The sequence below is a fragment of the Peromyscus leucopus genome, chromosome 8b (assembly GCF_004664715.2).
Source record: "Peromyscus leucopus breed LL Stock chromosome 8b, UCI_PerLeu_2.1, whole genome shotgun sequence".
Lineage (NCBI taxonomy): Eukaryota > Metazoa > Chordata > Mammalia > Rodentia > Cricetidae > Peromyscus > Peromyscus leucopus.
Window position 1 is genome coordinate 52196943 of NC_051086.1, and position 121896 is coordinate 52318838.

At 49.4% G+C, this 121896-nt stretch overlaps 5 protein-coding genes and 1 non-coding gene across 9 annotated transcripts; 3 read left to right on the plus strand and 3 right to left on the minus strand.

Annotated features, from left to right (window-relative positions):
- Positions 1-27184: 27184 nt before the first annotated feature.
- Cntrob (centrobin, centriole duplication and spindle assembly protein) lies at positions 27185-49422 on the minus strand. Of its 4 annotated transcripts, none has more exons than XM_028869431.2 (19): positions 48343-49422; positions 47287-47371; positions 46993-47056; positions 46402-46558; positions 45421-45537; positions 45007-45123; positions 44627-44725; positions 41746-41982; positions 41300-41446; positions 38732-38865; positions 36923-37048; positions 36299-36461; positions 34922-35183; positions 32293-32447; positions 31151-31217; positions 29923-30093; positions 29659-29791; positions 27900-27972; positions 27185-27675 (listed from the first exon to the last, which is right to left on the minus strand). In XM_028869431.2, the coding sequence occupies exons 1-19, from the start codon at positions 48613-48615 to the stop codon at positions 27553-27555; spliced, it is 2703 nt and encodes a 900-aa protein (XP_028725264.1). In that variant the 5' UTR covers positions 48616-49422; the 3' UTR covers positions 27185-27552. The 4 variants fall into 4 exon arrangements, with proteins under 4 accessions (XP_028725264.1, XP_028725263.1, XP_037056613.1 ...); XM_028869430.2 differs by having other exon boundaries at positions 46993-47074; XM_037200718.1 differs by having other exon boundaries at positions 46993-47077.
- A 141-nt stretch (positions 49423-49563) lies between these two features.
- Positions 49564-51357, plus strand: Trappc1 (trafficking protein particle complex 1). The gene is made up of 5 exons (XM_028869557.2): positions 49564-49671; positions 49763-49861; positions 49999-50069; positions 50410-50548; positions 51008-51357. Exons 2-5 carry the CDS (start codon positions 49763-49765, stop codon positions 51134-51136), a joined length of 438 nt encoding a protein of 145 aa, XP_028725390.1. The 5' UTR covers positions 49564-49671; the 3' UTR covers positions 51137-51357.
- Positions 51358-51828: 471 nt separating this feature from the next.
- Positions 51829-59003, plus strand: Kcnab3 (potassium voltage-gated channel subfamily A regulatory beta subunit 3). Its single transcript, XM_028869432.2, has 14 exons — positions 51829-52491; positions 53734-53777; positions 53858-53895; positions 54143-54222; positions 55979-56023; positions 56107-56151; positions 56295-56338; positions 56516-56602; positions 56870-56955; positions 57063-57183; positions 57269-57363; positions 57470-57590; positions 57755-57843; positions 58051-59003. The coding sequence occupies exons 1-14, from the start codon at positions 52259-52261 to the stop codon at positions 58126-58128; spliced, it is 1206 nt and encodes a 401-aa protein (XP_028725265.1). The 5' UTR covers positions 51829-52258; the 3' UTR covers positions 58129-59003.
- A 6215-nt stretch (positions 59004-65218) lies between these two features.
- Rnf227 (ring finger protein 227) lies at positions 65219-67982 on the plus strand. Its single transcript, XM_028869435.2, has 2 exons — positions 65219-66418; positions 66519-67982. The coding sequence occupies exons 1-2, from the start codon at positions 65896-65898 to the stop codon at positions 66572-66574; spliced, it is 579 nt and encodes a 192-aa protein (XP_028725268.1). The 5' UTR covers positions 65219-65895; the 3' UTR covers positions 66575-67982.
- A 1604-nt stretch (positions 67983-69586) lies between these two features.
- On the minus strand, positions 69587-100329 carry Chd3 (chromodomain helicase DNA binding protein 3). Its single transcript, XM_028869325.2, has 43 exons — positions 100035-100329; positions 95259-95371; positions 94531-94701; positions 94088-94320; positions 91083-91248; positions 90733-90871; positions 90501-90570; positions 90239-90306; positions 90139-90173; positions 89505-89588; positions 88888-89000; positions 88343-88503; positions 87469-87715; positions 86108-86246; positions 85067-85192; positions 83579-83734; positions 83039-83230; positions 82706-82906; positions 82268-82405; positions 81881-82002; positions 81567-81740; positions 81131-81272; positions 80761-80892; positions 79773-79890; positions 79456-79580; positions 79030-79261; positions 78566-78732; positions 77954-78131; positions 77513-77578; positions 76902-76987; positions 76617-76750; positions 75919-76063; positions 75600-75762; positions 75019-75140; positions 74781-74916; positions 74578-74679; positions 74260-74391; positions 73222-73330; positions 72495-72627; positions 72041-72236; positions 70903-71066; positions 70487-70613; positions 69587-69806 (listed from the first exon to the last, which is right to left on the minus strand). Exons 1-43 carry the CDS (start codon positions 100303-100305, stop codon positions 69685-69687), a joined length of 6150 nt encoding a protein of 2049 aa, XP_028725158.1. The 5' UTR covers positions 100306-100329; the 3' UTR covers positions 69587-69684.
- Positions 76348-76486, minus strand: LOC114693256. The gene has a single exon (XR_003734521.1).
- Positions 100330-121896: the final 21567 nt, after the last annotated feature.

The following is a 121896-nucleotide window of genomic DNA, read 5'->3' on the forward strand; positions in this document are numbered from 1 at the left end:
AAGGTTAGGCGAAGTTATTTTTGTTAATGACTTTGATGTAGAAAATCTTGGAGAGGGGTTGGGGATTTATTTAGCTCAGTGGTAGAGTGCTTGCCTAGCAAGCGCAAGGCCTTGGGTTCGGTCCTCAGCTCAAAAAAAAAAAAAAAAAAAAAAAAAAAAAAAAAAAAAAAAAAAAAAAAAAATCTTGAAGAACAATTTAAATTTAGAAATTTAATAGCTGAACAAGGGACTCATTGAGGTCAGGGGCAGTAACTATGGCAGCCTGGCTACTGCTGGCTGACGTACCTTTCTTGCTAGGATGGGTTGGTGATCAAGGGTGATGATTAATTCCTTGTACCCATTTCTGCCCTCGGCTTCCTGATATAAAACACTGTTGACAAATGGGCATGCACCCTGAGGATTTAAAGTAGAGAAGACTGACTGTTTTTCATATATAAAAGTTTAGATTTGTGGTTCTTTTAAGATTTCTTATAAGATTACCTTTTGAGGTAAATAATAAAATGATTGGACCTTTCTTTGTAACTGCAAAACGCAGCCTGCCAGCAAAAGAACTGTCTGAGAAAGTACCTTGCTTGCTTCCACTCTGTTAATCTGTGACATATGAATACATATGAATACATACGAATGTATGTATGTATGTTGGTTCTTGGGACAACTTGTTTTTCACCTGTACTATGTAAAATGTTTAATCATGTTAGGGATATGAAAACATGCTTAGTTTTTTTACTTGTATTCATTGTAATCATTCACTTAAAAAATAGATTGTAAGCACATTGTAATTTTTATACTGCTTGAAAGATTTTGCTGGGGTACGTAAGCTGTAAGGGAAAAAATAGTTAGAAGGAAAACATTGAGAATAGACAGAAGGGAAGCACCAGGGGAGAACAACAGAACAGATAAAAAACAGTAGAACAATCAACAGCAAGAAGAATAAAGTGAAGAACTAAGCTTCGGCCCTCAGAAAAGCCCTTGTGTGTCTGTTTGTCTGTCCGTCAGCTCACCTGCTCTGCATCTCCTCTTCAGTGTCTCTGACCTGCTGAAGGCTTGCCAGTCATCAGCAGCCTAGGTGAGATGCTGATGGGTTGGAGGTGTGTGTTTGTGTGTGTGAGTGTGTGTGTATGTGTGTGAGCATGTGAGCATGTGTGTATGTGTGTGAGTGTGTGTGTGTTTCCTTTTTTTCACTGGCTCCAGAGAATTAAGTTTTACTCCCTCAAACAAAAAAGTCAAGTTGAGTGATTAGTTCACCGACTCTGTGGCTACACCTCAGTCTACACCTGAGCTGCTGAAGGCTGGTCCTTACAACAGCAAAAAAAAAAAAAATTAATTGCCAGGTGGTGGTGTCGCACGCCTTTAATCCCAGCACTCAGGAGGCAGAGGCAGGCAGATCTCTGTGAGTTCAAGGCCAGCCTGGTCTACAGAGCAAGTTCCAGGACAGCCAGAGCTACACAGAGAAACCCTGTCTTGAAACAAAACAAAACAAAATTTAATAACACTACTTATCTACCAGAGTAGCTGAAATGAAGTCACGACAATGCCGACTGTGAATCAGGACTGTGAATTAGGACTGTGAATCAGGACTGTGAATTAGGACTGTGGATTAGGACTGTGAATTAGGACTGTGGATTAGGACTGTGAATCAGGACTGTGGATTAGGACTGTGAATCAGGATTGTGGATTAGGACTGTGAATTAGGACTGTGGATTAGGACTGTGAATCAGGACTGTGGATTAGGACTGTGAATCAGGACTGTGGATTAGGACTGTGGATTAGGACTGTGAATTAGGACTGTGGATTAGGACTGTGAATCAGGACTGTGGATTAGGACTGTGAATTAGGACTGTGGATTAGGACTGTGAATTAGGACTGTGGATTAGGACTGTGAATCAGGACTGTGGATTAGGACTGTGAATCAGGATGGTGGATTAGGACTGTGAATCAGGACTGTGGATTAGGACTGTGAATCAGGACGGTGGATTAGGACTGTGGATTAGGACTGTGAATCAGGACTGTGGATTAGGACTGTGGATTAGGACTGTGAATCAGGACTGTGGATTAGGACTGTGAATCAGGACTGTGAATCAGGACTGTGAATTAGGACTGTGAATCAGGACTGTGGATTAGGACTGTGAATCAGGACTGTGAATTAGGACTGTGGATTAGGACTGTTGATTAGGACTGTGGATTAGGACTGTGAATTAGGACTGTGGATTAGGACTGTGAATCAGGACTGTGGATTAGGACTGTGAATCAGGACTGTGGATTAGGACTGTGAATTAGGACTGTGGATTAGGACTGTGAATCAGGACTGTGAATTAGGACTGTGGATTAGGACTGTTGATTAGGACTGTGGATTAGGACTGTGAATCAGGACTGTGGATTAGGACTGTGAATCAGGACTGTGGATTAGGACTGTGGATTAGGACTGTGAATTAGGACTGTGGATTAGGACTGTGAATCAGGACTGTGGATTAGGACTGTGAATTAGGACTGTGGATTAGGACTGTGAATCAGGATTGTGAATTAGGACTGTGAATCAGGATGGTGGATTAGGACTGTGGATTAGGACTGTGAATCAGGACTGTGGATTAGGACTGTGAATCAGGACTGTGGATTAGGACTGTGAATCAGGACTGTGAATCAGGACTGTGAATTAGGACTGTGAATCAGGACTGTGGATTAGGACTGTTGATTAGGACTGTGGATTAGGACTGTGAATCAGGACTGTGAATTAGGATAGGGAACAACTGGTACTGCATACATGACTGGAAGAGGTAGGAGTTAGGTCACCCACTTTGGAAAGTTTGACAGTTACTAAAGCTAACCTAGAGTCCCCAGCAATTTCGTTTCCATCTGTTCACCCTACAGAAATAGAAAGCAAGTGCACACACTCAGCAAAAAAACTTACACAAGAATCTAACATTTCTTATTGCAGCTTTATTGAGGTTATTTCAAACTAGAAATAACTCAAATGCCTGGTAAAGGAGATCAGGTCATTTTGGTGCATCAACGGCAGACTGTAGCTGGGCGGTGGTGGCACACATCTTTAATCCCAGCACTTGGGAGGCAGAGCCAGGAGAATCTTTGTGAGTTTGAGGCTAGCCTGGTCTACAGAGTGAGTTCCAGGAAAGCCTCCAAAGCTACACAGAAAAACCCTGCCTCAAAAAATAAAAACAATAACCAGCAGACTGTAAAAAGGAAGGGTGGATTATTAGTGTGCAGAACAATATGAATGAATGTCACAGACACTGTGCTGTGACAAAGAAACCAGACATGAGACTATGTACTACTGACGACTTGTGTGAAGTTTCCTAATGGGCAAACGTATTTGCTGGTGGGTGGAGTGCTTGGGTGAGTTCAATGCCCAGAAGCCACAGAGCAAGGAGAAAATCCTCCTGAAAGCTGTCCTCTGATCTCCACGTGCGAGTACAGTGAGCTTTCAAACGCGAATGTGCACACACACATATGCATGCACGCACGCACAAAGTTTGATTTAATTAAAAAGAAATTATGGATGATGGTAGCAGTGATTATCTGGAGTATATAAACCTTAGCCGACAGGGGGCACTAGTGAGTTTTCTAGGTGCTAGAGATGGAAGTAATGTGTTTAGTTTAGACAGCAGCTACTTGGGCATTCACATATGTAAACCTTCATCAAGATTAGGATTTGTGCCGGGCGGTGGTGGCGCACGCCTTTAGTCCCAGCACTCGGGAGGCAGAGCCAGGCGGATCTCTGTGAGTTCGAGGCCATCCTGGTCTCCAAAGTGAGATCCAGGAAAGGCGCAAATCTGCACAGAGAAACCCTGTCTCGAAAAAGAAAAAAAAAAAAAAAAAAAAAGATTAGGATTTGTTGGGTCGGGCGGTGGTGGTGCACGCATTTAATCTCAGCACTCGGGAGGCAGAGCCAGGTGGATCTTTGTGAGTTCGAGGCCAGACAGAGCAAGATCCAGGACAGTCTCCAAAGCTACACAGAGAAACCCTGTCTCGAAAAAACCAAAAAAAAAAAAAAAAAAAAAAAAAAAAAAAGATTAGGATTTGGGAGGGGTTCGAGAGATGGCTCAGTGGTTAAGAGCATTGGTTCAGTTCCCAGCGCCCACATGGCGATCCGACACTCTCATACAGAATACACACAGGCAAAACACCAGTGCACATTAAATAAATAAATCTTTAAAATGGTTAGGATTTGTGCACTTGTGCTGAGTGCATAGCAGTTCACTGGCACAGCACAGCGCCCGTCACAGGCACAGCACCCGTCACCGGCACAGCACAGCACCCGTCACTGGTACATTTGTCTAGCGTGTGCAAGGCTCTAGGTTCAATCACCAGCATTTAAAAAACGAAAACAAGAAGCTAAAAACAAGGACTGAAGCCGGATGGGGTCCCAGCACTGAGAGGGGGAAGGAGACATGGGGTCCCACCCCTAACCAAGAAGCTGATAGCTGCTGGCAAAGGGAAACTCAAATGGCGCGCCACTGGGCAGGTCAACCACACGCCCGGCAAGCTCGTGCTCAGCTCAGGAGCAGGGGGCCGACACAAACGAACTCCATGACTTGTTATGGGGGGGGCGCTTTTTGTTTCATTTTGGCAATTATTTTGTCCTATTGGTTTTTGTTTGTTTCGGTTGCGCGCGCGCGTGTGTGTGTGTGTGTGTGTGTGTGTGTGTGTGTGTGTGTGTGTTTTGAAGGAGAGAAAGAACAGAAAGTTGGATGGGTAGGGAGGAGGGGAGGACCTGGGAGGAGTTGGAAGAGGGGTAAACATAACCAAAATATATTTTATTAAAAAATAAATAAAAATAAGCAAATAAAACCACTGACAAGAATAGTAATAATAAGGACTGGGGAGATGGCTCAGCAGTTTATAGTGTGCACTGTTCCTTCGGAGGCCGGGTTTGGGTCCCAACGCCCACACTGGGCAGCTCATACGGCTTATAACTCTAACCCCAGGAAACTCAACACTCTCACTGGGCACCTGCACTCATGTTTTCATATCCACACAGACACAGTGTATACACATAATTAAAATTAAAAAGCTCTGGGGGCCAGAGAGATGTCTTGCAGAGGATTGGTTCCCAGCACTACATGGTGATGGTGGCTCACAACCATCTGTAACTCCTGTCCCAGGGGGTCTGATGTCCTCTCTGGACACTGAATGCATGTGGTGCACAGACATACATGCAGACAAAACACTTATACAATTAAATAAATAACAATAACAACTCAGAAGCCTTTAGTGACAAGTCCGGGAAGACCCGCCCTGCAGAGGACATCAGGCGCATGGACTTCTGCCCTTCCCCACTCTCCAGCCTCTGAATAAAATACAATATTTTTTAAAAATAAAAACATTTGGGGGCTGGAGAGATGGCTCAGCAGTTAAGAGCACTGGCTGCTCTTCCAGAGGACCTGGGTTTAGTTCCCAGTAACCACATGGTGACGGCTCACAACCGTCCGTAACTCCAGTTCCAGGGGCTCTGATACCCTCACACAGACATACATACACACAAGCAAAATACCAACATCCATAAAATACAAATAAATAAATAATTTTAAAAATAAATAATAAATAACTAAATAATAAAATAAAAATCTATGGGGCCCGAGGAGCCGGCTCAGCCAGTAGGGAGTTTGCTGTCTCTGTATCCATGAGGACCTGATGCCCGGCACCAGGCGGAAGTGGAGCATCTAGGGGATAGGCAGGGACGGACAGAACTTCTAGAGCTCATATCCAGCCAGTCTAGCTCACTGAGCTCCAGGTTCAGTGAGAGACCCTGCCTCAAAACAATGAGGTGGAGAGCAATAGAGGAGGGCACCCAACATCCGCCACACCCATGTACGTAGGTCCATGCCCACACATCAACACATACCACACACTCAAAAATAAGAAGGAAAAAATTTTAAAAGATTCATGCACTTCATGGAACTTATTCTTAATACAATTAAAACTTTAAGTGTATACATCCTTTTATCAGGCAATTCCACCTCCAGGAAATCATGTTGAAGAAATAATTCTAGCTGAACTAGTTCCGTCCAGAGATGTTCAATGTAACAATGAAACATTCTTGTAAACTATTAAAGGAAAATCTTATCGCACAAAAAGGGCCTGGTTAGAGACTTTATTAGCATCAGCTGTTTCGATGATAAACTCTTGTGATATATCTCATATCTACTGCAGTCTAGGCTACATTGTGAGGATATGACTCAGGGGCAGAGCCCTGGGTGTGAGCCCCAGTACCTCTAAAACTAACAAGTGAGCAAATTCATAAATGAATATTTAATGGCTCAAAATAAATGCTTATAATGTGAATTTATATTTAATAAACAGTAAGCTAAGGTTTAGGTTACAACTGCATGTATAAGTATCAGTCCAAATATGTGGAAAACGAAAGTGTGTGAGAATAGGAAAATCAAATATGGAAAAGGAGATGTAATGCTGTTGTGTTGTTGGCCCTGGGAACACAGGGCATTCGTGCAAAGGTTTTGCACTCCTGTTCTTCATAAGCACCAGAAGTGAGAGCTGCCTGGAGCTGGCCTTGTAGTCTCTGAACGCCCAGGGTTCCTGGGGATGCGCTTTCTTGGGCTCAAGCCAACAAGCTCATTAGGATAGTTAATAGAAATTGCCTGACCTCCCTGGGTTAGGATTAGAATATCCCCATAGGAGCAGGGTTCTTAAACATCGAGAAGAGTCAAACTAGTGCCTGTGTCTGCAAGGAAATCATTTCCTTCAAGACTCTTACACGCTTTTCTGGGGGCCTGTGAACAAAGCTGACCCAGGGTGGAGAATAGGCAAAGCTCTTCTCTTATGTACCTGGGAACTTAATGGAAAGTGGATCCTCTCACTCACTGCCGCTGGGGACTTACAGACCTGGTTTAAGAATGCTCAGCCTGTAGGCTAATCCATAATCTAAAAAGAATAACTCTCTGAACAGATGAAGATAAGTTTCTTCTGTATCCCAGAATCTAATCAGTATTCATAGGTATAATTCAACTATTATTTGGCTTAAAAGGTCTTATTGGGAAATGTTATCATTTTTACTATTTTCTACAGAGAAAATATTTTCCAGTTTCAAATAACCCTGGACTTTTGAATGATAACCTGTTTTTATGTTTAAAAAAAAAAAAAAAAAAAGAATGTTCAGCCTGTAAGAGCACTGGTTGCTCTCGCAGAGAACCTGGATTTGGTTTCCAGCACCCACAAGGCAGCTCACAACTGTCTTAACTCCAATTCCAGGGGATCTGACACCCTTTTCTGACCTCCTTGGGTGCTGCATGCAGATGGTGTATATATACATATATATATACATATATATGTGTGTATATCGTATATATACACACATATATATGTATATATGATGTGATCATCATATATATATGTATATATGTATATATACACACATACATTCAGGAAAAACACAGGTATACATAAAATACAAATAAATAAAACTGAATTTAACAGGCAGCATCTATGGGAAGAACAAATGAATTTCTTTGTTGATAACAATTAGACTCTTGGAGAACAGACAGGAGTTTGTAGTGGGTTTGTTTACTCGGGGGTCAGTAGTCTGGAGGGGGATTTCTGGTAGATCACTCTCCCCTCCTTCATGAATGTGAACCCACCTTAAAGAGGGGTGTATGGCTGTTTAATGCCCAGAAGTATCTGCTGTTAGAACAGGTGGGGTGCACTGAGTCTCTCTGTAACCACTGCTTCTCAAGTGTCTCCAGTTCAAAATGATTATCGTCACTGTGTGACAATTTGTACTACCCTTTACTTACAGAGGAAGATAATATTCTGAAGTTTTATCAACTCACCCCCGTCCCCAGTTTTCCTGGTTAGACCTCTCTCTCTCTTCACTCATTCTAGCTTGGGTTTTTGTTCAATTTTTTAGATGGTATCTCAGGCAACCCAGGCTGCCTCAGACTCACCCTGTAGCTAAGGGTGACCTTGAACTTCTGATCCTTCTGCCTCTGCTTCCCATGGGCTGGGATTGCAGGCCTGAGTCACACTTCTCTCCAGGGAACAGGTGACCCATCTGACTACCTAAAAAAGAATGGCATGAGACAGTTCAATGGCTTTTAAACTTCCAAAGTCGACGCCCTGTGGACAACAGTCTGGCCAGTAAGATGTGAGAGAAGGACCTTTGGGTCCCCAGACAGAAGAGAACAGGTGAAGGGAGGAAACTGTACCATTCCCTGAATACACTTGTCTTTCAGTCACCACACAAGGTCAGGGACAGAATCAGAAATCCCAGAAAAGTTTGCAGATGGTCTGGGTGAAATTCAAGATGGAAAACGATCCCAGAGCAGAAACAGCTGGGTGATGTGCTCAGATCTGGGAGTCTGGGGCTGCCGGAGGTGCTGGTAGTCCAGCCTGCAAGAGTCCCAAAGGTCTAGGGAGCCCTGCCTCACCACCTGCAGTGGTCTGGAATGTCGGAGGACTTGGCGGTTCCCTGGAGTGTCACAGGCCCTGAGACCCCTGTGGGATGAGAAATGCGGGGCTCCAGCAGGGATAAACTCAGGTGACTGGACCGTGATGAGTAAGGAGAGGGCTCTGTGAAGGTTCAGAAAGTCCTATCAAGCAGAGTGCACCGAGAGAGCTGGGGCAGACGGCCTAGGCAGCCCAGAAGAGGCTCCAGAGGACAACTGACAGACTCTGGTGACTGTTATGGGCCCCCACGGGCTTATGTTTAGAAGGCTGGCTTCCAGCTTGCAGCAGCAGCTGTGGAGATTTCAGGAGGCGGAGCCGGGCTGATGGGAGGAGGCTCACTGGAAGCAGGCCTGGTACCCTGGCACTTGTTACAGCTTGCACTCTCCAGCACGGCGCGGTGTGTAGTCAGGGAGGCGCCTGAGCATCCACGGGAGCTGCTCGCCCCCCTTCCCGCCCCCTGCCACAGCGCACTGAAGTTCTGACGTCATGAGCCCAATATGCCATTTCTCCCTTCCATCACTTCCCTCGGGTATTTTGTTCTTAACAGGACGGAAGTAAGGACTGCGGAGACAAACCGGACAGGAAAGTAACAGAGTGTGGTAGGGACCCCTGGGAGCCGAGAAAAAGAAAAACAAATCGCCATGCGGCTGAGCAAGGTCCTTGAATAGACACAAACGAGCATATCTCTCCTGCAACCCACTTCTTAATAACCGCCCAGAGACCTCGAAGGAAAGGCAGGGAGCCACCGTGTGGTTTATTCTCGGCCAAAATGCTTCCCCCAGACCTTACCACCCCAGCCAAGCGGCCCTCCCTTCTTCAGTATCATCCCACCAATAGCCAGTAAGTCTAAGTCGTCACACTTGGGAGACAACGAAACAAAAACCGTATGAAAAGCTCTGTTTCACTGTACTTGAGGCTTTTTTTTTCTCCCTTGAACAATAGTTCATCAGAGTCCACGCATGCGCGTTAAAGCTGTATTCCTGAAGAAGCCTTGGTGTCTGTCTCTTTGGTCAGAATCCCAAAAGGGGAGGATTTTTGCAGAGATTGAAAAATAAAAACACACAAACAAATAAGCAAAGCCTTTTAAGAAAGACAACTTGTGAGGTGAGTTTGGGACTCACTGGGTTTTGAAATGTCTATGGGACAGCGCAGCTGTGGCTATCCAGCAGTGTCTCACAGACCAAGCTGTGTGGCACGGGTCCATTCTGCAGTAGCAATGGTCCACAGTATCTTTATTGCATACACAGGTCTGGATACGACCCACATGGGATACTGTGCTGGCTTCTCCGCTGGCAACTGTCCACAACGAAAGCTAGAGCTGCAAATATTGCTGCGAGTATATAATTTTATTTCACTTACACTTTTAGCTTTTATCATATGTGATTTAAAAAAAAATTTTTTATTCCTGTATATGTCTGTGTATCAGTATGTGCACATGTATGTATGGGTATCCAATGAGGCCAGAGGAGGGCATCAGGTTCTTTGGAGCTAGAGTTACAGGCAGTTGTGGGCCGCCTGACATGAATGCTGGGAATTGAACTCTGGGCCTCTGAAAGTGCTCTAACCACTGATCCAGCTCATAAGTGACACTTTGAGCCTGGTGGCGGTGGTGCATGCCTTTAATCCCAGCACTTGGGAGACAGAGGCAGGTGGATCTCTGAGTTCAAGATCAGCCTGGTCTACAGATCATGTGCCAGGAGAGCTAGGGCTACTCAAAGAAACCCTGTCTTAAAAAGAAAGAAAGAAAGAAAGAAAGAAAGAAAGAAAGAAAGAAAGAAAGAAAGAAAGAAAGAGAGGAAGGAAGGAAGAAAGAAAGGAAGAAAGGAAGGAATGAATATATGAAAATATAAATAGTAGGAGGAAATGAATAAAACCGTCCAAGACCTAAAATGGAAATAGAATCAACAAAGAAAACCCAAATTGGGGGAAATCTGGAAGTGGAAAATTTAGGAACTCAAACAGGGACCACACAGAGGCAAACTAAATACAAGAAATGAAAAAAGAATCCCAGGCACTGAAGACACAATAGAAACAGATACCTCACTCAAAGAAAACGTTATATATATATATATATGTATATATATATATATATACATATATATATATACATATATATATATATATTCCTGTGCAAAACATCAGGAAATCTGGGGCTATGAAAAGACAAAAATCTAAGAATATTAGGAATAGAGGAAGGAGAAGAAACTCAGGTCAGAGGCACAGAAAAAAATCACAGAAGAAAATCCCCCTAACCTAAAGAAGGAGGTGCCTATCAAAGTACAAGAAACATGGGGCTGGAGAGATGGCTCAGTGGTTAAGAACACTGGCTGTTCTTCCAGAGGTCCTGAGTTAATTCCCAGCAATCACATGGTGGCTCACAACCACCTGTAATGAGATCTGGTGCCCTCTTCTGATGTGCATGCAGTTAGAACACTGTATAATAAACAAACAAATAAATAAAAAAAGAAGTATACAGAATGCCAAATAGACTGGACCAGAAAAGGAAATCCCCTTGGTACATCATAATCAAAACACTGAATGCACAGAGCAAAGAAAAACTATCAAAAGCTGCAAGGGGAAAAGACCAAGTACCATGTAAAGGCAGACGTATTAAAATTACACCTTACTTCTCAATGGAGAACCTAGAAGGCAGAAGGCCTGGACAGATGTGCTACAGACCTATGAGACCAGAGGTGTCAGTTCAGACTAATACACCCAGACTAATACACCAAGACTAATACACCCAGACTAATACACCAAGACTAATACACACAGACTAATACACCCAGACTAATACACCCAGCAAAACTTTCAGTCACCACAGAGGGCTAAAACAAGACATTCCATGATTAAAAAAAAAAAAAAATTAAGCAATATCTACAAATCCAACCCTACAGAAGGTACTAGAAAGTAAACTCCAATCTAAAGAGGTTAACTACGTCCAAGAAAACACAGGTAATAAATAATCCCAGAACAGCAAAGTCAAAAGAAGGGAATTAAAAAAAAAAAAAAAAGGTGGCCAGGATGTGGCGGCGCACGCCTTTAATCCCAGCACTCAGGAGGCAGAGCCAGGTGGATCTCTGTGAGTTCAAGGCCAACCTGTGAGATCCAGAACAGGCACAAAAACTATACAGAGAAACACTGTCTCGAAACAAAACAAAACAAAAAAAAAAAAAGAAGGGAAGCATGTGCACACACACACACACACACACACACACACACACCATCACAATCACCACCACTACCATCACCGCCAACAACAACAAAATAACAGGAATCAACAATCATTAGTCATTGATATCTCTCAATATCAACAATTTCAATTCCCCAATAAAAAGACACAAACTAACAGAATGGATGTGAAAACAGGATCCATCCTTCTGCTGCATCCAAGAAACATATCTCAACATCAAGAATAGATATTACCTCAGGGTAAAAGGTTGGAAAAAGATGTTCCAAGAAAATGGACCTAAGAAGCCATATCTGACAAAATAGACTTCAAACAGAAACTAATCATAAGAGATAAGGAAGGACAGAACATACTCACCAAAGGAATCATCCACCAAGAGGACATTGCAGTTCTCAACATCTATGTCCCAAACACAAGGGCACCCAAGTTTGTAAAAGAACAATGCCACAGCTTAAAGCACGTATTGACCCTCACACACTGTTAGTGGGAGACGTCAATACCTGCCTCTCCCCAATGGACAGGCCATCCAGACAAAAACTAAACAGAGAAATGCTGGAGCTAACTGATGTCATAAACCAAATGGACCTAACAGATTTCTAGAACATTTCACCCCAACATAAAATACTATACCTTCTTCTCAGCACCTCATGGAACTTTCTCCCAAACTGACCACATACTTGGACACAAAGAAGGTCTCAACAAACACAAGAAAATGGAAATAGCCCCCTGCATCCTATCTGATCACCACGAATTAAGGCTGGATAGCAACAACAGCAGAAACAACAGAAAGCCTACAAACTCGTGGAAACTACAACTCTCTACTAAATGAAAAATAGATCAAGACAGAAATTAAGAAAGAAATTAGGGGCTGCATGGCTCAGAGGTTAAGAGCACTGGCTGCTCTTCCAGAGGTCCTGAGTTCAATTCCCAGCAACCACATGGCGGCTTAAAATCATCTACAATGAGATCTGATGCCCTCTTCTGGCCTGCAGACATACATGCAGGCAGAACACTATACATAATAAATAAGTAAATCTTTAAAAAAAGAAAGAAAGAAATTAGACTTCCTAGAACTGACTGAAGCTGATTCACAACATCCCCAAATGTACAGAACCCAATGGAAACCATGCTAAGAGCCAAGTTTACACACTAAGTGCCTACATTAAAAATGGCGAGATCTCATAGCAGTCACTAACAGCACACCTGAAAGCTCCAGAACAAAAGAAGAAATCACACCTAAGAAGAGTAGACAGCAAGAAGTTATCAGACTGAAATCAATAAAATAGAAACAAGCAAAAAGAGACAAAGAACCAATGAAACCGAGAGTTGGTTCTTTGAGAAAAAGCAATAGAATTTACAAACCGTTTTCCAAGTTAACTAAAAGGCAGAGAGAACATCCAAACAAACAAAATAAAAAATGAAAGGTGGACGTAATAGGAGACACCAAGGATATCCAGAGAACTGTAAGGACATACTTTAAAAACCTGAATGCCACCTAATTAGAAAAATTTAAATGGATAATATTCTCTATGCATACCACTTACCAAAGTTAAATCAAGATTAGATGATCAATTTAAACAGACCTATAACCTCTAGTGAAATAGATGCAGTCATTAAAAGTCTCCCAACCAAAAAAAAAAAAAAAAAGCCCAGGGTCAGATAGTTTTAGCACAGAATTCTACTAGGCCTTCAAAGAAGAGTTAACACCAGTATTCCTAAAATTATTCCACAAAATAGAAACAGAAGGGATGTTGCCCAATTCATTTTATGAGGCCACAGTCACCCTGATACCCAAACAATATAAAGACCCAACAAAGAAAGATCATTACAAACCAATTTCCCTTATGGACATAGATGCAAAAATACTCAATAAAATACTTGCAAACTGAATCCAAGAACACATCAAAAGGATCATCCATCTTGATCAAGTAGGCTCCACCCCAGAGATACAGGGATGGCTCAACATATGTAAATCAATACATGTAATCTGCCATAAAAACAAAGTGAAAGTCAAAAAACACATGATCATCTCATTAGATGCAGAAAAGGTTCTGACAAAATCCAGCAGCACCCCTTCATGATAAAAGTCCTGGAGGGATTGGTGACACAAGGGACATACCTTAACACAATAAAGGCCGTTTACAGCTGTTCCACAGCCAACATCGGCTTAAATGGAGAGAAACTCAAAGCAATTCCACTAAGATCAGGAACAAGACAAGGTTGTCCACTCTCTCCATGCCTATTCAGTATACTACCTGAAGTCTTAGCTAGAGCAAAGAGAAAGCAAGGAGATCAAAGCGATACACACTGGGATGGAAGAAGTCCAAGTATCTCTATCTGCAGATGGTATGGTAGTGTACCTAAATGACCCAAAAAATTCAACCAGGAGACTCCTACAGCTGATAAACACATTTTGTGAAGTGGCTGGATACAAAATTAACTCATAAAAATCAATAGCCCTCCTATATACAAATGACAAATGGTCTGAAAAAGAAATCAGAAAAATCTTTCACAGCAGCCACAAATCATATAAAATATCTTGGGGTATCTCTAACCAGGCAAGTGAAAGACTTGTGTGATAAAAACTTCAAGTCCCTGAAGAAAGAAATTGAAGTCTTCTTTTTTCAGAAGATAAAAAGATCTCCCATGTCCATGGATCGGTAGGATTAATATAGTAAAAACGGCCATCCTGACAAAGGCTAGCTACAGATTCAATCACATCAAAATTCCAACACAACTTTTCACAGTGTTGAAAGGATAATTTTCAGCTTCATATTGAACTCACACAAAAACCCAAAATAGGTAAAACAATTCTAAATAATAAAAGAACTTTTGGAGGTCTCGCCACCCCCAATTTCAAGTTGTACTATAGAGCTATAGTAATAAAAAAAACAGCTTGTTATTGGCATAAAGACTATTATATTGATCAAGTGAATTAAACTGAAGACACAGACATAATCTACACACCAATGGACCCCTGATTTTTATAAAGAGGCCAGAGATCCACACTGGAAAAAGACAGCAAATTCAGCAAATGGTGCTGGTCACACTTGATGGCTGCATGTAGAAAAAAGCAAGCAAGGCTTTGCCGTCTTGTGGGTGGGAGTGGGGTGAGGGGGAGAAGCTAGAGGGGAGGGAAGAGGGGAATCTTTGATTGGTGTGTAAAATGAATGAAATTTTTTTCTTAATAGAAAAAAAAGGGAAAAAAAACAAGCAAATAGATCCATTTTGTCACCTTGCGAAAAACTCAAGTCCAAGTGGATCAAAGACATTGTCATAAAACCAGATATACTGAACCTGATAGAACAGAAAGTGGGGAATAGCCTTGAACTCATTGGCATAGGAAAAGACTTTCTGAACAGAATTCCATTAGTGCAGTCACTAAGATCAACAAATAATAAATAAGCCTCATGAAACGGAGAAGTGTCTGCGTGGCAAAGGCCGCCATGATTCAGACAAAGCAGCAGCCTACAGAATAGGAAAAGATTTTCACCAACTACACATATGGTTGAGGGCTAATATCCAAAATATATAACAAACTCAAGAAACTAGGCATCAAGAAAATAAATAAATTTTATGAAAAACTGGGGTACAGATCTAAACAGAGAATTCTCCATAGAGGAAACGCGAATGGCAGAGAGACAAATAAATGTTCAACATCCTTAGCCATAGGGGAAATGCAAATCCAAACTACTTTGAGATTTCATCTTACCCCTGTTTGAATGACTAAGCTCAACAAAGCAAGAGACAGCTCATGCCGGCAGGGATGTGAAGTAAGAGGAACCCTCCTCCACTGCTGGTGGTATGGCAAACTCATGCGGCCACTGTGGAAATCAGTGTGGAGGCTCCTCAGGAAGATGAGAATTGATCGACCTCAACATCCAGCTACACCACTCTTGGGCATCTACCCAAAGGATGCCTTACCACAGAGACACTTGTTCAACCATGTTCCTTGCTGCTCTGTTCAGATTAGCCAAAAACTGGAAACAACCAGACGTCCTTCAACAGAAGAATGGATAAAGAAACTGTGGTACATTTCCACCACAGAGTACTACCCAACCATTTAAAAAAAGTGACATGAAATTTGCAAGCAAATGGATGGAACTAGAACAAAAACCATCCTGAGTGAGGTAACCCAGCCCAGAAAGACAAATATGATCAGTGCCCTGTTTAGCCATCATCAGGGAAGCTTCCTCCTGCAGCAGATGGGAACGAATACAGAGACCCAAAAAGAGAGTCACACAGAGAGTGAGAGACCTTGGAACACTCAGCACCAAATGGGGTGTCTCCATCAAATCCCTCCCCTCAGAGCTCAGGGAACCCTGCAGACGTCCTTAGGAGGCAGAAAGAGTGTAAGCCAGAGAGGATGGAGGGCACCAAGGAAACAAGGCCTTCCAGCTCACAAGAACTCAGAGAGACTGAGGCAGCATGCACAGGTCTGCACCAGGTCCTCTGCATAAATGTTACTGCTTCCAGTTTAATGTTTTTATCGGATTCCTGAGTGTGTGAGTGAGTGGGTCTCTGTCTCTGTTTCTTGTGCCTTCTCTTGGTTCGTCTTGTCCAACTTCAATGTGATGATTTTGTTTTATCTTGTATTTTATTTGGTTATTTTTTTGAATGAATGAATGAATGAATGAATGAATGAATGAATGAATGAAAACCCAGGATCTAGGGTAAAGGTTAACAACTGTCATTTATACCTGCTGGGAGAGGGAAAATCAGTTTTCTCCATTAAAGTGACACTGGCTATATCAACCACTCCAGGACAGGCCTCATGTTCAAGAGTAGTTGACCAACATGTAATGGACCCCACAATTTTGTGTGTGTGCTTTTATGGCTGTAGCTTGATATTGGGTTTGTTTGTTTGTTTTTGGGTGTGGTTTTATTTTATTTTCTTGGTTTTGTTGTTTTATTGGGTTTTTGTTTGTTTTTTTGAGAAAGAACAAAGTTGGGTGGGCAGGGAGGGGGAGAGGATCTAGAAGGATTTTGCGGGGGGGGGGACGACAACAGAATCAAAATCTATTTAAATTTAAAATTTGTTTTAAGTAATAAAAAAAAAACATAAAAAATAAAAACAAGGACTGTAGCCAGGCCTTGTGGCACATGCTTGTAATTCTAGTCCATATGAGGCGAAGGCAGGAGGGTCAGGAGTTCAAGGCCACTCTCAGCTACACAGCAAGTTTGAAGTCAGTCTGGGCAGCAATCGAGCCTGTCTCAAAACAAATCGACGTTAATTTTCCCTTTGTGCGGGGCTGGAGTTCCGCCACTTGCTGAACCTCCAGCTTTTGTGTGGCAAGTGACAACGCAATTGTTGGTAACAACACATATGAAGGACAGAAGTTTCCAGGAGTGAAAACATGGCAACTTATGAATTACACGTCTTTATTATAGAACGTACCCACTCACGTCAGCCTAAGCATGGAGGACACAGGAAAGATGAATAGCTAATTCTGTTTTCTTTGATATTTTGCAGCTAGGTTATTGTGATTTTATTTTATTTTATTTATTTTTTTGCTTTATTGTGACAATAAATACAGCAAGGAGAAATGATAGAATTCCTGGTTTATGAGATGGGTCCCATGGAGCCCAGGGCAGCCTTAAACTCACTATGAAACTGAGGACGACCTCCTGTTTCTACCTCCCCAGTTCTGGGAGTACAGGTCACCACACACACCCAGCCTGGGGAGGTGGAACTTCAACAAAACAGTTTGTCGCATTGATTTATGACTTTCAACTGTCTAGACACGGAGGGTGGTCCTGGCTGTGACCTTCATTCATGTGGCTTCTTCCCTGTTGACCACACAGGAAGTCGGGTGTGCTTCAGGATTTCTCATGGTGACCATTCCAAAGCCATTTGAGTGGAGGTGGTGGTTGGCTGTCAGACCCCTGGTTCCTGATGTGGTAAAGGTGGTCTGGTTTGGGATGAGTTGTGATGAGGCGTTTAATAAGAGAGAAGCACTCCTGAGAGGCTTCCCTTCTAAGAGAAAACCATGGGAAGAGGTTCCTGACCTCTCATGGATGTTGCCAAGGCCACCATGTTGCTCAGCTCCTGGGGACATGGTTATACTAGCACTCTGTCCTCAACACACACACCACATATATGTACATATGGTGTGACTTCCACCTCCTTTTTAGAAGAAGAGAAAGAAAATGATGAGCTCAAATGTCTGTACACAGCATCAAGCTTCACTCCAGCGGAAGTCGTCTCAGGTGGCTGTGCTGTCCTTTTGCCTCACTGATCTCCATAACTACATCATTTATTGGCATGTGAGCTCTTCTGATCTCAACCACTTTTTAAAAAAAAAAAAAACATAAAAAATGGCTGAGTGGTGGTGGCTCACACCTTTAATCCTAGCACTCGGGAGGCAAAGGCAGGAGGATCTCTGTGAGTTCGAGGCCAGCCTGGTCTATAGAGCAAGTTCCAGGACAGCCAGGGCTACACAGAGAAACCCTGTCTCAGAAAAAAACAAACAAATAAATAAAGATGAATGATCGAGAACACTGGCTGCTCTTCCAGAGGACTCAGGTTTGAGTCCCAGCACCCACACGGCAGCTCACAACTGTCTGTCACTCCAGTTCCAGGGATCTACCGCCCTCTTCTGGGCTCTGCAAGCACTACATGCACGTGGTACACACATACAGGCAGGATACACTTACAAATAAATACATTTTAAAAAATAAAAATAAGGACTGTAAAGGTGGTTAAGAGAGCTCGCTGCTCTCCCAGAGGACCCCGTATCCATTCCCAGCACCCGTGTGGTGGCTCACAACTGTCTGTCACTCCATTTCCAGGAGACCTGAAGCCTTCTTCTGGCAATCATCAGACGCACTTTCGGCGCACGCGCATGCAGGCAAAACACTCATACACATAAAATGAAAATAAAAATATAAAACAAAGTAAAAGGTGATAAAGTATTCAAACACACAGAGAGACTGATACCGCTGTATGAGCTCTGAGCATTGTCTTGAAATGCTGGTAGACTTGTTGATGTGCAAAAGTTCAAAGCTGGGTGTGGCATCATACACCTTTAATCTCAGCACTCTGGAAGGCAGATCTGTGAATTTGAAGTCAGCCTGGTTTACACAATGCATGAGTTCCAGGCCAGCCAAGGTTACATGACGAGACCCTGTCTCAAAACAGCTCAAAACCTGGCAAAAGAAGTGTGTCAGTACATAAATTATATGTGCATGGAAGGGGTACACTAAAGGGTTGGGAGTGTGGCTCAGTGGTTGAGCACCACAAAGGAGAGACATCTCCAAAGTCAGCCCTCCTCTGTCACGCTGCGCTGGCCAGTAGTGATAGTTAATTTTATACAAATATGGCTGGCTCACAGCACCCAGGTATTTAGTCAAACATTCTAGATGTTTCTGTAAGGTTTGGGTGTGTTTTTTGCTTTTGAAACAGACAAGACTTATAGAGCACTGCAGACCCCTTCTGATCCTCTTGTCTGTCCAGAGCTCACCTCTTCTCACTGCTGTGTGAGCCCCTGCTGACCTCTCCCCTCAGTGGTTCTTGCCACTTAAAGGCACAACATTCTGAAGAGCAGGTGCACCCTTGTCTCCTCCCTTTCTTCTCATTCTCTCTCTCTCTCTCTCTCTCTCTCTCTCTCTCTCTCTCTCTCTCTGATTTTTCGAGACAGGGTTTCACTGTGTAACCCTGGCTATCCTGGAACTCACTCTGTAGACCAGGCTGGCCTCAAACTCACAGAAATCCACCTGCCTCTGCCTCCCAAGTGCTGGGATTAAAGTGTAAGTCACCACTGGCAGGCTTCTCTTTTTCAAATTTATTTTATTTGTGTATATGCCATGTGAGTGCAGGTGCCCATGGAGACCAGAAGAGGGCAGCAGATCCCTTGGAGTGGAAGTTACAGGTTGTGAGCTGGGATATCAGGAACCCATTTCCAGCATTTGGAAGAACAGCAGGTGGGCGCTCTTGCCTTGCTTCCTGTCTCCCGTGTTAACAGCTTAATAGATTTCAGCTCATGCATATGTCTGTCTAGCATGCATTGTTAGTCTTTTATATGTTTTATAAATATATATGCCTGCAAGGTCTATATACATAGTTATATGTACATACATAGTTTGATTTTCTATCATAACTACAATAATAGTACATGTGCTTTTCATCCTTACTGTGAAATGTTTGATACATGAGAATAAATAGGTATATGATACACATGTAAATTATAAGACACAATCACAAGAGTGGAATGTGGCTGCACACTACACCCTGAGGCTCCTGTGGGCTGCCCTCATCATATGCCCTCTTCCTCAGCCGGAAGCTCCCACGGCCCTGATTTTGGTGGGTGTTGTTTCCTTACACAGACTTAAGTTTGTTCTTTCCTCTGCTCGTTTTCTTCTCCAAAAAAGATTCATTTTAGTTTTGGCATTTGGGGACGGAATCTCACTATGCTATTCAGACTGGCCTCAAACTTGTGATCCTCCTGCCCTAGACTCCCAAGCACTGGTCTGAAGGCATGAGCCATTAAACCTGGCCAAGAATGTTTTGTGTTTGTTTTTCTGTTTTTGTTTTCTTTTGATACTGGGAACTGAACCCAGGGCCTTCCATATCCAAGGCAAGTGTTCTGCCACTCAGCTACACCCCGGGCTCAAAATATTGGCTTTTTAAAAGTCACCTTCAGAGGCTGGAGAGATGGCTCGGGGGTCAAGAGCACTGGCTTCTCCTGCAGAGGACTCAAGTTCAGTTCCCAGCACCCACGTCAGGTGTATCACAACAAAAGCCTGTAACTGCAGCTTCAGGAGACCCAGGAATCTTCTGGCCTCTTCAGGTACAGCACACAAGTGAACATTACTGCCCCTCCCCCTACACACACACACACACACACACACACACACACACACACACACACACACACACACTTAGAATAAAATCCTTAGAATTAAAAAAAACCACAGTTTCAGGGTTTGGGGATATAGCTTCGTGGTAGTATCCCCAGTACTGCTGGGGAAAAAAAAGATTAACATGATTGATTGTACATGCCTATAATTCCACCACTTGGGAGTTGGAGGCAAGATCAGGAGTTCAAAGCCAGTTTCAGCTACACAGAGGGCTTAGGGCCAGCCTGGGCTACATAAAATACTGTTTCAAACATCTGTATTTACACAGAGAGATAAAACACATGTAGAGATAGAGACAGCCATCTCCAGCTGTCCAAGTACAACTGAAGTTACACACCCATCAGAGTCAGGAGGCTAACACTGGTCCCTCCCTGCAATCTAACCCTCAGAGGTTACTCAGCATTCCCAGGTTATCCCACGGGCATTCTCCACAAGAAAATGCCCTAGTCAGGATCACATGCTACACTTGGTCCTTTTAAAAAGAACGCAATTCTATTTTACTTATTTGTATGTGTACGTGGTGGGTGTGCACATGTCACACCACATGGTGAGGTCGGGACAACTTAAAGGGGTCAGCGGTCCCTGGAATCAAATTCACATCGTTAGGTTCTGTTACCACTGAGCCATCTCCCCAGACCCTCTTCAATACAATTTATGTTACTCAAAAACATGTTGAACAAGAATATCTAATAATATTAGATACAGCAGTAATTCTCTCTCTCTCTCTCCCTCTCTGCCATCCCACTGTATTTGTCCGTCTCATGGTGATGAAATTCCTTGCATCACATCACTGCATGAGAATTCCTTGCATCACATCACTGCATGAGAATTCCTTGCATCACATCACTGCACGAGAATTCCTTGCATTGCATGACTGCATGGGTTGCTTGAAGCTGGGCACATTGGCATGAATTTGTAGTCCCAGCTGAAAGAGGAGGATCATTTGAGTTCACGACTTCGAGGTTATCCTGATGACATGCTGAGGTCCATTTGTAAACAGAGTACTCACACTATTTAGTGGAATATAAATATTGGAATCCTCCATTTCATATTGTCAGACTGCAGTGGATACCCCAAACTATAGGAAGCCAACTGCACCTGACTGTGGACACCCCAAACTATAGAAAGCCAAACTACTTATAAATGGGTTTACTATATTTAGAAATTGTTTGGAAGAATGAAGCTGTAATGAATTAAGGTGGATCCTAAATCCAGTAAATATAATGTCCTTATAAAAAGACCAAGGCGGGCACAGGGATACGGGGAGAATGTTGTGACAATGAGATAGACTGAAGTGACATGTCTGCATGCCGAGGAACTTCAGGGGCCATTGGCAGACAGGGACAGAAGCCAAGAAGACAGAGGAGACCCTCCTTACAGGCTTCAGAGGCATGGTCCTGCCCTCACCTTGATTTCAGATCGTCAGCCTCCAGAATAGTAAGAGAATAAATGTCTGCCACTTAAAGCCACCCAGTCTGTGGTCATTCATTATAGCAGTCCTGGGGAAGTAAAGGTGTTGCTAGGAAACGTGCTGCAGACAGAGTTACAAGGTTTGCATTCACGTGTGCCTCCATGCTTAGCTCTGCATAGTGAATCCACGCTGCATCTCACCTACTGAGGCAGCAGAATTGGCTCATTTTCTCTTCCCCACAAACTTGGCTCTCATTATTTGGCCGTCCCCCCAAAAGGTAGCAGTTTCCACCATATGCTCCCTCATACAGCCAGCCTGCTGCACCCTGCCCATGTTCTGGCTCCCTTGTCAGTCTGTTCTGGCAGACAGACACACGCCTCACCTCCACCACCCTGAGCCAGGCGAGCCCCTGTGTGGGTTCCTTCTAGACCGGCTCTGCCTCTAAAAACACATGCTGGACTGGGCTGCCCTGCACTGATTTTAACGTTATGTAAGCAGTGTGTGTTGCCCATTCCCACCTGCGATCTGAATCTGAATCACTCAGCACCATGTTTATGAACCTCACGCAGACAGATGCCTGTAACTGTAGCTCACCCATCTGAACGATGTGTATTTCCTGATGTGAACTGCCACGGTGGAAGGATGTCCCATTGTCCGGCTGTGACATCCACCGACTTGTCTCCTGGTGCAGAGCAGTTTTCTAGGGCATGTCCCCAGGGATGGCTTGGATGCGTCAGAGGGTGTGCATCATCACATCAGGCCCTGCCAAAATGTTTCCCTAAACACTCCATTTGTCCCTCCTGGTTCTCCAACCCGAAGAATAGCTCCTGTTGTCCTATATCTCAGTGACGATGCATTCAGACCTTTAAAATGTTGCCTGTCTGATGGGACAGAAGAATAGCTAAACTTGATTTTATTTGTAGTGCCCACCCTTCCCATGAGCTGAGCAGCCCTCCCAGTGTGGACTGGCTCATTGGGTTTGCTGTTTTCAAAAACTGCCTGCTGATATTTCTTTAAAAATATTTTTAATATTATTATTATTATTATTATTATTATTATTATTATTATTGGTTTTTTGAGATAGGGTTTCTCTGTGTAGCTTTGCGCCTTTCCTGGAACTCACTTGGTAGACCAGGCTGGCCTTGAACTCACAGAGATCCGCCTGCCTCTGCCTCCCAGAGTGCTGGATTAAAGGTGTGCACCACTGCCCGGCTGTTTTTATTATTTTATGTATGGTTTTTGTTTTTGTCTGTATGTATGTCTGTGTACTGTGTGCTTGCCTGGTGCCTGTGGAGGCCAGAAGAGGGCATGGGATCCCCTAGAACTTAAGTTACGGGCAGTTGTGAACCACCATGTGGGTGCTGGGAATTGAACCCTGGTTCTCTGGAAGAGTCACTGCTCTTGACTGTTGAACCATCTCTCCAGCTCCTACTTTAAAAATCTTTTGTTAAGCTAAGCCCTTTATACTGGAATTTAAAAATTGAATGATTTACTATAAATCTTAACATGCTATTTAACATAGTACTAACATTTGAAATATATGTATGAATTTGGTATCATTTAGTGAAAGTACATCATATATTTTACGTGTATCATTTGATACTCATTTAAACTAGTATGTCATGAATATGATTGCTTAATCTGTAAATATGGTTTCCTTTTCCTGATCCTGTACCACTAGGATTGACTCGTGTTAACAGAGGAGTAAGGAAGAGTAGCCTCACTCCAAGAGGATGCTTCATTACTTTTTAAAAGATTGATGTGGGGCTGGAGAGATGGCTCAGCTGTTAAGAGCCCTGGCTATGGCCGAGTGGTGGTGATGCACGCCTTTGATCCCAGCACTCGGGAGGCAGAGGCAGGTGGATCTCTTGTGAGTTCGAGACCAGCCTGGTCTACAGAATGAATTCCAGGATAGCCAGGACTGTTTCACAGAGAAACCCTGTCTTGGAAAAAAAAAAAAAAAACTCTGTAAACATGGGAGATCTCAAAAAAATTTTTTTATTCTAAGGAACATTCATGGTTTTCAGTAAAGTCCATTCGTGCGCGCGCATGTGTGTGTGTGTGTGTGTATGTGTGTGTGTGTGTGTGTGTGCTTTATTTATTTTTTAAGACAGGATTTCTCTAAGTAGCACTGGGCTGTCCTAGAACTCACAGTGTAGAACAGGCTGACCTTGAACTTAGAGATCTGCTTGCCTGTGCCTCCCAAGTGCTAGAGTTAAAGAGATGGGCTACTATGCCCAGCTGCATGTATAGGTTGTGTGTGTGTGTGTGTGTGTGTGTGTGTGTGTGTGTGTGTGCCTGAGTGTGTGCATAGGCGACATGTGCATGCAGAGGTTGGAAGATGTTAGAAGAGGCGTCGGATCTCTTGGACTTAGAGCTGGTTGTGAGCTTCTCAGAACCAAATCTGGTTCTTCCGCAAGAGCAGCAAGTGCCCCAGACACTGAGTCCCTTCTCCAGCCCCGAGTCCATTCCTTCACTACCTGCTTGTGTGACTGCTACCTTTAAATACCACCTTTCTCTTCTCGAGAAGAAGCCTGCTCGGAGAAGTTCTTTCCAACATTAATTTTGAAAGAGACTAGTTCAGTTCCACACTTGGATTGGCCTGAGCTGCGCGGCTAATGCGCTTTCCTCATCACCTCACAGTTGGTCACCACTAATCACTGGCGTGGGTCATCTTCCCGGTGAAGAGTTTCCAACTTCCTTTTAAAATTATTTTTATTTTGATTTTTTAAGACAGGATCTCACTATGTAGCTCTGGCCAATCTGGAACTCACTCTGTTGACTAGGCTGGCCTCTAACTCTGCCTACCTCTGCCTCCCATGGGCAAGTTTTCCATTTCTTTATGGGCCCAGTCTTCTGTAAGGCAGACTGCTGACTGTCCATTAAAATCCGTTTTCTCCTTCCTCCATTATTGTTCACACAGCAATAATGTAGGCTGTTACACATGGCAGCCCCGTTAGGCTAACTGATGTAGCCAATGGTGACCACCTTGCCAAAGAAATCGTAGCAAAAATGGGTGCATCGTATTTCCAGCCATGTCTTAAGACACTGGACCCCTACAAATCTTCCTCTCACTTTCCAGCTGGAAGTCATAAGTGAACACGTGAAGTCAACACCGTCACTGTTCTGGACCATCACCGAGGGATTAGTGTCTAAAAGGCCCTGGCTTGTTACACAGTTCAGCTTCCGCCCTTGTGGAACCCACTGCCTGAGTCCCCTAAGCCCCTCCCGCACATGCCTCTGAATGTTCTCAGGAGATGAAAATCCCATTGTCAACACCCATCCACACCAGGTGCCTGAGCATGGAGGTTTTCTTGAACTCCTTCAGGACTTTTCTTGCTTTGTTTCTTTCTTTTCTTTTCTTTCCTGTTCCCTTCTCAGAATTTTCCCAAGATAGCCATGGAGGTGTTGGGTGGGAGTCGGCCTTGATTCCTCCCACCTTCCTCAGTGACTAAGAAGACTTCAAAATCAAAGCTGTCCGGCCAGGATGACCTCCCAAAGTGGTTAAGTCAGCACGCTGCCCTTTTCTCACTGAGGGCTCTTTTAGGGACATTGTCTCCAGCCTGCGCGTCAAGAAAAATGTAGGGCACGTTGGCTGATGGAGGCAGGCTGGACCCGAGATAATGAGATACAAACTGGATGTTCATTTTGCCAATATTTTTAAAAAGTGTGAAACTAACTCTTATGGGTGATGACAGTGTGCCACAGATCAGTTTGGTCAGACTAACTATGGACTTGAAATAAAAATGCCAGCATTCCTAAGGGCAGGGCTAAAGAAGAGCCTCCGAGCCTGGTGCCGTCCCGGAGCCTGGTGCCATCCCCGTCCCCGAGCCTGGTGCCATCCCCGAGCCTGGTGCCGTCCCTGAGCCTGGTGCCATCCCCGAGCCTGGTGCCATCCGGAGCCTGGTGCCGTCCCCGAGCCTGGTGCCATCCCCGGGCCTGGTGCCATCCCGGAGCCTGGTGCCGTCCCCGGGCCTGGTGCCATCCCGAGCCATGTGCCGTCCCCGAGCCTGGTGCCATCCCTGGGCCTGGTGCCGTCCCCAAGCCTGGTGCCATCCCGGAGCCTGGTGCCATCCGGAGCCTGGTGCCGTCCGGAGCCTGGTGCCGTCCCCGAGCCTGGTGCCGTCCGGAGCCTGGTGCCGTCCCCGAGCCTGGTGCCGTCCCGAGCCTGGTGCCGTCCGGAGCAATCTGCCGTTTACTTCCTCACTGTGCCCATCGGGAGTCCTGAGTCAGGCTGAAGACCTAGCATCCCAGGTGGCGATGAGCAGGACCACAGGACTGGCTTCCATCTGCTTCCATCCCCTGCCCTTGAGGAAGCCCCAGCGGCGGGAACAGAGCAGATGTATTGCTGCTGTGTGACGCTATCTGCTGCCATGTCTCTGCTGGATCGCATCACATAACTCGGTCAGAGGGGCCCGGCCTCCTCAGAAGCCAGCACACTGTTCCTCAAGCACCCTCCCGAGTGGCTGGTCAGCCCTTCATCACCACCGTGCGCTGCTCCGGGCAGGATGCTGTCTGCAGACCTAAGGCACACTCCTTCAGGCTCACTCAAGTTATATATATATATGCTTTCCACTCTCTGTGGGTTCCACCTGAAAGCTGGAGCCTCAACTAAGGAGTTCCATTCTGTTAGTTTTTAGATGAGTCTCATTCTGTAGCCCAGGTTGGATTCAAACTTGTGACAATCCTCTAGTCAAAACCTCCCAAGTGTTCGATTACAGGCACAGGACACCAAGACCAGCCCCTAATACTGCTTCTCTTTGTTCATTTTGGTGAACATGAGGATGGAAGGTTTTGGAAACAGCTGTTATTTTCTTGCCAGGATTTATTTATATGGTAATTAATTAATTAGGTTCTTTCAAGACAGGGCTTCTCTGTGTAGCCCTGGCTGTCCTGGAACTCACAATGTAGACCAGGCTGGCCTCAAACTCAGAGATCCTCCTGGCCTGTGCCTCCTGAGTGCTGGGATTAGATATACACCACCACTGCCCAGCTTATTTACATGTTTTAGAGCTACACAGTTTATAGCCCAAACTTGTCTATTGGCTGGACAGGACCTGTCGATATGAATACCCAGTGCCACCCAAAAGAATCATATGATCTTAGAAAGCAGAAATGCCAGGCATGTCAGCAAATGCTTGTAACCCAACACGTATGTAGCAGGGGACCTATAAATTTGCCAGTAGCCTGGGCCGCACAGAGAAAAACCTGGTCTCAAAATGGAAAAAAATAAAATCTCACATAAAAACAATCTAAAACATTTTAAAAGACAGAACTTTCTCTCCAGCATCAAAAGTTTTTCTCAAACATTTACACAATAATTTACTCTTTTATTAAAAGTTTGGGGTTTTTGATCACTAAAGTAATACATACTTATTTTAGAAAATACAAAATGTATAAAAAAGAAGAGTCACTCATAATTCTGCTACTGATCAGTTAACTATTGCACGCACACACTGAGCCTCAGTCCACTCATACTTCCAGTCACACACCAGCCTCAAAGAAATAATATACTTTTTAAAAATACTCAAGCAGTATTCGTAAAGGTTTCTTTACACAGTAGCTTCCTACAAATCCTCCATTTCCCACTTCCTCTGGTTCAGATAGAGAGTAGAGGGCGGTTGTTACAATGAACGGGGACGAGGGAGCAGAACAAGGCAGGGGGGAAGGACGGGGCTCATCTCCAGATGCCTCCCCTGCTCCTCACGCTGCTCGGGCCGGGATGCCCACTTTTCTTCCGTGCAGGCTTTTCAGTCTTAGGGGCTGAAGCAAGGCGTCGAGGGATGGTCTGAGAGGGGATCTGAGAATTGAGGGGAAAGAAGAAAAGTCATCATCATATTCCCCACCCCACAGAGAAAGGGCCCGGTGTGAAGTGGCCCCAACCAGTGAGCACAGGGGAAGGAAGTGTGTGCTGGCAAGTGGGGGGCCAGGTGGGGTATCGGGGCCAGCCAGGGAGTGTAGAGTGCTGAGGGGACCAGTAGACAGGAGCCCTGCTTCCCCTGGTCCCCGCTGACTTTCCCTCACCTCTTTCCGGGGGATCTCACCCAAGCGGGAGTCTGTGTTTCTTCTGGGGACAAGCTCCCCTTGGCCGTCAGTCCTGCACACAGATCAAGGGTATGAGCGAAGATGTGGGGGGTAATTCCCCAATTCCACACAGATCTGTACACAAACTGAAATGCTCGCCAATTTCCTCTCCTGAGTGTGAGTCTGGGGAGAGGCTCAGATGGGAGAACACTTATCCTGTGAACAGGAGGCCGGGACTCAACATCCACTTACACAGAGAACTGAGAACGGAATGGAACTGGAGACTCTGGGAGGAGGCTCAGTGTAAGCTAATGAGTCACTCTGGACCCGACTTTCTCAAACTGTGGTACAGCTAATCATGGAGGTGAAAAACTGGAAACCAGAGAAGGTTTCTGAACAAGGCACAACCAAATATTAACTCAAAATCAAGCCCAAAGTGAGTCCAAGGTGTTTCTGGGTGGTGTTGCACTGTGGGACTTCACTGCCGCCTTGGTTCGGAACACACAGCACACAAGTTTTACACTGCGCCCGCCATCACCCCCCCCCCCCACACACACACACACACACACGACCACTGCCTGAAACGCCTTGGCTCTAACTGCTGCCCATTGTGAGTCGCAGTGTGCTTCCTGTCCATGGGAAGTTTTCTGCACTCATAGGAACAGCAGTTTAACTATAGAAACAAGGACTGCGTTTGGGTACGTGTGTATCCAGGTGCACGTGTGAGCATGCCTGTGGAGGCGGAGGACAGCCAGCCTCCAGGGTTGCTCCTCGGGAGCTGTCCACCTTAATCGTTTTGTCTTTTTAAAACAGGGTCTCACTGTGTGGCTGGCCTCAAACTCAGATCCACCTGCCTCAACATCCCAAGTGCTGGGATTAAAGGCGTGCGCTACTACACCTGGCTAATTTAGTTTTTGAGGGAGGGTCTTTTATTGGCCTGAGGCTCAATGACTTGGCCTAGCTGGCTGCAGACCAGTGAGCCCCAGGGTATTTCAAGTGTGTGCTACCATGCCTGGTTTTTCTGTGAGTTCGGGGGTCACACTCGGCTCTTCATTGAGTTGCAAGCACTTTCCCACAGGAGAGGTCTCTCCAACCCTGTCATTCCTCATCGTGTATCAAATTAGCATGTCTGGGCTGTAGTCACGTGTCTGGTTTGAAATTGTTTGAGCTGATGACTTTAAGTTTCATTACAAAAAAAAAAAAAAAAAAAAAAAAAAATCAAGGCAAGCATGTTCACACGTGTCCCTTTAATCCCAGCACTTGGAAGGAAGGCAGAGGCAGGTAGGTCTCGGAGTTTGATGCCAGCCTTACCTACACAGTGAGTTCCAGGCTAGCCAGGGCGGCATGGTGAGACACTGCCTCAAAAATATATAATAAATAAATAAACAATAAATAAACAAATAAGCAAATTTCCTGTTTTTTAAAAAGTTCCCAGGTAAAAAGGGCCACAGGTGGAAAAAGGTTTAGAAGGCCTTCACTAAATAAGCAAAACTCCTGGGACTCTGAGTTTTGAGCTTCTGGGGGGAAAGGAAAGAAAATTGAGGTATAGATACATGGATAAGAGTTTAAGGAGAAAAATCAGCAGACATTCCTGCCAAGAGATGGGAAATTTGTGACTCTACATTTCATCCCTCATCCCTCCGTGTGTCCCCCCACCCCGAAAAGGACAAAAGTCCACACTCAGTGGATATACTGGGCCTGACCTCCTCCTAATCCAAATTCCTCCCTTGGTTCCTCCTCTTCCCTCCCAGGTTCATACCCGCCATGTTCCAGCCTCTTCAGGTACAGCAGCAGGTCCTCGGCAGGCAGAGCGCCCCAACCCCGAGCCTGGTACAGTCGTAGCAGCTCAGACACCTCCATCAGCTGCCTCGGGGAGCCGAGCCTATCTGTACCTGAGAGACAAGCTGACACCATTACCCGAGGGCTCCTCTCGCAGAGTTCATCCCATTTCCCTAGGAATGGTCCGAAGAAAAGAGTCCCAAGAATTTCCTTTTCTTTCCCTGGCAAACCCTGGCCTGCTTACCTCTCTCTGGGGAGCCTGTGCTGAGACCACTGCCTTGTAAATGGGACGAGGGAAGCTCGTGGACCCTGAAAAGACTAGACGCCATGGCCAAGGGAACTTTGGTTTTGTGGACAGGAGGTGGGAGACGTGGCACCTGAGGAACTTCCTCCCAAGATGAGACAGCCCGGGAACCTAGCAGCAGGAGAGAGCTCTGAGAATGAGCATGGGATAACAAGGCTGGGCACAGCTGGGCACAGCTGGGCTCACAGAGAGCAGCTCAGAGGCCCTGGGTTCAATCTCCAGCACAAATAAAACTGGGCATGGTAGCACACACCTGTACTCAGTACCCGGGAAGTCAAGGCAGGGTGATCAGGTCACCTCTGACTACGAGAGATCCTGTCTCAGAAAGAAAAATGACAATCCTTTCCCTCAATAAAAATGTCCTATGTCCTGGGTACTATGTAATAAAATAGTAAGAAAGTGATCACAATGTACTATAGCATAACTGTCTGGACATTTAAATGAGTACTTTTAAGTTTAACTATATTAATTTAGCTGTTATTAATATATTGCAAAGTACCAGAATGAACTGTTTCTAACACTACCAGGTAAAATATAAATTAATTTAGAAATGGAATCCAAATTCAAGTCAGGCACTGTGACTCACTCCTGGAGACCCAGTATTTGGCTTTAATTTTTTTCTTTTATAATTTAATTTAATTTTACATATCAGCCACGGATTCCCTAGTCCTCCCCCCCCCCCCCCGTGCCGCGCCCCCCCCCCAGGCGACCACCCATTCCCATCTCCTCCAGGGCAAAGACTCCCCTGGGGATTGAGTTCAACCTGGTAGACTCAGCTGTTAGAGGCTAGGCTCACAACCAAAAAAATATAAGAGACCCAGTATTTGGGGGACCAAGAAAGGCCACCTGCTTGCTGAGTTCAACCTGCCGTACACAGCAAGGTTGAGGCCAGTCTGGCTACAGACTGAGATCCTGCTACAGAAAACATACACACAACAACAACACAAGAAACAACACAAGAATCCAAATCCAAAGAAATGTATATCGAACCTCTCTACAGGACACTACTGTGACCTTGTTTCTAACGCACATCTGTTTACATGTGAAGACAGGTGTCTTCAGCAGACAGGGACAGAGTCAGTCCTCCTCCAAGCCCCTACTTCATCCCAGACTGCCCATTCCCACCTCTTCTAGGCCCGGCCCCATCCTCTTCAGAGTTGGGACTCACCAGACTTAGGGGGCAACAGGTCAACAGAGGGGTTCTCATTGCTCTGAGGTGCCGAGGTCTCCAGCAGCTGGGGAAATAAGACAGGATGATCCCCTAGAGAACTGTGGAAAGAAACCTGGGGTCTGAGGGAACAGAGGCGACTCGCAGGGTCAATGGCCTCAGTTCCCGGAGAATTACGGACTAAGAGGGACAGAAACTACCAGCTGGGAGAACCAGTTGCTCCTGAGAAGGCAGTGAAGGGGCTGGGAGACACCCAGTGATGGAGGGCATGTTGAGCCGGCACGGGGCGGACCTGAGTTCAGTTCCCAACATCCGCATAAAAGCCAGGCACAACTAGGAAGGGAGCGCACGCCTTCCACCCCAGCACTGGGAGGCAGGCAGAGCTCTGTGAGTTTGAGGCTGGCCTGGTCTACAGAGTGAGTCACAGACCAGCCAGGGTTAGAGTAAGGCCTTGTCATTTGTTTTCCCCCCTAGTTTTTCTCTGTGTAACAGTCCTGGCTGTCCTGGAACTCACTTTGTAGACCAGGCTGGCCTTGAACTCACAGAGATCCACCTGCCTCTGTCTCCCAAGTACTGGGATTAAACCACCATGCCATGTTGAAGTCATCTTTAAAAAAAAAATCCAGGTGTGGTGTGGGGTGGAGCCATTTTGCACTCAGCACTTAGGAGGAATCCGAGGGAGACAGGTGAGTCCTGGAGACTTGCTGGCCAGTCACTCCAGCCAATCAGTAAACTCTAGATTCAGTCAGAGACACTGTCTCAAAAAAACAGGGTTGGGATCTATAGAGTAAAACAAGACACTGACTTCTGTCTCGCACACTTCATGAGCATGTGTGCGCGTGTGCATGTACATGTGCAGGCATACATACCTACACACACAGGCACACATACCTACACACACAGGCACACATACCTACACACACAGGCACACATACCTACACACACAGGCACACATACCTACACACACAGGCACACATATCTACACACAAAGGCAAGGAAGCCGGCCAGGCACAGTGGCAAGCCTGTGTTCCCTGCACTTGGGAGGCTGAGGCAGGAGGAACAAGAGTTGGGATCAGATCCGAATTGAAAGCAAATGAGTCAGTAGATAAGAAACATGGAGTTCTTGGTAGAATCTCTCTTACCTGCTGCAAAAAATTCTTAAGGCCCTCGAGCTGAGAAGCAGGTGGCAGCCCTGGTTTTAGGGGGCCGTCACCATCAGACCCAGGGTCTTCCTCAGGAAATGGTCGTTCCGGCCTATGGTCAGCAGTGAAGGCCTCCAGTGCAGAGAAGTGTCCATCTGTAAAAGGAGACAGGTACCTTGCACACATGTGTGTTGTATATGGAAGAAGTCTCTCCATAAATGAACCTACCACATGCTCCCAAAGGAAAGGTACTACTAGTAAACAGAAGAGTTGGGGCTGGAGAGATGGCTCAGAGGTTAAGAGCACTGGCTGTTCTTCCAGAGGACCTGAGTTCAATTCTTAGCACCCACATGGCAGCTCCCAACTGTCTGTAATTCCAGTTTCAGGGGATCCAACACCCTCTTCTGGGCTCCACAGGCACGGCATACATGTGGCCCACATAAAAACACATACACATATTTTTTTAAATCTTTAAAACAAAGAAATAAATGTAGGAAGGACACCACAGCTAGGAGATGACACCAGAGTTTCAAAAGCTGGAGAGGGAAGGAAGGGAGTGTCTGGGAGATCACACAGCTGAATTTTAAGACAGAACTGCAGACAGAAGCACTTACACCCTACACAGGTTTACCATCAACTCCTTAAAGACACATTCGTTACAGGGACTGGGGAGGTAGCCAACAGAGATCGCTTGCCGGGCAAACAGGAAGCACTGGCCTTGACCCCGGCACCACAGACTGGGTGTGGCAGCACACTCCTGTAATCTCAGCATTGGAGAATCAGAGTTCAAGGTCATGCGTGGATATGACAGTGACTCCCAGGCAAAGCCCACCTCCTTTCTTTGTGGGCTGGCAAGAAGGCTCAGCCAGTAAAGGCACTTGCTTGCTGCCAAGCCTGGTGGCCCGAGTTTGATTCCTGGAACCCACGTGATATAAAGAACAGATCAACTCCCATAGCTCCACATAATACCATGGTATGCCCGTGCCTATACATACACAGACGCAAGTGGGTAAGTAGAAAGAAAAAATACCCTTTCCGTGTGCAAATGCAGAGAAGGCCTGCTTTACCCCTTTGGACAGAGACTCCCACTGACCCAGGAGCTACCAGCCCCGGTGGTCCCCAACCCTGCAATGGTTTGAATGACAATGGGCCCATAGGCCCATGGGGAGTGGCACTATTAGGAAGGGTGGCCTTGTTGGAGGAAGTGTGTCACTGGGGTGGGCTCTGAGGTCTCAGAAGCTCAAGCCAGGCCCAGTGTCTCATCTCACTCTCTTCCTGCTTCAAAGGCCCGGACTAGAAGTGGATTCACCCACTTCAAACCAAGCAGAAACTCTCTCACAGGTGTGCCCTCCATTCCTGGACTGTAGTTCATTCCAGGTACAGTCAAGCTGGCACCCGAGAAGAGCCATCCCAGGCCCCCGTCAAAGGCTGAGGTTATCAGTGATGTCACCACCCTGGCTTTCTCGTGGGTGCTAAGGTCTGACTCGGGCCCCAGTGCTCATACGGCGAGCTCTTGCTCCAGCCAGGCCAGCTCTTTCCTGTGTGTCCTGGGGACTGAACCTAGCACCTCGGATGAGAGGCCAGCCAGCTGCCACTCAGTTACAGCTCCAGCCAGGGCCTTGAACCCTTTACCTCCTGCCTCCACCTCCCAAGCGCTGGGACTACAGGCTTGAGCCACTGCTCCTGGATCTACTCTTTTGTTTCTTTTCCCTTTTTTGATAGGGTTTCATTCATCCCAGGCTGGCTGCAGATTCACTCTGTATTTATAGATGCTTTAGTGGTTAAGAGCACTTGCTGCTCTTAAATAGGACCAGGGTTCAGTTCCCAGCACTGGCATGCTGGCTAACAACCATCTGTAACTCCAGGTCCAGGGAATCTGATGCCCTCTTCTGGTCTCCACAGGCACTAGACATGCAAGTGGTGCATATATATACATGTAGGCAAAACACTCATACACCTAAAATAATAAAAATAATCCTAAAACCACCTTACTATACAGCTGAGGATGGCCTTGAACTTCTGACCTTTTTGTCTCCACCCAGTGAGTGCAGGTATATGCCACCAGGTCATTTATGCGGTGCTGAGGATTGAACCCAGGGCTCCACACATGCTCGGCAAGCACTCTGTGGACAACTAAGCTACAAACCTCAGCACAGTCTCCGCTCTCAATTCCCACTGGATCGAGATGTCTGAACTACACAGAAAGTCAACCATCAACAGGTAAGTACCATCCATCACTTGGAGTCTTCAAACTTGACCTGCGGAACTATTCAGTGTCAAGAGCCTAGGCTAGAGTCAGCGTCATGACCGGTCAAGGCCACAAATAAGCCAAGGTTATAAGGAACTAGAACCACTAGTGTGAGGGAGAAGAGGGAATGGTAGTCTTTTACAGAGAGAAGCAAGGGTGTAGAGTGAGGCAGTCAGAAGGGCGTTCCTAGAGAGAGGTAACACCGCCACTGTTCCTGACGTCACCCCTTTGGACTCCAGTTCTCAGTAAGTCCATGTACGTCTATGATGTCCTCTTCCCTTTACTGAATGAGTTTCATGATGGAAGACATCAGCAGGAAGCTGGGTAAGGAAGCCATTCATGCACGTAAGGAGAACACCAGTGGCTTCTGGCCTCGGTTACCTGAGGGTGGAGGCACGTCGGGTTTGGGCTCCAGGGGCTGGAAGGAGTTCTGGTTCTGGAAAGGGGGTCCCAGCAGGAGGCTAAGATCCGGGGAGGTGCCACAGAGGACAGCAGGCGCTCCAGGCAGATCATCCCTCACTTCTCCTCGGCTCTGCTGGGACACAGGCTTCAGGGCCACGGCCACGGGAGGCATGGTCCAGACCCTCCTCTCCCCCTTCTCTGGTTCCAGAGGCCCAGGGCTAGAGGGCGCAGCAGGAGGATCCTGGCCAACAGAGAGAAAGAAAGCAAGCTCACAGCCCGGGGGCTCAAACACACATCTTCGTACAGGCATTTGAATGTGATTACAAGCTACCCGGATTCCCTTCAAGGAGACTGGGTGGCATCGAATTTCCATCAGAGTTAAAACCCATTATTTTTCATATTACAATTCTATTTCCAGAAATTTTATAGATAACTTATACAATTACAAGCATTTTAATATTTATTGTAATACTATAAATATGAAATATAGAAAACCGTTTCTGTAGCCAGGACTATGCGCTTGGTTACATACAAGGTTATACAGCGAAGGCATCTGGTGGAGGGGGCTGAGGCAGGAGGAGAGATGTTCAAGACCCCAGCTCACGGCTGCCTCTGGGGAAGGAAGGGACCTGGACATAGAGAGTTGGGTCCTGGGACAGGATGGATGTTACTTTTCACTGTACACTTTTTTATTTCAGCAGCTTAGACTTTTTTGTTTGCTTTGACCACATACAAGTTACTAACTAGCCAATATCACATGTGACATTCCAGCCAATAATCACACAGTAAACAAAAGGAGGAGATGCCAACAGAAGACTAGGAGGAGGAGGAAGGGCCCCTGCTTTAGTGTGTGTGTGTGTGTGTGCGCGCGCGTCCCAGAGGTCACACTTCAGTGTAGTTCTCAAGTTGTCACTTTGGTTGTTGTTGCTGTTTTTTTTTTTTTTATTTGTTTTGCTTTTCCTTTGAGACAGGACCTCAGGTAGCCCAGGCTTATCCCGAATTCACTTTAAAGCTGAGGATAACTTTGAGTGCCTGACCTTCTGCCTCCACAAGCAATCGTGCCCAGCTATTTTCTTTTTAACGTGGGTTTTAGGGGATGAAATCAGATCCTCAAGCTTGTAAAGCAAGGGCCTTACTGACAGTTATCTCCCCAGCCCTAGCAACAACTTACTGCCGTAATTAATTCAGCCATTATTCTACCAAACTGGTATCACATATTCATTCATTCATTCATTCATGTCTTAGAGTGCTGGAATCACAGAGCTATGTCCAATGGGCAGGGGCCACTATGGTGAGCTATGGCCATGGAAAACGGTTTATTTCGGCAGAACAGCTGTTCTCTGGGGCAATGCCTACCTGGAGGTTGGGAGGCAGGAGCGTGGTACTGAGCAGCTGGTTGACCTCATCCCAGTGGGCCTGCAGCATGGCCTGGAGCCTTTCTACCAGCTCCACCCGCTGCTCCTCCAGCTGCTGGGTGCCGCTCTTCAGGTCCCGCACTCGAGCTTGCTCCCTTGCCAGTCTGAAGAAAAGAGAGCAGCTGGGAGACGGCTCAGGTGGTAGCCTGGCTGCTGCAGAAGCCGGAGGCCCAGAGTTAGGACCCCCACAAAGGCCGGGTGTGACAGCACATAGGGGATCCAGTGCTGGGTGATCCTAGAGACCCCAGGGCTCAGAGGCTAGACAGTCCAGTCAAACTGGTGAGCTCCAAGTTCAGTGTCTCAAAAAATAAGGTGAAGGAGACATCCGACGTTGACCTCTCTGGCCACACATCACCCAAAGGAACAAATCCGTACACCTCCATACACACACACTGAAGAGGCGACTGAGGGGTTTTAGGGGAACAGAGGCTGAGAAGTTATGAAGGACTGAGGTACACTGGAGGAGGCCCGATCTTCGGAGAGGCCGCTCTTTGCCATCCCCAGTCTGGGCTCCTCCCACTGAACGAGGAACCCAGGCCAGTACCTGAGGAACCCAGGCCAGTACCTGAGCTCGTAGTCCTGAAGCACCTGCTGCTGCCGCTCCTCCCGGTCGGCCATCTCCACCTTGAACTGAGCCAGCTGGGTGGCCAGCTCCTGTTGGTGCTGCCCACTGAGTTCCTGCAGCTGCTTCCTAGAAGACCCGGTGAGAGAGAGACAGACAGACAGACAGACTATAGACAGGAGATACCCCCGGGGGGCTGGAGGGGTGGCTCAGTGTTTAAGGGTGTGCCGTGTGCTGCTCTGGCAGAGGACCTAAGTTCGGTTCCTAGCACCCACATGGGCAGCTAACAACTGCTTGTCACTCTAGCTCCATGGATCCAGCTCCCCGTCGGGCCTCCACAGGCGTCTGTACTCACCGGCACACACCTCAACACAGACACATGTGTCTACATGCAATTAAAAATAAAGTCATTTTTCAACAAAAAGGTGTGGTCAATGAGAGAAAGGCAGACTGTGTGGAGGTAAGGGGAGATGTGGGAAGCCAGATCAACCCAAGACTTCCTCAAGAGGCCCAGGAAGAGGACCAAGGGAGCTTTAGTTCTGTGTCCTTGTCTCAAAGTGGACTTGGACAGACCAGTCTAGGGCGGGGGCCAGTGTCTCTTCAGAGAGTCAAGGTTGTGGTTTCTGGGGACCCAACTTTTCCCTGAGCTGTGGTTATCAGTCCCTAGGCAGCTGTGTCGGAGGGAGCCTGTGTTCTCTTTGCCAATATTGTCTGACTTAACTCAGTGCTGGCCTTGGCCACACCCCCTATCCCCACAAATAGTATATAAGATACTTTATTTCTTCTTCTTCTTTTTTTTTTTTTTTTTTTTGTGAGACATGGTTTCTCTGTATAGCCCTAGCTGTCCTGGATCTCACTCTGTAGCCCAGGCTGGCCTCAAACTCAGAGATCCGCCTGCTCTGCCTCCCGAGTGCTGGGACTAAAGGCATGCGCCGCCACCACTCAGCGATGCTATACTTCTTAAACTTGCTTGGCTAAGTCATCAGCTTAGGCAAGACCTGCTGGTCCCAGCTATCGCTCTCGTCTTCTTCATGTCTCACCCCTGGTCTTCCCACTCGACTCTTCACCTTTAGGGGCCCTTATTCCTGTGGGTTCAGGTGAGGGAGACAGACAGCTGCGGTCACCTGGCCTAGCCACAACACAGGGACAGATAACAACCAAGCTGAGGCCACAGAATGGCTTCCCCAGATGCAAAGACTGCAGTGGGAATTTATCAACAGATTAGCTGATAGTTTGGTTTGGTCTGGTTTGTTTGAGACAGACTCTCACTAGATAGTGGAGAGGCATCACAAACTTACAATCCTCCTGCCTCAGCCACCCAAGATGGGATTACAGGACTATAATCCATGTTCACTTGAAAATGACATAATGGAAGCATTTCCACCAAGTGTGGTGTGACATGCCTTTAATCCCAGCACTCAGGAGGCAGAGACAAGCAGATTTCTGTGAGTTCAAGGCCAGCCTGGGCTACATAGTGAGATCCTGTCTCAAAAAAGAAAAAGAAAAAACCCAAACAGACAAAAAAGAAGCCTTCCAGAAAACACGGATGAAGGATGGGGTGAGAGAAGGCTGGGATAGGAAGGAGGCTCCTCACACACAGCAGCTGTGATCGCACTTAGCACAGCACGGTCCTGCCCTTCAGTGTCGGCTAAAGGCTATGCCTTCCGGGGGACAAATCTCGCTGTCTCTCCATAAGCACTTCATGGAGCGCTCCCAGGAGGGGCTAAGATCCTAGCGGATGGGGCTCACACGGGCAGGAAGCTAAGGACAGTTGCTGCTGCCAGAGAAACACTACCTGTGAGTCCCCAGTACCTGTGGTGGTCCCTCAGGGAGGCGGCCTGGCGCAGGCTGCTCTCCTGAGCTTCCGCCAGGCGCTCGGTCACCCGCTGCTCCAGCCGCACAGCCAGCTCAGACTCCATCTGGATCCGCTGGCTCTCGTACCGGGCCTGGGAGTGAAGGAAGAGGGGACTGACCATCCGCTCAGTTCTCCTTGAGCTCAGTCTTCTAGGGTGGGAAACGTAAACAGAACCACCAACGCTTCATCCACGTTAAGGATGAAGAACAAGAAATTTGCCTCAGAGAGCGACACAGGTTCCTTTTCTTTATTGAACTGTGAGACACATCATAAATGAGCACAAAAGTAAAAATGGCTTTGGACAGAAAAAATAGAATATATTAACCCAAGGTAATGTTAGAGCTTAATACACGTGTTACCTCCACCTGAAGCCAGGAGGCAGTCAGTCAGTCAGTCAGTCAGTCAGTCATCTACAACTGCTGTTTCCATTTTCTCGCCTCACGCTCCCCTCGCTCACGGCCATCTGATGGCTACTTCACTTGCAAAGAGCTCAGTTCCAATCCCACAGTGGCTATCTCTCCATTTACGTCTTTTATGACGTCACTGCCACTCCTGACCCCGGCCAAAGCTCTGTCTAGAGGATTTTCTCTGCAGGACCTCTCTGTTCTCATTCTGAGTTTGGGCTGACGGCTCTGCCTCCAACTGCCCTTGAGTCCCGCCCTTCCTTCTCTTTTCTACTGTCTGTGACATTCCGGCCAGATTATTCTAAGCGTATATAATAAGCTTTTCCCTCTAGGCACGGTTTTACTACATTTCTTAATTCCCAAATCTTTCATTTAACTTGATCTTTTTTCCAAGCTTTAAGCCCACATACCCAAGCCAGGTATGGTGGCTCATGCCTGAACTTCCGGCACTTGGGATCTGCGGCAGGAGGATAAGGCCAGCCAACCTCCACATATCAAGACCTTGTCTAAAAAAATAAAACAACCCCCCTGTACCCCAAACTTCCTAGCTGCTTCTGTGCACACTGGATTCCCCTCCTCAGTGCACCTCTCCCTGCAGCAGCACCTGAGCTATGAGGGCCCGGGGGGGGGGGGGGTGGTGGTCACTCTCGTCTCCTCTTGTTTACCACCTCTGACTGGTCACTCAATTCTATTTTTAATTTGCTCTCAGAAACTCATGACTGGCCCTTAGCACCCAGTTTACACATTAAAAGAGGCCCACATGGTCAGGACAGAGTCCTCCCGTGTCAGGGCTCTTCAAAATCAGGTTTCCCCACGACTGAAACACGGTTCTCTCCACTCTTCAGGGATCAGCAAACTCAGTTAGTCCACCCACTGCCTGCTTTTTGGTTTGGTTTGGTTTGGTTTTTTGAGACAGGGTTTCTCTGTGTATTTTTTTGGTGCCTGTCCTGGAACTTGTTCTGTAGACCAGGCTGGCCTTGAACTCACAGAGATCCGCCTGGCTTTTTGGCTGTTGTTTTAACCAGTGCTGGGGATTGAACCCAGGTCCTCACACATGCTGAGTAGGTGCTCTACCACTGAGCTATATCCGAGTCTACATTTTACATCTGGAGACAGGATTTCCCTAAGTTAGCTAGGCCATCCTTGAATTCACATTCACTCTGCAACCCAGGCTGGGCTAGAACTTGAGATCCTTCTGCCTCAGTCTTCCAAGAAGCTGGGATTACTGAAAAATGTTTTTCAATCTAACTGTATCTGACAATGTATGGTACTATTCTGTGCCAAGTCCTGGGCTATTCCAGGAATTCCCCAACGCAGAGGTGTTAGTAGAAGTTCCTAGAGCCGTGACAACTGGGCCCGTAGACTGCCCAGCAGATACAAATACAGGCACACAGCCCCGATAACCCAGGTTCAATCCCAAAAACCCACGTGGAAGGAAAAAGCTGTTCTCTGACCTCTACCCACATGTCATGGTACATATTCACCGCCCCCCATACACACACATACACATATACCACGTGTATAATGATAAATAAAAATTTTAAACAATAAAGTGGGGGCTAGAGAGATGGTTCAGCAGTTTAGGGGACCAGCACCCACAAAGCAGCTCACAGCTGTCTGTAACTCCAGTTACAAGGCTTCTGACATCCTCACACAGACACACATGCAGGCAAAACACCAATGAACATAAGATAAAAATAAACTATGTATTTTTAAAAAGATAAATAACAATACAAAGCAGACCATTACCAATTGGAGTCAGGTCTCACAGAAGTTTTCAACTGCTCAGTCAGTGCACGCAGTGAGTGGGTACCTACTGTCTCTTTAAGAGCAGTGTAAGTAAGGGGAGGCTGTGGTCGGGATGTACTGCATGAGAACAGTATAAGGTATCTCAGATTTAAACCAGTGTAGTCTAAAAGTAACAGCAAGCCAGCCCACATTGTGGGAAACTGTCCTTCTGTGAGGAAACGGGAGTTTAAGACAGAATAGTACCGAATTAACCAGTGGTAAGTCCCAAATGCCCGAGATGGGCAAGTCTTGCACAATTCCCAAGAAGTCACTGTATGTGCTCAGACCTGCTTCCTCAAGCACAGAAACCCCTCAGAACCTCCCACCGCTCACCTGGACCAAGCTCATCTCCAACTGCAGCGCGTCTCTCTCTCTCCGGACTGTGTCCAGCTCCCCTTCCAGCCTCCGCACCTCAGACTGCAGCAGTCCCAACTGCTGCTGGGCCTCCCGGGCTGCCTGGGCCTCCCTCTGGCTGGTCCCCTAAGAAGGAATATCTGCTCTCAGCGCGTGCCTCACCTCCTAAGTCCTGGTCACTGACTCCAGTCTCACTCCATCTCTGCCTCCTCCCACTTGTCCTGTCCCCCCCTCTGTCTAACGTCACTCTCTGGCCTGCCACGTAGCTGTCGCCCCCAGACCTTCTCAACTCCTGACTTCCACGCATAAATTCATCCTTCTCCATCCCTTTCCCCAGTAGCCTCCAGGTTCTGGCGTCTCATCCTAGTCAGTAATTGCTCCCAGCGTACGTTTCCATTTCCCAGCCCTTCCAACGGCCACTCCACCTTCTCTCTTTCCAGCTGGGCCTGGCTTTCCTCTCGCAGAGCCTGAAGGTGTTCCTTCAGCTGGTGCTCCTGCTGGGTCCAGGCCTGCCTTTCTTCTTCTAGAGCAACTTGAAGGGCCTCCAGCTTGCGGTGCTCATTGAGCTGCCCGGCCCTAGCCTCCTCCCGCTCTTGCTGGAGGGCCCGGCACTGCTGCTGCTCCACCTCCAACCTCAGAGTTAGCGCTTGCCTCTCTTCTTCCTAACGCCCCAGGAGAAAGCAGGCTTCTTGAGTACGCCCTCCAGAGACCGGCAAACCACCGACACTGTGTGAGTGCGGAGAGTCACGTCACTGAAAACACAGCAGCTGACTAGCTCACGGGCTATAATGCAGTGGGTAAGAACTCCACCCCACTGCTCCAGAGAGGGAAAGCGCGCCTGGTACTGTGAACCCAGCGGAAGCCCAAGGCTTGACGGGTAGAGGTCCTGAGGGTGGGGGTTGGAGAGATGGCTCAGTGGCTAAGAGCATCGGCCACTCTTCCAGGGGATCCAGGTTCAATCACCAGGATCCACATGGTGGCTCACAACTGTCTTTAACTCCAATTCCAGGGGTTCTGAAGCCTTCTCCTGGCCTCTGTGAGTACCAGGCATTCACATGGTACACAGACATACATGCAGACAAAACAACCATACACATAAAATAAAAATTTAAAATTCATGTTTAAACAAGTACGTTTGTGGTGCTCTCAACCTTGGCCAGAGAGGGTTCATTCTGCTATGGGCAGCACTTAATTTGGAAACTCAGAACTGGTGACAGTATTGCAAATCAGTGACTATTGAGTGCGGAGCCCTAAATGGGGGCATCTACGTCTGTGTCAACCCCCTTCCCCGGGCTCAGGAATGTCATGCAGAGGGATAGTGAGGAGTGCTGTGAGACGCCGGACATGACAGGCAATTGCACTCAGGAACAGCGCTCTGGTGACTGCATGAGATCTGTGTGTGATCAAGCCAACAAGATCAGTCATCAGCTGGAAAGGTTGCACCAACTGGACTAAGTGGGTCACCCCCAAAGAAAAGGAGACACAGGAAGGCCCTCTGGGGGAGTGGAAAGATTTGGGGTACATTTATCAAGACACATTGTTTATATGTACAAGATTAGTAAAGAATAAATAAAAGATACTCTATTTTAAAAGCAGATATACCTTGCCTCCTTGCCAAGTGAGGATGCTACAAGAAGTTACCGGCCTGCAAGCCAGAAACAACCCACCCAGCACACTGCTCCTGCCTTGTAGCCTCCCGAACTTGAGAGACTTACACAGCCCTGCGCTGCGAGGCTTCTTCATACTAAGAGACTGAGGACCCTAACACAGGCTGTGGAAGGGGAGCTGGAAGACCTCGCGGTGCTTTTAAATACAAGGTCAAGTGAAGACGTAACATACTGCGGGCTGTGAACGTGTGATAGATAGAAACACCCTGCTTCTTATCAAATCTTCAATACAATTTTAATTTTTTTTTTTTTTTTTAAGACAGAGTCTTATTATATAGCTCTGGCTGTCCTGAAACTATGTAGACTAGACTGGACCTGAACCCACAGAGATCTACCTGCCTCTGCCTCGCAAGTGCTGGGATTAAAGCTATGTGCCACTATGCCTGGCTGATAATTTTTAAATAAAAATAATAAATATATAAAACTTTCCCAGAGTTAGGTAGATCTGGATTCAAATCTCAGCCTGAATCCTACTTTCCATATTTGTTTATTATGTGGTTTCTGAGTCAGAGTCTGGCTCTATAGCCCAGGCTGAGTTTGAACTCATGATCCCCTTGCCTAATCTTCCCAGATATGATTACAGGGACATGCCACTATGCCCAGTATTCTGCATGTCTTAGACACATATCATTATCTGTAAAAGGAAGATAATCACTTTGTTTGCCTCGTGAGGTTGAAAGTAAAAGCAGCATGTATAAAGCACTTAGCAGGGTCTGGCACCTAGCAAGGACTTAACAGCTATCACCACCATCATCATAAAAAAAAAAATCCAGCCTCCTCAGGAGCTGGTCACGTGGCTCCACCATCAGCACTGTCGGATGGAGTTAAGACCACAAATATCAAATGCATGTAGCAAGCATGTGCCATGAAAGCAGCAAGTTCCAAGCCTGGCTCCTAACTCACCTAGGTATCCACACAATAATCACTTCAGCTCCAAGAATCCCAAATGAGTTCCATCCTACACTGCTTTAGGCTATATAACCTAGACCAGAGTTTCCACACCTGACTGAACAAAATCACCCAGGGAATTTCTGGAACCCACAATGTATCTGTTGAATCAAAACCTCTAGGGGTAAGAGACTGAGGGTGTAGTTCAGTGGGAGAACTCTTGTCTAGACGTGTAAGGCTCTATCCAGGGTGCTCTGGCTTTTACAAGTGGAGGAAGGGTTCTAGGAAAAAAGTGTGTGTGTGTGTGTGTGTGTGTGTGTGTGTGTGTGTGTGTGTGTGTGTTTGGAGATAGAGTCTCATTATGTCTCATTATGTAGTCCTGGCTGGCCTGGAATTCTCTGTGTAGACCAGGCTGGCCTCAGACTCACAGAGATCCACCTGCCTCTGTCTACCTCCAGAGTGCTGAGATTAAAGGCGTGCGCCACCACACCCAGCTCCTCAGATAAGTTTAAGGATAATTCAAGGATATAATTTCAGCCTCAAATTGACCTGGCAGCAGGCTGCTTTCGGTAGACTAACAGATTTTAGCAGAACTAGCGTTCTAAGGATGCCCTTGAGGAGCACCACCCTAGTATCACTCAAATTAGACATTCTTCCAGATCATCCAGACAACCCACAGGTCTCTAGACACGAATGATTAATTAATTAATTAATTAACGACTCCCCTGCAATCACCGGCCCGCCTTCTTACCAATGCCTCTCTTTCCCTCTGCTGTAGTCTGGTGCTCTCCTGCTCACGATTTAGGGCTTCCATGGCCTCAGAAAGGCTTTGTTCCAGGCGAGTTACTGTCTTTCGTGAGAGAAAACAGAACAGTGAACTCGGGGAAATGCCTCCACTTCAGGAATAATAAGCAATGTCAACTTGAAGCCTCAGTGTTACTAACTGACCTCCGGCACCAGAGAAGACGGTGTGAGGAAGGGAAACCTGGGAAGCCACCGCTCATATAAACAGGACAGCAGATGTAGGAACAGTAGAGGAACGGCAGCTACAAGCCAGAGGCCAGTCTTTTGGGAACCCTAAGACCAAAGCCCTTTCTTCCCACCTAGACAGCTATGCGCCAAGTCACCCACCTCCTGCTGCTTGCTTCTGGTGAGCTCTGCTGCCTGGCGCTCCTCTTGAAGTCCGCGCAGCACCTCTGTGCGCTCAGCCTCATGCCGATTCCAGCCCTCCACCACTCGAGCCAGGGTCTCAAGAAAGGCAAGTAAAATGGAATTTCAAAATTGCCTTGTGCCCTCTTTTCTAGAAGTCATTAGCCACATGCTTCGCCCACGTCAGAAAACCTGCCCACCTCGTCCTGTTAGCCACACACACAGTGATTAAGCAAGGTCTGACGGTTCATGCCTGTAATCGCAGCACCTGGGAGGCTGAGGCGGGAAGGCCACCAAAAGCTCAAAGGAAGACTATATAACGAGAACCTATCCCCTCTCATTCACCCCTCCACAGTGCCCTCCACGGGAGCCCCCCGACGCCTGCTCCCCGGTCACCTTGTCAAGTTGTTCGATCATGATATCTTTCTTGCGGTCAGCAGCCACAGCCACGGCCAGCTGCTGCTGCAACTCCAGCACTCGAGTCTGCAGGCTCTGAATGTGGCGCTCACAGTGCTGGAAAGAGACATGAGGCCTGGAGGTGCTGCTCACGCTTCTTCAGAACACAGCACCAGACAGTTCGGCCTCCTCAGGGAGAAATGGGCTACAGACACGAAGCCTGGGTCCCCAAAACAGAACCGTTTGAGAAGAAAGACTCGGGAATTCTGGAGCAGGGACCTTAAGACCCAAGACCGCCAAACGCTTTTTTCTACTAGCTCAGGAGGTGGCTGTCAGCCTCCAAGCTCTTCCCTCCCTACTTCCCATGAACCATTTGTCAGAGGTGCAGCGGCCTACACTGTAAAGAGTGGGACGTCACTCCTGCTCCACAGAGCGCACTCATCACAAAGCAGAAAGCCCTTCATTCATGGCCCAGCATTTAAAATGATGGGGAGAGCTCCAAAGTTGACAACCAAGGCCTGCCGTTCTTCATTCTTGTTCCTCTCTCTGTGCCCCCCCCAGACTGACAGTCACGGAGGAAAAGATCATCATATCACCCAGAGCTCTAGAGCTCTGTGCAAACCAATGAAGTTCTTGTCCATTCAACAAACCCGGGGTGATTCTTCTGTGTTAGGTGTATTCTAGACCTTAGGCAGTGCTGAACAGGACACAGCACTGAACTTTGAAGAGCTTGGATTTTAGGGGAAAAACAAAGATGATGTGTGTCAGTGATAAGCTGATGGGGAGAATCAGGGATCTGATGATTCTCTGCAGGGAAGGTGGTACACATCACACACGACAGTCAGTCACTGAGGGCCTTTCTGGAGACAGCCTAGGGCACAGACCCAGCCTTCAGCCTTATAAACTCTCAGCCCCACTTTTCCACCCAAGGCTCCTAATTCCTAACCTTGCCACTTTCAGACGAAAGCCTCTGCCTCTCACCTTGCGGCGGGTAAGTTCTGAGTCCAGTGCATCTCTCAGTCCCTGAAAATCTGGGGGGTTGGTGGGGGGCCCTGGCCGAAGGCTGGTATAGCGAGGAAACAAGTCTTCCAGTGCCTGGGCTGAACTGGATGGTGACAGGTCTTGCAGAGGTCGGGTGCTGAGCAAACCAGATAGAGAACGTCAAAACTGGGAAAACCTTTGAGCCCCACTGATCCTACGGTGGTATTTTATACATCAGAAAACCAAGACCAGCATGGGCAAGAGACTTGCCCAAAGTCAGAAAGCTAAAGCTAAGAAGAGACATTGACAGCACAGAGGCCGGGGATTGACTCCTGACGTTCCTCCCTCTGTATCACAGCCCCTAAAATGAGGTCTAATAACAGCAGAAACAAGCGTATTCTTCAAGGGGAAGGGGGGTTAAGACCAGAGAGAGCCAAGTACTAGACGGCCACTGCCCAGGTTCCAAAGGGAAGAGACAGAAAAAGATGAAAACTCCTGGCAAGCTTCTGAGATCCCTCAGAAGTAAGTAAGGGGTGACAGGGGACGAGGGAGGGGGACAGAAGTGGGCAGGCGGGCGGGCGGAGCACTCACTTGAGCAAGGTCGCTGTGCTGTCGCTATCAAAGGAGTCCTCTTCCCGTCTCTCCGAGCCTGTTCCTGGAATGAGGGGGTCCCCTGCTTGCAGCCCAAGAGACCCCAAAGTAAGGATCAAGTAGGAACAGAGGCCATTTGAAGAAAAGTGGGCCTCCACTCCCCAAACCTCTTCCCAGAGAATGGGTGCTTTTTCTTCTTCTCAAGTCTCGCCTCAGAGGTCTACGCTCTTGCGTCCTGTCCCCTGTCCTTACACCTCAGCTTCCCTCTAGAGCTCTAAGGAAGGGCCGACTTACGATAGGCAGTGTCACGTGAGGTATGGAGCATGGTCTGGAGCTGACCCCGAACACTTTCCATCTCAAAGATATGTTGAGACCCATCCTGGGGGGGGGGTGCGGGGGAGACACAAAATCAAGACCACAGAAGTCACATTTAACCTGTACAATCTATAGTCTACACGCTGCCAAGGTAGAATTTTCAAATTGGCCTTAGATATTTGAGGAAAGCAGTTAGGCCCAACAAAAACGATCTTAACCTTGAACCCCAAACCCAAATGTCTACAGAAGCCAGAAAGGAGAGTGCGTGAATTAAACAGCAGGTGTAAAAGTAGGCTGGGGGACTGCTGTCCACTGTGGAGCAAATGCCTGTCTGCAGCCTGGGCAGCTTACCTACTGGATTCCACACTCGGAAGACCTGACCTGCTTGCAGATTAGTGGGGCCTTTTTCCAGTAGGACAACTACCTTCTCTAGAACATGCATTTTTTTTTTGTTTGATTCTGATTTTTTTTTTTTTCCGAGGCAGGGTTTCTCCATGTAGGTGAGAGCTGGCCTCGAACTCAGAGATCCACCTAGCTCTGCTTCCCGAGTGCTGGGATTAAAGGCGTGTGTGCACCACCACCACCACCACCACCACCACCACCACCACCACCACCACCACCACCACCACCACCACCCAGCTTAGAACATGCATTTTTAATGACTTGTGTGCCACACAACCAAAATTTTGAGCTGAAAGGACCTTTACCTAATTTGCCTCTAGTCTTAAATTGCTCCAGTTCTCACCTGAGTCCAAGAAACCTAATCCCTACTTCCGGTAACCAACCTACTCTACCGTGCACATGACTGACCGTGCAAAAGCAAAACCCTAGGAACCATCACAATTTCCCAAAGTATATTCTTCCAAGCCATTCCCTCACACACATCTTCTGTGGGACGAAAGCATGAAAACCTGTGTACTTAAGAGGTAATTTAAATCTAATAATAGATTCAAGCTGCAGCAAAGCTAACCCAGAAAGCCCACGAGCCTAATGCTTCCTAATACCCAAAAGGTCTCCAAGACACGCCTCTCTCACCTTTTTCTTCAAGTTGTTCTCCAGTCCAACTGACAAGCTTCGGCTCAGTTCTTGAGCCAAGCTGTCTAAGCCCTCATTAGGAGGTGAGGAGGCGGAAGCTAAATACAGCTGGGCTCGGGCTGTCGCCTCGGCCTGACGGCTGAGATGCAAAGAAGTATAGAGCTGGGAGGTGACCTCGGAGGACACCTGGTTCAACCCAGGAGGCTCCGAGGAGTCGCTCAGGAGGTCCTCTGACCGGAGAGGTGAACTGGGGCTGGTTGCCGCTGTAGCCATGTGCAGGGCAGAGACAAGCGGACACCGCAGAAAACTGGGAACTCGTGGCTGAACTTGTGGATAAGTTCACCGAGCAAGGAAGATTTTCAAGGAGGGAGGAAGGAGGCTGGATCCTCAGTAAATACGGATATCAGGGCTTTCTGGTTAGAGGAGTGTCCCCTCGCTCCAGGGGCCATGGAGAGGGAGCCATTCCTTCTCCTGGACACCGCGTAAAGCGGCTTTCGAGGTAATGGACAGAAGACCTGCAGAGCAACGGGACCGCGAAAGTTCCTTCCTAACTGGAGGGCTGGAGGCGGCAGATCAGCTTCGGCGCCGGCTAACGGGATAACTTTTTTTTTTCTCACACTCGAAACATGCAAACAAACCCCACACCAAAGCGGGCCCAGGGTCTGTCCCTCAACGGGAGTTAGTGCAGAAATAGGTAAGACTGCATCGCCACGACGCCACGCTCCCGCCCCGACGTCACCGGGGCCACCCCGAGTCCACTCCCTTGGGTTCCCCCTCCAATCCTTCCTGGTAAGAAAGCCACACACAGGAGGTCCGCCAGAATTCTTCCCTGCTTCACCCTAAGGACGCCCTCAAGGCCCTAGAAAGCATGCACCCACCCCAGCCCACCCCGCGCGACCCGCCTGCGAGCCTCTACCGCGACCACCGGGTTCTGACTACTCTGAGCATGCCGGCCCCCAGTTTGCCAAGATGAAGAGGACTGCCCCCCTACCCCACAACCTGGACAGGGAAAAACCAAAGACCACCCCGTCCCTAGCGCGGGACCCCGCTCTCAAAACCGTTGGCAGCCGCCTGCTCCCCGCCTCCAGCCCCGCCTCCCACGAATTACGTCACCCTCCCGCGAGGCCACGCTCCCCGCACCTCCTCCCTCGGCTTCAGAGTCCCCGGCGCGCATGCGTGCGGCATCGGTGAGCACGGATTGGCTGCAGGAGAGAGGTGGAGTCCGGTGAAGACTATCCGGGCGGAGTCAATGCTCTGCTGGTGCGGCTTGCGACCCAGCTGTGCTTGGAGACCGGAAGTAGCTTGTCACCCTCACTCGCAGCAATTCCGGTGAGTCCGGAGGTGGGGTTCCCACCTCACTGAAAAACCCGGTTCTACAGAGTCAGGTGCATGCCATTGAGCGAGGCTCTTTCTCTTGCAGATGACTGTCCACAATCTGTACCTGTTTGACCGGAATGGAGTGTGTCTACTTTACAGCGAGTGGCACCGCAAGAAGCAAGCGGGGATCCCTAAGGAAGAGGTGATCGGAGAGTCCCGGCACACCCCCAGATGCACAGAGTCCCATCCCAGTCCCTCTTCTCCAAATCCCGGCTCCTTCCCGCTCCCGTTCTCTCTCCTTCCACAGCCGAGACCTAACTCTACCCCCTCTCCCTGCAGGAGTACAAGCTGATGTATGGGATGCTCTTCTCCATTCGTTCCTTCGTCAGCAAGATGTCCCCGCTAGACATGTACGGTCGTGTTAGAGGGGGTGTTGAAGGGAGGGCTAGCCAGCCTTGGGAGTGGTCGATATTGTTTTGGAATGGAAGTGGCATGTGGCCCCTGAGAGGGGAGGCTGATAGTAGAGAGAGAAAGGTTGGGTCTGGAGGAAGAGTCCTGAAGCTGACCGGAGCGGCTGCAGGGAGAATCTGAGAGTGGGACGGGTGAAGGCAGCAGCGACTAAGGGGAGGGGTGGAGATGAGGCTGCTACAGGCCATCTGTTTATATGAATAGGAAGGAGTTGATCTTGAGGGGATCACAAACATTTCTTTGGGAGTGATTCCACTCCTGTTTCAATACCCATTTCTGCAGGAAGGATGGCTTTCTATCTTTCCAAACTAGCCGGTACAAACTCCATTACTACGAGACGCCCACTGGAATCAAGGTTGTCATGAACACTGACTTGGGCGTGGGACCTATCCGAGATGTGCTACATCACATCTACAGTGCGGTCAGTGTCAGCCGGGAACCCTTCCCCCAGAGCCCTAGGAGACCCTCAAGGTCTCTGCCCTAATCCTTTTGTATTACATCCCTGTTGGACTCAGTTTTCTCCAGAGCCTTCCGCTCCTTCAACAGTAATAACTATTCCTAAGGGAGAGGTGGAGTGCTTTTAATGATTTAATTTTAATGATATGTATTGTGTAGAGGGGGTTTATGCATGTGAGCACAGGTGGCTATGGAGGGCAGGAGAGGGTGACAGAGCCTCTGGAGCTGGAATTACAGGCAGTTGGGAGCCATTCAACTTGGGTGCTGGGTGCTGACTGTCCTCTGCAAAAGCGGTATACTTTCCTAACTGCTGAGCCATCTCTCCAGCTCCCTCCGTGTATTCTCACACCCCTGAGGTTATACCAGGTTTGAGGTTGGAATGAGAAGTGTCCCAAATCTGGCTCACACACCCTCCTCTCCACAGCTGTATGTGGAGCTGGTCGTGAAGAATCCCCTGTGCCCACTGGGACAGACCGTGCAGAGTGAGCTCTTTCGCTCCCGGCTGGACTCCTATGTCCGATCTTTGCCCTTCTTCTCTGCCCGGGCTGGCTGAGACATCTACCTCACCCCTCAGAAGAATCTGTGACTGTCTGGACCCTTGTGACTTGGGGCACCCTGAGCCCCTCCACCTCCCTGTCTCCCCCAAGAGCGTCAACCTGAGGACCCACCACCCACTGCCCCCAAGTCATAAGAACGAAGCCCAGAGGAGCCCTTGACAGTTTTATCCCCTGCTTGACTCTATGAGGACCACAGAATAAACTCTTTGTCACCTTCTGCTGCCTGAGTGTGGGTTTCTATGGCCCCTCCCAGTGTGACTCATAAAGATGGGAACTAGTATAGCCACACGTCCCTGAAGCCTATAAAGAGGCTTTTCCAGCAGATTGCTCACATCTTATCAGTTGGATAATTCCTTATTAAGTTTTAGTATTTTAGCAGCAACCTTTGCGACCACTTGCTAGATGTAGTACATACATCCTGCCTCACCTCTAGTTGTGACAATCGGTGTCTCTAACCCTTGTTTTCTGGGGGACAAAAAAAAAAAAAGCCCCTCTCGACTGCACATCACTGGCCGGAAGGAAAGTTGACATACTTCAAGTGCAAAAAGTAGAACCAGGTTCCTAAAACGGGATGTTCTGCCCAAGGCACTCTGTTTAAGCCCGGGAGTCTTCCGCAGGCGGAGCTTATGCAGATAAAGCAGCGTGTTCGGCTCGGAGGCAGGCGGGCCCATGCAGATGAAGGGGCGGGGCTGCATGCTGATGAGCTGGGCTTGCTGCCGACGCGGCTCGGAGCACAGCGGTCCCGCAGCGGTTCCAGCTGAAGTGGCATCCGTCTTTCGCCACCCCTTGTCCCTGGGTCGCTACCCTTGAAGACCGTCCTCGACTTTATCTTTATCCTTACCCGTTGATCCTCCTACTCCCTGCATCACAGCCCCCGGCATCTGAATACCCAACACTCCTGGCACCCCCCACGGTTTTCCTTTCCCGCCGCAAACCCCGCGACCTCCAGCAGCCCGCCCCCGCGGGCCCGATCCCGTTTGGCGGCTCTAGCTGCAGCCTCCCCAGCCTTCCCGCTCTCCCAGGGATCGCGCTACTACCACACCGGTGTCTGCCCTCGGACTTGCCCGCTCCCTCCTCCCTCTCCCTCGGAGCCCCCTCCCCCGCCCTGGCCAGCCGGCATGCAGGTGTCTATCGCGTGCACCGAGCAGAACCTTCGCAGCCGGAGCAGTGAGGACCGTCTGTGTGGACCCCGGCCGGGTCCTGGGGGCGGTAATGGGGGGCCAGTGGGCGGAGGGCATGGGAACCCTCCGGGGGGTGGACCCAAGTCACGAGCTGCACTGGTCCCCCGACCCCCAGCACCCGCTGGGGCCCTTCGAGAGAGCACCGGCCGAGGCACGGGCATGAAATACAGGTATGGGGTGGCCAGGCAGCCTACCCAATCGCTTCCCTTTCGGGACCCCCGAGGCTTTCTGGGTTATCGCCGCGACCCCTTCAAACTTAGCTTAAAAGGTCCCTATTCATTCCCCTCTCTTCTTTCCGTCACTGGCACTCTCCCTCTTGGTCTCTGTTAGTTCCCCTAACTATGAGACCAAGTTTACCAAGGTAGACAGAGTCCTGTCGTATCTAAACAGTGCCCCTGAGGTGCCCTCCTTAACCGTAAAAAAGCGGGGAACGCCTGATCTCCAGGCTGCTTCCCCCTCCAATGGAGTGCCCTTGGGTTGGCGTCCTGGGGAGAAGAGCTAAGGAAACAGCATCTCACTCTGGCCGGTTGGGGCGCCTGACCCAGATATTGCCCCCACCAGCCCCGAAGCCAGTCTCCCTCAACCTTTCCAGGGTGAGGCCAGGGCAGGAGAGGGGAAGGGGACAGACCACACCTTTCATCCCCAAGCTGGAAGACAAGAGTTGGGTGGGAAGGACTATGGGAATTTTACTTCACCTTAGGGGTGCTGGCCGGAGACGGTCAGAACTCGAAATGGAGGGGGGGGGGGATTTTCGGGAATATGCTAAGGTCATTGATGTGACCTGCCTTTGTCCCCTGAAGTATCCCCTCCTCTCCCTGGAGCAGCCCTGATTAGGAAGTAGAGCTGTTTGATCTATGCCTCGGGAAAAGGAGGAGGTCTAGTTCAGTCCTCAGAAGTCAAATGAGAGAAACAGACTTTTCAGTCAAATCCTCCCCATCTCCACATCTGCCTTTGCTGGGGCTCATCTGTGTGCTCAGTCAAGTGCCTGAAGTGGAGTTGGTCTATATCTTTCTATTGTCCACCCTTCAGTGTGGCGTTCTCTGACGGAGGGCCTGTTCCCAAACTCACCACGATCAGCCACATTGTTCCAAGCCCACTCACTACGCCACACACCCCAGAGCCGGCTGAGACACAGGCAGGACTTCACCCCAACCAACCGGAAGGCACAGATGATAGGAATGGAGGGCTAGGCAGCGTCTCTGGAGGAACGATCCATCACTATTCACTTGTTCTTTCAACAATATCCCTAGGGCCTCTGCTCTGGGGATAGCACTGTCCATCCCCTCAGCCCGCTGGGTCTTTGGACTGAGACCCTTGAGGGCGTCTCAGTTTGGAAGGACAGGAGCTGGGGACTGATCATCCAAGTCCCCAGCGGAGGCTTCACCCTTCCCTGCTGCTTCTGTGTCCTGCAGGAACCTCGGAAAGTCTGGTCTCCGGGTGTCCTGCCTTGGCCTTGGTGAGTTAGAATAAAGAAAAGGAGCATTCTTTTATAGTGTGGCCCCCACGGTCCTCACGTGTCCAACGTCTGTCTTGCAGGTACCTGGGTCACATTTGGCTCTCAGATCTCAGATGAGGTATAAGTGATGGGACCCAGAAACAGGGTGGAGGTGGAGAGGGAGGGGCTAAGAAGAGGAAGAAGTGGATCTGGTTAGGGTTTGGACAAGCTTGGTGGGGGCGGGTGGGGCGGGGAGAAGGGATCTGAGGCTGGAGGCGAAGGAGAGAAAATGGGGGAGCCAGGACCGAAGTGCTATGGGTTAGGATGCAGGGAGGGAAGTAACTAAGGGGCAGCCGTGCATCTTCAACTTTTTCTCGCCTCCCTAGACAGCAGAAGATGTGCTGACAGCCGCCTATGAGCACGGGGTAAACCTGTTCGACACCGCAGAAGTGTATGCAGCGGGAAAGTAAGAACCAGGGTAAAAGAGGAAAGTTATATTTGGAAGGCAGGCTGAGAGAATGTCAGGCATTCTTGTTTCCCTCTTAAAAAAAAAAGAACCTGGGAATTCTGGGAACACTAAAGCCCAACTTTTCGGGGCTCATAGACCCCCTGTGCACTATGGGAATTGTAGTTCTCACAACACTTCCTTCTCTGGATTAGAGGTCAGTATACATACTGTGCAGTCACATTTAAAATAAAACCAACAAATTTATCCTTAAGATTACAAAGCTGTATTTTCAAACATACCATATCACATCACGTGCCCATGACTTTACATTGGAAGCAGCCAGAGTCTAGGGTGGCCTACTCTGCCTCTTTATTTGATAAACATTCTTCTTCAAGATTAGCTCAAATGTCAAATCCTCCAAGAAGCTTTTACCCAACTGCCCAGAGTTGGTCACAACCTTCTGTGAGCATCCATGACACTCTGTGCTACCTCCTGACAAAAAGTATAGTTGCTTTATACGACTATACTTACTGCTCAGCTCAGAGGCTTCCCACCTTCATGGAACTTGTCTTCCCAAGACCCTCTGGAGAGGCCATCACAAAGCACACACAGTTTAGGGAAGAGGTCAACATAACCTTAAAAAGTATACAGTCTAAGTGATTACACAAACAAGGGACAGAGCAGAGCTCCAACCCTGTAAAGTGTTTCAGTAATTTAAGACTTGTCACAGGTTAGCCCATATTTGTGTCCTAACAGACTGTGTAGGCTGGGCATGATGGCGCACACCTGTAATTCCAGCATTGGAAGGCTAAGGGAAGAGGGTTGAGAATTTGATGCCAACCTGGGCTACAAACTGAGATCTTCTTTCCAAAAGTGGAGTGGGGAGAAGAGAGGAGAACTGTGTGTGCAACTCTCTGGAAGCTGGTCAGAAGGACTCACCATAGACCGGCACTCACAGGCAAAACCAGAGCTGGTGAGGACTTACCATGGATCGGCACTCACAGGCAGAACCAGAGCTGGTCAGAAGGACTCGCCATAGACCGGCACTCACAGGCAGAACCAGAGCTGGTCAGAAGGACTCACCATAGATCGGCACTCACAGGCAGAACCAGAGCTGGTCAGAAGGACTCACCATGGATCAGCACTCACAGGCAGAATCAGAGCTGGTCAGAAGGACTCACCATGGATCAGCACTCACAGGCAGAACCAGAGCTGGTGAGGACTCACTGTGGATCGGCACTCACAGGCAGAATCAGAGCTGGTGAGAAGGACTCACCATGGATCGGCACTCACAGGCAGAATCAGAGCTGGTGAGAAGGACTCACCATGGATCGGCGCTCACAGGCAGAACCAGAGCTGGTGAGAAGGACTTACCATGGATCAGCGCTCACAGGCAGAACCAGAACTGGACTTAAGAGGACCTCTGGTATTTTACAGAGGCAGATGAAGGAGAGAACAACCCAGATGACTGAAACCAGAAAAGACAGTGCCCACCCTGAATCCGTTCTCTCACCTCACCATACTCTACCCCTTCAGCACCCACACTAGGACTTGGTACATAGTTGGTGCACAACGTGGGCGAATGAATAAAGAGTGTGACTACACACTACTAGTCCCGGAAGCCTCTCTCCTTTGTCCAGGATGGACCTGAGACTCCAAATTGACTCCTGTTTCCCCACTCCCCTTTCTTCCTACTAGAGGGGACAAGCTGGGAGAAGGGGAGGAATTGATCTGTCTTGGAGAGATCAGTGTTCTTACGTTGTCTTTATTTCAGGGCTGAAAGAACCCTAGGCAACATCCTCAAGAGCAAAGGCTGGAGGTGAGACTGATTTTGTGGGTTACTGGAGACATGATCAACCAAATATCATTTTCCTGTTGGCTCTCTCATTTTGTTTTTTCCAGGAGATCAAGCTATGTGATCACCACTAAGATTTTTTGGGGAGGACAGTAAGTAACTGAGGAGAAGACTTACAAAGACTGTGTGGTATGTGGGGGTTGCTGCCCCCCCATTCCGCCTCTGAGGATTCATGCCATCCCACTCTCTCATAGCTGCAGATATCCCTCATCCTTAACATAGCCTTTTCCTCCAGGGCAGAAACTGAGCGAGGCTTGAGTCGCAAACACATCATTGAAGGTGAGAATTGGTGGCTGGCCACCTGAGGTGGATGGGCATGGAAGCCAGAGGACTTGGGACTGTTTCTGAAGTCCCAAAGTAGAAGATTAAGTTGACCATGAGACAAGGGGGTATGGTCTGGATTCTTAGCAAACTGAAGGTGAGAGATTTACCTTCCTCTTCCTCTCCCACTCCCAGGCTTGCAAGGATCCCTGGACCGCCTTCAGCTGGAATACGTGGACATAGTCTTCGCCAATCGTTCAGACCCTAACAGTCCCATGGAGGGTAAAACGAGCCTCCCTAAACCTGACAGCCCTTCAAAACTGGGCACGTTCTCAAATCGGCATCAGGAAGCCAGCCTCCCCCACTCAAAAGCCCCCCCAATCTCCATAGCAGAGGCTCAGACCCTAGGACCTAAACAAGGAAGGCAGTGAAGAGTAGACACAGACATGCCTGGGTCCTGTTGGGGTGGACAGAGTCTAGTTGGGGTGGATCTAGAGTCTAGGATTCCATGGATCAGACATCGAGGCTTCTCCTCTCCTATGCACCTAGAGATTGTGAGAGCCATGACCTATGTCATCAACCAGGGCCTGGCCCTGTACTGGGGGACATCCAGATGGAGTGCTGCAGAGATCATGGTATGTGACTCTGACACTCCCCACCCCATTCATTGTCACTGTGCTGAGAAGCAGGAAGATGGGAGGATTGCTCTGACGACCCCTGTCTCCTTTCCACACCAACCCAGGAGGCCTATTCCATGGCCAGACAGTTCAATCTGATCCCTCCCGTGTGTGAGCAAGCGGAGAACCACTTCTTTCAGAGGGAGAAGGTGGAGATGCAGCTGCCTGAACTCTACCACAAGATTGGTGTGCAGACCCTCACCCCCACCTTTCCCGTTTCGCCCGGGATGACCTAAGGCCCTGGCCCACACCAAAAACCTCTTGCTCTTAGGTGTTGGCTCTGTTACTTGGTCTCCCCTGGCGTGTGGCCTCATTACTAGCAAGTATGATGGGCGAGTTCCAGATACTTGCAAGGCAACTGTCAAGGTGAGATGTGGTGGTGGTGGCTCCAGGAGGCAGGATTGGGCTATCTAGGTTGCTGTGTGGTTGAGGAGGGGGGTGGGGCCTTTTGCTGATTCTCCTTGGCTTCCAGGGGTACCCGTGGCTCAAGGAAAAAGGGCAGAGTGAGGACGGTAAGAAGCAACAAGCCAGAGTCATGGACCTTCTCCCCATCGCTCACCAGCTAGACTGCACTGTGGCCCAGCTTGCTATAGGTGAGAGACCCTGCAGGGGCCTGCCTTCCGGTGGGTGAGACTTCCTAAACCTATCTCTAGACTAGCGTGTCCCTCCCTGGAGAGGACCCTCTTCAGACACTTCCGGAGTCCGAGTGCCCACGACGACCCCATCAGTTCCTTTCCCTTTCCTCCTCTGGTCCCAGCCTGGTGTCTCCGAAGTGAGGGTGTCAGCTCAGTCTTACTGGGGGTGTCCAGTGCAGAGCAGCTGATGGAACATCTGGGCTCCCTACAGGTGAGTTGGAGAGGCAGACAGAATCCTTTTCTCTCCCCTTCCCCGAGAGTCAAGGCCGTACTGTCTAAACCTGAATGAAACGTCCAGGGAGACGGGGCCAAACAGCTGAGACTCTTTCTTTCTCATTGGGTCCCACTGCGGCCTGCATCATGCCCTTCCTCAGTGTCCCAGCAAAAACGGTCCTCCTCTCCACTGCCCATTCTCAAGGTGCTGAGTCAGCTGACGCCGCAAACGGTGATGGAAATAGACGCACTCCTGGGGAACAAATCGCATTCCAAGAAATAGTCCTTTGGGGGCGCGGGGACCCAACGCGGAGTGATTGCACCTGCCGGAAACCACTTTCCAGCAAGCGGCCCTCTAGCGCCCGATCTCCCCCCCCTACCCCCAACCCTGCTCCCACGCAGCGGCAGAATCAGGGTAGCCCCGCCCACCAACGAGTCCCGGCTTCGAGTAGCGATTCGCATGAACAAAGCCATATCCTTTCGCCTTGGGGCTTGAGAGAGAAAGTAGATCTCCCACCCACCCTGTACGCCCCTGCTGTGTGTTCTAGGGCATGAGCCATCTTCTCTCAGCCATTTGGTCTCGCTCGTTTCTTTTCCCTATTGCCGAAACCCAGGAAACATCCAGCAGATAAAAGAAACATTGAGAGTACCTCACACATGGGCCTTGAAATGTCATCCAAGTAGCCAGAACCTAGTGAGTTATCGTGTAATCTGGAGCACAGGAAACGGGGCTTTTGTAGTATTTGTTCAATAGAAGCCAGGCTGGTCCTGGCAGAGAGTAAATGACAATCTTTGGAAACCAGAATCCTGCCTCCTGCCTGGAGGTGGAGGTCACACTTTGTACTTGCAGAGGGGATAAAGGTGGGAAGACCATGTTGCCAAAGGCAGAAAGAAATGTGATGGCTGTATCTCAGAAGTGGGAAGGTGGCCCTTAGAAAACAAAGTGCTTTGGAGGATTTAGTGATGGCCTTTGGACCACACCGGCAAAAACACAGGGTTGTAAAAGGTCTGGGGACAACCCTGGGCTTGGACTGGATTTAGTATGTAGCATCCGAGGACTGCAGTCTTCTTCCTGGCAATAAACCTAAAGCAATAAAGACGACCCCTCTGCTGTAAGATTTCCCAGGGACCTAACTGTAAATAAAATCTTAGCTTGATCCCCTTGACGTCTCAGATTGCTGGGCTGGGGAGGTGAGGGGGTGGCCTTAAGGGCACTGTCTCACACAAGGTTTCCTCTAACTCCTTTCTAAGAATGCTCTCAACGCTGGTTTCCTCTCCACTCATGTGAGTGGCTCAGGCATGCTGTCGATCCCTGGCTATGGGTCCCTTGGAGGATCTAAGCACCAGGTACCCCTGGCCCAGGCCCCAGGCCCTTCTTTAGAACCTAGTGATGCTCCTTCTTAGTTCCTTTTTTTTTTTTTTTTTTTTTTTTTTGGTTTTTCGAGACAGGGTTTCTCTGTTTAGCTTTGCGCCTTTCCTGGAACTCACTTTGTAGCCCAGGCTGGCCTCGAACTCTCAGAGATCCGCCTGCCTCTGCCTCCTGAGTGCTGGGATTAAAGGCATGCACCACCACCGCCTGGCTGTGTTTTTACTTTTTAAAGGTTTTGTGTGTATGAGCATTTTACTTTCATGTGTGTCTGTGCACCACATGTGTGCCTGTGCCTGAAGAGGACAGAGAGGATGTCAGATCCCCTGGAACTTGAGTTATAGATGGCTGTGAGGCACCATGTAGATGCCAGGAACCAAACCTGGGTCCTTTGCCAAAGCAGCCTGTGCTCTTAACCATTGAGACACACACACACACACACACACACACACACACACACACACACACACACACAGAGTTTTTATCTGCCACACTTCCTGTCTTGTAAGCTTCCTTTCCTTCTTGTCCTGTACCTTCCTTCAGGTACCCAAAAATGAAGCAGCTTTGTTGGGGCTGGATGGGAAAGGTCACGGCGGTTGTGGTTTTGTGATGTGATGATGATAAGGTGAGGGGACACAGAGCAGGGCCGGGGGGGGGTGGTGGTGGCATAATTTGCAAGGGAAATGGGTGAAAGGCCGGGTGGGAAGGCAGCGGAAAACCGGAACCCAGTGGGCTCTTCAGGTGAAGCCGCCATCTTCCTCCTTTATGGACTCTGGTTTCTTGAAGGAAAGGAAGTGGGTGGAAAGTCACATCCTGCAGTGATCACAAAGCAAGGGAGATGACTTCTGCCACCCTTAAATATAACCTCAGAGGCTCCCTTCTCCCCTGCTCCTCCTGCCTCGATCCTAAAGCTGGAGTGCAGAGGAAAACTAATTTCCAAAAGAGACTGAGTCTCCTGGCTGGATCAGCAGCCGTCAGGATAACTAATGAGTACCTCCATCCGCCCTTTCGTCTCCCACTCATCCTGGAAGACTGGGGGGGGAATCAAAGTGAAATGTATGACTAAGCTAGGATTAGTTCTGCTGTGACAAACATACAAGAATTTATCAATTCAAAATAGTATTCCCTTAAATAGTTCTCCTGGAGAGCAGTACGCTGCTTCTGACCCTGCCTCCCCCGGCGCAGCACGTTTGTTCTGTACTTTCCTTCTTCTGTTCAACACACTTTAGAGCCTCCTCTTAGGATTCCCTCGAGACAGTTTAGAAGGCCCTTGTCAACAAAACCTTGATTGTCCCACATCCTTTGTATATAAGCATCTGCCATCTTTCCTCACCCACCCTATTCATGAATGTAATGAATATTTGGTGTATGGAGTCCTTCCGTGGTGCGGCATGGGGAGCTACTGTCATGTCGTTTGCTGCTGAGAGAGACAGCCTGTGACTGTCCCAGTGCAAACTTCTGTCGCCTGGTGTCCAGAGGGAGGCCTATGGCATTAGCAGCACCTAGTCCGGGTATGTGAGAGCAGAGGGTGTGAATGTAAAAGCAAGAGGCGGCAGTGGTGCACGCCTTTAATCCCAGCACTCCAGAGGCAGAGGAACATAACATAACAAAACAAAAAAACAGGCGGATCTCTGTGAGTTCGAGGCCAGCCTGGTTACATGAACGAGAGCCAGGACAGGCACCAAAACAACACAGACAGAAACTCTGTCTCGAAAAACCAAAAAAAAAAAAAAAAAAAAAAGAGTGAGGGCAGTAATGGCTATAAAGGCCTAGCGGAAAAGGGAACCTGCACATCAGACAGCTTCCTGATGGGGAGACAAAATGCCTGAGGTAAACAATTCAAAAGGGCAGGTTTATTCCAGCATATGAGTTTTCAGCACATGGTTGCTTGGCCCATTTGCTCTTGAGTCTGTGGCAGACCATCATGGTGGAATAAACTGCTCACTTTATGGCAGCTGGGAAGCAGAGAGGAAGGGGCTGAGTTCTCAATATCCCTTTCAAGGACACACCCCCGTATAACATAAATTCTAAGAGTTCCACCCCATCTCCAACGTACCATCACCTGGGAACCTTCAACACGTGGCTTTGGAGGGCGTTTAAGATGGCGTATCACACCATGATAGAATCTCCAAAGCCGGAGTGTCCAAGGAGCAAGCAGAATACATGTGAGCACACTGAAGTCAGAGCACTCAAAGTCTTCTGGACATTTCAGAGTATTATCTTTTTTTTTTTTTTTTTTTTGGTTTTTCGAGACAGGGTTTCTCTGTGTAGCTTTGGGCCTGTCCTGGATCTCGCTCTGTAGCCCAGGCTGGCCTCAAACTCACAAAGATCCGCCTGCCTCTGCCTCCCGAGTGCTGGGCGCAAGCCTTTCATCCCAGAGTATTATCTTAATCATCAAGATAACAGGGTAGTATCTACTTCTGTTATCTGTTAGTAAATATACCAATCATCCCAAAATCTAGTGACTTGAAACAACTTTTTAAAATGAAATTGAGCCGGGCAGTGGTGGCGCACACCTTTAGTCCCAGCACTCGGGAGGCATAGGCAGGCGGATCTCTGTGAGTTCGAGGCCAGCCTGGGCTACAGAGCGAGTTCCAGGACAGGCTCCAAAGCTACACAGAGAAACCCTGTCTTTAAAACAAAACAAAACAAAAATGAAATTGAGGTGGGAGGAGGGCTGAAGAGATGACTGAACAGTCAAGGTGCACACTGCTCTTGCAGAGGATCCATGTCCTGTGGCTCTTCAGGTGGTTCACACCCCCAACTCCAGCCCTGGGTGGCGTCTGACACCCTCTTGTGCCTCAGCAGGCACCTGTATGAACATATACACGGGGTGGGGGGTGGGGGAGTGGAGGAATTAAAAATAATTTAAAAAGAAATGCATAAATTACCCATTTTTTTCTTCATGATTCCGTGAGTTGGCCAGGAGTCTCTCTGCTGTTTCACTTGGGCTCATTCATGTGGCTGTATTCACTAAGCAGGTTAACTGAGCAGGAATATTCCAGATGGCTTCACTAGCATGTCAGGCAGTCAGCACTAGCCACTGCCTGGGGTGCATCCATTTCCTTCCATAGTGCTTAGGTCCAACCCTACTTCCTTCTGTGGTGGTTTGAGGGCAACCTTCCAGCAGATAGAGGTGCAATGCTGTGGAAGCCTAGGCTCCAGAACACACACACACACACACATGCACACACACACACACACACACACACACACACGATTTCTGCCTCATGCTAGTAACTGGTCAAGGCTGGTCACAAAGCCATCCTCCATTGCTGAGATAGGGAAGTAGATTCTTTTTGTTTGGAAACAAGTCTCGCTGTGTAGTCCGGGTGGTCCTCAAACTCCCAATCCGTCTGTCTCAGCCTCCTAAGTGCTGGGATTGCAGTTGTGTGCCACCATGCCTAGTCCAGGCCCTGACTGATGATGCGGAGGCAAAGGATCTGGGGGCCGTCCAACACTCACTACATTAAGAGATTTCACAGAGGAGTGGAAGCGGGGATGGGATGGGATGGGTTGAGACTTGGCGAGCTCTCTGTAAATACCACCGTGGGGGAAGCCTGTAGAAGACCAGTGCTTGCGAATTAACTGGTGGGTTGGCTATTAAAGGGACAGAATGACCTGGGCTTGGAGATGGGTCAATAAAGGACTGGGAAGGGAAGGGAAGCTTAGGGGTTTCACCAGGGTGGTGGAGCTAGCAGAGGAAGGGAGTGAAAAGCTGGAAGAAGGTCTGGCTTGGGAAAGGGAGGTCACCAGTCAGGGTTCTTGGTGATAAAGGCTGTGGAGCAGGTGACATGATGAGCGGCTTAGAGGGACCCTTGGTGGGGAAACGCTTCGGACTGGTTTTATTCTACTTTCCATAATTAAGATTTGGGTTGGGGAGGTGACTCGCTGGGTAAGGTGCCTGAGCGCAAGTGTGAGAACCTCAGTTTGAATCCACAGACCTCACATAAACTGAGCGTCATGACTGAGTGTCTGTAATTAATTTCTCCCACAGCAGGTGGGAGGTGGATATAGGAGAACCCTCAGAATCCCAGAAGCTTGTGGGCCAGCTATCCTGGCGTACAAATCTGTGAAATCCTGTCTTAAGCAAGTTTAGGCTGGGCATGGTGGTGCATGCTTTTCATCCTAACACTCTGAGACAGAGGCAAACACACTCTGTGTGTTTGAGGCTGGCCTAGTCTACATAGTTCCAGGCCAGTCAGGGCTACATACTCTACCTCAAAACACACACCCACTACCAACAACAGGAAAAGCCAAAGAGGGTGCGCATGAGGTCCCCTGCGGTCATCCTCTGGTCTTCACACATGTGCCGTAGCATGAATTACACACAGGAATCCACACACATCATAAACATGGACATCCATACAAACACACAGATTAAAATTTACCATGAGTTGAAAGTTTGTTTTATATGTATGCGTGCATGTGTGTGTGTGTGTGTGTGTGTGTGTGTGTGTGTGTGTGTGTGGCAGGTGTGTGCAGGTGTGTGGAGTCTAGAATAGATTCACATCTGAAGCTAGAGTTACAGATGGTTGTGAGCTGCCCCACATGGGTGCTGGGAACTGAACTCAGGTCCTCTGGCAGAGCAGCAGGTGTTCTTAAGCACTGAGCCGCCTTGCCAGCCTCCCAAAGATATTTTAAAATGCGAGGCTCACCTTTCCGAGGAAAAGTCCTACAAAAGGTTTGAATGATGACATTGTCACTGGAATAAGAAGATGGGTTCTCCCAAGTGACCATGAAAGCAACCAAGCTCCCAAATTCTTACCATCTGCTTGAAAATAATGGCAAACCAAAGCAGGGCGTGATGGCACACATACCTAACCCTAGCAGGAGCTGAAGGTCATTTTTAGCTCTCTGCAGAGTTCCAGGCCAGTCTGAGTTACAGGAGGCCACCAGTTTGTGCTGCTCTTACAGAGGACTCAGTTTTATTTCTAGAACCCACGTCGGGCAGTTCACATCCACCTGTACCTCCAGCTTCAGGAGATCTGACACCCACTTCTGGGCTCCGGGAGCTCCTGCACTCATGTGTACATACACGTAGACCCACAAACGTACATGATTAAAGATAAAATAAACCTCAGGTAAATCTCACAAAAAGATTCCTTTCCAGAAGCTATAATTCCGGGGCTCTGGAAGCTGAGGTAGGAGGACCACCATGAGTCTGAGATCAGTCTAGGCTACACAGTGAATTCTGAATTAGACTGGGTAAAAGATGACCTTGGTAAGCACGGTAATAAATGCCTTTAATCCCAGCACTCGGGAGATAGAGGCAGGCAGATCGTTTGTGAGTTTGAAGCCATCCAGAACTACACACAGAGTTCCAGTCCAGCCAAGGGCTACATAGTGAGTGAGACCCAGTCTCAGAAAACAAAACCAAGATTACCCTCCAGGTTTTAACAACTCTAATGTTACAAAACCAAGCGAGCTCTACCTTACCTGTGATGGACCAGGAAATGCTATGCATATAGAGAAACCCATCTTGGATAAACCAAGAGATGCTTTATGTGAAATACTGGGTATCCTCGAAGTTAAAGGGAACACAATGCATGTTTGGAGCCAGGGATGATAAGGATAATAATGGGTATTGCTTATCTAGTGTTTACTGTGTCCTGGGCGTCATTTAAAACACCTTACAAACACAAGCTCTTTCGATCCTTACTATTATTATCCACATTTTGTAGATGAGGAAATCAAGGCCCAGAGAAATTAAGTAACTTGCCTGTGATGTTACAACCAGGATTGGTACTCTAGCCAGCTGTCTCAAGACTTGTTTATTATCCTCTGCAACAGAACCTGGGCTACCAGTACAAGAGAAGATGAGGAGGCTGCTTGGGTGTGGGCACCACACCATGAGGGAATGTGGGTTGTGAGCACCACGTCCTGTTTACCTGTGCGAGAAGTCAGACCCCTGAGTCAGAAGTCATGCAGGGCTGCTTCGTTTCAACCATCATACTGTGTGGGTGTCCGAGCCTGGATACTCTGGAAGGAAAAGATTCCCAGCATTCCTAAGGCCATGCTCCTGGAATCTAAGTCCCTCCTTAGGTCGAGATGTTAGCTGGAATCGAACCCTTTAATGGAGGGTGAAATTTAGGGAGCCTTACGAGAACCCAAGAGGTCATATATAAAAAAAAGAGAGGTGAGGACAGCATGAATTCAAACATCCAGAAATCCAATTAAAGTTGGGCAGAACCAGTAGTAAACCAGGCATATGTAGCTTGTTTGTGGGAGGTTGAGAAAGAGTATGAGCATGTGACAAGTAGGCTAAGAGGGCCCTTGAGACTTGAGCCAGTGATTGTGTGCAAGAGGGGGACCTGGGGATCTGCTCCACGTTTAATTATGGCGCCGGTGTTTTGCTGGGGGTGAGGAGTTCACCAAGGGGGGCAGTGGGTGGTTCGTGTCCCCCCCTCTCCTTCCCTCGGGCAGCTCTGGCATCGTGTGGGCATCCATCCCGCTTGCGCCCCCACTCAGTGCATTCCCAGCCTCGCGCCTCCACCGCCCCAACGCGTGCCACGGAAGGGAGCGGCCGATCTGGTGCGTGACGCCTCGAGGGTGGGGCCTCACTATTAAAAGGGGACCGAGGCGGCGGCGCCGGCCCCAGGCCCCAGCCCTGGCCCAAGGAGGGCCGCTTGTTCTGGCTCCTAGCCGCCGCGGGATCGACGTCCTCGGGTCGCAGCGGCCAGCATGCAGCTTCTGATGAGGGTGCCTTCTCTTCCCGAGCGGGGTGAGCTGGACTGCAACATCTGCTACCGACCCTTCAACCTTGGGGCCCGCGCGCCCCGCCGCCTGCCCGGCACGGCGCGCGCCCGCTGCGGCCACACACTGTGCACCGCCTGCCTGCGCGAGCTGGCGGCGCGGGGCGACGGCAGCCGCACGGCCGCGCGCGTGGTACGCCTGCGCCGCGCCGTCACGTGCCCGTTCTGCCGCGCGCCCTCCCCGCTCCCGCGCGGCGGCGTCTCGGAGATCGCGCTGGACCTCGGCTTGTGGTCACGGCTGGAGGAGAAAGCGCGGGCTGAGCGCGAACGAGACCCGATGGGGAGCCTGGCCAGGGAAAGCGGAGACCACGGAGAGGACGACGACGGCGGCGGGGAAGACAAGAGCGAGAAGGGGGCGGGACCTACAAGTGCGGGTTGGCGCGCGGTTCGCCGAATCTTGGACAGGGTCCTGGCGCCGGCGCGCCGCTTGCGGCGTCCGTTGCCTAGCAATGGTGAGGGGCCGCCTAGGGAGGATGCTGGGCACCGAGCGCCCAAGAATGCTGGGTCAGGTTGCATCCTCATGCTGCCACTAATCCTTCTTCTTTCCCCCAGTGCTCTACTGTCCAGAGGTCAAGGACATTGCCCACATGACCCATTGCACGCTGTAGCCGAAGAACCTGGGAGCTATGGCAGAGAAGGCAGGTGGGAGCAGCATCTTCTTCGGACGTGCTCTAATACAAAGGGTTGATGTCAAGACCACCCACTCTGATGCTGGAATTGGTACGTTCGTGATGGAGTTGAACAGAAAGTACCCTAGGTGGTGTCAATTTTGAGCGGCGGAGGCTCCTAGACTGCCAGCTTCACACTGTGTTCAGGATGGCAGTGGCCAAGGGATAATAAAAACAAAGTGTACCGTAATGTGGGAAGAAAACATACAGAGCTATAGCTTTCGCGTTTGTTCAGGGAGGCTGTGGTGTAAGCAGCACATCCTGTTTTAGCAGTGGTCAGTGGTTGGAAGTGTTTACTTTAAAAAAAAGACAGGATGGGATAAGCTAACGATGTCAATCTCACCTGTCTGGTTATGTGTGTGTGTTGGCATGCCATCTTCCCACTCTTGGTTCCTTGTTCTAGAAATTACTGTGTTGCCTCCCTGATTATGATTGGAAGCCTTGCATACACAGTCTCCCTTCAGCTTGATAAGGCAGGTATGAAAATGTCCAAGTGGCGTTTATATGAGGCCTTAATTAAAGCTTATCAAGGATGGGTGAGCCACTTGATAAAGGAATCAAAATTTAACCTTTATCTGTTATCTTTACAGACTCTGTAGCAATACTGAGGGGAAAAAAAAAAGATGCTCACATAATTTTAAGTTTGTGTCCCATAATGGGACATTGCTTATCATATGTGATTAGTTCTATTTTAAAGTCCTGTAAATATCTTACTATTATAGACTTAAAATCAAGACCAACAGTGTTGGTCTCACAGCTTGCTAGAAGTGCAGAATTTCAGGACCCCAGTCCACATTCCCTGACTATGTTTTCAGAATCCCAGGTGATGTAAGTTAAGAAGCACTGGTTTAGATCTTAGTCACTTCAGGATGTCATCATCACCTGTGGGTGGGACATTTAAAACACTGATGACACCCTGCTTTAAGGTTCTAAAGTGACATTCTATTGTGGAAGAAAACATTCTTTTCTGAACTAAAATGTGAATTTACAATAGACCTCAGTTTTCAGAGGTCTTCAAGAGCTTTTTATTGACAATAATTTATCTATAAACCTGTTTAAAAAGTTTTGTCATTTTCCTGTCCTTAATTTCAGCTAAATGTCCTCTTTTGGAGTCCAGCATGTATCTGTTGTGATATGCCTTATTGTCATATTTCTGTATATGTGCTGTCAAAGTGAATGCTGCATTTATTTTCTAATATTTTATGTTTTGAGTATTTCCAGAGTGTAAACTCCAAATGACTATCTCTAGTGCCAATCGCAGTGTTAATGTATAATATGTACTCAAAAAATGTTTGCTGAATTTATTTTTAATGTAAGTCTCAAGAATAAAGTATCTTGGCTCACTCAACCTGTGAAAAGCTGTTACTGAATAATACAAAGTGTTGTCCAGCAGTTTAAATCCTTCACAAGGGACACCGGACTGACCCCAGTTCTTTAAAACAAAATTTAAATAAAAACTTTCTGCTTCACAGTGGAATTGAACCTGTGGCGCTGTAGTGACCTCTACTGACTCTTGGGGGAAGCAGTTTTCAGTGTTAGGCACCTCTCCCTCATGTCAGGAAGGCTGCTCTGCTCACCACTTAGCATTTGTGGCTTCAGGGACCCTGCTGCTCACCACGTCTACACTGAGCTCATGGTGTGGCTGGTATTGGGAAAAGGTCTTATTTTGATTCCTGAGCGGTGGTGGCTCACACCTTTAATCCCAGCACTTGGGAGGCAGAGGCAGGTGGATCTGAGTTCCAGGACAGCCAGGAATACACAGAGGGACTCTGCCTGCCCTCCGCCCCCCAGTAGTGGTACTCCTTTGATTCTTGAATGGTTTAAGAGATCAAGGCCAGCTTTGGCTACAAAGGAAGTTCCAGAACAGCCAGGGATACAAAGAGAAACCCTGTCTCAACAGCCAAATAAAAAAGGGTGGGGTGGGGGTTAATAAGATGAAATAGTACAAAGCAATAATCTTTCTTACTGTCTTACCTCCATACAAGAATTCCCCCTCCCCAGGTAAAAACGACAGCGCACAGAAAGGAAAGTATAATTTATATGTACAACCGATAACCTGATACAGAAGAGGGGTGGGGACAGACCAGGAGTAGGAGCCAAGAGACTGGGGAAGGGGCAGCAAGGAGGAAGTGGGGGTTCCCCATGCAAACTGCCACTCCCTGGCCCCTCCGTGGAGGGGAAATGTGCCCACATCTCCCTAGCCTGTTATCCACTCTGTTGCTCTGGTCCCACAGGCAAGGTAGTCTCCTGACTAGGCCCCTGGCCTGACCTACTCAAATTTAGTCTGTATCCAGGCCTCGAGGAGGGAGGATTTAAGTCCTCCAGAAACCTGAGCCCCAGAGTGGGGGTCTGCCCCCATGTCCGGCCCTCTGTATTCTCTCCCACCCTCTCTAGGTTTCCTAGAACAGGTTGGGGAGCTCCTCTTTGGCTTGAGGGAGTATCACCCAACCGTTACTCTTTGTGGGGGTGGTCCTTGGTCCCTAGGGAGGAGAAAGGTTCCTAAAGCAAGATGCTGGTACACAGGACGTGAGTGAGCCACTGAAGAGCAATCCGCTCCCTCTCGTAGCTGCTGCGCCCTCCATGTGGAAGCAAGGCAAGCGGCGTGCAGCCGCCCTCCCCTTCCCTTCCTTCTGGTTCCCTTCTCATCCCTCTGCAATGACGTACTGTTGCTCTTGGCGGCCAGGCCAGGCTAACCCCCACTTCTGCAGGTAAGGACTGAGGAGGCTCCACCTCTCCCCTCCCGACAATCATTTAGTGGGAAGCTGTATACTTGGTGGTGGGGAGTAAGGGGACTTGAAGACCCTGCTAAGCATCTCCCACAGACCTCTTCACACCAGCACAGTCTTCAAGGTTCGGTGGGAAAGGTGTGTGGAGGTGGGGAGAGACAGGGTCCTTCTTGAGGGGAGAAGTTATAGAAGAGGAGAAGAGCTCTTAGCCCAGCGGTGGCCCGAGGGGAGGGGGAGGGGGAGGGCTGGCAGCAGGCCCCAAGGCCTGAGATGTGGGTCGGCTCCGGGGTCGGGGCCTAGGTGAAGGGCAGGCCTGAGATCCGGTCAGTCGTCTATACAAATCACCTCCCCTGCTCGGGGCTCCTTCCGATCCAGCCCGTCTGACCCCAAGGCTGCCATCATTTCCTTCTCTTTCTTCACCAGCACTGGAGGGCCGTTGGTGGCTGCTTGGGGAGACAAGTATGGGAAGGTCAGTCCCTACATCCCAAACATCACTCCCGGATTCAAGCCTCCCCCACGGCCACGTCATTTCCTCCCACTCTGATTTTCCTTATACATGTAGGACTGGGGTGAAGCCCTCCTCAGAGTCTCCTGATGCCACAGTGTGACAGGTCTGATGCTGGAGCCTTTCTGAATTCACGCTCACTTCTTGAGGAAATCGGGTGGAGGAGGCTCAAGTGGGAGATACGAAGTCACATGATGTGGAGGCTTTTGGTTTCTTTTTTTTTTTTTTTTTTTTTTGAGAAAGGATTTCTCTTCATAGCCCTCACTGTCCTGGAACTCAAACTCACAGATATCCACCTGCTTCTGCCCCCATGCCCACCCCCTCACTCCCCTACCTCTATTCCCCCCACCCCCGGTGCTGGGATTAAATGTGTGCACGACCACACAGCCCAGGCTGGCCTGAGGACTCAGGAATCCTGCCTTGGCCTCCTGACTGACAGAGTTTTGTCATGGGGACAGAAGAAGGGATGCAGAGGAACAGATAAAACAAGCCCAGGACAACTCTTCCCTAAAACAGTGGACACGTTTGAGGAAGAGAGGTGGGTTTAAACAGGGCAGGGAGTCAAGCAGGAACACCGTTTGGCAAAACTGGGGGAGAAGCGGAGTCGGAACAACCACCCACCTGTGATGAAGGACCCTGCAGGCATCTGGCTGTAATTGGCGCCTGCGGCGGCCAGAGCCCCGACGGGAGCGGCGCTGAAGGCTGCCCCGTACCCCGGCGGTGTGGCGTAAGGACCCGGAGGAAAGGCCTGGAACAGAGAGCAAGCTGAGGTTAGTTCCTCCGCAGTCTAGAGGAGAGGGACCAGGCTCCAGAATCACTAGAGGCTGTGGTACAGGCAGGGAGACTCAGGGTGAAGACTATGGTAGCAGGCTGTTTCTCCATATATGTGGGATTCTGATGGAGCGTGTGCGTGTGCGTGCGCATGCTCGTGCGTGCGCATGCTCGTGTGTGTGTGTGTGTGTGTGTGTGTGTGTGTGTGTGTGTGTGTGTGTGTAGAAGGGGCACTGACAGAGAAACAGTTAGGGGAAAGGGGTTACCGGTGTGGGGTGAGGCTCTGTGCCCTTGCTGGCCAGCCGGCTGAGGATGCTGCGCTCGGACATCTGCAGGCGGGCTGCGATGGGGGGTATTCGGGACAGCGTGGCTGGCAGGCGGGTCACATCCGCCTTCATGTCGCTCAGCAACTCCTCCAGCTGGTTCAGAACTGGGGCCCGGGCCACAGAGAAAGAAGGGCAAGAGAAAGATGGAAAGAGAGATGGAGCCAGAAAAAGTGACAGTCAGATGGACAAGTACAGTCAGAAAGAGAGGACACAGACATGAAAGAACCACGGTGACAAAAACGACAGGAAGCAGACAGCAGAGGAGTGATTCGGAGGAGGAAAGTGTCAGGCCAGACACCACACAGGACAGAGGGAAATGAAGAGGAAGAAGAAAGAATATGGAAAAGAGGAGGGGGAGACATTGGAAGACATGGGGTCGGGGGTTGTCAGAACATCCCATACTGGAACAGGACGGCTTAGGGGGTGGGGATGGTGGGGAGGAATTGGGGGCACGGGGGTAGTGTGACTGAAGGAATCGGTTTTAGTTCATAACGGGGAGGGAAGTGAAGGGGCCAGCATTATACAGAAGGACCTAAGGCAGGGGTCAGTCATCACACCAGCTGCTGTCAGGTGGTTAGAAGGCTCGGGACCCAACCTATAATTATCCAGAAGGACATGGGAGAAGAGGCTGGGGGTCAAAGGTTAAGTTTTATGGGGTAGGGTCAAGGGTGGATAGGCAGGAGTTTTCACTTCATAGGGTGAAGGAGGTCCTAAGAAAGTGGTCTGTGGGATCAAAGCTAAGGACCTGTGTGGTGTGCACACACAGACTAAAGCTATCAGGATCACAGCAGGTACAACCACGTGGTTGCACTCCCAGGGATGAGGTCCCACTGAACGAGGGGACTGGTACCCTGATGGTCACTGATGTGAACCCTAGCGGGTCGTGGGGAGAATGGGCTCGGACAAGGGATAAAGGCTAAAACCCAAGAGGGTGCCAGCTGGGTCGGAGGTGGGGTTAGAGGTCAGAGGGTAGAGGGGTAAGGGGGGCGAAGGGTGTGGGGAGATTTTGAAGGGTGCGGGGTGAAGACTTACGCAGCGTTGTGGGCCCTCCCCCGCGCGGGGCCACCGCGGCCCTTACCCTTGTGCAGGACGGCGTTGGCCGGCTTGTTCCCTGCCAGCGACTCCTTGGAGAGGTGCTGGTGGCTCTCGGCTAGGCACTCGGCCTCGGCAAAGCGGGCGTGGAGGGCCATGGCGGGGTGCGCCGGCTCCTGGGACAGGTTCAGGTAGGCCGCCCGCCGCAGCTGCTCCTCGATCACCAGCGCCTGCTCCAGGAGCTGTGGGCGCAGGAGGGAGGTGGACACGGAGGTGAGCAGAGGGGCAGGACACAGCCCTGGAGAGCTACTCTGTCCCAGCTCTTGGCCCTCAGCGTGACCCCAACATCAGTGCCGGTGCAGACCAGTTTCCATCACAAGGGTACACTGGGACCTTAGCCCCAAGTGCTACCTCAACTCTCAAGATGTTAACACCCCCCCCCAAGACAACCTCTGACCCAAGACCTTCTTCACACTACTTCTTTCCTTTTTCATCCCCACCTTGAACCTCCGGGCCAGGAACTTATTTTTCATCTCCAGGAAGTTCCCCTTATTGGCTTCGGTCTTAAAGGGCTCATTGATAATGGCAAACTGAGCATCGTTCTGGATGTCTTGCCACCGGGCATAGCCATGACTGCCAGGGGAGGAAAGGGAACTATCAAGGAAACTGACTGGACTTGACTGTGAACATCGGCCAGATTTCCCCAGAGTGTGGCACAAGTCTCCCTGCCCCAAGTGTGGACCCTTCTTCGACCCGTAGTTCCCTCTGTCCTGACTAGTTTTTTTTTTTTCAACCCGGCACAAGTTAGAGTTATCTGGGAAGTGGAACCTCAATCGAGAAAATGCCTAAATAAGGTTGGGCTGTAAGCAAATCTATAGGGCATTTTCTTAATAATGATTGACGTGGGAGGACCCTGCCCACTGTGGGCGGGGCCACCCCTGGACAGGTGGTCCTGCGTGCTATGAGAAAGCAGGCCAAGCAAGCCATGAGGGGCCAGCCAGTCATCACCCGTCCCTGGCCTCTGCCTCAGTTCCTGCCTCCAGGTTCCTGCCTCCAGGTTCCTGCCCTGACTTCTCCGGAAGATGCATTATAAGTTGTAAGATGAAATAACCCTTTCCTCCCCAAGCTGCTTTTGGTCACGATGTTTATTGCAGCAACAGAGACACGGCCAAGGGCCCTCTCTCCTCAATCCCTCTCTCCTCAGCCACACTTCTGTACAAAGGATACAGGACAATCCCAGCCAGAAGCCAGTAGTCATGTCGTCGGTGCCAGATCTCGTTGAGTTTCCCCGAGGAAATAGCTGCCCTCTCTTCATTTTGCCAAAGGGTGTGTAACTCTGCAGAGAGACCAGCGGGAGCGTCAGAGGTTTGTGGCCCGCATCCATCCCCACAGTCACGTACAGATGGAAAGCTGAGTCACGCCAGAGCACTAAAGGCCCCTGAGAACTGTGAACGGGGTGACAGACGGAGCTCCGTGGTTAGGAGCACTTGTTGCTCATACAGAGGACCCGAGTTCAGTTCACAGCACCCACATGGTAACTCACAACCATCTGCAACTCCAGGTACGGGGGTCCAGCACCCTCTCTGAGGGTGCTACCTACATGTGGTGTACACACATACATGCAGGCAAACACTCAGACATAAAATAAACCTGAAAAAAATGGGGAAGGGTTATGGTAGGTGGTAAGAAATAAAGTTAGTTATGAACAGGCTCATTTAATTAGGATTAAGACAAAAGACTCTGCTGTGGGATGGTCTGTATGTCAAATTACTCTGATTGGTCAATAAATAAAACACTGATTGGCCAGTGGCCAGGCAGGAAGTATAGGCGGGACTAACAGAGAGGAGAATTGGAACAGGAAGGCAGAAGGAGAGTCACTGCCAGCTGCCACCATGACAAGCAGCATGTGAAGATGCTGGTAAGCCACGAGCCACGTGGCAAGATATAGATTTATGGAAATGGATTAATTTAAGCTGTAAGAACAGTTAGCAAGAAGCCTGCCATGGCCATACAGTCTGTAAGCAATATAAGTCTCTGTGTTTACTTGGTTGGGTCTGAGCGGCTGTGGGACTGGCGGGTGACAAAGATTTGTCCTGACTGTGGGTCAGGCAGGAAAACTCTAGCTACAAGACTCTATTAGGGATGAGTGGGAAGGCCCACAGTCTGCATGCACTATCTCATGGAAGTACTTGGAATTAAACGTAGCAGGAAGCCACGGGCACAATGAGAAAGCCGGAATGGCAGGGAACAGACGACAGCTCGCACCTGTGAAGCCACCGTCGGCAATATTGAACATGAACCTTGGCTTCTCCACCTTCTCCTCACGGCGCCCATTGGACCGTGGCTCATCTCGAGGAGGCCCAAGTCGAAGCTCCCGTTCTGCTTTTACATCCTCTGCTAGGCCAAACAGTTAAAGCTCACACCTCAGGACAGCCTCCTACTAGGTGTCAAGACTACTTAATACATAAACCGTGCTGGCTCTTCCAACGGCTGCCCACCCAAGGCCCGGGCAGTTGGTTCCCCAGATCCCACCTCCCCTGGTGCCCTCAGAGACTCAGGTGTCCAGTCCCTTTCACCCATTACCTCTCTTGCCCAAATCCCCTGTCTCCCCCTCTGGTCTCTCCCTGTGTTCCTGGGCATCCAGTGGTTTCTCCTCCCCCCTTTCTCCTGGCGTTGGCTCTGAGGCTGTGGAAAGTCAGGAAACAGAAGGAAAGATGTTGCTCTCTGCCAACTCCAGACAACAGAGCCCCAAATTCCAGTCCCCATAGCACTAGGAAATGACCCACCAGACTTATCTCTGTCTGCCCGGTACCCAGGTTCAGGCTCCACCTCTCCAGGCAGTCCTGGTGCTTCATCCTCTGACAGAATCTTCCTTGGCTCCAGCCGCTCTCCAAGTGACGGGGCTGGGCTGGGAGAGTCAACCTGGCGGAGGACAGTGGGGTCACAATGAGTAAAGTTCCTAGGTACCAAGACCCTCCAGACCTTCCACCCCAGGCCCTCAGTGAGATCCAGGTGTCCGCACACCTCTGTCTCCATCTTTTCCCCCATTTTGCTGTTCTTCTCCGGCTTCTCTTCTGGGTTCTCCGTGTCATCCTTCTCGAGAGGTGTCCGTACGCCATCTCCTTTCTCGCTTGGGGCGGGAGTAGCTGTGGGAAGGCAGAGTGCTATGGTTTGACGCTTCAGTGTTCTCCAAAGGTTCATGAGTTGACATTTAATGCCCAGTGTGAGGTAACAAAACGGTAGAAACTGAATCTAAGTACAGCATTGACAGGTGGGGTTTGGAGGAGATAACCAGGATTAGATACGGTCAGGGCGAAGCCCCTCCCCCCAACTGAATCCAGAAGAGGGGGGACTATACATGCATGCTCTCTACATTTCGCCATAGGACAGCCTGTGTGACCTCAGGATTCTGCAAGCAAGAAGGTCACCACCGGATGCAGCTGTTGACCTCCAACTTCCAAAACCATGAGCCCAGATAAGCCTACTTCCTATAAAGTTGTCCAGCCTCGGGTGTCTCATTAGAATCACACGAACTGCGGGGAGCAGAGGTTTTCTACCCTGACATCTGACTGCACTTGTCCCCCACCGTCCTGACCCCCAGTTACCAGGTTTAGAGGTGCAAGGACTGTTGGTGGTAGAAGCCTCGGGCGTGGCGGGGGACGTCTTGGCCGGGGAGGAGGCCCTGGAAGAGCGCTTGGAGTCGGCACTTGGGTCGGGCATTAGCTCCGGCATTGACCAGCGCCCGTTGATATGTTCAAACTCCTGCACCTGGGGAAGGAGGTTTGCAGGACAAGGGTCAGTTCCTGGCACCGGGCACGGAGGAAGCCCTGGTCTCCTCTGTAGCACACCAGCCTGAGCTAGAACTCAGAGGGAGGACAGAGACCAAGCAGCTGGCCAGATGCTGGAGTGAGGAAAGTCTGGTACCTTCTTCTTGACCAGAGACATGACTCCAATGCGGGTCAACACCTGCTGGCGACTCAGCCCCTCCCGGGGGACCCCATCAGCGAAGGTCTCCGAGCCATCTGCCCCCGGCTCACACAGATGGCGCATGAACAAAGACACGTAGGCCCTGGAATGCATGGGGCAGAAGGAAGATTGCAAGGTCTCAGGGGTGGGTCAGGCAATGAAGGAGGTGCAGAGATCACTACCTCCTCAACTTCAACTCCCCAGCGGCTTCCGAGACTGGGCCCACGGGCCTCCCACTGGCATCAGCCCCCACACCTAACTCTTCATTGACCTCCCCCTTGGCTCCCCCACGGCAGCCCCTGGGACTTGGCACTTTCTTCCTGGGCCCCATCAGTCAGTTATTCATCCTGTTCACCAGCTCCTCCTGCCAAGTTATCCTGGCCAAGTAAATGTGAGGCCAGACTAGGCTGGGTGAGGCTCCTTCTCAAACACCCCTCCCATGAGGGAAGAGGCCTGGCCCCTTTTTTCTAGGCTCTGTTGAGGGGAAGTGGGGTGGGCTGAGCCCACATCCCAGGAAATCGAGCCTGGACATGTCGTAAGGTAGGGAGGCGGTGATCAGCTGAGTAAGGTCACATCATATGGCAGCCAAGAGGAAGAAAGTAATCCCCGAAGCTCTTAGCCCCTCTTCAGTTCATCCCCAAACCATCCACACTCACTTGAACTCTTTCTCGGTCTTGCCCCTCAGGTCCCGCACTAGCCACTGTGTTGTGAAAGCGTCCTGAGGTGGCATCCCCCAGCGCATCACAGCGTTAAGGAATGCCTTCCGTTGTCGGGTGTTGAATCCCAGTACCTGAAGATGGGGCGAAGAGGCAGGGCCACGAATGGTTAGGGGTCTGCAGTCCTTTCTACTGCCGGTGGCCCAGTCCTCAGTTTCAGTCTCGCCCGACCCCGCCACCATCTTCTCCTCAGAGATCACGCCTGGGGCCCGGGCAGAGTCTCACCTCAATGTTCCCGCCCACTCGGGCCAGCAGTGGAGGCAGCGGCTTGTCCTTTTCATTGCGGAGCTGCCTCTTCGACTGTCGACGACCTAAGGGTAAGGGTGACACTGGTTAGCAGGGTCACCTCCTCTAAGCCCTCAGTCTTCCTTAGCACCCATCCCATAATACAGAAAACTCAGGCTAGCCTGTGGCATGTGTGCCTCAATTTCCTCCAAGTACGTTGTCAGCAATACTACCTAGTAAGGCTAAAAGAAGTCATATTTGGAGATTAATAGCAAATATCTGACAGACAGTCTTACTCATGGGGAAGTAAAATACCGTAACTTTCCTGTCTAGTCTCAGTGTACGTGTGTTCGTACTTTCAGATGAGGTCTGTGTTGACCAGCCCTCCGACTCCTAGACTCAAGCCATCCTGTCTGACCCTCCTAGGAGCTGGACCTGCCGGTGCGCATCACCACGCCTCACTACCTTTCCTGACCTGAGAGCATCTGAGACCACATGGCTATCTATGTGCTCCAAACGTGACAGAAAAAGAAGGAAAAAAATAGTGGGCATGAAGGAAGCTAGGAAGTAAAACTGCAAGGCTGAGACAGGAAGTCAAGACAAGAGGCCACCTTCAGGACGCTCATCGAAGTCCTCATCCTCCTCCTCTGACCCCACTGAGTATTCTGACTGGTTATCTGTGAGGACAGAGGGTTCAATGGTCAGCGGTAACCATACTGGGGCCCTTCCCACTTGGATTCTTCATCTTGGACATTTCTCCCCCTCCACCCGGCCTTGGTCCTGCTAGGGACACTGGGTCAGATCCGTGAATAACAGTCATCTATTCCTAGCCATCTTTGGTCTCTGGGGACCTCCTCCTGTACCACTCTGCCTCCTGTCAAAGCTACCCTAAACACTGAGTGTTCACAAGATCCCTCTGTGGTCCCTAGAGAGTTAAATCCCCACAAATCCACCTGGCCTTAGAAAAGTTCCCCTTGACCCTTCCCAGTCACCTGGCCTCCAAAGCTCTCTCCATCACCTCTTCCCGTCCCACCCCTCGGGGCGGTCCTCACCTTGATCTTCCTGAGCCGCATCATTGTAGTTAACTTGCTTTCGAACCCGCTTCCCCTTGCCGAGGTTTCGGGCAAGGTCTTCTTGCTGCTGCTCATAGTGATGCCTCAGCAGCTTCTCCCAGTAGTCGGGGTCCACATTCTCCTCCTGCTTGATGATCTCTCGCTCGATCTCCTCGATCTGCAAGGCAGCTGAGTGAGGCTGGCAGCCTCCCTCCCCAAACCCCCTCTCCCCCACGAAGGCCCAATCCTGCTCCATGCTTCCTCCCTGTCTCCAGGTCTGCGTGCGGTCTCTGGACACTGCACAGCTTTCCTAGCACCTCGTCCTTGCAATGTGCTGGCTCCTTCCTCTCCTCCACTTCCCCTCACTTCCTCCCACAGACTCTAGTAGTTCTGTGACTACTAGAACTTTCTGTGCCCATGTCTCTCTCCAAAGTGCAGTCTCATCTATCAAAACGAGAGACTGCCTGAGGTCCACTGTTGCTTTTTGCTGGGGGCCAGGGTGGGAGAATGAATCAAAACTAAGGGTGCAGACTTCCACAATTTAGTGAGAGGCAATGCCGCTCAGAGATGGCCCTGGAGAGACAGGGTGTGGCCGGCCCCAACGCCTCTCACCTTGTCTTCTTCACGCACAACATACTGGGCCACCTTGAAGGAGCTGAGATACTCATTCATGTTCTGCACGTCAGTATCCTCAGTTGCATCCTGGTTTCGGTCCAGCAGTCGAGCGATGGCCTCGTTGTCATAGTGGATCACACTGCTGTCCTCCTCCTTATTCTCCCCTGGCAGGGACAGGAACAGAAAAGACTTGAGGCTCCGGCCAGAAGCCCCGGCAGTTTAGGTGGGATGGTGAGATGCTGCACTCTTCCTCCTTCTCACTGGGCCCTGCAGAGGACAACTCTTCCCTGGGAGCTCATGCCAAGGGTCTTTTGCTTGGTTTCCTTAGGTGGCCAGCCCTTCTCTCAGGACCACTAGAAAAGAGGTGCTTCTCTTCACCTTTGTTTTGTTTTGTTCTGGTTGTGTTTTCCTCAGGGGAAGACAGGACTACCTTCAGGGAGCGGAGGATGCGTCTCACTCACCCTCATTCTCGTCCTTGAACAGCTCCTCGGTGCCGAACTTGAGGATGTCATCCAGCTCCTGCTTGGACATGGAGCCGGCCTTGGAGCCCAGGCCCGGCCTCACCACCAAGTGTGTCAGCATCATCTTCCGCTTGGCCACCTGCGTGATCCGCTCCTCCACAGACGCTCGCGTCACAAAGCGGTAGATCATCACTTTGTTGGCCTGGCCAATCCGATGGGCTCTGCTGAAGGCCTGCAAGGGCAGGAGAGAAGGGAGGTCGGCCGGGGAGTGACAGGAGGAAGCGGGCACACGGTCAGGAAAGCAGGCTGCTGGGGAAAGGCCTTCTCCTCTCTCCTAAGACCCCACCTGAGCAGGACAACCTCTTCCATGAACCCATGTCAACTTGCCGAATGTTACAGGGGATTATTTAGGATGCAGGTTCCCACCTGGATGTCATTATGAGGGTTCCAATCAGAATCGAAGATGATGACAGTGTCAGCAGTGGCCAGGTTGATGCCCAGGCCTCCAGCTCGGGTGGACAGGAGGAAGCAGAATTGTTGGGCACCAGGAGCTAGGAGGTGAGAATTAGGAGGTCAAGTTCATCACCAGCTGCTGGAGGCTCTGACTATAAATCACTATATCCTCCATATATAATTCCAAAGTCCAAGTTTCCAACATCCCCTCACCATCCCCCATCCTGAGGATATGACAGAAGTTTCTCGGGCCTTCCATAGCCACAGGGACCAAAGCATTTCATTCTCACCATTAAACCGATCAATGGCCTCCTGCCTAAGGGCGCCAGTGATGCCGCCATCAATGCGTTCGTACTTGTAGCCTTCGTAGTCTAGGAAGTCCTCCAAAAGGTCTAACATTTTGGTCATCTAAAACAAGGGACAGCAAGAGTTCAGAAGGCTATGACACAGCTTGGGCCTGGCTCCTCAAAGTAACACGTTACTGGAACAAATTCCCAAGCCTCCTCCTACTGGAACACACCCACCCTGAGACCCCCAGTGACTCACTCACTCCACCCCAGCCATCACTGTTCCAGTCCCACTCTTGATGAATCTTCTGATAAGGCACAGGTTCTCTGAGACCCACGAAAGGGTTTCAGAGAAACCTATAAATACTTTGAAAAGCTCATAAAACTGGTATGTGGTTTTCTCCAAAGCGGAAGAATACCTTTCATCAGAATCCTAAAGGGTCGGTACTTCCTCCCTGCATTCATTCACAAGGCTGACAACCACACTTGTCTTAGGAACAAGGATCAGATCAAGGGACGAGCCAGGCAAGCCAGGCTTTTTGCTTTGTTTTTAAAGACAAGGACTCACTGTGTAGGCCCTGGCAGGCCTGGCTGGCCTGGAACCCGCAATGTGGACCAGGCTGAATTAAAGGTGTGCACCACCACACCTAGCCCCAGACTTCTTTATTATTGTTTTATTTGTGGATCCAATCATAGCCTCACGCAGGCTAGGCATGAGGCTCTACCACGGAGCCATCTCTAGCCATGTGCCCTCTCTTTCTGTCACTCAAATACGGGGTCTCTCTTTGTGTAGACTGGCTTTAGCCTCGGCATCCCAACTTCAGGGATTATAGGCATGTGTCGCCTTGCCTGCCTGAGTCAAGACATGCTTATGAGCAGGAGGATCTCAGTCTTTCCTACTAGAGCAGCCCAGGAATGAGGACAGGCATTAAAGTCTGGTTGGCGGACGGCCACAGGACACAGGTATGAGGCGAGCAGACGGCTGGGTCACCTGGGAGAAGATGAGTACTCTGTGTCCTTGCTCCTTCAGCTTCCGAAGCATCTTCTGCAGCAGCATGAGCTTCCCTGATGACTTAATGAGTGCCCCACCCTCGTAAGCCCCACTGGGGAGTTTCGGGGACTCCTGAAAAGGGGGGGAAAGAGGGTCAGGGAGCGTACTCCTTCCTTCTGCCGTGACTAGAAAAACCAAAAGCTTAATATGGCTCCCACACTTCTCAGTTCCTACCACCCTTCCAAGGGCAGAACCTGGGCCCTGCAAGCTAGTTCCGCCCCTCTGCTCAACAGAGACCCTCCCAGAGAACCAGCCATGTGAGCAGCCACCCCCACCCGCCCCCCCCCACCCGCTGCCCTCTGCTTCCTACCATGGCAGCCACGGGGAAGAGGTATGGGTGGTTACAGCACTTCTTAAGATCCATCATGATGTTAAGCAGCGACACTTGGTTCCCACCGCCTCTTGAGTTCAAGGCCTCAAAATTTCGAGTTAGGATGTACTTGTAGTATTTCCTAAAGACCAGGGTAGGGATGTACAAGGGATAAGGAGAAAGAAACCACTTCTTTTTTCTTTCTTTTTTTAAAATTTTTGAAACAAGGTTTCTCTGTGTAGCCCTGGTTCTCTTGGATCTCACTCTGTAGCCCAGGCTGGCCTCAAACTCAGAGACCCATCTGCTCCTGCCTCCCAAGTGCTGGGATTAAAGGCGGGGGACACCACTTCTGATACAACACGTGCTCCCAACTCTTGGAAAGTTACTATCACCCACACCCCACTCCCAAGTCTAGACAGCCCGTCCTGAGTCTCACTTCTGCATGGGGCTTAGTTCCACTCGGACAATGAGCTCCGTCTTAGCCGGCATGTTCTTAAAGACATCCGCCTTCAGTCTCCGCAGCATGTGTGGCCCCAGTAAATCATGCAGTTTCTTAATCTGGTCCTCTTTGGATATGTCGGCAAACTCCTCCAAGAAGCCCTCCAGGTTGCTAGCAGACACAAAGAGGTAAGAAGACAGACAAGGTGACAGACAGTCCCCTGCCTCCGATCTCAGGCTCCATTTCCTACGTCCGGTGGATCTTTACTAGAACCCTGGCGCTGCCTTTCCTGGCTTTCGGGAGCCACTTACTTAAACCTCTCTGGAGTGAGGAAGTTCAGAAGATGGAAGAGTTCCTCCAGGTTATTCTGCAGTGGGGTGCCCGTCAGCAGCAGCTTATGGTCTATCTTGTAGCCATTGAGGACCCTGAAAAACTAGAAATTGAGACAAGGACAGCAGGAGAAACGGTTATCAGTGGGAACTGGCTGACTCACCTCACAGACATTTCCCTCGCCAGATGCTGAACCCTGTACCCTCAGGATGAGAGACCCCAAATCCCTAGTCCCAATCCCCTCCCAGCACGGCCCTTCCTCCACACAGTACAGGAACCCTCCTTCCAGGCTACAACTCCCCCAAAGGATTTGTGTTAAGGATGGAGACAGAGGGGAGTCCACAGGCTCAGTCTGGAATCTCACTCACCTTGGACTGGTTGTTCTTGAGACGGTGAGCTTCATCCACCACGAGACAGGCCCAGCGGATGGAGCCAAGCGCTGCCTGATCGATGGTGATCAGCTCATACGACGTCAGGAGAACATGGAACTTCACCTGGGCCTCTCTCTGCCAACAAAGCCACTGCCCGTTCAGCTGCCACTCACCACACACCCACCTCACCCCCAGCCCCGCCCTTCATCGAGAACCATGTTTGCGTTTCCCTCGGGAAGCCGAACCGCGACAACGGACCACAGCTCTCAGTCTGTCTGTCCCCCGCCCCATGCCCAGTACTGACAGCCTCATGCATGCTTCCGGGAGAGTCTACGATGGAGCGAGTACAGAGGCACAGAGATGAGGAGAGGAATCCCTGGTTGGGACAGAGAAATGACAGACCCAAGGACCTTGACGCACGAGACAGGGACTCACCTTCATCTTAAAAGCTTTCTTCCCGGCTTTTATGGCATTATCCTCAAAGGAGAACTCATTTTCTCGAATAATGGCCCGGCTGTCCTTGTCACCCGTGTACGTGACCACATAGAACTTGGGCGCCCACATCTGGAACTCTCGCTCCCAGTTGATGATGGTGGAGAGCGGAGCGCTCACCAGGAAGGGACCTTTGGTGTGGCCCTGGGAGGCAAGGGTGGAATCCCGTCAGGCCTGGCTCCAACACTCCACACGAGTCTGCCTGCTCCAGCCTTCTCTCCTCCACCCATCTAGGCTAGCACTCACACCCTCGGGGGCCCACAGTCCAGCGCACACCTCCTTGTACAGTGAGTAGAGAAAGACGATGGTTTGGATGGTCTTGCCCAGGCCCATCTCATCGGCCAGAATTGTGTCGGTGCCTTGGGCCCACGAGAAGCGCAGCCAGTTGAGGCCTTCCAGCTGGTACATGTGCAGTGTGCCTCCTGTGGCTGTGATAAACCGAGGCTGGCTCTCGTACTTCACTGTAGGCTGTGGGGGACGACACGGAAAGGTTCGAGGGGACAGGGTTCCTCGGCCCTGTCCTTAACACTGCTTCCGAGCTGAACGACAACATCCTCGGCTACGGCCTGAGTTGAGTTCTACTCTTCAGTCCTCTCCAACCCCAACCCCCACCTTCAGCCCCTAAATCAAACCCAGCAGCACCACTAGAAGGGCTAGCTCGGGAAGGAGCTGGGCTACTTCTTCCGGAAGCACTCCAACTCCGACGCCAAATCCCTAGCCCCTCTGCGGGCCAGCCTGAGGGGCGGAGAACAGCGGTTGCTCAGAGCCGCTGGCCGCTCCAGGACTCAGGCTGTAGGGACAGGGGAAAGAACTTACGTCATTAGTAGGTGAGCTGGGAGGCCCGTCTCCCTGTAACTCCTTCTTCTTCTTCTTATACTTTCGAGGCTGTGCAGGGTCCTCCCCCATAATTAGCTCACTGAGGAAAGAGTGGGCGTCTGAGCAAGGCCTGGTCCTCCGGAGCCCCCGACTTTTCTAAATCTATTCCAGACCTGCCTCCCTCTGCCTAAAACCTTTTCTCAGATTCTCTCGGCTTCTTTCTCAAAAGCATTTTAAAGAAAAAAATCTAACTACACGTGCAGTTTGAGTGTGTACATATGTATGCACATGCCATGGCCTACATGCAGAGGTCCAAGGACAACCTGTGGAAATTGGTTCTCTCATTCCACCATGTGGATGCTAGGGGACGAAACTCAGGTCGTCAGGCTTAGTGGTCAGTACATTTATCCACTAAGCCACCTTGCCACCCTCTCCCAAGCCTTCTATCCTCACTCCTGGGGTTAGACCTTAAGAGTCAATCCTCCTCTTCCAGGCAATCTCTTACCCACTTCTCAGACCACATCTCATTTCCTCTTCTTATTCTTTTAGATTTGGTTATCTTTATTTTAGTGTGGATTGTGGTTTGCATGGACCTCTCACTGCGCCAGGTGCACATGATGACCTTTAGTGTGTGCGTATAGTGTGTGTGGGGTGTGCTCTCCCTCAGATGCGAGATGGAAGGAAGGTGTCTGATCCCCTGGAATTACAGAAGGTTGTGAGCCTGACCGCATGTGGGTGGCTTGAATCTCGGAGATCCTCTAACTCAACAGAGCTCCCTAAGGCTGGCTGAGATGGACACTCTAAGCCAAGGTGTTCACCACCCGTGTGGCTCCCGCCCACAAGACCTGAGCGTGCCGAAGCGTATCGTGTGGACTGTTTGTCCTTAACACTGAGGGCTGCCTACTATCCAGGCAACGACTAGTCGGGTGTACGAGATTATAATGCGACTCCAAGGACTCCTAAGAGGCTCAACTGGCTCGCTCAGAAACCTAAGGCTTAAGAGATGATGCTTTAAATGTTTAAATTGCATTTCCTCGCAGCCTACTCTCATCTTTCCAAAGTAGATAAACCTCGGCGTCCCCTCCGAGACGTGCTGTGTCTACGAGCCATGTGCTATGGCGTAGGCCCATACCCTTCCTCTGCACAGCGCTGAGATACTCCCCCAGCTCAATCTCCACAATCAGATGGAGACCTAATGCTATACGCTAATGCGCTTCTTAAGTCGGGGGAATACTCCTTACTTCCTTCTCTTTCCGTGACTCTCAAACTGCAAATTCCCAAGGTCGATTGCTTCTCAGGTCGTAAAGGACAAAATCCTCCCACTGTTCTTCCGAGTGGCTACCACAAGCAACCATCTACTTGGCCTTAAATTCCTACCACGTTTGTGATCCATACTATTTGGGGCAGATTAAGAGTGCAAGAACGCAGACGCAGAGAGGGAAAAAATGTAGTCACAACATTGCAAATTAAATAGTCACTCGCACTCACAATAAAAGACCTCCGGGAGACTGTTGTCGTCAACACACCACTCTGCCAGAGGCTCAACTTGCGAATTGTCTGGCTGCCATTGGTCAGCCTATCTCGGATGGTATGTAAATAGTAGCGGCAGTAGGCCTAATCGAGCAGAAGGCAATAGGCACAAGAGAGGAGGAGTAGCGCAGCTCGGAGCAGAAAAGAGCAGCAGCCTTGCTCAGGACGGCTGTAGGCTTCACCTAGATCACTTGACCAGACAGGATTGTTTAATACTCGTGTATGACATTTTCTGTAATCGTAAGTCCCCGACAAGAGTGTCCGGCAGTCGGATGCTATGAGGATTTAGGTTATGAATATGTGCAGAGATTCTAGCTCACCAATGTTACTCTCGGATTCTTTTGGCTTACTAGCTCGAAGGCGACCGGTTAGAGCACATAGTGGAGAGACGCGCAGTAGTCTCTCTTTGACGTGGTAGTAAGAGGCAACCCTGGCAAGCTCTCATCTAGTTAGATGGAACTCTTGTGTCTTGAACTATTCGATATGGAGCTCTTGCTATGAGTATGTTCGCTCACTCCCTTCTTTCACCGGTGCTAGCATACCAGTATCACTAGCTTCTTCGCCATCTGGCTGTATCTAAGTAGGATACCTCGACGCGCGTTCCTGCGATTTCTTATTAAGAATCGCTATCCCTAGGGAGAAGCACGACACGACAGCAGAAGGAAACTGCTCTACGACGCAGCCTCAGCCGAGCTCTCCCGCTGTCATCTGGTGTGACTAGCAGGCTCAGCCTTCGCTAGGACAATGCGCCCACCCAAAGACAAGCAACAACATAGATCATCAGATCCAGGAATGAAGAAAAATAGGTCCTCTTCCCGTTCGGTTCAGCGAGAGGAGGATCACTTGTGACTCGCATGTAGAACTTATGCGGGTATGTAGCGCGCACAGTATCGTCTGGTGTGTTTCATACCGAATTTTCTCGTCCATTGTGAGAAGGGGAGTGAGGCCTATGTTCATCTCCGCGTCCATTCTCAGCATAAGTGAGCCGGTACATTTCACTCTCTGCGCTGTGGTCGCCTCTTCTCCGTCGTCCTCACCGGAAGCCGTAGTCCTGTAGGCGTGTTCAGTGGCAGGTACGATCCTATTGTCCTCTCTGCTCCACAGTTTCCGCTTCATTAGTGTGGCCTCTGGCCGAATTCTAACGCTTAGTACAGACGTGAGAAAGATGTTCCGTCAGCTTTGATGAAGCCACGAGAGGCCATGAGACCGATCGCTAGGAGTGCAACTGAGTCCCTTAGAAAGATATGCATCTCTCAGATACTTTCTCAATCACAGGATCCATCCCAACGAGGCCAAGAGAGGAGAGAAGAGGAATGCAAAGTGAGTGTCTATACAACAAATTCAGATTTGTATAGTCTTCTCAAGTGGGAAGATCGAGACTCGAAGTAGAGAAAAAAGAAATAAAAAATTGCACGGTGGCTGGAGTGAGATGGCAACTCGAGCCTTTAAATGTGCAAATGTGCTACGTACAGGAGTATACAGGCTCACGCTTCCAGTTACGAGAAAGTCCTCTTTCTCGAAGACTGAAATGTGGCTCATGGTGAGGGCATGTGAAGCTATGGTTGGGGGGCAGGGCACACTCAGGGAACGGAAAGCTGTTGAGGTTCAGGAATGAGAGGTGCGTCAGCTTGTGGGCGCCCACCTAGCCTCAGCACTCGCAGAGTTTCCCAAGAGGGCCGCGCACAATACGAGCACACAGACACGAAGACTCTCTGCGTGTCTTACAGAATAAACAAATATAGTATATATATCGCTAAAAATTTAACTAAGAAAGTCAGATAATCATACAACGCTCGATAGTAGAGCTAGTCCGCTGTGGGCACCCAGAAGGCGAGGCCATAGGGGAAATGCTGAGAGAAAGCAAGCAGGGGAAAGTTGGGCCAGGGATTATGACAAGTTCGTGCGAGTCCATGAGGATACAGTGAATCACCCGGAACCGCTGAGAAGTAAGAGAATGGTGGTCGAGGGACAAGGCGTTGGTACACATGCACTACTCACACCATTGGAGAACGTAGATCAAAAGAAAACCAGAAGTCGTAGATAATGCTGATAGCTCGGCTCCATGATGGAAGGGAATACGAGTGCATATGAGAGTGCACATCCCCGCACGATGATAGATCCAGTTGGTGACGCGTAGAGGTTCGACACACGATGGACTAGATAGAAAAGATCCAGAGACGCCATCGTGTGGTTTCTGGCTAAGGAACTAGATATATGCGCTTCAGCTACCGCTTAAGCGTGCGTATAGAGCACGTGATGACACAAGCGCTCGCCACTTAATGTGCTTTGGCACCCCTGAAGACCCCAAACTCTTGCTACAGTTTAGAACAAAGTAGAATCTCGTGCGGGTCTGATCTTACGCGTGTGAAGAGGAGCGTGAGGATGGCTCCGTGGATGGGAACAACTTGCTGCCCAGCGTTGAAGGAACCCGGCTTCTGACCCTCAGCACCCAGGGTAGAGATAGACGACTCCATGGATTGTTCTCCACGCGACCAGCTGTCTCGTCGTGAAGATAACGTCTGCCGACTTTATCTGGTGCGCAGAGACGGGAGTGACGTGCACGCCGCCGATAGACTCGAGGTGTGCTTGGCTGCGAAGACTCTTTAGCTAGCACACACACGGCAGCTCTACTCTAAGCTTCACCCAGGACACGGTAAGTGAGAGCGCTTCTGCTAAGCGAACACACACAAGGAGCGCAGAGTTAAGAAGGGAACAGGCCCGTGGAGAGGCGCACAGAAATGAAAGGAAGAAGGCAAGGGGCAACACATTGATGCGGTGCATTCTCCTGGAACTATACTCCGAACGGCCAGTTGAGAAAAGGGTGCATCACGAGTTACGTGGCAACAGTAAGCAGCCGCACACGCATGCATCAGGACACCACACGCGAGCAGAGACAAAAAGGACCACTTACGACCCTAGAGCAACACACACACACACACGAATGAGACCTCACCAGATATACACAGCACCCAAGCACGAGCACACAGCGAGGAGCAACGACGACCACTCGACACCTACTATCAGAAGTACAACTAGATACACACGAGCACACGGCAATGACGCACAGGGAGAGGACATTCACCGCAGTGCAACATACACACAGCACAGCACTATACACACGACGTAGGCGAGACAAGATGTGCGAGGTGCGGATAACGAGACCACTCATAGTTATCGCCATCACCGCTTCGTGTTCACACTGAATGCAACATACAGGACTGAATTCTAAACTACCGACTCCATAGGTTGTCTTGGTCCTCTCTCCTCCTTTCGCCTTGCGGCGCTCACCCTCCCCTGCCTCTCGTGCTGCATACTCCTCCTCCTTCCTTGGGCACTCCCACATGTTGAACCCCACTTCTTCTTCATGACGTGTTCGAGGCGTTAGCAGATACGTACTATGAGAAAAGAATGATTCAGCTTTTAGTAAGCAGAGAGAGGGGAGACTAGAGAAAAGTGTGAGGAGACGAACAGCCTCGACAAAGAGACTGGCAGTCCCAGAAGTGCACAGTACATTCTCCATAGGACACTGTCCTAGGTACCTCTACATCAAGAGTCTACGAAGAGCTGATCTCTCTCGTGACAAAAGTTTGAATCCAAACAATCTAACTGGAACTCTATGTATTGGCGTTAAAATAAGTTAAAGGGTAGGGGGGGGGTAATCAAAACAAACTTTCCCGCCACGACTTGAACCATTCTAAACAAGCACTTCCCAGATAGCTTTGGTAGCCCTACGACCGTAACTCAAACTACCGGCAACACACATCAAGCCGAGATGGTACATTCCACATCCTGGCGTTATGTCTTTCTCTGGCGTCGCGACAGACCCAGTAAGAGCCTCTACCACATAAACGCCCTCAAATATGAGAGTGCGACGATGGAGTATGACCACCCCCTGTGAAGAGCAGGCACCAGTGAGGGTATTTCACGCACACTCTGGACTTTTGTTTGCGTGTGCCACTGCTCAGCGATCTGTTTGCCTTAGCGTGAGGAACTGTGACCTGCGCAGTGTCTGCAACGTCTCTTCATGGCTTGATAAAAAAGTCAATCAGTACAGGCATCCTCGTGTGGACCAAACATGACCAGAAGAAAACACCCTCTCCTCTGATTACCACACTTTCAGATTGTGGCAAAAGCTTCCTCTTCGGGTGATGGTTGTAGGCTCTATTCTACATAACAAGACGTGGACGTCTATGGGTGGCTCAGTAGAGAAAATCCATATTTCGCCGCGAGCCCTGGCTGGCACACCCTCACAGTAATCCTGTGATCCTTCTCGTAGCAGTCAACCTCCTTCGCTGCGCGGGGCCCCGTGCCATCTTCGCCAGCGTGACAGTCTCAAGGTTACATGATAACATTATCGCAGGTCAATGGAATAGAGATGGTATCAGAGAGAAGATACACGACTACACGCGGTGTTCAGGATGCAAATAGCAAAGCGCTCAGAGTGAGTAATAAATCGAAGTAAGCAGACTCGGATGAAAATCTGAAGGTGAGAGAGAGGAGAGTGCGAAATGTCCTCAAAGTGAAAAGGCTTGAACGCCCTTTGATTGGGCAAGCCAAGGGCGGCACAGAGACACGGTGTAACCTACGAGCTAATTACTGAGGCGGATTGACACGCACGGCTCACTCTCTCTATCTCTAGTACTCTATCATATTTCTTTCGCTAGACGAAGCCGGGCACGCGGTACGGCTGACGCTCTCAGTACACACTGTTCGTTAAGTCCAGTACGGACTCGTCTCCTCAGACTTGGCATTGAGGCAGGTCCCCCCGACCAGACCCTTAATCCAGCACACGTATGACATCGCTCGAGTCTGCTCCACAGGATCTAGCAAAACTCACTACAAGACAGACTATCCAGTGACTTCAGGGAACACACAACTCGATACACTCAGGCCCAGACATCTGAGAAATTAATGAGCATACTCTTCCCAGTTATCCGGCCCCTTCAAAATATTTCAAGAGAAGACTAAGGATGAGGGAGAGTTCACATCAAGGAAGTCATGAAGCAGGCTATGACTGTATTAGGCCTCACCTTGACCTTTAACTCCTCTCCATATCCCCTGCATCCTGGCGGTAGGGAGTGGTGGGGGTTACACGGCCCACTCTCGTCCCTCCACGAACTTCCCCCTAACCGGAGGACTCTCCAGAGGGGTACATGCGAGCGCCTCGACGACTTTCTCCCAGCAGGTCAGCTCTCGCGCTTTGGCAGACAGGGAAAGATGCCACCCAAGTGAGCGGGCCCAAGTTGGACTCCACGCCGGATGTGCCTCGGCGGGCTCTCTCTTCACTGCTCTAGGCAACACCCACAGCCAGGCCCCACGCTTTGAGTTTTTTGCAGTCTCGCGGGCCTTGCCTCTCTCTCCTACCCTCGGAAGGCTCTCTGTGACTCCTCACCTTGTAGGGTAGATTAGGTCACGTCGGGGTCTCTTATTGCATGAGGTAATGCTGTGGTTCCTCTCGGACACTGATCAGCGTGGAAGACGGTATAGAGGAGGCAGGGTATCAGCAGCAAGAAATCCAAAGATCGGCATCTATATGTACAAGCGATCTGTGAGAGAACAGGCTGTTTCCACGGTATGATCTGCCTAGCGACATAAGCCGTTCGCGCCATGGGCTACGGTTTTACTCCTTCCCTGTCGAATTGCGGGACGGGAGCACGAGTGTTCGTGTATTACGACGCGGCAAAGCAGAATTTCTAGACGCTTCGCAGTCGTGGTGCGTGTCGTGGGCAGTCGACGACCTTCTGGCAGGGTTCGTTTAAGCAACTATTCCCCGCGGTTCGGGTAAAGCAGGAAAACGGTTACGTTGGAGAAAGAGGTAACCGTTCCTGGCCTACCTTTGCCTTCTTTCGTTTTAGTGACCTCATATACTAGAGTAAGAAAGCCCAGTGGAGCTGGAGAGTTTTACGGGAAGCATTGGGGTTGAAGATAGGAATGTGGCATTGGAAAGTGTCGACAATTGGGGGGAGGGGCTCACCAGGACGTGCCAGCTCACACCTTCCATCGGGGTGTGTACTGGCGAAGTAGAGTGCAGACTGACGAGGCCACAAAAGCGCTGAATGCGATTCTCATGTCTAACAGCCGCCGCCCCGGCTAGCCTGACGCGGACGGCGGCCGCGGCCACTAAGACATCTCTTGCCTCCCTATGCAAATGTTGACCCTGGGTTGAAGGGCGTTATTGGGGACAGTTACTGAAATATCTCGTCTCATCATCTTTTCACGGACACCCTCCACTCTGAGATGAATGGTGATACATCATCCTCTCTGACCATCTAGGGATTATATGTACGAGGGGTTCATATGACTTAGCCAGTTTCACACTCTTATGGGGTGGGGCTTTTTTTTTTGCTCCCTCATGCACACAGGTCAGTAATATAGAGGCGCTAGTCAGAGTTCACTGGATCCAGAACCTTTCACACGTGTAAATCTATCTTCGCGATGGAACATACTGCCATTATATCTCTGCGCAAACAATTGCACATCCATTTCCCACACTCTTAAAGTTTCAATGGTTCACATGAAACTTAATAACAATTTTGTCAGAAAAAACAAATTATCTACTGGCTGGTGCAGTAATTCGTGGAACTGAAGGGAAACGCGGTGGGTCCCTTGCTTTTGCTTGAGGAGAACTCCGAAAAACCCAAGGCACACACAACTTCCTCGCAAAAAACAAAGGCCGGGTCATTGTTGCTCTGCGCCAAAGGCGCCTCCACTCTTGCCGTTGCAGGATACAGAGAGCACTCTCTCCTTCCAAGTCCCAAATCTTCTTGACTTCCTCTTGCTCCGTTTCTCAGCTGTCCAGGGCCTGGTTTTGACAGAGAGTGGACCATGATATAGCGCCTCCTTGTTTTCAACATATCTTGCAGAAACCTCAGTTAGGTAAACTAAATATCCTCCACTCTAGTATGAGTGTACCTAGCTAGACAGCCTAAGTCCATTTAGAGGATACGACAGAAGTAGAGACATAAACAAGGAGAATTGCTCAATGGATCAATTTGCCTGAGCTAGAGATGGATAGGCTAACTGCAACCCCAGGACTAAGACCGTCACTCCCAACGGTAGGACCTTTGTGTGCTACATACTTGCTTACTAAGACAAATAAATGAACTAAAGAGAGCGATACTCTTCGGATGTGTGAAAGTCAATTAGCATTGCTCACACAATGTTACACTATGGTAGCGTAACGCGCTATTTCCACTTAGCTTTGCTTTTTAAGAATGATGCCAGTACTGCACAATAAACTTACATGGATTGGTGTAACTTGAGGAAGGTTTATACATTAGCCTCTTGTCTCCTGGTACATACTATATGAGGCCATAGGTAATCCCCGTTCCTAAATGGAAGGCAAAAGTCAAGGGATCTCGAAAACTCCAAGGTGCATCTTTCACACAGACTGCACAGGCTCATGCCTCTTCCTTAACAAACAGATGGTTACCTGCAAGATTCCAGAGAACCAGAGAGAGTATTCATTGTATGATTTGTGCCGTATATCCTTACCATAAGTTGTGCGTCGTTATAGATGTACGGTGCCTGTGTGGGTGTGTGCGTGCTGTGCTCTCTGTGTTGTTCACGACCCGCGACCCACCACTGTCGCTCATTAGTGTCAGTGAAGTAATTGTTATAGATTAGGGTTACATAAAATTATCATCGACGATGAAAGACAGCAAAGAACTAATAGAACACTCGAAGGGATGCTCCTACCTGTTCGACTTTTCGGACTCCCCTCGGGCTATAATTTTCTCTCATTCTGAGAATGGCAGTGGAGACCCCAACAGAGCGTCACCGACAAGCTGAATGACGAGGAGGCATGGAAAGATAAAACTTTGAGAAACCGTGGTAACTGGGGCCGTATGGGCATTATCGGCAGGAGGTGAAAAACTGAAGACCAGAGTAGCCCTTTTTCTTCCCCTATGAAACCATGTCACGCACACGCCACAGCATCATACGCTCGCTCTCCTCACAGCCCTATAATTTGCGAGGCAATAGAGTTCCTCAACAAAGAGTGACTTGTGCCCTTAAAATTGGTCCAGCCTGTAACAGGAACAGCATTGAGAGTCGCCTCTGTTGGCCAAACACAGCACCACATATATATATGATACCACCTCTCATATAGCCACCAATCCCAGATTGCGTGAATGTTCCGGCTCTCAGAGAATAGAGTTCCAGCTTCAGTAACCTCTGCGACTGCACCATAGGCGCTAAACCCAGACAACTGAACCTTTGGTCCTATGGCATTCACCACACTCCACCATTGTTGGAGGGCGGCGGTGCTTTTTAAGCCGTGCATGTCAGTAGAAACTCTAGGATATCTTGTCAACTAGTGCTCTCCAATTTCGTCTACCATCAGATAGCGACTCAACAGACATCGCGTCACTCCCAGTGTGAGGATGGCTATGTGACTCGGACACAGCATGCCTAGATTGAGAATGGAAAGCGCTCCCGGTGATTGTGTGTGTGGTGTGTGTGTGTGTGTGTGTGCTGTGTGTTTCTTCTTTGACAGGGCAGAGAGCAGACGGCGCCTTCATTCAACGAGAGAGTTCCACCGGAAAGGAGAATGCTGTTCTGTGAGTTTAAAAGCACTGGAATGCTGGTCACGAATCGAGGCGCTCGAGCTAGAAAATGTACTTGAAACGAGGAGACGGAGCTAACATCGCTTTTGAGGAGCCAAGAAGAATGTCATCACGCTCATCAGGGTCCCATTCAGAAAGTGCGGAGAGGAAGGAAAATAGGGCAACTATGTGCGGGACATCAGGATTTTCTTATTCCAGTCTTCCTCACACGATACTACGTGTCTGACCTTATAAGACATTGTCCGATTCTGAGTTATACTATAGATTTACAGTCGGACCATGCAGTGGACCCTTCTGGAACTTGAATACAACCAGATTTCTTTAGGGTAAAAAGATGGAGTCTTAGCTGGGATTGACAGATCCCAAAGCAAGAGTAGATTGAAATTATGTGCAAAATTTTGTGTGCACATGCCATGAATTTCCCTGGGAAGCGTTTTCATATATTTTTAACAGATTCCAGAGAGGCCCAGCCCACACCCCAATATTAACTATTTGTCTGAAAGGATTCCCAGTGCCCCTGTACCTCATGAACTGACTGAAGGCTTTATAGTTGGTAAGGGTGTGGTAGTCCTCCTCGGAGAACACATGCTCCACATCCTCCAAGCCCCAGGTCAGAAGCAGGGCAGCCGAGGACTTCTGTTCCACCTGCTGAGTGGGGGACAGCGTGGTAAGGTGGGGCTCCCCGACTCCTCTGCCAGGCACCCTTCAACGTCTCACGTAGTCTCCACCAGTTTCCTGCTCCCCTCTGCAGTCCAGTTCCCATGCGTTACAGACCCCAGCTCTGGCAGCATCCCCCCCATCCCCATGCTGACCTGACGCCCCGATTCCTCGTCCTTACTTCCTAACTCTACTCACCTTTTGCCCCCCATCTCCTTCTCCCCTTTTCCTCCTCTTCGTCTTTTTCTCTTTCTTTTCTCGGTGCTTCCTTCTTCGCTTCCGACCTGGTCCGGTTCCATACTCGCTGCCGCCGCTCTCTGACTTCTCCCGGTACTCATCCCGCTCTGAGCCAAATTCCTCTTCGCTGTCCTGAGGAAGAGAAATAAAAATAACACTTATTCATTCTCACCATGTGCCAAGAACTGTTCTTAGCACGAAACATATTTTCTCTCTTCCCATCTTTACAACTATCCTATGGAACAGTAGTTGATCTATATTTATTCACTTTTTTACAGAGGAAATTGAGGCACAGGGAGCTAACTACCCAGCCAGGAAGACAGAGGACTTCTAGGCTCTGAATTCACGCAATCTTCTTCCAAGACTGTGGTTTTCTCTTCCCCTCTGTATTGGGAATTAAACCCGGGGCTCAAACCTGTGGGGCAGGCTCTCCCCCAGTGAGCTACAGCCTCAGCCAGCCAGTGTGCTCCCAACCTCTTCTCTCAGACTGTAGGGCAAGTTACAGTGAGTGACAGCCGGAGAAAGTGGGTGAGGGTTCCGGGTCCAAGAGATGCAGGTGAGATACAGGACTGGAGCCTCGTGACATCAGGGACACCTCGACTCAGGCAACCAGGGCCAGAGCAGATGGACAGTCTCTGGGAGGAGGGCCCTGGAGCCTTGCTCAGGCATCAGGGACCCTGGGTACTCACGAGCTTCTTGCGTTTCCGGGGCTTGCCTGGCTTGTTTTCCTTCTGCTTTTTGGGTCCTCGCTTTCTCTTCTTCACACCCAGTGCTGAAGGCAGCGGCCGGATATCATCTTTATCTTTGGAGAGAAGAGAACCAGAAAACCTAAGCTTGGAGCACCCCACTCCCTGAGGTTCTTCACGGTCCCCTTTCTTCCCAGCTCAGTCGCACTCTCTAGGAACGCGAGCATCCATTCCTCTAAATTTCCCGACCCGTCACCGGATGCAAACAGACGGCTTGTAGTACTCTGGGATCCTCTGATTCTGAATGGGAGGTCAAGGGTCAGAGAGGAAGAGCGGCCAAGCCCCTCCTTTTCCCCCTCCTACTACCAAGGGACCAGACTCTAGGCCACCGGCTCAGACTGTGGCAGGTCCTTTCAGTCCTCGCCAGGGCTCCTCCTGCTTTCCCCTCACTCTGCCAGCTGGCAGCTTGCCCAGGAACCGGGGAAGCCATGCCCAGCTGCTGGCCTGGCCTGACCCCAGCACTTGGAGTAGGGAGACACAAGCTGGCAGCTCCCTAGGCCAGATGCTGAGAAGGGAGAGCCAAAGGTGGACACCCGGGTTCTCACACTGACACCCTGGGGCTCTGACATCCTTTTTGCCAAGAGGGAGGCCTCTATGTACATTTTCTTGGATAATCACCCCAATACAGCACTGGGGCAGAAGAAATTCTCAGCTGGTCATGCTACCCTCTTGCCCACAGGACCAGTGTCTGTCTATCCGCCTCTTCACATCCTAACTCAGCAAAAGGAAGTCTGAACAATTCCCTACTTCTCCCAGAGCACTGGGTCTGCCTCCAGATCTTTCCCCAGGGGCTGTACCCTTGAGCTCACGGCCTTACCTTTCACCTCTGTATTTTTCCCAGACATGCTGACTCATACACACACACACACACACACACACACACACACACACACACCACGCATATATGCATTACAGGGACACAAATAAGGATATAATCACAGAACAGACATAGGTGACATGCGCAATCTCTAATTCACACACACACACACACCACACACACACACACACACACACACACACACACACACACACACACGCCTGTACCTGCTTCAGCACAGCTATGTCCCTGGCTCTCTCCCCGGAAGGCTCTGTCAGAGGGCTCAGGACAGGTTCTTCCCTGATATGACACCACCCCATTCTCTCTGACCCCTGCCAGTCTGCTGAAGTTGGGGACCAGAGTTGTTTCTTGCAGAGTAAGCCCTTATCTCTCTCTCTCTCTCTCTCTCTCTCTCTCTCTCTCACACACACACACACACACACACACACACGAATGCCACACAGAAATGGGGCCCTGGTTCACCTTCCCCCACCCCCACCAATCACTAGACTAACCAGCCAGACCTGTCTTGTCCAAGCAGAGGCAGCTGCCGCCAGAGGGGAAAGCCAGGACTTGGCCCAGCCTCTTGCTCTAGGACACACAATCCTCCTTCCCTCAAGAGCCAAGGGAAAATTAGCCACAATTAACACCCCAGGCCTGGGTTTCCGATCTGATGCTACCTTTCCTTCCGCCTCCACAATCTCAAGTCCCTGTGAGCAAAAACACTCTAAGATGGGGTGTGGGCATGCAAAGAGGCTGCCTGCCCAGAGGCAGTGTGTGAAAAATGATCCAGGGCTGTAATAGGAAGTCAGACGTCATGCCCAGCAGCTGGCTCCCCTTAACTCTAGGGACTTGGGTTAACGCGAACATGGAAACGAAGACCGCGGGGCAAGTGGCAAGGGCAGGCCAGGCTACGCCAACTGGCTAAGGATCAGGGGAAGTGGCCCGCGGGGGTCACCCTGGGTGTGTGGGGCGAGGAAGCCTGTGAACTCCACTTCCCACCCAGCCCGGCAGGAGGTTCTCGGTTTTAGGCCGACTTCGGTGGCCAGCAGAGGGGAAGAATGGCGAGGAGCGGCAAGGGAGGGTAATAAAGCAAATCTAAGCCCCAACCTCTGTCTCAGCAGCCTCTCAATGCTGGCTGCGAGCCCAGACTCTCCCACATCCCGGCTCAGACCTCGGGAAGGTGGGGAGGGCGAGGGCGGAGTCTGGCAGGAGGGCCTGTGGGCGGGGCCTGGGCGCGGGCGCGCCTTCCTCCCGCCCCTCTCTCCTAATCTCGCCATCAATCTCTCACACTTATATTTATTTTTTTCTCAAATTCCCCTCCCTCCCCCAACAACGAACCTCCATAATAGGCCTGCCGCACATGCGTACTGAATGCAGGAGGTGGGTTTGTATTTTCAGACCTTTTGCAAAGAAACTACCAGAATTTTCCGCACCACCCACAATCATTTCCCCACCCCCATCCCCACCCCCCAAGGAATCACATCTATATATTATGTTATATTATTTCTCTAGACTTGCCAGAAGGGGGAGGGAGAAGAAATGAGGTTTTTCTTCAGCTTCCTGCTCCCTTCCCCCACCAACGCGAATGCTATTATTTTAAACGTTTAACAATGTAAGGAGACTGGAGCGAGGGGGGAAGGGATAAAAATTGGTCTTGGGTAAGAATGTAAAACAAAATGGTGAGATTCAAAGCAGTCGCACTGAAAAACAATGGGAGAGGCTCTCACGCGTACAAATTCATATTCCAGAAAGAGACGAGGGCGGGCAGCCCGCACGGAGCTCCTTAGAGGAGACTCATTTTCCCCACACTTAGGTAGACGGATAATGAGTACGCTAAAAATATTTTTTCCAAAGTTTTACCTCCAAGTCATCTGAGGGGGTGTATCTGGGTCACTTACTTGACTTGGAGGGCTGGAATGGGGTGGGGGGGGGGGGTGAGACTGCCCAGCGAGACCGAGGAGGTGAGATTTGATTTCAAATATAAAAATTTAAAAAGCATTGGACGCCTCTCAAGGATTCAAGGAAGCAGAGACGGGGAGGGAGGGCGCCACACAAAGACCCATGTCGACCTCAGGCTGGTTCCTTCTCCTCCCCTGCAGGCACCCAGGTCCCGGGGTCAACACCCGAGCCCGAGGTGGGGACAGAGGTGGGGACAGAGCTGGCGGCCCCCGGCTCACCTGCCCAGCCTCCTTTCCCCAGCCAGCCGCAGGCTGCAGCCCTCCCTCCCCACCCCCCGGGATCTTTGATCACCCCCAGCCCAGCCCAGCGAACCCCGCGGGCTCGGCGGACTAACTTTCTAAACTTTTCCCCCTTTTCGGGTAAGCCTAGCAGGGGGAATGGGCAGCAGAGCACTGAACACTTCACCCACCCACCCCTCCCAAGGCCGTCTCGACAAGTGCGACATGGAGTCCCCCTGGCCAGTGGGATAGTTTTACAGGCAACGTTGTGAAGTTTTGGTGCCTGTGTGCTGCTGAGACCTGGGGGTGTGGACGGCCCCCCAGTCGGGGGTGCGGACGGACACCTATCCGAAAGAGGACGGACACCGCTCCCCTGGGGGTGGGGGGTGGAGGGGGGTGACTGCTGGGTGGCCGGCTCAGGGTCTGTCCCCGGCACAGCTGGACCAGCTGCTCAGGAGTGCCCAGATGACCTGTCATCCCGGGAGAAGGGTGCAGAGCGACGGTCCAGCCCAGAGCAGCGGGGTGGGCCGCTCACGCCCCCCGGCGTGGTCAGGGTGTGTGGGTGGTGTCATGCGGAGAGTGACAGTGAGTGGCAGCCACGTGAGGGAGTCCCAGCTGGGCAGTTCGGCCACCCCAGACGGACGGGGTCACGGGGGCGGGGGTGGGGGGTGGGGGGGGGGTGGAGGCCCTGCACTTGACACAAAAGAGCCCCGGGGCAGAGAGGACGAGGGTGGGGCCGGGGGCACCCGGCTCCCCAGACACTCTCCCGTCTCGTGTGTGTCCCCCCTAATCTGCAGTGACCCCCGATCTCGCCGGCCAGCTGGGGAGGGGAGGGGGAGGAGGACGGAGCGGGGGGGGGATGGGGAGTGGAGGGCAGGTCCCGGGCAGCCCGAACTCCAGGAAGTGGTCTGTCTGCGCGGAGCGTGGTCCCCCGCCGGCCCCGAGCCCTCCGGCCGCGCTGCCCACACGCACACGCCCCCCTCCCCGCGTGCCACCGCGCGCCCCGGAGTTGGCGGGCACCGAAGTCCCCCCTGGCAGGTGGAGGGGCCGCGTGGGGGTGGGAGGGGGTGTGGGGGGGTCCACCGAGTCCCGACCGCGCTGGAGGGCGTCGACACGGAACTCCCGCCACCCATCCACCCACCCACGCCGCCGCCGCGCGGACCCCACCGGGGACCGGGCCCCCGGGGCGCTCACGCGGCCGCCCCTCCCCCACGCGCCCCTCCCCCCCCCACGCCGCCGTCCGGTCGCCGGGGGCTCGGTGGGTCCCTCGCTCGGCCTGGGGGGGTGGTGGATGCGTGGGTGGGGGTGGGCAGAGGGGGGGGACACACGACGACGACCCTGGCTTCGCCGCGGCCGTTTCCTGCCTACCCCCTCCCCGCCGAGGGTGAAAAAAAAAAAAAAAAAAAAAAGATCTCCTCCCCCGAAAGCCGCGACCAAGTGGCCCGGTCCGCGCGCGCAGCTCGCGCCCAGCGCTCTCCAGCCCGGGCGGCGGCGGCGGCGGCGGCGACCGCGGTGGCGGCGGGGGAGGGTGCGGCGGGGAGGGGAGGAGGCCTGGCCCCAAGGCCGCCAACGCCGCCGCCAACGCCAACGCCGCCGCCCGGACCCGTCGGGACCGGCCGGGCGCCCGCCGGGGACTCGGCTCGGCTCGGCCTCCCCGGAGGCTCCGGGCCCCGCGGCTTGGCTCGGCTCGGGCCCGGGGACGCAGTCGGGGCGGACGCTTACCTGGCGGCGGGGGCGGCGGCGGCGGCGGCGGCAGCGGCGGCGGCGGCGGCGGCGGGAAGAGGTGGCAGCTGGGGGGGCTGTGGCGGTCGCGGCCCCGGTCGTGGCCCGGCCCGCGCCCGAGGACTCCCTCTTCGTCGTCCTCCTCCTCGTCCTCGTCGGCCGCCTCCACCTCCTCCTCCTCCTCGTCGCCCTCTTCTTCCTCCTCTTCTTCCTCCTCCGACACCACCATCTCCTCCTCCTCCTCCTCCTCGTCCCTCAGAGGGGAAGCCATCCTGTGGCTCTGGCCCCCCCACCACCCCCCCACCCACCGCCCGCCCGCCTCCCCCACCGCTACCACCACCACCTCCTCCTCCTCCTCCTCCTCCTCCTCCTCCTCGGCGGCGGCGTCCTCCTCCTCCTCCTCCTCCTCACCGCCTCCCCCAGCCCCCCAAGCCCCCGGGCCACCCCCCTCCAGAACACCCACCCCCGGGGCCGGCGTCTGAGGAGGGGGCCGCACCACCCCCAAAAATGTTCTTGGAAAAAATTTAAGGACTTTTTCCCCCTTCTCTCTTTCCTCCCAAGAGAACAAGAAAGGGAGATCGTTTTTTAAAAAAAAATTATATATATATGTATATAAAAGTTTTCGACTTCTCTCTACCCCCCTCGGTTGCTTTAAATATATTTAAATTCTGAGGGGGGCGCTCAGAAATATTTCTCAGAGCTCAGGCACTAAGATGGCCGCCTTGAAATTATTTTTAAAACAACCCCCCCTCCAGCACCGCCACCCCCTCTATAAAGAAAGAGAGAGGGGGGTAAAATCCCCTTTTAAAACAAAATGGCTGGCTTAATATTTCATTTTTCATACACCCCCCCCTTCTCCCTGCTACATCCCATCTCCAAGCTTCTACTCAGAAACCCACTAATTTCTCCCTTTTTTCATAACTGATTAGTGCACAGATTAATACATTTTCCTTGTGTATTGAGAGAGAGAGAGAGAGAGTGTGTGTGTGTGTGTGTGTGTGTGTGTGTTGGGGGGCAAGAAGGATTTCTGCATAAAACAAAAATGGCTGCTGTGACTTAACTCCCCCCCTTATAAAAATATTTGGGGGGGCATTAATCAGTACTCATGCTCAGTCTGACATCAGCATAAATTGTTAAAGGTTAACTAGTTAGATACTAGTCCAACTAGATTGAATTTTTCTTTTCTTTACTAGTCTTGTTCCTCCCCCACCTCCCTTCTCTAAAGAAAAGCTTTTTTTTTTTTTTTTTTCTGAATACTTCAGAAGGGAGTGGTTTGATGTGAAGGTTTTTTTTTTCCCTTCAGGCATTGAAAAGGAAAAAGATGAAATATATGTTTATATATAACTCTCTGCATACCTCATTGAAGTCAAAATGCATTTAATTGTGTACGTGTCGTTTAAATGAGAAGCAGTACTGGGTTTTTTTTTTCTTCTTTCTTAAAAAAAGTGACAGAGATCCTAGTGACTTTTGGGGAGAGACATGAATAGATACGATGATTGAGTTTTTTCAAAGGAGTCCATGTTTGATTCTCTCTTCGCCCAGCCTTTTCGGGGTCTTGTAATTGTTGTCAATTTTATCTCTGCTCTTCCCCCCTCCCCCTCCCCCTCCAGTTGCCTGCTTGTAAAATCGACTGACTTGGGAAATTAATTTGGGGGTAAATAGGACAGATTTTTGGAATAACGAGTCAAGTCTGGAGATTGTGAAATCCTTTTTTCTCCTGTTTCAGTGTCCATCATCTCTTCCTCCATGATCTTCCTATAAAGTAGAAGAAACCGAGGCACTGGGGGAAAGTAGCGGACGGAAAAGCAGAGAGGTAGGCGTGCTCTCGGGCCTTCTCGCCGAGCTGGCTGACCCGGGACTTCCAACCGGCTCCCAGTGTTTATCTTCAGGTGGGACCAGGGGTCAGGTGGCCAGCGGACAAGGAGTCCAGAAGTAAGTTTGGCCTATAGAGATTTGACAGAGCCGAGAATGGAACTTGCCAAGAAGCAGGGCAGGTAGCCCGGGGCCTTCTCTCTCTTCCCTCTGCCCGCTTTCCTCCCGTTCGTTCTCTGGACCTGGCCTCTGGAGGAAACATCTCCTGGGTCATTTCTCTACTGCCCCTCAGCTTTGCAGTGTGCACAAGGACCCCAAGAAGAAGGTAGGCGACAACCCAGAAAGTATCCGTGACAAAGAAATCGTCCACAAATGTTTGTTTGCAATGCTAAAGTGTTGATTGATGGTCTACTCCCTGCCCCACCCCCGACACACACACACACACACACACACACACACACACACACACACACACTAGCACTTTATTGAACATTGGTTTCTGTCTTTTTTCTTTTTTTTTTTTTTTTAAGTGGAATTCTCTTGCTATGGGCCCATATTGTCCCGACCCATCCTCTCTCAATCTCGTTACTAGTCTGGGTGGGTATCCCTTCTTTCTGTTTGTGGGCTCCTCTCTAAGTGTGCTCTATTCGTCACTGAGACTCTCTCGTACCTTTGACTCGAAGGGTGTCATCCTTTCTAAGTGACCCCCCATCTCTGGCTCCTGTTTACCTCTCTCTTCCAGCCTGTGAACGCATGTGGGTCCTCCTGTATGCCTGACAAGTACGTGTGTGTGCCTCATCCAGAGACTGAGAAGGTGTCTACACAGCACGTGGCAGCAGTCTCCTGTGCTAAGCCCTCTGCCTGCCTGACATATGTGTCCTGTGCAGCAGGTGTGGGTGTCTGAAGGGGCCAATGGGCCTCCCCGTGCAGGCCTGCGGCCTCGGCTCTCCACCGCTGGCCCAGCTCCTGTCCTGGGTTACCACCCCGTCTCCTCTGCCTGTGGCCTCACTCCTGCTCTTCTTGCTTCCTAGTGACCTCTGGAGCTGTCTTCTCACCTCGCCTCTGCCTGCCTCTCTACCTGCACACTTCTGCTCTGGTGTTGCCTGCCTGCCTGTCTGTTCCTCCCTCACTGGCTGGCAGCTTCTTTCTCTCCCTGGTTGTCTGTCTGCGTCTCTGGCTGGTTGCCCACCACTCTCTCTCTCTAGCCATCTGTCTGCCCGCCTGCCTGTCTCTGTCACTTTTAAAGCCCGAATCTCTTGGTTTGTCTACCTTCCAGGACTGGCCACGGTTTCCCATAATGGTCGCCTCTCATCTTGACCTTCTTGTCTCTGCGCCCGCTAAGTTCATCACTTTTCTCCCCCTCTTGAGCTCTGTCCTCTCGCCTGTCTGTCACGCTGTCTGCTGCTCTCCCACTGTTTAATGTTTGTGCCTTTTTTTTCTACTTATCAGCTTTTTCTCCCTTGGCTTCCGAGGGTGGTGTCAACAACCTACCAATGGGGTCAGTTTCTCTCCCCAGGCCTTTCGGTCCTCTCTGGCCTTAAAGTCTCATCAGCATTCACAGCGGATCCCTTCCCGCCTTCTTTCACGGCTCCTTTTTAATTATCTCTTTCTACCTTGCTGCCTTCCCAGGCAGTCTGCCTCCTCAGTCTTTTTGTTGGTTTCCCAGTCTCTGTGTTCCTGGCTTTTTGCTGTCTGCTTAGCAGGTTCTGGCTGTCCACATCTCGGCTTGCTTTTCTTTCTTCTTGTTTGTTTTAGGTATTTATCTCCAGTCAGCTCTCAAATAGACATAAACATGGTCTGAAATTCTAAAAGTATGAAACCTATAAAAAGTCGATCTCGGGGCTAGAGAGACAGCTTAGTAATTAAAGAGCATTGGCTGCTCCTCCAGAGGACCCAGGTTTGGTTCCCAGTACTGTCACGATGGCTGACAAACATCTGTAACTCCACTTTCAGGAAATACAACGCCCTCTTCTGGTGTCTATGGGTACTGCACACATGATATACATACACTGAGATAAGATACATAAAAAATAAAAATTAGGGGCTGGAGAGAGCCGGCTCAGCTGTCAAAAGCTCTTCTTGTTCTTGCAGAGGACTTGGGTTTGGTTCCCAGCACCCACATGGTAGCTCACAACCACCCTTCTGTAACTCCAGTTCCAGGGAATTCGACACCCACTTCTGACCACCAAGAGCACTGGGCACACATGTGATACACATACACACATGTAATACACATATACACATGCAGCAAAATCACTTGTATACATCAAATAAAGAGATGATTTTTAAAAATAAAACTTTTAATGAAGAAAAAAAAGTAAGTCTCCCATATATCCTTCTCTTCCAGGCTCAGAATTCCTCTTCCAAGAGTCAGTCACTGTCACCCTTTCCAGATGCCACTCCAGGGAAGTCCACACATGTGAACCCCGTCCGTCACTCTCCTGCACACAGATACTCCCGTCACCCTTGCTGTGTTTCTCCCCGCCTCTCTCCCAGGTTCGCTGGGTACTCTTGTCTCTCGTCAGCTCGTCAGGACTGCCTGACTTTGCTGGGCTCGCCACCTCTTCCCTCCTGGCTTTCCGGTCCTACTTTTTTGTCAAAGGTTTATTTATTTATTATTTTGTATACAGTGTTCTGCCTGCCCGTACATCTGCATGCCAGAAGAGGGTACCAGGTCCCAATATAAATGATTGTGAGCCACCATGGGGGTGCTGGGAATTGAACTCAGGACCCCTGGAAGAGCAGCCAACACTCTTAACTGCTGAGCCATCTCTCCAGCCCCCTCTGCTTCTACTTTGTAGGTGTGACAGAGACAGGTGTCATCTTCTTAATTGACTGGTTGCTCTCTACTTGCCTTTCCCACCACAGCAGCGCTTAGGAAGGGCTCCCTCTCACTGATCTGTTCTGTTCCGCCTGATGAGTTGTCTGGATGGCAGCACACCCTTGTCTCTTCACTACAGTGTGTGTTTTGAAAAGACATGCCCACACACACTGGAAGTGCCGAACTGCCGCACCAGTGCAGGTGGACTTCCTAAGTACAGTCGGGCTGAACTGTGCTCATGTGCACATAAAGTAGGCAGACGCCTGCTTGCTCTTCTTGTCTAGGCTTACATGCACACTCTTCTTTTCGAGGGAGACACAATCTAACTGTGTAGCCCAGGCTGGCTTTGACTTGAAGATCTTCCTGGGCCTCCCAAGCGCACGTCTGTAGGCATGCCCCGCCATGCCTAGGCCTATGTGGATTCTTCTAGAGGCCTCTGACTCTGGACCCTTTGGGGTTGTTGACTTAGGTCTGTCCCATTTGCCTTCTTCCTTATCTACAAAATGTGTTCTTTATTAAAACTTCCCCCCCCAACCCTACCTCAGACCCTTTCTTCCAGCTCCTGTCCATGCTCTTAGAGTCAAAGACTCAGCGGGTAACCAGATCTCTTTGAGAAGATGATAAGATTTCTCCATGTACACTGTTGTTTCGTTTTGCTTCTTAAATGGCCTGTGTTCTTGGATTTAAAACTCTTTCAGCCTCTCTCGCTTCTTGGTTCTGTCTTTCATCTGTCTGTCTTCCTCTCTGTTTTAGCCTTTCCTGACTGACTGCCTCCCTGCCCTTCTAGCTGCCCGGCCTGTATGCCATCCTGCCCGTCCGTCTGTTGGGTTCTCCGTTTGCCTGCAGCCATGCATGTTACAGCACCTGGTAAAGTGTGAGGCACGTGTTTACAGAGGCAGTCCTCTGTCTTCCTTTTTACCCCTCTCTTCCTTTTTACCCTCTGTCTTCCTTTTTACCCTCTGTCTTCCTTTTTACCCCTCTCTTCCATCACCTTCTGCTTCGTTCTCTCTTGGGCTTTGCTTGACTGCGTTTATCTTAGAAGCACTGCCTACTTCTCAGAGTCATTTTTCTTTTTCCTTGCCAGCCTGTTTTCCTGCCATCCTCTATCTGCTCAGTTCTTGTCTCTCCGTCCGTCCGTCCATCCGTCCGTGTGTACGGGTTCCTCTGGATGTCTTCTCTCTGTTCGTTCTCTCAGTCCTTGGGCCTTTCATCTGCCTGTGTGCTCACTGTCTCCAGACGCCTGTCCCCGCCATCAAGTTCAGTGTGGCCACCAGTGCTCTGTTCCTGCATTTCCAGAAATCAGAAAGGTTGGAATCCCGTGACTAATCGGTGGAGACTGTTTGTTTATTTAGAAGAGTGCCCAGGTGAGAACAAGGACTATATGGACATGCAGTTACCAATGCAAACTAGAAGCTGATGGAACTTCCCAGTGTAAGATAAAGAACACGGAAAAGCATTGAGGAGACCCCCACGTAAGGAGTGAGATTATCTAAAGCAAAATCAAGAAATGTATTTAAAGCAATAGTTACAAAGCCCTCAGATTATAGAAAGTTATAAACTATTTGGCTAGAAAAAGACAGACTCTCTTTCAAGGGCAGCAAAGATCTGCTCTATGCAGACAAGCCAACGAGTTTCATCATAGACCTTCATGTGCTGGGCCGGGGAGATAGTTCAGGGGGAAAGTGCATGTCACACAAGCCTGAGGACAGAGTGCCTTCTCCAGCACCCACTTCAAAGCCAGTGTGTGTGTGTGTGAGAGAGAGAGAGAGCGCACTTGTGTGTGTGAGAGAGTGCACACACGTGTGTGTGAGAGAGTGTGCACTCGTGAGTGTGTGTGTGAGAGAGTGCGTGCACGTGAGTGTGTGTGTGTGTGTGTGTGTGTGTGTGTGTGTGTGTGTGTGTGTACAAAATATGTATGTGTTCACAGTGTTAGGGAGACCTTCAGGCATGTGACCCCAAGTGAAAAGCCTGATCTAGGAACCCAATGAGAATGAGTGAGAGCACAGACAAGCCTGTAGACATTTGGCAATCTACAGTTTTCAGTCCAAGGAGAGAATAAAGAGATCCCCAATTATCTTTTGAAATAAATGTTAGAGATAAAAGTGAAAGAGAGGCCGGGCGGTGGTGGCACACTCCTTTAATCCCAGCACTCAGGAGGCAGAGGCAGGCAGATTTCTGTGAGTTCGAGGCCAGCATGGGCTACAGAGTGAGTTCTGGGAAAGGTGCAAAGCTACACAGAGAAACCTTGTCTCGGAAAAAAAAAAAAAAAGTGAAAGAGAGGTAGATGCTCAGGATATCCTAGACCTAACCATGGAATTTTAGTGATGAGAGGTCATCCAAGTCATTGGTCCCTAAATTGTACTGTCCTAGAAAAGTCTAGCCTTACTCTGAGATTTTATATATATATATATAATCATATAATGTGTGTGTAACACACACATTACACACACACATATACATATATCAGGCTGGCTTCACAAAGATCTTCCTGCCTGAGTCCTGAGGGCCGGGATTAATGGTGTGTGTCACCACACCCGGCCTAATTTAGTCATTCATCTGTAATATGAATCACAGAAAAATCACACAAATTTTCACAAACGCAAACAAAAGTTGAACGTCATTGTGTGTCTGTCGTAGCTGGTGAGAATGTTGCATAGGAACTAAGTTCTTCCTGTTCCTTTACTCTTCTAAGTCATGTATTTGATCCGTGCATGTATACACGAGGCCATGAGCTCCATCTCCAGAACTCACCTAAAAAGCCAGCATTGGTGTGCAGACCTGGGGTCCCACTCTGGAGAACCCTGGAGCTGGCAGCTAGCTAGCTTAGTCTAATTAGCACGTCCCAGGTCCTAGTGAGAAACCCTACCTCAAAACACAAGGTAGACAGAAAACCTCAACCTCTGGCTTCCACGTGCACCAGAACACATGCGCGTGTATAATTTCACACAACACACACATGCAATAGTCATAACAACTCTTTATTTAAACCAGTAAATAATAATATTAAAATGAACATTTACCCATCATTCAACATATTAAATATAATATCACTGGTATCGTTAAAACCTCATGTAGGGGCTGGAGAAATAGCTTGGCAGTGAAGACCACTTACTGCTCGCGTAAAGGACATGGATTCATTTTCCAGGACGTATGTGGCAGCTCATAGCTATCTAGTTCAGTTCTAGCAATCCAATGCCCTCTGACCTCCCTGGTCTCCTGCATAGAACTGCTCATACATGCATGCAGACACACAAACATACACATAAATAAAAAATAAATAAGAAGTAAAATAGGAAAACCTCATGTGGTACTAATGTTTCTACACATTCCCATCCTTTACCACCACCCAAATTTTGGGCTTAAAATTTGCTTGTTTTGCCGGGTGGTGGTACATGCCTTTAATCCTAGCACTCAGGAGGCAGAAGCAGGCGGATCTCTGTGAGTTCAAGGCCAGCCTGGTCTACAGAGTAAGATCCAGGACAGGCTCCAAAACTACACAGAGAAACCCTGTCTTGAAACCCCTCCCCCAAAAAAATTTGCTTGTTTTTGGGCTAGAGGAGATGGTTCAGTGGTTAAGAGCACTGGCTGTGCTTCCAGAGGCCCTGGGTTTGATTCCCAGTACCACATGGTAGCTCACAACCATCTGTAACTCCAGTTTGAGGGGACCCAGCACCCTCTTCTGGTCTCTGTGAATACCAGGCATACATGTGGTACACAGACATACATCCAGGCAAAACACCGTACACATAAAATAATTTTATAAAATAATTTTTTTAATTAAAAACAATTTTTCTTTTCCTTCACATCTGTAACTTTAAAAAAACATTTATTTATTTGTTTGGTGTGCATGTGTGTGTGCGTGTGCATATGTGCGTGTGCATATGTGTGTGTGTGTGTGCGTGCGCACGCGTGTGTGCGTGCACATGTGCCTGCACACCTCAAGCTCTAGCACACATGTGGAAGCCAGAAGACCTCTTCAGAACTCACTTCTTTCCTTCCACCATGAGTGGTCCTGAGATTGAACTTGGTTCATTAGGCTTGGTAATAAACCCCTCTACCCACTGAACCATCCCATAGTCCATTGTAACTTCTTAATTTTTAAAACTTTCTAATCTATAGAAAAACCTGAAAGAGGCCAGTATTCCGGTTCTCCTCACATAGACTCACCTGATAGTTAAAATTCTGTACATTGGCAATGAGTGTGCTGGCTGGTTTTATGCCAGCTTGACACAGGATGGAGCCATTTGGGAAAAGCAAATCTCAGCTAAGAAAATGTCCCTAGCAGACTGGCCTGTGGGCAAGGCTGTGGTGCATTTTCTCAATTAATGATTGATGTGTGGGCCCAGCTCACAGTGGGCGGGGCCACCCCGGGCTGGTAGTCCTGGAAACCTGAGGAAGCAGGCTGAATGAGGAAGGTAAGCCAGTAAGAGCCATGGCTTTGTGCCAGCTCCTGCCTCAAAGAAAGTCCCTGCCCTGCTCGAGTTCCTGTCCTGATGGACTGTGATGTGGAACTGTAAGCTGAAATAAATTTCCCTTGTTAGTTCACAAGGTTTTTTTGTTTTTACATTTCTGAAATTCACTTGAGTTTATTGAACAAGGGCAGTTCAATAAGTTTCAGTTGAAGAACTTTGTTTCTTTGAAGGCCAGCATTTTATTGATTAACATGGGCAAACTTTTCATGGGTAGTTCATAAAGACATCTGAACATTGTTGATCACAAAAATACCTAACCTGTGGAGCAGACCTTTCTTTAATTTTAGCCACTGGGCAACTCAGGGCTTAAAAATATTTTTTTATACATTTCTTGAGAATTTTATATACATAGTCAATGTAATTTGATCATATATATTCATGCCCCAGTTCCTCCACTTACCTCTTTCCAGATCCACCCCCTTACTCCATTGCCACTTCCCAATTTCGTGTTCTTTTTATTTTGTTTTTTTTTTTGTTTTTCAAGACAAGATTTCTCTGTGTAGCTTTGGTGCCTTTCCTGGAACTCACTCTGTAGCCCAGGCTGGCCTCGAACTCACAGAGATCTGCCTGGCTCTGCCTCCCGAGTGCTGGGATTAAATTTTTTTATAACCAACTGGTTCAATTTGTGCTGCCTATATACTCATGGGTATGAAGCCATTCACTGGAATGTGGTCAGCCCATCAGGGACAACACCCTTAAAGAAAACTGACTCTGTCTTGAAGAAGTTATCAGCTATCAGTAGCTCTTCAGCTAGGGGTGGAGAGGTTCGTGAGCCTCCACGCTGAAATGTTGATTGGCTGCATCTTGTACAGCCATCTTGTACAGTAGTACGTAATGGAGTACTACTCAGCAGAGAAAAACTTGTGAAGGTAACCTGCGGTGAGTTCATGAGTGTAGTGGTCTTATCATATCCAGAAAAGACTGTTTCACTCTGGTCTGCAGAGCGAGATCCAGGACAGCCAGGGCTACACAGAAAAACCCTGTCTTGAGAAAACAAAAGAAAAACAAAAAAGAAAAGAAAGAAAGAAAACCAAAAAAATGATGCAGCCAAAACACTCATACATATAAAACAAAATAAATCCTTAAGATCTTGTCTGGAAAAAAAAAAGAAAGATTTAATTTTGCAACCAATAATAGATAATTTACTCCAGCCTGCTTAGACAGAAATTGTATTTCATTGTGCCTGTGATCACATTGTGGCTGAAGGTCCTCGGCTAGCCACATCTCAAGACACCAGTACATAAGGTCAGAGCTCCGACAAGACTCATTTTCCTTCCCCCACTGCAAGGCAACTTCTTTCTTTCTTTCTTTTTTCCTTTTATTTTATTTTACAATACCATTCAGTTCTACATATCAGCCACGGGTTCCCCTATTCTCCCCCCTCCCACCCCCTCCCCTTACCCCCAGCCCACCCCCATTCCCACCTCCTCCAGGGCAAATCCTCCCCCGAGGACTACAACCAACCTGGTAGACTCAGTCCAGGCAGGTCCAGTCCCCTCCTCCCAGACTGAGCCAAGTGTCCCTGCATAAGTTCCAGGTTTCAAACAGCCAACTCATGCAATGAGCACAGGACTTGGTCCCACTGCCTAGTTGCCTCCCAAACTGATCAAGCCAATCAACTGTCTCACGTATTCAGAGGGCCTGATCCAGCTGGGAGTCCCTCAGCCTTTGGTTCATAGTTCATATGTTTCCATTCGTTTGGCTATTTTTTTTTTACAATAATTGAGTAAAACCGAAATTTATTATAAGCCACAGTCGTCCTAGGGACCTCCATGCTATATATATAGCCTCCATGGTTCTATGGGTTGTGGTCTGAGTGTTCTTTATTTTATATCTAGAATCCACTTATGAGTGAGTACATACCATGACTGTTTGGGTTACCTCACTCAGGATGATTTTTTTCTAGTTCTATCCATTTGCCTGCAAATTTCATGCTTTCATTGTTTTTCTCTGCTGAGTAGTACTCCATTGTGTATATGTACCACATTTTTTTCATCCATTCTTCCATTGACGGGCATCTAGGTTGTTTCCAGGTTCTGGCTATTACAAATAGTGCTGCTATGAACATAGCTGAGCATGTATCTTTATGGTATGAATCAGCATTCCTTGGGTATATGCCCAAGAGTGGGATGGCTGGGTCTTGAGGTAGTTCGATTCCTAATTTTCTGAGAAACCACCATACTGATTTCCACAGTGGTTGTACAAGCTTACATTCCCACCAACAGTGGAGGAGTGTTCCCTTTGCTCCACATCCTCTCCAACATTGGTTGTCATTGGTGTTTTTGATCGTAGCCATTCTGACAAGTGTAAGGTGGTATCTCAGAGTCCTTTTGATTTGCATTTCTCTGATGATTAAGGATGTTGAGCATTTCTTTAAATGTCTTTCAGCCATTTGTGATTCTTGTTTTGTGAATTCTCTGTTTCGCTCTTTAGCCCATTTTTTAATTGGACTGTTCAGTATTTTGATGTCTAGTTTCTTGAGTTCTTTATATACTGTGGAGATCAATCCTCCGTCAGATGTGGGGTTGGTGAAGATCTTTTCCCATTCTGTTGACTGTCTTTTTGTCTTATTGACTGTATCTTTTGCCCTGCAAAAGCTTCTCAATTTCGAGAGGTCCCATTTATTAATTGTTGTGCTCAGGGTCTGTGCTGTTGGTGTTTTATTAAGGAAATGGTCTCCAGTGCCAATGCGTTCAAGAGTGCTTCCTACTTTCTTTTCTATTAAGTTTAGTGTAACTGGATTTATGTTCAGGTCTTTGATCCACTTGGACTTGAGTTTTGTGCATGGTGACAGATATGGACCTATTTGTAATCTTTTACATATTGAGATCCAGTTATGCCAGCACCATTTGTTGAAGATACTTTCTTTTTTCCATTGTATAGTTTTGGCTCCTTTGTCAAAAAACCAGGTGTTCACATGTGCATGGATTAATGTCAGGGTCTTCAATTCGATTCCATTGGTCCGTATGTCGGTTTTTATACCAGTACCAAGCTGTTTTTATTACTATAGCTCTATAGTAGAGTTTGAGGTCAGGGATGGTGATGCCTCCAAAGGTTGCTTTATCGTATAGGATTCTTTTAGCTATCCTGGGTCTTTTGTTTTTCCATATGAAGTTGAGTATTTTTCTTTCCAAGTCTGTGAAGAATTGTGTTGGGATTTTGATGGGGATTGCATTGAATCTGTAGATTGCTTTTGGTAAGATTGCCATTTTTACTATGTTAATCCTACCTATCCATGAGCATGGGAGATCCTTCCATTTTCTGATATCTTCTTCAATTTCTTTCTTTAGAGATTTAAAGTTCTTATCAAAAAGGTCCTTCACTTGTTTAGTTAGTGTTATCCCAAGGTATTTTATCTTATTTGTGGCTATTGTAAAGGGTGATGTTTCTCTGACTTCTTTCTCAGCCCTTTTATCATTTGTGTATAGGAGGGCTATCACGAGGTATTTTTATCTCAGCAGTGGAATTGTGGAAACCCTAACTAAGACAATAGACAGACTCTTGTGATCCAGTCTTAAGTGAATAAATATTAAATGCATGTAGTATAATACCAACCATGTAGTGAAATGTTGCACAGGGGATAAGTAAAGGTTCACAGTGATTTTCACAGAAATAAGCATTATTTTGTTTTCTATATATTTATACTTCTCTCCCTAGAACTTTCTCTGTAGTGCATATTCTATGATAGAAAAATAAAACTAAGTTGAGAGAGAGAGACTGACTGACTGACTTGTGGTCATGACATTTGTTAGTCTCAAACAGAGCACAACCCTGGAAGGCCTGGGTTCAATACCTAGAACAGATCCCATATCTGAGAGCAATTTCTGTGCGTGTGCATTGTTGGAGGTTAAGCCCAGAGCCTTCCGAATGCTAGCCAGTGACTCTATGCTGACCTACAACCCCATCCTAGGAGAGTCTAATTTTAGATCCAGGGTTCTTTCCAAACTCCTCAATCTTGTACTGAAAACCTGCATTTCTTGAAGGCTGCCTAAGTCTTGCTCAGATCCCTAACTCCCCTCCTTTGATGTTAGTTTCTGAGGGGCCCGTGAGATGGGTCAGTGGGTACTTGCAGCCATCCCCAAAGGCCTACGTTGGGTTCCCAGCATCCACACTGTAGGAAGGAACCAACTCTTTCAGGTTGTCCTCCGGTCTCCACATGTGTGCAGTGGTGTATGCACCACAGCATGCACACACAGTCATACACAACTGTGTAAAGACACAAAAGATTACATGAGAACAAACAGACTCATTTTTCCTAGTATCAAGTTTCTAACTCTTGGTCACTCCCCTTATTCACTGAAGACTGAACCCTGGCCCATGCCTGGGTCGCCTTAGGAGTCACCTAACTACCTAGACCCTGACTTCTTGGCTCCCAGAGACCTCCCTTGCTTTCTCATGCACTCTCTGCCACTGTTCTTGGACCGTGAAATCGCCCTCTTCTTTAAGTCCTCATTTTCTCCTAACTAGCCCCACTCCTCACCACCGCCAGTGCGCTGCCCTTCCCCACCGCCAGTGCGCCGCCCTTCACACCACCGCCAGTGCGCCGCCCTTCACACCACCGCCAGTGTGCCGCCCTTCACACCACCGCCAGTGTGCCGCTCTCCCTCGCTCACTTTCCTGCAAACGCTATCCTTGGATCCCTGGCTGTTCACCACCACGGTGCAAAGTGCAACAGTCCAACCAAGACGGTCAGACTAAGTCCCTCCTCAGGAATGTTGTCCTCGTCAGCTGCCTTTGTGAGTCAGCGTTCTCCACAGTGGCTTTTCTGTTTCTTATTTTTAAAATAGTTTAGTTTTAATAATAATGTGTGTGTCTGTGTGCCCATCAGTGCAGGTGCCTGCAGAGGCCGGAGGCATTGTATCCTCTGGAGCTGGGGTTGCGGTCACTGAGCCACCAGTGTGGGTGCTCGGGACTGACCTGAGTTCTCTGCAGCAGCAGTACGTGGCCTTAGTCACTGAGCCACGAGGGCATCCTAACACCATCCTCAGATCCATCCCTTAAAAGAAGTCTGGTCCACTTAGAGAGGATGGACTGAAGGAGAAAGGACAGGAAGAAAGAAGGGAAAAACAGATCCAGGCAGAGTAGTGCACATCTGTAATCCCTGCACTTGGGAAGTGAAAGCAGGAAGATCAGGAATGAAAGGCCATTCAGAACTATCCAGAAAAATTGAGGCCAGCCTAGGGCTACATAAGACCTGCCTTAAAAAAAGAAGAGGGTGGTGGCAGGGGGGAGATAGGGATATAGTTAAATATGAAGAATTAAAGCCTGTTTTCAGGAGACTGTAGGGAGAGGGTTCTAAGTTTGAGACCAGTCTAAGTTAGATCTGTTTCAAAAAGTAGGTTTGGCATTAATATTTCAAAGGAGTCCTCTTCTGATTAAACTGCTATTATTAATACATTAAAAATGTTTAAATGAGCCAGGCATGGTGACACACACCTTTAATCCTAGTACTCAGGAGGCAGAGATAGATCTCAGAGAGTTTGAGGCCAGCCTGGTCTACATGGCCACTTGCAGGCCAGCCAAGGTTACATAGTGAGCTTCTGTCTTTAAAAAAAAAAAAAAAAAAAAAAAAAAAGAAGAAGAAGAAGAAGTTTAGAGGATGGAGAGATGGCTTTGGTTGAGAGAGTCTTTAGAGGACTTGATTGCATTCCCAGAACCCACTTTGTAACTCTAGTCCCAGGGGACCCACACCCTCTTCCAGCCTTCTCAGACACTGCACAGACATACATGCAGGCAAAACACCCTTATACATAAATAAATACAGTTTTAAAAAGTAGTTTAAAATGAACAAGAATGAGATACAGCAAATCTTTTTGTGAAAAAGCTTTAAGCTACAAAGAGCAAAGCCATAAAGGAAAATCTTATACGTTTAACTTAATAAAACTAAAATTTACAACTGGGTGGTGGTGGTGGTGCCTGCCTTTAATCCCAGCAAAAGCAGGCAGATCCCGGCGATCAAGGCCAGCCTGGTCTACAGAGTGAGATCCAGGACAGCCAGGGCTACACAGAGAGACCCTGTCTCCCTGGCTCAGGGGGTGGGGGGTAGGGGGTGGGTGGAGAAGAAAAAGAGACTTTGCCTGGGAAATGATGAAGTTACAGAACTGGTTGGGAGGGCCAGGGAAGCACGGTATCGGTAACGTGTAGAGTAGGCAGCGTGGTGCAGGCCTGGCCCAGCAGAGTTCTTCCTGTCTCTACAGTGGCCAGGAAGCTGTTGCATCAGCAGCTGGTTCCACAGTCCTTCTAACAGTATAAAGTGACGGGATTCAGTGAGTAGAAAGGTCGGTTACGAGGGGAGGCGTGAGCTAACGTCTGCTTGCTCAGAAATGGGTTCTTACTGTGTTGCCTTGGGTGTTCCAAGCTTGAGAGTCCAAGTGCCCGTCCTGCCTCAGCTTCCTCAGTGGCTGGGAACTCCAGGTGTAGATCTCCACATCTGGCTGTAACGTTTCTTTTCCTTTCCTTCTCTCTCTCTCTTTCTTGCCTGCCTTCCTTCCTCTCCTCCTTCCTTCCTTGAGACAGGGTCTTACTATTGTAAACCTTGATTGGCCAGCATTGAACTCAGAGAGATCCATCAGCCTCAGCCTCCATTCCACTCTGTGCCAGCTGTTGCCTTGATTAATAAAGACCTCCGGCCAGTGTTGGGATGGCTCAGAAGGTTAAGACCCATTTGGTAGAAGGAGAAAACCATTACCCTACAAATACATGCTGTGGCAACGCTCCCCTCTACACAAATAACTAAATGAAATATAATTTTTAAAAATTAAAGACCTCATAGAAATCCATAACAACCAAAAGATCACTAGAAAAATACAAGAATATGTTTTATAGATAAAATGAGGTGAGTTATACTTTGTGTCCAGGCTCTTCCCTAAGTAAGTACTTATAACCTTACACAGCAGTAACCCTCACAATCCCCATTTTACAGATAAGGAAACTGAGGTGAAGGGACGTTAAATAGCTTGTCCAGGGTCAGAGCTATTTAGAGATAAAGTAGGCTTTTTACTAGCCAAACTCAAGGACCTCCTCAAGGTCTGCATTTACTCCTGGCATAGAAACCAATTAGCCCTGTACAAAGTTGAGTTGTACTTTATGTACAAATAATTTATTAATATAATTTATTATACAGATTAAGCATCTCTACTATGATAATTAAAATGTTTCAAAATCTAAGACTTGAATATTAACATGATACCTTCATGTCAGGGTCTCAGCAAAAATGTTGACATGATAAGAGTGTTGCATTAAATTACCTTCAGGCTATGTCTGTAAGAAATATGAAACGTAAGTGTCTTTTGAGTTTGGCTGATCCCATATCCAAGATTTTTCTTAATGTTTACTCTGACATTCCACAATCCAAAAACATCCCTAATCTCACAGCTTGTGCCAAGCATTTGGGACAAGGGATACCCTGAAGTTTGCTGTTGCCCGGCCATCTGGAAGTGCCTGGCTCTGTTGTCAGTCAGTCCCTCTGTCCAGCAGGGTTAGCTGGCACCTTTCCCAGCTGGTCGGCTACCCTGCACTCTAGGCTCGAGATGTGTCCCAGTACTGGTTAGGGCCAGCTGGCTTCCTCCTGCTCCGCACTTGCTCTTAGCCCTTTTTACTGTCTCGCTCTCTGTATGAGAGATCGAGTTAATGTCGGATTAAAGTAGCTACAGTTTATATATTTAAAACAACTAGTTTTTAAGATTCTATATTCAAAAACTATAACCCCAGAAATCCGTCCCAGAGCCGGTAGTGAAGTTACCCTGTACTCTTGAGGAGAGGAGAGAGTTTCGAGTCAGAAAGGTAGACAAACCCTGCCCTTTGCCCCCACCCCCAGCAGGCTCCTCCTTGTGTCAGGCGTCGACCTGGGAGCCAGCCTGCCTCACCTTGTAGTGAGGATTAAGTGAGCTGACTTAAAGCTCTGCCTGTAGGAGAGGGCCGTCAACAATTGCTACTTGTTCTGAATAATCAGATTTACTAGTAAGACGATTCCCACTTCAGAGGGTTCCTTTTAGAGGATTCCAAGGTGACAGGATTGGTGACCTTGATTATTAAAAAAAAAAAAAAATCCTAAACTTAAGGTGCGAGAGATGAACTTCAGTTATTGTTATTCCCAAGAATCGTCCATTTCCTTGCTTCGCTTCATTGCGCATAAAACTCAACTCTGACAGGACATGAAACAAGCACATCTAACTTGACTCAGTAATTCTCAGGGACGCAAAAACTGGTTGGAAATAGAGAGTTAGTTACAGATATGGTCTACTAATTTCCTAATCATGACAGATGTTCCTGGATGCTAAATACTGCCCAGTCTCAGGCATTTCCAAGGGACACCGTTGTTATAAAGCATGACTAGCATAAAAACTACAGAGGAAATGAAGAGGTTGGAGTGTTGTTTGGAAGGACCTTCAGAACGGTGGGCCTTTCTCCATAACTTATTTGGTCTCCGCCGCCGCATTCCAGGGGCTCGCTTCTGTCTAGGCCAGCGCAGGACTATGGCTGTAGTCCTTGCTGTCACTCTTGTCCCTTCCTTGTGGTTGAAGAAACGGCATAGAAGGAAAGTATTCTGTACGTAGTTACTAAGCAAAAACGTTCTTCCCTTCTACGAAGTAGCTGGATGCTTCTTGCACCCCACGCTTTCCCTGGGTAGCTGCGGCCTGGCTTCTGTAACAGACGCTGTGCCTTGCTGCTTGCTACATCCACAGATGCTTAAGTCATCGTCTTCTTACTGGACCTCTGCCCAGCAGTTCCCTGTTTACCACTCCAGCCTCAAGTGTGCGGGCGTCCGTGGTTCCATCCACCCAGCTCTTTCTCACCTCTAGCTCTTCTTTGTGTCTCCTTCCCCCCGCCCCCAACCCCCTGGGGCACTGATCCTGCCAGACTCTCTGCTCAAATCTCTTTACTCGCCAGGTGACCTCATCCTTAGCTTGGCTACAGCAACTGCCGGCCAGGAATTCCTGACCGAACTGACCCAGAGCTCCAGTACCAAATATTTTCATGTCACAAAGTTACCAGAGACAGCTAACTAACCCTCCTTCCTCTTCCAGCCCTCCTCGTCTTGCCCTTGGATTCACCAGCCTCCCAGCCTCTCGGGTTACACCTACCTTGGGGCTCATTCCTGGCTCCTCGCTGTACCTCTGACAGCTGCCAGGTAAAGTACTCTAACTTGAGGCCTCCTCTGGCCTCTGGTCCTGGCTCCTCTCATTTCTTTCTCAGCTGTTTCAGGTCCCAGTCTCCCCAGCTTTCCCCACTCTATCCTGTCCTCTCTTGACACTGTACTCAAGCCATCTTTTAAAAATGCTTATCTGAGCTGGGCAGTAGTGGCACACACCTTTAATCCCAGCGCACGGGAGGCAATCAGTCCAGTCTCTGAGTTTCAGGGCAGCCTGGTCTACATAAAGAGTTCCAGGCCAGCCAGGCTATACAGTGAAATTCTCTTAAAAACAAACAAACAAAAATCTCCCCCCAAAATGAATGTGGGGCCTGCAGATGGCTTGGGAGGTAAAGCTGCATGCTACACAAGCTGGACATCTGTGCTTGATTCCTGGGACCCATAAGGTGGATGGGGGAAACCTGCAGTGGAAGGAGAGAATAGACTCCTTCCTGTACGTTGTCTTATGACCTGCATGGGCCAGGGCAAGCATGTGCGTGCATACACACACACACACACACACACACACACACACACACACACACACACACACTAAATAAGCAAATAAAAATTAAATGTTAAAATAATTAATTTTTAAAAAATCCAAAAATGCCCTTCCCCTTATAAAGCTCTTAACTCTGAATTGTATACTTTAAAGGGATAAAATTTATTATTCAAACATTTCATATAAGTTCTTTATAAAAACAAAATAGAGCTGAGCAGTGATGGCCCACACCTTTAATCCCAGGACTAGGGAGGCAGAGGCAGACGGATCTCAGTGAGTTTGAGTTCAGCCTGGTCTACAAAGAGAATTCCAGGACAGCCAGGGCTACAAAGAGAAACCCTGTCTCAATAAATAAATAAATAAATAAATAAATAAATAAATAAATAAATAAATAAATAAATAATTTTTTTTTAAAGTAAACTAGCCCCCTAGCCCGACGGAGAAAGCGTCCATGGCCTGGCCTCTCCGCCCTCCCCACACTGCGCCCTGTCATGCTTCGGAACTTGTCCACCCTCCGCTCTGGAGTTGGTGCTTGTTGCCTCTGCTGCCCGCCTCCACTCCCTTGGGATGACGTCTCCCCGAAAGCCCTCCCTGTCCCCACAGAAGGTGATCTGCCGGTATTGTTGCCGCATGCTCCTGAGTCGGTCCTGCTTGGCTCTTGTATAGTGCCCGTCACGTACTTGTTCGTTCTTGTGGATATTTGGGGAACAGCTGCTCTGGGCTGAGTACTGGCCTAGGTGCTGAGTGTTTAGTGGCGAGTGGGCTAGGTGCTGAGTGGTTAGTGACAAGTGGCCTAGGTGCTGAGTGTTTAGTGACAAGTGGCCTAGGTGCTGAGTGGTTAGTGATAAGTGGCCTAGGTGCTGAGTGTTTAGTGATAAGTGGCCTAGGTGCTGAGTGATTAGTGACAAGTGGCCTAGGTGCTGAGTGTTTAGTGATAAGTGGCCTAGGTGCTGAGTGTTTAGTGATAAGTGGCCTAGGTGCTGAGTGATTAGTGACAAGTGGCCTAGGTGCTGAGTGGTTAGTGGCGAGTGAGAGATGTGATCTCTGTTCTCTTAAGCTCTAAGGAGAGAGGAAGGTGGACAGGAAACTATACTATGGGAGCTGGTGATGTAGTTCAGTGATAGAGTACTTAACCTCACATGGGCAAAGCCCTGAGTTCAAATCCCAAGCACTGCATAAAAACCTAGTATTATGGTGCATACTTGTAGTCCATCACTGGGGGCAGAGACAAGAGGAGCCGAAGTTCAAGGTCAGAGCCTTTATGACGATGGCCCAACAGGTAAACGCGTTTGCTGAGCAAGCCTGATGAGCGCAATTCAGTCTCAGTCTCTAGAATTCATGAGAAGAGTCCTCCGATCGCCACATACCTGCCTTAGCTCATACACCCTCACACACCCTAATAATAATCATTACAAAGTTTTTCACAAATTTAAATTTAGGCCAGGCCTGGTGGCACACCCCCTTAATCCCAGCACTCAAGAAGCAGAGGCCGATGGACCTCTGAGTTCGAGGCCAGCCTGGTCTATAGAGTGAGTTCCAGGACAGCCAGGCTGTGAACGGAAAGCCTGTCCAAAACGCCAAAAGAAAAAAGAATTAAATCTCCTCAGTTACAAGTAAGTTTGAGGCCAAACTGGGCTCACTGAAGCTGTATCTAACAAACAAAACAACGCACTAGAGGGCAAAGAAATGGCGTCAGTGGAAGCCGATTGCTATGCGAGCATGCAACCCTGGATTTGGATCCTTAATGCCCACATAAAAAGCCAGGGACGCCATCGTGTGCCTGCGATCCTAGCAATGGGAAGGTAGATACCCAGAGCTCACTGGTATAGCCAAATCATGAGCTCCAGCTTCAGGGAGAGACACTATCCCAAAAACAAGGGAGAGCGAGCTGTCGAGGTGGCTCCGTGGTTAAGAGCACTTGCTGCTCTTACAGAGGACCTGGGTTTGATTCCCAGCACCCACATGGCATCTCACTCCTAAAGCTCCTGGCCTCTGAGGGCCCTGAACACATGTGGCTGTTAACAGACATGTGGGTCCTTTGGCCAAGCAGCCAGTGTCCTTAACTGCTGAGCCGTCTGTCCAGCCCCATGCTAAGAGTTTTCTCCCTAACTCTAGAAGTCGGGAGCCCTGAGAACTGGAAATGGAGACATTTAACTCTCTGACGGCTGTGTGAGGTGCAAGTGGGTGGCGGGGTTAAAGGTCAAACTTCTCCGTATCCTCATGAAACTGCTTTTTAACACAGGGGCTCGCTCTGCAGACCTGGCTGGCCTCGAACTCACAGGGATCCGCCTGCCTCTGCCTCCTGAGTTCGCCATGCCTGGCTCTTACTAAACCCTTCATTCTTCAGCTCCTCAAGGAGAAGAATTGGGTCCTTGGTCTCCAGAGTCCAGCTCTCTATGCCCGACTGACTCATCACGGTGCTATTTTAATGAACTAATTAAATAAATACTGCAGACAAGACACTAGCTTAGGTTTTCAAGAAAAGTCCCGACTCAGTTACAACACTCCACTCCTCCAGATTGCTCTGCAGAGGTGACTTCTCTGTCCCATCCAGAGGCTGGGTCACAAGCTTCATCCCTTTGCTTCCAATAAACATATGAGACAGGGTTTCTCTGCATGGCCCTGGCTGTCCTGGCACCAGCTCTCTTGAACTCAGAGATCCGCCTGCCTCTGCCGCTCAATGCTGGGATCAAAGGCGTGCGCCACCACTGCCTGGCTGCATTTTCCAGAAACAGCCGTCGTAATTGTGGAGGTTTGAATGAAAATGGCCCCCATAGGCCCCCAGGGAGTTGTGCTATTAGGGGTGTGGCTTTGTTGGAGGAAGTCTGTCACTGGGGGTAGGCTTGAGGTTTCAGAAGCTCAAGCCAGGCCCAGTGTCACCCTCTCTTCCTGCTGCCTGAGGACACAGATGTAGAACTCTCAGCCACCTCTCCAGCACCGTGTCTGCCTGCCTGCATGCTGCCATGTGCCCTGACAATAATGGACGGAACTGTAAGCTAGCCCCCCATTAAATGTTTTCCTATATAAGAGTTGCCATGGGTGCTGGAGAGATGGCTCAGCAGTTAAGAGCACTGGCAGCTCTTCTGAAGGACCCGGGTTCAATTCCCAGCACCCACATGGCA

What these genes read in the sequence shown, in the direction of transcription:
- Trappc1 (XM_028869557.2), top strand. Translation starts at nt 49,763, where the DNA reads ATGACTGTCCACAATCTGTACCTGTTTGACCGGAATGGAGTGTGTCTA. An exon ending in CGGGGATCCCTAAGGAAGAG is followed by an intron (nt 49,862 to 49,998) that starts GTGATCGGAGAG and finishes CTCTCCCTGCAG; the next exon opens with GAGTACAAGCTGATGTATGG. An exon ending in AAGATGTCCCCGCTAGACAT is followed by an intron (nt 50,070 to 50,409) that starts GTACGGTCGTGT and finishes CCATTTCTGCAG; the next exon opens with GAAGGATGGCTTTCTATCTT.
- Kcnab3 (XM_028869432.2), top strand. Translation starts at nt 52,259, where the DNA reads ATGCAGGTGTCTATCGCGTGCACCGAGCAGAACCTTCGCAGCCGGAGC. An exon ending in GCTCTCAGATCTCAGATGAG is followed by an intron (nt 53,896 to 54,142) that starts GTATAAGTGATG and finishes TCGCCTCCCTAG; the next exon opens with ACAGCAGAAGATGTGCTGAC. An exon ending in AACATCTGGGCTCCCTACAG is followed by an intron (nt 57,844 to 58,050) that starts GTGAGTTGGAGA and finishes CCCATTCTCAAG; the next exon opens with GTGCTGAGTCAGCTGACGCC.
- Rnf227 (XM_028869435.2), top strand. Translation starts at nt 65,896, where the DNA reads ATGCAGCTTCTGATGAGGGTGCCTTCTCTTCCCGAGCGGGGTGAGCTG. An exon ending in GCGTCCGTTGCCTAGCAATG is followed by an intron (nt 66,419 to 66,518) that starts GTGAGGGGCCGC and finishes TCTTTCCCCCAG; the next exon opens with TGCTCTACTGTCCAGAGGTC.
- Cntrob (XM_037200718.1), bottom strand. Translation starts at nt 48,615, where the DNA reads ATGGCTACAGCGGCAACCAGCCCCAGTTCACCTCTCCGGTCAGAGGAC. An exon ending in CCCAGCTGGAAAGAGAGAAG is followed by an intron (nt 41,447 to 41,745) that starts GTGGAGTGGCCG and finishes ATTCCTTCTTAG; the next exon opens with GGGACCAGCCAGAGGGAGGC. An exon ending in CCTGTTGCCCCCTAAGTCTG is followed by an intron (nt 30,094 to 31,150) that starts GTGAGTCCCAAC and finishes TCCTGCTGCTAG; the next exon opens with GTTCCCGGGCTGTCTCATCT.
- Chd3 (XM_028869325.2), bottom strand. Translation starts at nt 100,305, where the DNA reads ATGGCTTCCCCTCTGAGGGACGAGGAGGAGGAGGAGGAGGAGATGGTG. An exon ending in TGAACACCGCGTGTAGTCGT is followed by an intron (nt 89,001 to 89,504) that starts GTATCTTCTCTC and finishes TGCTCTTCACAG; the next exon opens with GGGGTGGTCATACTCCATCG. An exon ending in GTTCAAGGACGAGAATGAGG is followed by an intron (nt 78,733 to 79,029) that starts GTGAGTGAGACG and finishes TGTCCCTGCCAG; the next exon opens with GGGAGAATAAGGAGGAGGAC.